Below are 142,652 nucleotides of genomic sequence, written 5' to 3'. Positions count from 1 at the left end.
AGGGAATTTCATTTTGGACCTGGAATGTCAGGGAAAGTCAGGGAATTTTGATTGAGGTCAGGGAAAAAATCATTAAACCCAATATTGAAAATTTGTATATTGGGTTTGGTGCCAGGCCCTGCAAGCCAGCCTTTAAAAAATCATAAGCAACGAACAATCAACAAGAGAGTACGGATCAGAACCATCGGCGAAAACCACTGCGACGAAAAGGGACTACCAATTGGAAACTCGATTCGTGGAACTGCAAATCTCTCAACTTCATCGGGAGCACACGCATACTCGCCGATGTGCTCAAGGACCGTGAATTCGGCATCGTAGCGCTGCAGGAGGTTTGTTGGAAGGGATCAATGGTGCGAACGTTTAGAGGTAATCATATCATCTACAAGAGCTGCGGCAACACACACACGAGCTGGGAACAGCTTTCATAGTGATGGGCGACATGCAAAGGCGCGTGATCGGGTGGTGGCCGATCAACGAGAGAATGTGCAGGTTGAGGATCAAAGGCAGGTTCTTCAACTTCAGCATAATCAACGTCCATAGCCCACACTCCGGAAGCACTGATGATGATAAGGACGCATTCTACGCGCAGCTGGAACGTGAGTACGATAGCTGCCCAAGCCACGACGTCAAAATCATCAACCGACTATTGGGAAGTTCAGCGCACACCGGCTGACGAACGAAAACGGCCTACGACTAATTGATTTCGCTGCCTCCAAGAATATGGCCATTCGCAGCACCTACTTCCAACACAGCCTTCCGTATCGGTACACCTGGAGATCACCACTGCAGACAGAATCACAAATCGACCACGTTCTGATTGATGGACGGCACTTCCCGACATTATCGACGTCAGAAAATATCGTGGCGCTAACATCGACTCTGACCACTATCTGGTGATGGTTAAACTGCGCCCAAAACTATCAGTCATCAACAATGTTCGGTACCGACGACCGCCGCGGTACGACCTACAGCGACTGAAGCAACCTGATGTCGCCACTGCATTCGCGCAGTATCTCGAAGCAGCGTTGTCGGAAGAGGGTGAGGTCGATGGGGCCCCTTTTGAGGACTGCTGGAATTCAGTTAAAGCAGCCATTAACGACGCGTCGGAGAACAACGTCGGGTATATGGGACAAAGTCGACGGAACTATTGGTTCGACGAAGAGTGTAGACAGATTCTGGAGAAGGACGCAGCGCGGGTGGTCGCGCTGCAGCATAAGGTTCCCGACAGAACGTGGAACGTTATAGACGGAAGCGGAGACAGCAGACTCGCTTTTTTCAGGAGAAGAAACGCCGTCTGGAAGAAGCGGAGTGCGAGGAGATGGAACAGCTGTGCCGTTCTCAAGAAACACGCAAGTTCTACCAGAAGCTCAACGCATCCCGCAAAGGCCTTGTGTGGACGAACGTTTGGTGATCGAAAGGTGAAAGCAGCACTACGAGGAACATTTGAATGGCGCTGAGAGTACAGGCAGTGAAAGTCAAGGCAGCGGAGGAGATCACTACGTCAGTTCAGCGGACGATGGAAGCCAATCAGCCCCCACCTTGAGGGAAGTTAAGGATGCCATCCAACAGCTAAAGACCAATAAAGCAGCTGGTAAGGATGGTATTGGAGCTGAGCTCATCAAGATGGGCCCGGAAAAGCTAGCCACTTGCCTGCACAAATTGATAGTCAGAATCTGGGAAACTGAACAGCTACCGGATGAGTGGAAGGAAGGGGTTATATGCCCCATCTACAAGAAAGGCGACAAGCTGGAGTGTGAGAACTTTTGAGCGATCACCATCCCTAATGCCGCCTACAAAGTGATATCCCAGATGATCATTTTCCGTCGTCTGTCACCATTAGTGAATGAGTTCGTGGGAAATTATCGTTGACGGCCGCTCGACAACGGACCAGATTTTTACTGTACGGCAAATTCTTTAAAAATGCCGTGAATACCAGGTCCCAAAGCACCATCTATTCATTGATTTCAAGACGGCATACGACAGTATAGACCGCGTAGAGCTATGGAAAATTATGGACGACAACAGCTTCCCTGGGAAGCTTACCAGACTGATCAAAGCAACGATGGATGGTGTGCAAAACTGTGTGAAGATTTCGGGCGAACACTCCAGTTGGTTCGAATTGCGCCGAGGGCTAAGACAAGGTGATGGACTTTCGTGCCTGTTGTTCAACATTGCGCTAGAAGGTGTCATGCGGAGAGCCGGGTGTAACAGCCGGGGTACGATTTTCAACAGATCCAGTCAATTTATTTGTTTCGCGGATGACATGAACATTGTCGGCCGAACATTTGCAAAGGTGGCAGAACTGTACACCCGCCTGAAACTGGACTGGTGGTGAATGCCTCAAAGACAAAGTACATACTTGTGGGCGGAACAGAGCGCGACAGGGCCCGCCTGGGAAGCAGTGTTACGATAGACGGGGATACCTTCGAAGTGGTCGAGGAATTTGTCTACCTCGGATCCTTGCTAACGGCTGATAACAATGTCAGTCGTGAAATACGAAGGCGCATCATCTGTGGAAGTCGGGCCTACTACGGGCTCCAGAATAAACTGCGGTCAAAAAAGATTCGCCACCACACCAAATGTGTCATGTACAAGACGCTAATAAGACCGGTTGTCCTCTACGGACACGAAACAAGGACAATGCTCGAGGAGGACTTGCAAGCACTCGGAGTATTCGAGAGACGGGTGCTTAGGACCATCTTTGGCGGTGTGCAAGAATAAGGTGTGTGGCGGCGAAGAATGAACCATGAACTCGCCCAGCTCTACGGCGAACCCAGTATCCAGAAGGTAGCTAAAGCCGGAAGGGTACGATGGGCAGGGCATGTTGCAAGAATGCCGGACAGCAACCCTGCAAAGATGGTGTTCGCTTCCGATCCGGCAGGTACGAGACGACGTGGAGCGCAGCGAGCGAGATGGGCAGACCAGGTGCAGAACGACTTGGCGAGCGTGGGGCGTATTCGAGGATGGAAAGATGCGGCCTCGAACCGTGTATTGTGGCGTCAAATTGTTGATTCAGTGTTATCTGTTTAGATGTAGACTAAATAAATGAATGAATAGTAAAGAAAGACGTAAGTCCTACGTCAAAACATCTATGTAGGTGCTGAGCTTCCATTATTTGTTCGGTTCATAACTGACTGACTGTAGAAGCTGACTGACTATGGGAAGGGAAATGCATCGGTATGATCACAATACAACCCCCGGCCGCAGTGATCTAGTGAGTAACATAGCTTGAGTCGTCTGCTAGTATTGTGTATCACATGGAGAGCCCAGCCTTGATAACATTCTATTAAGACTACAACTGGTCAACTCTCGAAAAAAATATACCTATCTAGCTAGATTTAAGCGTAGCTATGATTCATCATCATCAGGGAACACATCAGAAAAGTATTGCAAAAAGGAGATCTAATTTTATTATTACTGAGAAAAGAGGCCCACCCACCTGCATTACTATTTCAAGCTCCAAGACACGATGTCCGATGGTTCACATGCAAAGATTATTCGGCCGAATAGAGGCAGATTTTTCGGCCGAACATTCATAGCCTTTCAGTACAATTTATTTATTTACTAGCTTTATGTACCCGGCCTTGCTCGGAGTTGCCAGTTTAATTCGCAGTTTTTTTCACCATCAGAATTGGAATAGGTCAAAAGGATAATTGTGTTTTCTTATTGATATTTCATCATTTGATTAAAAGAAGGTAGATTACATTTGAAAACATTGACTGATTTTGAAAATGGGATCAAACCCAAAATCGCTTTATTCCGGGCAAACGTCTATTTCTAAAGAAGGAAAAACATACACCGATGCCTTATTCCGGAAAAACGTCTATTTTTAAAGAAATGATCACATTTACCGTCCAGAAGGAAACACTTTAATCATTGCTTTTCTCTGGGCAAACCATGATTTCGATGAAGTGTTGAGTTGATCGATCCCTGTCATCTTCGCCTTCTTAAGAAAAGAATGTTTGTTCCAAATTTGGTTGAAATCGGGCAAGGGTACAGAAGTTATGCTGGAACATTGGATCATTGCATACCTTGCTTTTATTTATTAATCTTGAATCATTATCATATAATTATCATACCTTTTAAAATTTGGAATAAAGGTTACTCGATTATGGATCACTATGCAATTTGATCATTCATAATCATCAATCATTAATCATATCGATCGTTAATCATTAACCATACACATAGTGTGTCAACATTTAATCACGATCGGTAATCGTTAATCATAATCCAACGGTTTTTTCATCTATTATTCATAATCGTTAATTATTGTCAAAATGAATTTAATCATTAATCATTATCAGTCATCATTTTCAAAAATTATAATTCATTAATCATAATCTTTAATCATAGAGATGAATGATTTAATCATTTAATCTGCTTAAAATTAGTCCTGGGGGTGAGGGGTTACACTGAATTGCCCGTTTTCTATAGACAACCGCATTCCCATAACCCTTCCTCTTGTCTCGACGGCCATTTCACCCCTTTGTTATCTTCTCCTAGGGATAGAAAATGTGTGTACCAAATTTGGTTGAAATCGGTACAGGGGTTCAGAAGTTACACTAAATTGCCCGTTTTCTGAACAATACCCTCCCTTCAGACCCCTACCCCCTTATCCAAATTTCCCTCCCGTACGATCGGCTCCTCATAGTGAATATGTGTACAAAATTTGATTGAAATCGGTCCTGGGGTTGGGAGTTACACTGAGTTGCTCGTTTTCCAAAGACAACACCTCCCCTATACCCTCCCTTTTTCCAATGACCATCCCATCCCTTTGTTATCTTTTCCTTATGATGTAGAATGTGTGTACCAAATTTGGTTGAAATCGGTACAGGGGTTCATGATTTACTTTGAATTGCCCGTTTTCTAAACAAAACCCCTCCTCCAGACCCTCCCCTTTCCCAAATCCCTCCCATATGATTACCTCCTCGTAGTGAATATGTGTACAAAATTTGGTTGCAATCGGTCCTGGGAGTTGAAAGTTACACAGAATTGTTCGTTTTCTGAACAAAACCCCTCCCACCACCCCTTCCACATGACCATACCACCCCTTTGTTAACTTCCCCTGAGGATAGAGAATGTCTGTACCAAATTTGGTTGAAATCGGTCGTGGGAGTTGAAAGTTGCACAGAATTGTTCGTTTTCTGAACAAAACACCTCCCCCCACCCCTCACTTTTTTCTACATGACCATCCCACCCCTTTGTTAACTTCCTCTGAGGATAGAGAATGTCTGTACCAAATTTGGTTGAAATCGGTCCTGGGAGTTGAAAGTTACACAGAATTGTTCGTTTTCTGAACAAAACCCCTCCCCCCACCCCCCCCCTTTTCTACATGACCATCCCACCCCTTTGTTAACTTCCTCTGAGGATAGAGAATGTCTGTACCAAATTTGGTTGAAATCGGCCAAGTGGTTCAGAAGTAGTTAGCGAACATACATACATAGATTGGTTTTTATATATATAGATTTAAGATTTATTTATTATCAGACTAAGGCAGGAGTGGCCTGTGCTGCACATAAAAAACTTCTCCATTCAGTTCGGTTCATGGCTGCACTTCGCCAACCACGCAGTCTGCGGAGGGTCCGCAAGTCGTCCTCCACCTGATCGATCCACCTTGCCCGCTGTGCACCTCGCCTTCTTGTTCCCGTCGGATCATTGTCGAGAACTATTTTCACCGGATTACTGTCCGACATTCTGGCTACGTGCCCGGCCCACCGCAGTCTTCCGATTTTCGCGGTGTGAACGATGGATGGTTCTCCCAACAGCTGATGCAACTTGTGGTTCATTCGCCTCCTCCACGTACCGTCCGCGATCTGCACCCCACCATAGATGGTACGCAACACTTTCCTTTCAAAAACTCCCAGTGCGCGTTGGTCCTCCACGAGCATCGTCCAGGTCTCGTGTCCGTAGAGAACTACCGGTCTTATAAGCGTTTTGTAGATAATCAGTTTGGTACGGCGGCGAACTCTATTCGATCGAAGCGTCTTGCGGAGTCCAAAGTACGTACGATTTCCAGCCACTATGCGCCTCCGAATTTCTCTGCTGGTATCGTTATCGGCGGTCACCAGTGAGCCCAAGTACACGAATTCTTCAACCACCTCGATTTCGTCACCACCGATAGAAACTCGTGGTGGGTGGCTTACATTGACCTCTCTTGAGCCTCTTCCTATCATGTACTTCGTCTTCGACGTGTTGATGACTAGTCCAATCCGTTTAGCTTCGCTTTTCAGTCTGATGTAGGCTTCCTCCCTCCTTTCAAAGTTACGTGCCATGATATCAATGTCGTCGGCGAAACCAAATAACTGGACGGACGATTGTATGTCATACCCCAGAAACCCATTGCCCAGAAAGTGATTCCCCAGAAATTAATTTCCCTGAATGCACTACTCCCCAGAAAACCATTCCCCAGAATACCACAATCCCCCGAAAGACATTTCCCAGAATGCCTCCATCCCCCGAAAGACATTCCCCAGAATGTCCTAATCCCCAGAATGCACCATTTCCTAGCTTAGACTAAATACTTCGTAATTGCTTCATCCCGGGCAAATGTGTACTTTTAAAGAAGGAGTCATCTACTCTTTTGCCTTATTCCGGACAAATGCATACTTTTAAAGAAGGAGTCATCTACTCTTTTGCTTCATCCCGGGCAAATGCGTACTTTTAAAGGAGTCATTTACTCTTCTGCCTTTTTTCCTGGCAAATGCATACTTTTGAAGAAGTAGTTATCTACTAGTTTGCCTTTTTCCGGGCGAACGCATACTTTTAAAGAAGAAGTCATGCGGGCAAATGCGTACTTTTAAAGAAGGAGTCATCTACTCTTTTGCATTATCCCGGGCAAATGCGTACTTTAAAGAAATGAGTGATTTACTCTTTTACCTTTTCTGGGCAAATGCATACTTTTGAAGAAGTAGTTATCTACTCGTTTGCCTTTTTCCGGACAAACGCATACTTTTAAAGAAGGAGTTATCTACTCTTTTGTCTTATTCCAGGTAAATACATACTTCTAAGAATGGAAATCATATATTCTTACGACCCATTGCATTTCATACTCTTTTCAACGATTATGTCAAATGGTCATTACGCAAACGGCATTATGCCAAATGGTATTATGCCATATGGGCTTCCCCCAATATGAATAACGAGTATAATGGATTATATGCTCCTTCGTATTATATGTGAGCCCTAACAAACATATCAAAAGGGCTTCATTCCGGTCAAATGCGTGCTCTAAAATAAGGCAGCATATGTCGTTTTGCCTTATTCCGGTCAAATGCGTACTTCAGTATAAGTATTTTTGCATAGAAATATAGTATCTAGTATTTTTAGTTTTTTTTAGTATCTAGTAACATAGTTTCTTAGACTGATACCTTTTTCTGGGGAACGGGTCATTCTGGGTTTTTGGTTTCTGGGGAATGGGTCATTTGGTTTTTTTTCTGGGGAATGGGTCATTCTGGGGATTTCTTTTCGGGGAAATGGTGCATTCTGGGGAATATCATTCTGGAGAATTGGTCGTTCTGGGAAATGGAATTCTGGGAAATACCATTCTGGGGAACTGATTCTGGGGATTGGTATTCTGGGCATTGACATACAACCGGACGGACTTCGTGAAAATCGTACCACTCGTGTCAATCCCTGCCCTTCGTATTACTCCCTCCAAAGCGATGTTGAATAGCAGACACGAAAGACCATCACCTTGTCGTAACCCTCTACGCGTTTCGAAGGGACTCGAGAATGCCCCTGAAACTCGAACTACGCACATCACCCGATCCATCGTCGCTTTGATCAACCGTGTCAGTTTATCCGGAAAACCGTGTTCGTGCATTAGCTGCCATAGCTGGTCCCGATCGATTGTATCATATGCGGCTTTGAAGTCGATAAATAGATGATGTGTGGGTACGTTGTATTCGCGGCATTTCTGCAATACCTGACGTATGGCGAACACCTGGTCTGTGGTAGAGCGTTCACCCATAAATCCCGCCTGGTACTGCCCCACGAACTCTCTTACAATTGGTGTTAGTCGGCGGCATAAAATTTGGGAGAGTACCTTGTAGGCGGCGTTCAGCAATGTGATTGCGCGGTAGTTGCTACAATCCAGCTTATCGCCCTTTTTGTAGATGGGACACACGACACCTTCCATCCACTCCTGCGGCAGAACCTCATCCTCCCAAACCTTGGTAATCACCCAGTGCAGCGCTCTAGCCAGTGCTTCACCACCGTGTTTAAACAGCTCTCCTGGTAGTTGGTCAACTCAAGGGGCTTTGTTGTTTTTCAGCCGGCCGATCTCCTCCTGGATTTCCTGGAGATTCGGAGCCGGAGCCGGAGGTTCATTACCATACCGCCACCGTTGTCTGCCATATCGCCATATCGGGGGCAGCAGGGACTATGTCCAAGGGCTTGACGATCCCTCCCCAGGTCATCTGCGAGTTGTGGCGCCTACCTAGGATGTGATGGGGTTTATCAGTGGGCCCTGTTAAACCTCTATAAAAAGCTGCATGAATCCGCAAGTAGGCTCCGCCAAAGCGACCGTGTGCCGCTCAAAGCGCACAAGCCCAAGTCCTGGTGTTAGGTGGGACGCTAAACAGCCCTGACACGACGGCCCTCCGACGAGACAGGAGGTTTGCGCAGGCCCAATAAGCCGCCTTTAAAAACAACTATTACGAACGACATAGAAGATAATACGACTCGATACAATCGGCAACGACCTAGGCGACGAATAAAGGATCACGATTGGAAGCTTGGAACATGGAACTGCAAGTCGCTAGGCTTTGCAGGTTGCGACAGGATAATCTACGATGAATTACATCCCCGCAACTACGATGTCGTAGCGCTGCAGGAAATCTGCTGGACAGGACAGAAAGTGTGGAAAAGCGAGCATCGAGCGGCTACCTTCTACCAAAGCTGTGGCACCACCAACGAGCTGGAAACCGGCTTCATAGTGTTGGGAAAGATGCGCCAACGCGTGATTGGGTGGCAGCCAATCAACGCAAGGATGTGCAAGCTGAGGATAAAAGGCCGTTTCTTCAACTATAGCATCATCAACGTGCACAGCCCACACGAAGGGAGATCCGACGACGAGAAAGAAGCTTTCTATGCGCAGCTGGAGCAGACATACGATGGATGCCCACTGCGGGACGTCAAAAATCGTCATCGGTGACATGAACGCTCAGGTAGGAAGGGAGGAAATGTATAGACCGGTCATCGGACCGGATAGTCTGCATACCGTATCGAACGACAACGGCCAACGATGCATAAACTTTGCAGCCTCCCGCGGAATGGTAGTCCGAAGCACTTTCTTCCCCCGCAAGAATATCCACAAGGCCTTTCAGTACGAGTCACCATTAATTATGTCTAATAGCGAGATATTTTTGCCTTTCTCGTATTTAATAAATGACTTCACTATTTTGTGAGATTGGAAGGATGTCATCTAATTGTGTTTTACAATGTTTCTATAATGATGAAAACATTTATTGGTCTATATTTCGGCTTACAAAACACTATGGACACGGACTTCAAGATTCATTACCGAAGTTCAAGATGTCTAATGAACTACACGATACATGACGTGAACTTTTCTTAATCATATATTATCGTTTGTTGGTTAACATCGTTCGTAAGTTCAATCAAAGTAAATTGTCTGTGTTTCGGGTATTGGAACACCCGACATGGACATTAATTTACGATGTTCTGAAAACTCAGATGTAAACTGGTACATTATATGACAGATTTTGATTTAAAAAATGTATTGGAAGTAACCACTTCCTTCGATGGGACTTGAATCCACGGGTCGTGGTCGAAGGAAAGTGATTACCTTCAATACATTTTTCAGATCACAATCTTCCATATAATTTAGATATTCACATCTGAGTTTTCAGAGCATTGAAAATCGGTAACATTCTTTGATGCGTATGCTTTCGTTACTCGAATTACGGAAACGTATGTTTCATAAATAATATAATTAATTACAAATTAACAATGCTTATATAATTTTTAGCTATATAATATTGAAGAGTATCCATTATTTTCTTGGAAATGCTTAAAATCAGTGAAATCATTAGTTGGATTTCAGTTTCTACTAAAGAATAGCTACATTACACAGAATGCAATATCATAAAGAATAAAGTCTTTAAAAACTTACCCCGTTCGTCTGCTCGTCGGAGTGGAAGAAGGACACTAAGGCTGCTGGTCGAAAGTAGGAACGGCGAAACAGAACATCCGAGAGATCAATACAAATAGTGTTCGACACTACAGGCCAATGCGCGGAGGAGCGCTCAACTTTAGAATACTGGAGTCGTTTCCGTGATCGCTTGGCATGCTTGTTGCCCCTAATTCCACGCGACACTCAGAGGTGCCCACAGGTTCCCGCTCACTGATAACTACGTCGCATCTCGGGCATTTCAATTTTGTTAATTTGCTACTTGCTCCTTCTGCCGAAGGTGAACCAGTCACAACGGTGCAGTAACGACTGGCACAATCCTTATGCAACGCATGGCCACAATTGCCAAAAACCACAACGCAATCTTTAGCGCCGTTGTACAGCTTGTTTCGACAGATGATACATTTGATAGATTTCACGCAGAGTCCTTTCCTAGCGAAACGGCGCTCTCGAGCTAGAATGGCGTGCAGATCTCGGCCCAGAATTTGTGACGTAGTCTCCAGTAGCACCGTTTCGTATGCCGAATTGGACAACATGCCGATAAGAACGTGTCTGATGTCACCGAAGTTCCCTGTCTTCGTCCCGGAGGTCAGCACCAACTGGACCAGTTTTGCCAAATCGACAAACTCGCTTGCCGAATGTAGGATATTTTTCGTTATTTGCGTTAGATCAGCTCTGGAGAGAACAATTTTCAACAGTGAGAACCAGAGTTCTTGACGTTCGGCCTCTGACAGGACTGTCGAAGCTCGGGAACACAAACCGGATACCTGAAAGAAATCGACTGATGACAGCCAATGTTGATCTCACTATCCTGTTATTAATCTTACCTGCAGAGCACACATCTCGGCCGTACTTTCCGGGGCATCTTTAAGCGCTTCTACCGCAACGGCATAAGCCGCCTGGTAGTCACCCTGCTTTTCGTACAGATAAATTAAAGCCGTATTCATTCCATGGCCCTTGATAACACCAACAGCGAAATCCAGCCGATAAGAATCGTTCGACTTCAGGAACTCGATCACGTCTTCCGGTTGGTATTGACAAAGCAGTTCCAAGTACTTCTCACAGTCACGTGTTTCCAACTGGACTCCTTGCTTGTTTAACTGCCGAAGAAACTGAAACAATCTCTCCGGACTATTGTGCAGCTGTTGAAGAAACTGATTTAAATGTCTCATAAACTGATCCGTTGCGACCCGAGTCGTCTGTTCACAATTAATGTCCAGAATGGTTTGAAAATTCTTCATAAATAGTGGCAACACTTGCCTCCGTTCTTCCTCGCTGTACTGGCAGATGTAATTGAACAGCTCGCTATGGCGGAACTCATCCAACAAGTAGCAATCGAATATTTCCTCGTACCGACCAAGTTGCTCCAAAATGTATTCTGTGACTCGATAACACCGGCCGTGACGTGAAATTTCCAACAAATCTTCATTCGGAATGTGACTAAGGCAGTTGGACCGGAGCAGTTCTAGCCACGTTTGCTCCTGTTCGGAATGTTCTCTCCGAGTCATACTACCAATGGAAATTTCCTCACTCTGCCTCGTCAGATAGGTTATTACTCGTTCTAAGAGCAGTTCATTCTCTGGTAATTGGCGGGAAGCTATCTGTTGAGCAATGAAATTCAGCAAACAGCCGATCTGCGACCAACTGGCGTGCTCCGGAGTAAGTATTTCTAACAAAATATTTATAATCCGTTGCCGCTGAGATAATCCAAGTTCTCCATTGAACTCTTTCTCCTGGAATGCAAGTGAAATCACGTTCAGCGTTTCTCTGGTATCAAACTCCAGCAATGTCCTTAGATACGGATAAGGAAGCTCGGCTTCGGGGGCGTTCTTAGAATGAATCACCGTTAGGCAGCGCAGCACTTCATGCTTCACCGTGGCAATCAGCTCCGGTTCAATGTCTCCCGTTGGATAGCCTCGACCTGCGAGACAGCTGGACACATACACCAGCAAGCAATTCCCCAGATGGGAATCGTTCTCGTCGTTGATGATTGGAATTAAATCCGTCAGCGAAACCGTGTAATCACGTAGGGCTTTAGTGTTTAGGTACATCTGGGCCCGATAGAGATTCTCCTTGCGGCAGATGGTTAGCACCTGATGCAAATCCAGGCATTGCCAGTCCAGCTTAAGAATTAGATTTTCCAGCCGAGTAAGGTCTCTTCTACGCAGAAAATAATCACAAAGCACTTGTGCAACTGAAGGAGCGATCGAGTTTAGATTATCGTTCTCGATTTGTCGGGCGATGATAGTTAAGTAGTAGTCAGTAGTGGGGAGGCGGTCGTAAAGCTCTTGCCAGAGGAGATTCCTAAAAACGAATGCAAGCCAGATAACAAATTATTAAATTGATTAGTTTGAAATTGTAGCAAAAGAGTTGTTCCTACAGTATTTCTACTCCATGCAAAAACAAACTACTTCAAAGCCACTCTGTATTTTTTGATGTAACACAAAAAAGAAAAATAATCTGACCTGAAAATATGTATCTAAAAATTCCTTACTTCTCATTTATCTCTATCAGACACGCTACCATTGCTTCCAGGCACAGTTCTGGCGATTTACGAGTGGCGCTCAAATACTCATCAAACATTCGAAGGATTCGCTCCTTAGCAACGGCTAACCGACGGTGTCGCCCAGCTGCCGCTCGGTATCCGTCAACGGCCAGTTCAATTGCTTCTTCCCAGCGTTGCATCGACGTCAGGTAGGAAATTCGGTCGCTCCAAGCTCTGGCGCTGACCCCGTGTAGGCTTTTCCCTGCCAGTAGATATATTTGGCTGCCCTGTGAAACAACCGTATTGTAACAAGCCGAGTCTCCGGCTAAGGCTAGAGCTGGGGATACGTTACCCCCGGTTGCTAAGCCTTTGAACTGCGCGGAATTGTACATCAGACCAACATTCGACACGTCAATTGTCTCCAATTCCTTGTTGGTTCGAACATCCGACAAATGGAGCATTTCCATCGTGTCCAAACAGGCAATTGTCTTCGGTCCAAGCCAGTGAAGCGCCAAAAGATTGTAACCAAGGTGGATATGGCGAAGAAAGATAAGAGATATTCGTCCACTGCAATAGCTTATCTGATGGAAATACAAATCAGCACCACGTGCAGCTGCCAACACGGGATCGATGGTTCGTGATGAATCTGCAGCTTGAATCAGTACCATCTGCCATGCAAGCAGCGGCAAACAATCTGGATAACCGGCCATTGGATGGAATTTAATGACCTTAAGTCTAGGACGGATCATCACGACAAAAAACTTGCTCAGCGTGGCCAACGCTGCCAAAGTATAATTCTTCAACGGATGCTCCTCGTCTCCCAACAATAATGGCTCTACTGTACAAACTTCTCCACGGGCACCACTAAATAAGCAGCGAGAATCACAGCCACGGATTCCAAGCCTCCTGGTAAAGCTTAAACTCCATACAGACCCACCGGAATCCGAACAAAGTGCTAGTGCAGGTCGGTTCGTCCATTTCAGATGCAGCACACCCGTGTTTGGAGTAATTACCTCGTTAAGTGTACGAATCACGTCTCCTGTAAACGTATCTATCATCAGTATACTCCCCCGGGCGAACCCGGCCAACAGACGGGTATTGTCTTCGTTGAAAGCCAAAGCTGAAACCGCTCCTTGCGAAATCCCATCTTGACAGCACCATTTCAGGGTCTGCGAACAGTCAAACGCCAAAATATGTCCATGTGATGTTCCCACGGCAATCATTTGTGAAACCGTACAGGACGTTGCCAGTCCGGCGTCTATTCTGTCCACAGCGGATGTGACCTGTGCCGTAACGCCCTGTAGTACGACGTGCCTTAGAATCGACTCCATTCGCATGTAGTCATCGTTCAACGAAGGAGTCGGTGTCGACCCCAACCCTCCACTGACCACACCCCCATCTACAACTGTTCGCCCGGCCACCGATACACTGTCCAGGTCACTATCTATTTCACTGAGTACACTTTCCAACGTTGGGAGTTGGTCCACCGCAGGAATGGAATATTCCTCATCATCCAGCTGAAAGGAAATGTTGAATCAAAATTTTAGTATCAAATTTCTCCCTTATCAGTGCTCCACCCACCTCCTCAATATCCAGTTGGAGCGATTCAGCCAGCAGACTATCATTTGAGGATCCATGATCGGAATCCAGCAAAGAGTTCATCGACGGCGCTTTCAGGCTATTCATGATAAGTGGGTCGGCAAATTGTTGTCACAAAACTGACTTCAGAAAGCAGCCATGGCCTCAACTTGATTATTAAACGAAATTATTTCACAGAAAGAAAAAGCTCGTCATTAACTGCAAACGCACATATTTTGACAAAATTTTTCTCTCCTGATTATCGCCTCGTTTTTCGTATCACTTTTTATCGGTTGTTTCTTTCTCGCTGACGTTTGACCAGTGTGGTCAGATTTTTTTATCAGTGTGATTGAAAAAAAAAATCCCGCCCCATTGAAAATAGATGGAGGACCAAATCACGTGCGACACGTTTTCTGCACAATACAAGACAAAATTTTCAAAACGACTTATCTGCTTCTGTAAACAAAGATTTAAACGACGATTCGACGAATCTGATAGCTCTCCCACGCAAACCAACACCACCAACAGGTAGCGGAATCCTTCACCTACCTATTGATGGTGTTGGTTTGCGTGGGAGAGCTATATCAGATTCGTCAAATCGTCGTTTGAATCTTTGTTTACAGGAGCAGATAAGTCGTTTTGAAAATTTTGTCTTGAATAGATCAATGCAAGATCTTGACTTAACCTCAATTATTTGACAGTTCACAGAGCTTGTTTACAAGGTGTTAGAATTAAAATCGATCAGCTGCAAATAAAAATCCGTAATTTTCGCTCAAAATCACTTTGATTCGAATATTCTAGTGATATGCTTTGAGTCCTACCATAAATCAACCACAGCAGACATCAATATTCTAAATTAATCGCAAAACAGTTTTTCCGGAAGCTGCTCCAGAGACTAAGTCCCTGTAAACAAGCTCTGTGAACTGTCAACCTACGTCATCATACACTGGTCGATGCAAACTCTAACTTACACTACTAAAAATCCACACATATTTATTGGCAAAAATCCATAGATTTAACTTATGATGTATATCAGCGCACACATACCCATTCTCCATGCGAACTACTTATAAAATGTATATCCAAATAAACTTTATGTGTGGTCTCGAATTAGCAATTATTTAATTTATGTGTGGTTCTCAACCCCGTGGCAAGACATGCTTTTCAGCGTAGCGAACATCTTCATGAATATGTCCAGCATACATTTTGAAAAGTACTTCTCCCGAATCGTGCGTTTACAAGCAACTACATTTTATCCAAACTATTGTTGGCTACATATTTTCAAATTATTCAAAAATAATACCAGCTATTATGGGCATGTAAATATAATCCTAAAACATCTTTCTGCACACCATTTATTTCATTTCAATTTCACTATTGAATGTTGTTCGAATTGCATCCCCGGACCATTTCTACTGTGATGCTCATCACAGTATAAACAATAATAATATCTTTTGTTTGATTCGGAGCGGGAGAACAAGATACGAAATATGATTTCAGCGTTTGATTTCACCTATCGATTCACTCCAATTCGTTAGATTATTATATTTTATCATCAAATAACATAATTCCCATGGTCAAAGATGGAAATCTTGCAAATTATTTCGAAAACAATTTTCAGATTTAACCAAAACAAATAGTAAACAAAACACATAATGTTTATTTTCGTACAATAACAACGGACGGTAATGAGCTACCGTCCGTGGACATGGTGGCTATTGTCAAACCCCTTGTGGTAGTATAGGACGCCAGGGGGGTGGTGGTTCTATATCAATTATATTAGGGTGGAGCTATTGCAAAAATTTCTAACGGCGACACATATCTTATATAGATATTTCTAGCAGTGTAGGCCTTGTCCGATTCGCGAATTAAAATCAAATTAAACTTAACAGTTCAGAAATTATGCAATCTCCCGTTCATAAGAATGGATGGTGCTATCCAGCAAGACCAACAAAACATCTATCAAAAATGATTCAACATCTGTCAAAAGTAATCTTGCTCTGCGAGCAGGGTTATTTGAAATTTTTTGAACTGTCATTTTTAAGTTTAATTTGATTTTAATTCGCGAATCGGACCAAAGCCAAACCTCACTTATTTTACAGTTCACATCGATTTTTGGTTTAAATTTCAGAAGTTTTATTCTAAATTTTCGACCACTATTCTAGTTTGAATCTGGAGCAAAATAGAACAAACTCGCTGGTTTCCCCAGCAGTGTTCCATTCATGTTTTTCAAATTTTTAATTAAATTAAATCATTATGTTGCTGCCCAGAAAGGCACTGCCCAGAATACTTCTGCCAGTAGCTGCAGTTCTCTTTATTCAACAATAGGTATCTACAATACATCCATAACAATATTCTTTAATCTACCAAAGAGCAACTACAACCAACTGGCGCCTACCTCCTTACCATCTTCGATCTACAGCGAAGCCGTCGCACACTACCCAACACTCTTCCTTAGTGTGCACGCGTCGCTACTTTCTTGGCTCCTTCTAACACCGAGCCTCCCGTCCAGGGCTCCTCCTCGCCGAACAATTCCTCGTTGCCCGTACAAATGGACTCTATCCGACGTTTGCACAGCACCCTCTGTTGACCAGCTCCTGAATGTCCCGACGCTGCTCCTGGACGCTTGCTGATCAGCCAGCATCCTACCGATCCAACCTCCTGATGAATGCCGTCTGGCGCTACCCAAGACTTACGTGGCTGATCCATGATCCCACTGCGCCACGCGACTTATGCGGCCGATCCATGATCCCACTGCGATAACGTCGACGGCCATAACATCTCACTAAGATGGAGAACGGGAATCGTTCCTGGGCCCATAACCTGTTGAGCAAACAAGGGCATCCCCTCACAAAGAATAACAATTAGAGTTCCCTCTCTACACCACGTCAGGCTACTGACTGATACTTCTGCCAGTAGCTGCAGTTATCTTTATTCAACAAAAGGTATCTACAATACATCGATAACAATATTTCTTTATCTACCCAAGAGCAACTACAACCAACTGGCGCCTACCTCCTATCCACCTTCGATCTACAGCGAAGCGTCGCACACTACCTGATCTTCCAACACAAAGTGGATTGATCCGTAGATGAAATGACGCATTCATACACTAAAACAATTAAAAAATATTTGAATATCGTGATTCATTCTGCAGAAAATAGAACTGACCGTTATACCAGTTTTAATTTTTTGACAGTTTACTGGTATAAAAAATTAATCTAGAACAGCTGCTGGGAAAATTTATGTTTCAGATTCACATTCAAACTTACAGCCCCGAACGATTTGAATCACTGCTGATTTTACTCTATAATTAAACCATTGACGAATGGTGCTGGTTTGCGTGGGAGAGCAAACAGATTCGTCAAATCGTCGTTTGAATCTTTGTTTACTACACTGTGCCAGCAAAGTACTCTTTAATGGGTGAAAAAGTACCCATTTTGAAGTTAAATAGTTCAACTCATTAAAAGAGTAAACAGCGTTTACTCATTAATGAGTAAAAGGCATATACGTCATATTCGGGCGTACTTTTTACCCATTACCGAAAAAAACATTTTTGGAGAAATGGGTATTTTTCACCCTTGATTATTTTTAAAAATGGCCTGAATTTAATGATATTCATCGAAATAGTGACGCAATTACAAGGTATATGAAAAATAGCTCTTTATTTTATTTATTATTTCCTGTAGATACATGGAAAGACATATTTAGAACAGCAACTTTGCTTTTTTGCTCGCAAATCTGTTTTACCGGGTCGCATCGAGGAACCTATCAGAAGAAAAGATTCCACAATTGAAGAAAGAACTCGTTTTATGCGTGGGAGCTCCCAAGGTGGCTGTCTCTGGAACCAGTCAACCAAATTGATGGTTTGTGCCAACCATCTTTGTCGATCGCCGCAACAACGGAATCGCCAGGGAAGTTTGGATTTGCGAAGCTGACATTCTGCAGACTGTGCACTTGGAAGACCAATCCCGCATAATTAAAAACGATATGTAGTTTTGTTGTTACTATTCACATGACATAAATAATATTGTTACTATTTATACCATTGTCGATTTAAAATGTGACTATATGTTCAACTAGAACAGGTAATATAACACATTGTTAAGCTACGGTACCATATGCAATAATTTCATAATTTATTGTTTCTTTACAATTTGTTATTATCCACTATGTTGGAAAAATACGATAATTTACTTTAAATTGATTATAGTTGACACAGTAACAATATGGATTATTGTTTCAAAATAATCAAGTATCTTCTGAAATTTTTAATTTCAGTGTGGTATCCGAGGTGGTTTCACGCAAACTAGAGGAATTATATCATTCAAATATAAAAGTACCATACACGATCCAGTTTTCCAAAAAGTGTGTGTGTTTTTTTAATAGAACGTATAGTGCTCATGCATTGTGCAGCTGCCATGTTAGATTTTGGTGGATTGCTCGAGAAAGTTACGGTTCTTGATGCTCATTATTTAGTTGATTATTTGGATCGTAAATTGTTTATTGCGCTGAACAAAAAAAGGTAAGTAATAGAATTAACAAAATTTAAATAAAGTAGCCTATGATATTTATAATCTGATGTTTTTTTGCTTCCAATAGTTCCTGCTGGTTGGATTTGTGACAGTCAGACGGGTTGTTGTCGATTTTTCTTCGGTAAGTTTCTTTTACGTACTTTAAAATTGCATGCATACTTAGACTTAATAATTCTTTCATGCGTTTCTTGTAGTCAACATGGTTCTGATGCACGGATGCGGCTTAATTCCGGGCACGCGCGACCAGAATATATGTAGTATGAAGTGTACTATGTACTAAGTGTTTTATAGTTTCTTCTGAAGTTTAATCTGTTAATAATATTGCTTCTGAAACGGTGCTTATGATGTAAAACTACCTATTCAGTTTATAGACAATAAAATGTGTGTATATTTAATAGCAATGTAAATATCGTGTTTTAACTTTATAATTGAGGAAAATAATGAAATGGTCTTCTTACTTCTGAATGATATGATATACGGTGCGCCATTTTTTCTCCTATCATACTATTGTATACATACCGCACCCCATATTGTATCATGAAAAACATGGATTATAACTGTACTATACCATATCTTGTATTGCTAAAAAAATGTACTGGAAAATGAAAGTTTTTATATTGTAATTATACTTAACCGCCTATTACCCATATAGTCGATTTGCTAAATACAACATAACATATTGTGAAGATGATTTATGATGAGGTTAGCTTATCTTAAGTATGAACAACAATCAGTATAGTAAGGGTAGTGTTATTTATAATCATGTATGATCAGAGAAACGGTACAGTTATGGTTCAGGATTATGCGGGATTGCACATCCTCGATGTACCCAAGCACGACACCATCCATATTAAGGCGGAACAATCCAGTACTATCCTCGTACTAAGGCCTGCGGGTGAAAACAAAATAATTATTTTGTGAAGAAGGTGGGCTGGGTTATGAGGAACTTACATCGTAATCACTTCCACTAAGTCCGATTTTTCTGTGACGTTGTTGGATGAGTCTGGCTGAAGTACAGCAGCATATCGTTCCATCCCTTCATCATGAACTGCATCAAATATTTACCGCAGTCTGATGATTCTATTCTGGAAAGAAAAGTAAGATTAAAATGGAAAAGTTCGGCGCATTCAGCAAGTAACTTACAATCCTCATGAAAGTTTCTCAGCTATTATGGCAATCCTTGTCTTGGAACAGTTGGAACAGCTCCTAATTTCCGTTGGCTGCCGTGTAAGCTTTGCCATCCATGACGAGGTACCTCGCGTTATATTATATTCCGTAATATTTTAAAATATTTGTACCTAACATAACTAGCAAATATGCTACAATCGAAAAGTTGCACAAAAAGATGATGTACAAAAAGTACATTTTGTTTTTCACTCATTAAAGGGTATAAACAAGGAACTTGAAAATGGGCATAAAACACTCATTGTGCAAAAAAAATAATCACCCATTTTTTTGACATTTTCATATATCACCAGAAAAGGGGTGATTTTTAATCCTTAAAGAGTATTGTCGGGTTTACAGTGTAGCAGATAAGTCGTTTTGAAAATGTTGTCTTGGATTAATATCCCAGGAAACAATCTGTGAGATGTTAGAGTCTCGTTAGAATCTGTTAGCTATGTTGCTTCCCGAAAAGCATAACTAAATTATGCTTCTACTGAAAATCAAATCGAATTTATGCTGATATGTTCGAAGAAGCAGTACTGGACGCCATTTTTAATAGTTTAGTTCATTTGGAAATTGATTCGTCGCGAACAAAACCACCGGTATACTCTCGGAAAAAAACAGTTTATCAAAAACCTAATCTCGCTCCTTAATTCCGGAAATCTTTTCGTTCGTCGGTGTGTGGATTTCATCGGTAAACTCGGAATAGTGGTTATTAAAGCAGTAGTGCTTTCTGCTGAGACATGAAGTAAAAAAAATATCTTTGGTTATTTGATTTACACTCATTTATTTAATTTATATTTTTAGAGAAACGCCCTTTGGCCTTACTTGGAGAGTTACACGCTTCAAACAAACGTCGTTCAGAAATAATAGTGCTCGATAATGACGAAACCTTCAAACGATGATTCCGTACCTGAATTCAGTGGAATTAATCAAACCCGCACAATCAAAAAGCAACAAAACTCCTCAACCATCGTAGTCAAAAATCAACAACTTAAAATACTTCCCCGAGCGACGATGACGGTGGACTTGCTTGATTGGGATTCGCAAGCCTTCTTTCCACAACTCGATCGAATCGCCAGCAACGATGAGAACCAGAAGACAACACCCGAAGAAGCAGTTTCCGAAGATTGTGATGAAATCCCCTGCTATCAGGAAATAAACATTTCCATGATCGATTCCAGCCAGCGTCGAACGGACATGGAGGAAGATATCTGAATATGTGAGCAGAATTTGGCCGACATGAGCAACATTTACTTGGATGAAACTGGAGTGCAGCCCCCGGTTCCCGCATCGACCAAGGTTCAGCTGGGTAGTAGTTTTGACTAACTGTTAACTGATGAACTGGCTGGATGGACGGACGAGTGACAGAGGAGTGTCAAAAGCGGGTCGGAAGTCGGCACCGTTGGTTTCATCGCACTTCCAGTCCCTGGGCCCATTCTATGGGCTTCCGAATAAGATAAGGGATTTGCTGAGGATGTTCTGTGGTATAATGGAGATGTATGGTGAGTTATGTTTTTGTTATGCCTGAGAATTATTATTTATTCATACTAAGGCCGGAGTGGCATCTGCAGTTCTTCTTAAAAGTCGTCTTTAAATCCATTCTACTCCTCTACGGAGGAATTCACTAAACATCCCTTTTGCTGGACTCTCTCTCGACATACGCACTACATGCCTAGCCCACTGTAATGTGCCATATTTTATCAGCAGGAATTCCTCCGGGAATTCCACCAGGATTTCCGCCGGGAATTCCACCAGGATTTCCTCCGGGAATTCCACAGGATTTCCTCCGGGAATTCCTCCGAGAATTCCACCAGGAATTCCTCCGGGAATTCCACCAGGAATTCCTACGGAAATTCTACCAGGAATTCCTACGGGAATTCCACCAGGAACTCCTCCGGGAATTCCTACGGGAACTCCACCAGGAATTCCTCCGGGAATTCCACCAGGAATTCTCGCTTAACTTTTCAAAAGGACCTAAGTAAAAATTTTTCCATGAATTAATTTGAATAGCGCAATCAACAGAACAACATGAAAGCTTTTGATTGCAGTACTCAAATTAATTCATGAAAAAAATGTTACTTAGGTCCTTTTGAAAAGTTAAGCGAGAATTCCTTCGGAAATTCCTCCAGGAATTCCACCAGGAATTCCTCCAGGGATTCCTTCGGGAATTCCTCCAAGAATCCCTTCGTGAACTCCTTTTGGATTTCCTCCTGGTATTCCTTCAGGAATTCCTCTTCCTTCGGGAATTCCTCCGGAATTGTTTAATGGAATCCCTTCGTGAATTTCTCCTGAATTTCCTGAAATTCCGGGAATTCCTTCAGGAAGTCTTTCGGGGATTCTTTCAGGAAGTCTTTCGGGAATTCCTTCAAGGATACCTCCATAAGTTCCTTCGGGAATTCCTCCGGGAATGCCTTCGGGAATTCCTCCGGGAATTACTTTGGAAATTTTTTCGGGTATCTCTCCGGGAATTTTTCCTGGAATTCCTTCGGGAATCCTCCGGGAATTCTTTCTGAAATTCCACCGGCAATTACTTGGGGGATTATTCTGGGAATCCTTTGGTGAATTTCTCCTGGATTTACCTCGGAAATTCCTTCAGGGACTCCTTCGGGAGTTTCTTCAGGCACTCCTTCGGGAATTTTTTCGAGAATTTCCGAAGAAATTCCTTTATGAATTCTTTCGGGGATTCCTCCGGGAAATCCTTCGGGGATTCCTCTGGGAATTCCTTCGGAAGTTCCTCCAGGAATTCCTTCGGGGATTCCTCCGGGAATTCCTTCGGGGATTCCTCTTTGAATTCCTTCGGGGATCCCTCCAGGAATTCCTTCGGGGATTCCTCGGGAATTCCTTCGGGGATTCCTAGGGAATTCCTTCGGGGATTCTCCGAGAATTCCTTCGGGAATTCCTCGGGAATTCCTTCGGGGATTCCTCCGGGAATTCCTTCGGGGATTCCTCCAGGAATTCCTTCGGGGATTCCTCCAGGAATTCCTTCGGGGATTCCTCCAGGAATTCCTTCGGGGATTCCTCCAGGAATTCCTTTGAAGATTCCTTCAGGAATTCCTTCGGGAATTCCTCGGGGATTCCTCGGGTATTCCTTCGGGGATTCCTCCGGGAATTCCTTCGGGGATTCTTCCGGGAGTTCCTTCGGGAATTTCTTCAGGAAGTCCTTCGGGAATTTCTCCGGGAATGTCTTCGGGGATTCCTCCGGGAAATCCTACGAAGATTTCTTTGGGAATTCCTCCGAGAATACCTTGGGGGATTCCTCCTGGAATTCCTCATGGAATTTTTCGAGAATTTCTCATGGATTTATTGAATGAATATCAAAAGGAATTTACAGGAGCAATTCTAGAGGAATAATCCTTCGCGAATTTTTTCGTGGATTTCTCAAAAATTCCTCCAGGAATCCTCCATGAATTCCTCCCAAAATTCCTGGAGGAATTCTTTCGGAAGTTCCTCCAGGAATTCCTTCGGAAGTTCTTCCAGGAATTCTTTCGGAAGTTCCTCCTGCAATTCGGAAGTTCCTCCAGGAATTCCTTCGGAAGTTCCTCCGAAAGTTCCTCCAGGAATTTCTTCGGAAGTTCCTACAGGAATTCCTCCGAAAGTTCCTCCAGGAATTCGTTCGGAAGTTCCTCCAGGAATTCCTTTGGAAGCCAAGAAGAACTTCCAAAGAAACTCGTAGAGTAACTTCGGAAGGAATTCCTGGAGGAACTTTTGGGGGAATTCCTGGAGGAATTTCCAATGGAATTTCTAAAGGAATTACTAGTGGAGCTCCCGAAGGAATTCCTGGAGGATCTTCCGAAGGAATTCCTAAAGGAATTTCCGAACGAGTTCCTGGAGGAACTTTCGAAGGAATTTCTGAAGGAACTTCCGGAGGAATTTCTGGAGGAACTTCCGGAGGAATTCCTGGAGGAATTTCCGGAGGAATTCCTGGAGGAACTTCCGAAGAAATTCCTGGAGGAACCTTCGGAAGAATTCCTGGAAGAACTTTCAAAGAAACTCCTTGAGGAACTTCCGAATGAATTCCTGGAAGAACTTCCAAAGGAATTCCTGGAGGAATTCACAGAGGAAGTTCCTCCAGGAATTCCTTCGAAAGTTCCTTCAGGAATTCCTTCGGAAGTTCCTCCAGGAATTCCTTCCGAAGTTCCTCCAGGAATTCCTTCGGAAGTTCCTCCAGGAATTCCGTCGGAAGTTCCTCCAGGAATTCCTCCGGAAGTTCCTCCAGGAATTCCTCCGGAAGTTCCTCCAGGAATTCCTCCGGAAGTTTATCCAGAAATTCCTCCGGAAGATCCTTCAGGAATTCGTTCGGAAGTTCCTCCAGGAATTCCTTCGGAAGACAAGAAGAACTTCCAAAGAAACTCGTGGAGTAACTTCGGAAGGAATTCCTGGAGGAACTTTTGGGGGAATTCCTGGAGGAATTTCCAATGGAATTTCTAAAGGAATTACTAGTGGAGCTCCCGAAGGAATTCCTGGAGGATCTTCCGAAGGAATTCCTAAAGGAAGTTCCGAACGAGTTCCTGGAGGAACTTCCGAAGGAATTCCTGGAGGAACTTCCGGAGGAATTCCTGGAGGAACTTTCGGAGGAATTCCTGGAGGAACTTCCGAAGAAATTCCTGGAGGAACCTTCGGAAGAATTCCTGGAAGAACTTTCAAAGAAACTCCTTGAGGAACTTCCGAATGAATTCCTGGAGAAACTTCCAAAGGAATTCCTGGAGGAATTCACAGAGGAAGTTCCTCCAGGAATTCCTTCGAAAGTTCCTTCAGGAATTCCTTCGGAAGTTCCTCCAGGAATTCCTCCGAAGTTTATTCAGAAATTCCTCCGGAAGATCCTTCATGAATTCCTCCGGAAGTTTATCCAGAAATTCCTCCGGAAGATCCTTCAGGAATTCGTTCGGAAGTTCCTCCAGGAATTCCTTCGGAAGACAAGAAGAAGTTCCAAAGAAACTCGTGGAGTAACTTCGGAAGGAATTCCTGGAGGAACTTTTGGGGGAATTCCTGGAGGAATTTCTAAAGGAATTACTAGTGGAGCTCCCGAAGGAATTCCTGGAGGATCTTCCGAAGGAATTCCTAAAGGAAGTTCCGAACGAGTTCCTGGAGGAACTTCCGAAGGAATTCCTGGAGGAACTTCCGGAGGAATTCCTGGAGGAACTTCCGGAGGAATTCCTGGAGGAACTTCCGAAGAAATTCCTGGAGGAACTTTCGGAAGAATTCCTGGAAGAACTTTCAAAGAAACTCCTAGAGGAACTTCCGAATGAATTCCTGGAGGAACTTCCGAAGGAATTCCTGGAGGAATTCACAGAGGAAGTTCCTCCAGGAATTCCTTCGAAAGTTCTTTCAGGAATTCCTTCGGAACTTCCTCCAGGAATTCCTTCGGAACTTCCTCCAGGAATTCCGTCGGAAGTTTCTCCAGGAATTCCGTCGGAAGTTTCTCCAGGAATTCCTTCGGAAGTTCCTCCAGGAATTCCTTCGGAAGTTCCTCCAGGAATTTCCTCGAAAGTTCCTCCAGGAATTCCTTCGAAAGTTTCTCCAGGAATTCCTTCGGAAGTTCCTCCAGGAATTCCTTCGGAAGTTCCTCCAGGAATTCCTTCGGAAGTTCACGGTGGAATTCCCGGAGGAATTTACGGAGGAATTTCTGGAGGAATTTACGGAGGAATTCCTGGAGGAAGTTCCTCCAGGAATTCCCCCGAAAATTCCTCCAGGAATTCCTTCGGAAGTTCCTCTAGGAGTTTCTCTGGAAGTTCCTCCAGGAATTCCTTCGGAAGTTCCTCCAGGAATTCTTTCGGAAGTTCCTCCAGGAATTCTTTCGGAAGTTCCTCCAGGAAGTTTATCCAGGAATTCCTTCGGGAGTTTCTCCAGGAATTTCTTCGGAAATTCTTCCAGGAATTCCTTCGGAAGTTCCTCCTGGAATTCCTTCAGAAGTTCCTCCACGAATTCCTTCGGAAGTTCCTCCAGAAATTTCTTCGGAAGTTCCTCCAGGAATTCCTCCGAAAGTTCTTCCAGGAATTTCTTCGGAAGTTCCTACAGGAATTCCTCCGAAAGTTCCTCCAGGAATTCCTTCGAAAGTTCTTCCAGGAATTCATTCCGAAGTTCCTCTAGGAGTTTCTTTGAAAGTTCTTCCAGGAATTCTTCCGAAAGTTCCTCCAGGAATTTCTTCGGAAGTTCCTCCAGGAATCCCTGCGGAAATTCCTCCAGGAAATACTCCGGAAGTTCCTCCAGAAATTCCTCCGGAATTTCCTCCAGGAATTCCTTCGGAAGTTCCTCCAGGAACTCGTTCGGAACTTCCTTTAGGAATTCCTTCGGAAGATCCTCCAGGAATTCCTTCGGGAGCTCCACCAGTAATTCCTCTAGAAATTCCATTGAAAATTCCTCCAGGAATTCCCCCAAAAGTTCCTCCAGGTATTCCTTCCGAAGTTACTCTACGAGTTTCTTTGGAAGTTCTTCTTGGCTTCCGAAGGAATTCCTGGAGGAACTTCCGAAGGAATTCCTGGAAGAACTTCCGAAGGAATTCCTGGAGGAACATCCGAAGGAATTCCTGAAGGAACTTCAGAAGAAATTCCTGGAGGAACTTCCGAAGGAATTCCTGGAGAAACTTCCGAAGGAATTCCTGGAGGAACTTCCGAAGGAATTCCTGGAGGAACTTCCAAAGAAACTCCTAGAGGAACTTCCGAAGGAATTTATGGAGGAATTTTCGGGGGAATTCCTGGAGGAACTTCCTCCAGGAATTCCTCTGTGAATTCCTCCGTAAATTCCTCCAGAAATTCCTCCGTCAATTCCTCCAGGAATTCCGCCTTGAATTCCTCTATGAATTCCTCCAGGAATTCCTCCGGGAATGCCTCCAGGAATTTTGGGAGGAGTTCCTGGAGGAAGAAATTCTTGGAGGAACTTCCGAAGGAATTCCAGGAGGAACTTCCGAAGGAATTCCTGGAGGAACTTTTGGAGAAATTCCTGGAGGAATTTCCGAAGTAATTCCTGGAGGAACTTCCGGAGGAATTCCTGGAGGAACTTCCGGAGGAATTCCTGGAGGAACTTCCGGAGGAATTTCTGGAGGAACTTCCGAAGAAATTCCTGGAGGAACTTTCGGAGGAATTCCTGGAGGGACTTCCGAAGAAATTCCTGGAGGAACTTCCGAAGGAATTCCAGGAGGAACTTCCGAAGGAATTCCTGGAAGAACTTCCGAAAGAATTCCTGGAGGAACTTCAGAAGAAATTCCTGGAGGAACTGCCGAAGGAATTCCTGGAGAAACTTCCGAAGGAATTCCTGGAGGAACTTCCGAAAGAATTCCTGGAGGAACTTCCGAAGGAATTCCTGGAGGAACTTCCAAAGGAACTCCTAGAGGAACTTCCGAAGGAATTCCTGGAGGAATTTTCAGGGGAATTCCTCCAGAAATTCCTCCGTAAATTCCTCCACAAATTCCTCCGTGAATTCCTCTATGAATTCCTCCAGGAGTTCCTCCGTAAATTCCTCCACAAATTCCTCCGTGAATTCCTGTATGAATTCCTCTATGAATTCCGCCGGGAATTCATCCAGGAACTTCCGAAGGAATTCCTGGAGAAACTTCCGAAGGAATTCCTGAAGGAACTTCAGAAGAAATTCTTAGAGGAACTCCCGAAGGAATTCCTGGAGAAACTTCCGAAGGAATTCCTGGAGGAACTTCAGAAGGAACTTCCAAAGAAACTCCTAGAGGAACTTCCGAAGGAATTCCTGGAGGAATTTTCGGGGGAACTTCCTCCAGGAATTCCTCTGTGAATTCCTCCGTAAATTCCTCCAGAAATTCCTCCGTCAATTCCTCCAGGAATTCCGCCGTGAATTCCTCTATGAATTCCTCCGGGAATGCCTCCAGGAATTCTGGGAGGAATTCCTGGAGGAACTTCCGAAGGAATTCCTGGAGGAACTTCCGAAGGAATTCTTGGAGAAACTTCCGAAGGAATTCCGGGAGGAACTTTCGGGGAAATTCCTGGAGGAACTTTCGGGGAAATTCCTGGAGGAACTTCCGAAGTAATTCCTGGAGGAACTTCCGGAGGAATTCCTGGAGGAACTTCCGGAGGAATTCCGTGAAGAACTTCCGGAGGAATTCCTGGAGGAACTTCTGGAGAAATTCCTGGAGGAACTTCCGGAGGAATTCCTGGAGGAACTTCCGGAGGAATTTCTGGAGGAACTTCCGAAGAAATTCCTGGAGGAACTTCCGAAGAAATTCCTGGAGGAACTTCCGAAGGAATTCCAGGAGGATCTTCCGAAGGAATTCCTGGAAGAACTTCCTGGAGGAACTTCCGAAGGAATTCCTGAAGGAACTTCAGAAGAAATTCCTGGAGGAACTGCCGAAGGAATTTCTGGAGAAACTTCCGAAGGAATTCCTGGAGGAACTTCCGAAAGAATTTCTGGAGGAACTTCCGAAGGAATTCCTGGAGGAATTTTTGGGGGAATTCCTGGAGGAAGTCCGTTAATTCCTCCAGAAATTCCTCCGTGAATTCCTCCAGGAATTCCGCCGTGAATTCCTCTATGAATTCCTCCAGGAATTTTGGGAGGAATTCCTGGAGGGACTTCCGAAGGAATTCCTGGAGGAACTTCCGAAGGAATTCCTGAAGGAACTTTCGAAGGAATTCATGGAGGAACTTCCAAAGAAATTCCCGGAGAAATTCCCGAAGGAGTTCTTGAAGAAATTCCCGAGGGAGTCAACTAACTGTCCAATCAGCCATATTGTGTTTTGGGCTTAATTTCCGAAGAAATTCCCAAATTCCAGGAGGAAATCCAGAAGGAATTCCTTCGGAAGCTTCTCCAGGAATTCATTTTGGAATTCCCCCGAAAGTTGCTTCAGGAATTCGTTTGGAAGTTCCTCCAGGAGTTTCTTTGGAAGTTCTTCTAGGAATTCCTGCGGAAGTTCCTCCAGGAATTCCTTCGGAAGTTCCCCCAAGAATTCGTTCGGCAGTTGCTCCAGGAATTCCTTCGGAAGTTCCTCCAGGAATTTCAAGATGCTCTTCTGGAAGAAATCCCAGAGGGACTTCTTGAACAAATACCAGAGGAACACCTGGAGGATTTTCTTGAACAACTCCCGAAGGAAATCCTATAAGAGATTTCTGGAGGAATTTCTGAAGGAATTACTAAATGCGTTTATGGAAAAATTCTCAGAGGAATTCCCAGGTAGTTTTCTGTTAGAATTCCCAGATAGTTTCCTGGTACAGTTCCTAGAAGATTTTCGGCAGAACTTGTGGAGGAATTTCCAGTAGTTTCTTGAAGGAATTTCTGGAAGAATTTTCAGCGAATCTCTAGGAGGAGCTCCTGCAGGATTTTTTTTTTGAAGAGCTCCTGAAGAAATTCCTAGAGGAGCTCCTGGAGGAATTTCCCGAATGCAATTCTCAGATAAAATCCTGGAGGAATTCCTAGAGAAACTGCTGAAGGAATTTCCAGATTAATTTCTGGATACATTTCTAGAAGAGCTCCTGGAGGAATTTGCCAATCAGTTTCTGGAGTAATTCCTAGAGGAACTCCTGAAAGAACAGTCAAAAAAAATACGTCAAATGTACGAATTCTCAAATTAACATTTGATGTTACAGCTGGAGGAATTTCTTGATGAACTTCTCAAGGAAATCCGAGATATACTCATGGAGAAACTCGCTGAGCAACTTTTGGTGGAATTTTCAGAGGAACTGGTGGAATTTTTAGATGTATTCCCAAATAAATTTGTAGACGAACTTTTGAACGAATTACTGGGGAAAATCGATTTACTGGTGGAACATCTTGAGGAATTCAAAGATGCTGTTCTTTTCTAAATCCCAGAGAAACTCTCGGAGGAATTAATTGATAGATTTACGGTGAAATTCCCAGAGGAATTACTTTCAGATTAATTCCTGGAAGAAAATTCTAAAGGATTTTGCAGAGGTACTCCTGGAGGAAACCCAACAGCACTCCCGAGGAGGAGTTTACAAATGAAATCGTGAAGACATTACCAAAATAATTCCCTTATGTAATTACAAAAGCTTCTCTACAGGAAGAATTTCCTGAAAATTTCTTGGTGTAATTTCTTGATTTAAATTGAAGAATAAATTCCATTTAGATTGAGAGTCAAAATTTCAATGAAATAAGTCTGATATGATTTTAATTGATGTTTTCATTATTATTTTTATCTTAGAATTAATTTCGATGGCATCATAAAGCACCGGAGTTAAAACACTACTCCAAGCAACCAGCTTACTCGTTCACGGCCTGTCCGACCTTGAGCTTCTTGGTACCACACACCTTCTTCATACGGTTCTCGCGTCATCTCCTCGAACATTCCATGGCGACCCAATCAGTGCTAGAGTTCCTTTTTTCAGGGTGTCGTAAATCAGCCTTAAACCAGTCGACTTGCCACCACTATATGAATATATATTTTGGTTAAATCCTGCAAGGAGTTCTTAACGGCATAGTAATGGAATCGATTAAGGATTTTATTAATGTCGAATTCGTTTTTAAACCTGGGTCAGTGCCAACCCGAACCCTGAATAAAAAAACGTTTTCAGTTCCATCTGTCATCGGATATGGTGGTGTGCGTGGCATCGTGTTTGTTTTGATTCGAAACATATGATCGACACCATACCGGACTTTACCAGTGCACTGGCAGTTTGTGGGCCACAACGAATCAGATCATGATAAAAATGATCAAGTATGCGCTCTGATTTTCGCGAATTACGAAATTTACTTTTGGATGGATATATATACCCCAGATTCTCTACCTTTTCGCTTATTCAGGAATTCCTCCGCAAGTTCTTGCAGGCATTTACTCGGAGTTTCTTTCCGGAATTCCTCCGGATGTTTCTTCAGGTATTCCTTCGGAAATTTCTTCAGGAGTCTATTCAGAAGTTCCTCTTCTTCCTGAAGTTACGTTCGGAGCTCGGGAGTTCGTTAGGAAAGTTCCGAAGTTCCTTAAAAATTTCCTTCGGAAGTTCCTTCAGAAAATCTTTGGAACATTCCTTCAGGAATTCCTCCCAAAAATATTTCAAAACTTCTTCCGGAAGTTCCTTCAGTAAATCTTTTGGAAATTCATTCATGAAATCCTACTCAAATTCATTTAGGAGTTCCTCCAGAAGTACCGTCAGGAATTCCTCCGGAAGTTCCTCCAGAATTTCCTCCAGGTATTCCTCCGGTGGTTCCTCCAGGAATTTCTCCGGAAGTTCCTCCAAGAATTCGTCCGAAAGTTCCTACAGAAATTCCTCCGGAAGTTCCTCCAGAAATTCCTCCAGGAAATCTTCCGGAAGTTCCTCCAGAGATTCCTCAAGGAATTCCGCTAGAACTTTCTTCAGGAATTTCTCAGGAAGTTCCTCCAGGAATTCCTCCGGAAGTTCATCCAGGAATCCCACCAGCTGTTCCTCCAGGAATTCCTCCGGAAGTTTCTCCAGAAACTCCTACGGAAGTTCCTCCAGAAATTCTTCCGGAAGCTCTTCCAGAAAACCATCTGGAAGTTACACCATGAATTCCTCCGGTAGTTCCTCCAGGAATTCCTTCGGAAGTTCTCCCAGGAATTCCTCCGGAAGGTCCTCCAGGAAATGCTCCAGCAGTTCCTCCTAGAATTCCTCCGGTGGTTCCTCCAGAAATTTATTCCGAAAGTTCCTCTAGAAGGAATACCTCCAGAAGTCCCTCCAAAAATTCCTTCGGAAGTCCCTCCCGAAATTTCTCAGGAAGTCCCTCCAGAAATACCTCCGGAGAAATTCGTGGAGGAGCTTTCGGAGCAATTCCTGGAAGAGCTTCCGAAAGAACATCCGGGAAAATTATTGGAGGAACATCCGAAGGAATTCCTGATGGAATTTCGGGAAAAATTTCCGGAGGAATTTCTGAAAGAACTTCCGAAGGAAATTCCGGAGAAATTTCTGGAAGGACTTCCGGAGGTACTTCTGAAGGATGTTCCGGAGGAATTCCTGGAGGAACTTTTGAAGGAATTCCTGGAGGAACTCCCGGAGGAATTCTTGGAGGAACTTCCAGAGAAATTCTTGGAAGAAATTTCGTAGGAACTTTTGGAGGAATTTCCAGATGAACTTCTGGAAAAATATTATGAAGGAATACCTGAAATATTGCTCTAATGCATTCTGGGAAGAATTCGCAATGGAATGCATACAAGACTTCAAGGAGGAATACCGGAACGAATTATAAGAATTCTTTGAAGAATTTCCGTATGAACTTTTGAAGAACTACTTAAATAAATAATTAATGGGGGAATTTTAAAACAAATTGCAATATAATATTTCCGTTTAAAACCAATTATCCTGGGATTACTGAAAAAATCCTAAGGGAATTTAACTATAATGCAAATGTTGACAAATATCATAGGGAATAAAAAATTTCCGTAAAACGGCTTTCGATACGCATTCTTTATTAAATGCACAAACAGTTTCGTTTTTACTCTGGTTTGTATTTCTCTTCGGCTTGTTTATTCCACCCATATGGTTTTGACAGTTGAAGTGCAGTTGTATTGGTGAACATGGTGCGAAACTGTAAAACAACACAGTGCGAACCCGACAGCTTTGGGGTTGGAACTAGTGCGAACCTAGTTCCAACCTGAGCGAATAAAAAAACACTTTGACAGCACTTAGGTTGGAACTGGTTCCAACCTAGGTTGGAACTTTTTTAAAACGAATTCGACATAAGTGAGTTGCAGAGGAATCACCGAGGAACTCTTGATGAAATTTACGATCAATTCTCATATAGAAATTATAGAATCATCCCTGCAGGAAGATCCGATGTAGTCCCTGGAGAATCCACGGAAGGTTACCTGGAGGAATAGAGGAATAAATTCAATTTAGATTAAGTGTGAATTTAGAATCAAACTTTCAGAGAAATAAGCTGAAGTCTAATATGATTCAAATTGCTATTTTTATTATTACACCATGAAGTTATATCTCCATTTAATTCGACGGAATTACCAACTCTAGCCAACTCTAAACAATCCGCTTACTTCTTCACAGCCACTCCAACCTTGGCCTTCTTGGTACCGCGCATCTTCATACGGTTCCTGCTTTCCTTGCGCTGCTTGCGGTGATCTTCTTCTCGAACAGTCTGTGGTGGCCCAATCGGCGCTTGGGTTCGAACTTTTTGGCATGTCGTAGATCAGCACAAAGCTGGTCGACTTGCCACCGCCAAAGTTGGTTCGGAGTCAGAACACGAATACTAAATCGGAGATGGTTTTGTACATGGCGGCCAACCTGTCACGGATTTCCTCCTTCGGGACCCAAGCTAGACCCGGATGCAAGACGTCGCAGATCATCTTTTCACGGCTAAGCAGATGGTTGCAAATGTACCTGCAGATACAGATCGTTGCGGTCGACATTTTGGTGCATCTCCTTTAATAGATTAGGCAGGTTATATAGGCCGAACCGTCTTCGCGAATGCACTTTAGCAAAACATTAAAATTAAACAGCATATTAAGAATTATTTGCACATGAAATACACGAATTTAAAATAAATTACACTATTCTTAAATAAGTTTATTTGCATCTAGCTGTCATTCGGAGCAAAAGTGTACTTATGTATTGGTTGTTTTTATTTCGCGCCAATACATGCACTTTTTGCTCGTATGACAGCTAGATGTAAATAAACCAGCATGAAATCCCACCCGAAACTACCCCAACAACTGCCTAACCGGCCAAAGCGAAACATATCTAACGTTAATGTAACATGAGTGTAACAGGTTAGATGAAATTATGCACCAAGCATAAACATACCTAACAAAAGTGTGTCATTCAAGCGTAACTTTAGCCTCACTTTACCCTAACTGTTAGTGAGAATGTTAGTGTAACTATCTAACAGGATAGATGCACATTATGCTAAAGTTAGAGTAACCTTCCTTGCTGGGTATTTATGCACGATACAAAACCGAAACGACGTCGCAAGGTGAGGGAGAAAAACAAACAGACAAACTGTCAAAACGTCAAGAGGGGTAAGTCAGCGCTCGTAAAATATTTATTTATAATGTAATACCCACGAGGGGTATTTTCTTCAAAATGAAGAAGAAGACATGGTGCCCGATTTTCTGATGGCTTTGTACCGGACATTTCGGTCTATTTATTCGTCAATGATTAAACCAAAGAATTGATTGAGCGAATAAAATTGTTTGACGGGAAAGGTCAATTTTCTGACTTCTTTCATTCACTATTGCAAATTTTGCAGTTTTCGACCATTGAAAAAATCAAGCAAAAAATATTGTCCCATCGGTTTCTCCATATATGGATGACAACTCCACTGCAAGAAAAAGCTTTTTGGGGTGTGAAAAAAGGTGCAAGAATGATGTTAGGATTGTGCTTTCGCTGAAATCTATACAATTGGACGTGTGAGCATTTGTTTTGGTGCTTCGACAAATTTGCACGGTAATCTATTCTTCGGTGAGAAAAGCAATAATATCCCGATTGGAAACCTGTCCACTCGAAAAGGATTCTTCACTCGTTGGATTGTGATGCACTTTTTCCAAATGGCATTTCCTCAATGTGTATGTTCAAATATTACGTAACGCGATAAACCTTGTTTTTGAGAACCCCCCACCCCCTCGTAACAATCTGAAACAATTTTCAGAACTACCCCCACCCCTTAGCGTAAAGCCCCAAACGCAATACAACGAAACGGCGACGGAAACGGAAAATTTGACAGTTAGCCCATATATTTTCTGTGGCTTAACGCGTGTGGTACTATGACACTAGTTCATACATGTATGAGTGACATACAAGGAGAGCTCACGCCATTATCGGTAGAAGACACACGGGTAGTCTCACTTGGTTCGTCATCGCGTTCAGTCCATACTGCGTGCCAGTCTGTATCGTGCTTCGTTGGCTACCACAAGATGGCGACGAGGATGGGATAAATCCTCTGTAGTGCAGTAGTGAAATCGTTATTTTCGTGGAGAAGCAAAATTGATGTGTAATTTTCTCGGCTAATATTGTCAGGGTAAATATAGAAAAAAATATCGGTGAACAAAAATATATGATCATGTCAGAATCTTAATATGACGAGTAAAAGAAAAGGGGTGTAATGAAGTTAAAATTGCTCGGTAGAAGAAAAAAAACTAGTGAATACAACATATACGGCTTCATAAATTGGATAAATTGCAATCAAACCAGTGAAAAGTTAAAACAAAGGTGAAATCTAAAACTAATTGAATTTTTTCGAATCGAAGCGACGCCACGGTGGCCATATTGAAAAAAAAGTGAAGCCCGCTCTGCTAGAACAGCATTGTGTATGTGTATGCGTGTGTTCACTCGATAGATGAGTGAGATGGTACACACGGTGAAGGAAGCGAAGATCAGCTATTTTGATATTACCGGATGTATGTGTATGCGTGTGATAAAACAAAAAGCTTTAAACGTGAACCTGTTCAAGAGAAAAGAAAAAAGAAAACTAGTCGGGGTGTTGGTGTCACACATCCTGTCTGGATCAATTGAATTGCTAACATGTATGTATGAAGAAACACTTTCCACCAGGAAAAATAAATGATGAATGTCGAGAAATGAAAATAGGTAAGCTCGGTTGGTGTTTTGGATTGGTGTGATTGTGTGTGATGAAGCAAAGACATTTGAAGTGACGCTTGAAAAAAAAATGATGAAAAGAAGATTTGCTGGAGTGATCCACTTCAAAAAGCTGAAACAAAGAAAAAAAACTATTTAGCGGATAAGAAAAAAGGAAACGTTCACTAGCTATACTATGAGGTTGGTGAGACGCTTCGATCACTTGCAGGGGAGCGTATTGCAAACGGAAAGGTAAGGCTGTTGAACTGGTCAAAGTGAACGGTTCAACAGTTTCAGGTATGTACCATTATTGAAAAGAAAGAATACATATATTTATTTAGTATTGAAGGTAGTAATATATGAATTTGTTGCTTCACCAAACTTCAAACAATGTTTTTTCAGTATGTGCGGATTCTTTTATAAAAGTGTGGGTATTTAAGGTTTATTCTTCTAATATTTTTGTTGATGGTGTTTACTCAACAAGGCAACTAGTTTGCGAGACATAGACAAGAATAAAACTGTATTGCTGTTCAGTCTAGAGAAAAATGCTATTTTAATTACGGCCGTGAATCTGAATCTGAGAGTGACACAACATGTTGTGTGTGTGTGTGTGTGTGTGATATTCTGGAGTTAAGCTCTTCAATGATAGGCAAATCGGTTGCTACAATATGTATCAACGTTGTTTGAGAATTTACTTGAATATGAAGAATTGTATGGTTATCGCTCTTGGATGTTGCGAAAGTCGCTCTTGAATGTTGCGAAAGCCGCTCTTGAATGTTGCGAAAGCCGCTCTTGAATGATGCGAAAGTCGCTCTTGAATGCTGCGAAACTCACTATTCAATGTTGCAAAGTTGTAGTGATATCGCTCTTGGATGATGCGAAAGTAGAGGATATTATAAAAAGCCAACTCATAGGAATTCGCTCTTGGATGTTGCGATAGTTGTCTGGATGTCGCTCTTGAATGATGCGAGGGTTTAGTTTTGATAAGTGTTGACATGTGGTAATAAAAGCGTAAACAAACAACGCGTGGAATGTAAAAGCAATCCAAATTAAATCGTTAACAGGGTTGTATTAAGTTCTGACGTGACAATGAAATGATTTTTTTTTTATGATAGAAAGTTTAACAAATGACATAATGTTCTTTGACAGCAACATGGATAACAATGTGAATGAGCGTAATCATTCAGAAGATGGAATCGCGGATAGTAACCAAACGCCAATCATCATTCAGCAACATGTATTCAGTCCCGCAACGTACAACCTTCCCCATTTCAAATTCAAACATTTGCCTCAAACTGAAGTACGCAATGCGTGGAGTTCGTGGATTCGATGGTTTGAAACCGTCATGGCAGCTTCGAACATCGTTGATGGTTCAAGCCGCAAGATGCAATTGTCCGCAATGGGCGGTTTGGAATTACAGAGCGCTTTCTATGGAATTCCGGGCTGCGATGTGGAAGATGCTTCGAATGATCCCTACCTTTCAATGAAAGATAAATTAACGGAATATTTCTCGCCGAAACATCACGACAGCTTTGAAAGGTTTCTTTTCTGGTCTATGACACCGAGTGACAGTGAACCCATCGAGAAGTTTGCCCTCAGAGTTCAGCAGAGAGCTGAAAAAGTTTCATTCGGAAGATCAGAAAATGAGAGCCGGCATATTGCGGTCATTGATAAAATCATACAATATGCGTCGGAGGACTTGCGCCAGAAACTACTGGAAAAAGAACAGCTGACTCTCGACGAAGCAATTAAAATTATAAACGCGTACCAGTCCGTAAAGTACCAGTCCTCAAAAATGAACGGCAAATCAAATGGTGGACCAAGCAATCGCCCCTACGAAAATATTGGCAATAATATTAATCGACTTTACGAAGGTTCTTCTAAAATTATTGGAAGTAATCCTCGATGCTTGCGCTGTGGGTATAAGCGACATCAGGAGGCTCAGCACTGTCCGGCACTGAATAAGATGTGCCTTCGTTGCAAAAGTGTTGGTCATTTTAAATCTGTTTGCAAATCAAAGATATCTAGCACCGTGAGTATGTTTTTAAATAAAATAATAAAAATAATATAATGAACAATTGAATAAATTTCTTACTAAATGTTCCAAATAAATTTCTAAAATGTGTTTTACATACAAATCAATAGGGAACTTTCGACCGGAAGCGTGTAGCACCTATCGCAAATCATCAGGGTCCCTCGCGACCATCAAAATATCCGCGAACCTCGTCCAGGCCGGTTTATAAGATCGATGACCAGAATGAAGAATCAGAATCTGAGGATCTATCGGTGTACAATGTAGGGGAGTCAGATGAGTTGATAACTTGTTGCATTGGGGAGTTGATATTACCATGCTTATCGATTCAGGATCAAAACACAATCTAATCGATGACACGACGTGGGAAATTATGAAACTTCAAGATGTGCAAATACGAAATGAACGGTTTGATCATGACAAACGATTTTTGGCATACGGTCGTGTCCCACTAAAGCTGGTTACAGTCTTTGATGCAAATCTAGAAATAAATGACGGAGGGAAACTACTAAGAACTAATGCTGTCTTCTACGTCATCGAAAAGGGTCAACAGCCATTGTTAGGCAAGATAACGGCGCAGCAAGTGGGAGTGTTACAGGTTGGTTTGCCCAGTTCAAAAAATGCCACCATTAGCAGAGTCGACACTATCAAGGAGCCGTTCCCCAAAATGAAGGGAATCACCCTAAGCTTACCTATCGACAGAACAGTTTCACCCGTTATTCAACCCCTTCGTCGCTGTCCGATCCCACTTTTGCAACAAGTCGAAGCCAAATTGAAAGAACTGTTACAGTTAGACATAATCGAGAAAGTAACCCAACCGACATCGTGGGTTTCTCCACTGGTCCCGATTTTAAAAGACAACGGTGAACTACGACTGTGTGTAGACATGCGAAAAGCAAATCAGGCTATCCAAAGACTCAATCACCCCTTACCAATTTTTGACGACATGCTTCCAAGATTTAGGAATGCCAAACTATTTACGACTTTGGACATAAAGCAGGCCTTTCACCAGGTAGAACTGTCGGAAGACTGCCGCGATGTAACTACGTTTATAACAAATTGGGGACTATATCGTTATAAACGGCTTCTTTTTGGCGTGAACTGTGCTCCGGAGCTGTTTCAGAACCTTATGGAAAGTGTTCTCGCTGAATGTGAAAACACAGTAGTTTTCATAGACGATATTATGATTTTTGGTTCGACAGTTGAAGAGCACGACCTGGCGGTAAAGCATACGCTAGCTGTCCTTAATCGATATGGCATCCTTTTGAACATTCACAAGTGTAAGTTCAAGCAAACAGAAATATCATTCCTAGGTCACGTGCTTTCTCCAGATGGAGTGACACCGTCTCAGGAAAAAGTTAAATCGATCCAACGGTTCAGAACCCCACAATCAAAAGAGGAGTTACGAAGCTTTCTAGGTTTAGTAACCTATGTATCTCGTTTCATACCGGATTTGGCCACTTTAAACCACCCTCTTCGTGAATTGCTGAAGCTAAATACACCCTATGATTGGCAGCCACAGCACCAGGAATCATTTGATCAGCTCAAACGTATGATAGGGTCCATCCATCACTTGGGTTACTATGATCCGAAAGATCGAACGTTACTTGTTACGGATGCCTCGGGAGTCGGACTGGGTGCTGTGTTGATACAGTTTAAGAACAACAACCCCAGAGTCATTGGATACGCCTCAAAAAGCCTTTCCGAAACTGAAAAAAAGTACCCTCCAATCGAGAAGGAAGCTCTAGGTATTGTGTGGGGAGTGGAGCGCTTCAGGATTTACCTTCTTGGAATACATTTTGAGCTGGAAACGGATCATAGGCCGCTCGAAACGCTTTTCACGGTCAATTCACGACCCACGGCGCGAATTGAGCGCTGGATGCTAAGAATTCAAGCCTTCAAGTTCAAAGTATATATTAAAACATGATTTAGGGGAACAATAATTAATATTTACAATTGCAGGTTGTTTACCGGAAAGGTTCAGCAAACATAGCTGATACTTTGTCGAGACTCGGAGCGCACATTCCAGACACTGAATGGTCGGATGAATGTGAAGTGTTTATTCGTCGTGTGACAGTTAATGCGTTGTCTACCTTGGCAAATTGTTGTCAGATTTCAGATTTCGATCCTGATGCAGAAATTTATATTCGAACCATACAGGAAGCTGCCGCAATTGATATTGAGGAAGTAATTCAGGCTACCGCCTCGGATCAAGAGATGCAAAATTTAAGAGCGTGTATCGAGAATGACTCCTGGAGCCGTGAAGATTTGAAGCAATACATTCCATTTCGTAATGAATACACATATGTGAATTCAGTTATCCTGAGAGGATCCAAACTCGTCATACCCAAAGCTCTACGACCGAGAATGCTACAGTTGGCTCACGAAGGGCACCCGGGGCAATCATTGATGAAGAGGCGTCTGCGTGAAAGATGTTGGTGGCCTGGCATAGATCAAGCAGCAGTACAGACATGTGAAACCTGTGAAGGATGCCGTTTGGTACAGCTTCCTGATCCGCCTGAACCAATGATGCGACGGCAATTACCCGATCGACCTTGGGTCGATATAGCCATAGACTTTCTTGGACCAATGCCATCGTCAGAATACATTCTGGTGGTCATCGACTATTACAGCAGATACATGGAATTGGAAATAATGAGCAAAATCACTGCTCAGGAGACAATCAAACGATTACAACGCGTTTTCCGTATCTGGGGACCACCAAGAACGATCACACTGGATAACGCCAAGCAGTTCGTTTCTTGCGAATTTCAAGAGTTCTGTAAAATAAACGGCATTCATCTCAACCATACCTCTCCGTACTGGCCCCAGGCAAATGGGGAGGTCGAACGCCAGAACAGGTCGTTATTAAAGAGATTGAAAATCGCTCATGCTCTTTATGATGACTGGAAAGCTGAGCTCAACAGCTATCTAGATCTGTACAACAACACACCGCATTCTGTTACTGGAAGAGCCCCCAGTGAGCTTCTGCAAAACAGGAAGCTGCGCACAAAACTACCGTGTGTTGACGACCTTCAGACTATTCCCCAGTAGCGACCTCAGAGATCGAGATTATGAAAGGAAACTTCTTGGAGAACAGCGAGAGGATGTGCAGCGTAGAGCGAAACCGAGTACTATATCGGTTGGCGACACAGTCCTCATGAAAAATCTCTGTCCGACGAACAAGCTTTCCACAAATTTCTACAAAGAGAAATTTACTGTTGTGGATAGGCAAGAATCAAATGTAACCGTTAAATCTAGGGAAACCGGAAGAATATATGACCGGAACACATCGCACTTGAAAACTATTTCTGATCCTGAAACTACTGAAGTCAATGACCATAATGCCATCCCGGATAACCGTTCACCATCAACAGTATCTGGCGATTTAATAATTGAGGGATCATTAGAGCCGGCTACTGGATCTAGGGCTACTCCAGACGTAGTTGCGAAAGCTAATGAGTTGCACAATCCAACACTTCAACCACGTCGTTCAAAGAGGACACCAAAACCCAAGGAAGTTTACAGTCCATGACGCTAAGTATTCATTCTAGATCTGTATCTGCTTCTAACATCGATACTAATATAGTTGTTATCGTTAAAATAGAATTGAAAAGAATAATAATAATAACAAAAATAATAATATATCTAAAATTAATACTTGAAAGAAAAGGGGATGTGGTACTATGACACTAGTTCATACATGTATGAGTGACATACAAGGAGAGCTCACGCCATTATCGGTAGAAGACACACGGGTAGTCTCACTTGGTTCGTCATCGCGTTCAGTCCATACTGCGTGCCAGTCTGTATCGTGCTTCGTTGGCTACCACAACGCGTAACTAATTTTGTTTGAAAAAAAATTGGTGAAATTTAAAACACGTTACAATAAATTGCATTGTATATTTTATGCTATTTTAAAGAAAATAAACATTTTTTAACATTTTTATTTTTTATTTTTATTTTCGCTATGCAATTAATTTGTTACGCGTAACAATATTCCGAATGACATCCACCCCCCATATTTTGCGCAACAAATCGTAACAAAAATTCAACAACCCACCACCCCCTATTGCGTTACGTAATATTTGAACAGATGTGTACACGTTGGATGTGGAGGCTCTTTTCAAATGTTAAGTGGGAATTAGTTCAGTGTATGGATGCATCCATATTTTTGACCAAGAAAACATAGAGCTTGCTGACGTTTAGTATAGATAGTAGAATCTATAGATAGTGGAATATATAGATGAGCGAAGATAAATCCTCTGTCTCCAAACGAACTGTCAAACGTGTCTCCAAACGAGCATGACGTCACGATTTCAATGGAAACGTTAAGGGCTGTGACGGCATATGCGCGTGTGCACGGGCAAAAAATCGACTCAGCCATGCTTTCGCTCATCTATAGAATCTATAGAATCTATAGATCAGCGAAAGCATGGCTGAGTCGATTTTTTGCCCGTGCACACGCGCATATGACGTCACAGCCCTTAACGTTTCCATTGAAATCGTGACGTCATGCTCGTTTGGAGACACGTTTGACAGTTCGTTTGGAGACAGAGGATTTATCTTCGCTCATCTATATATTCCACTATCTATAGTTTAGTCATCTTTCTCTTGCACGCGCACAGAATAAATGGGTTTTGTTTTCATCGGGAAACGCTTCCGAAGCGTTTCCCGATGAAAACAAATCCTATCCTTCGCATGCGCTTGAAAGAGAAGGATGAGTAAACGTCAGCAAGCTCTATTTTCCTCAATTCTAGACGAACATTTCTCGCTTAACTTTTCAAAAGGACCTAAGTAACATTTTTTTCATGAATTAATTTGAATAGCGCAATCAACAGAAAAACATGAAAGTTTTCGATTGCGGTACTCAAATTAATTCATGAAAAAAATGTTACTTAGGTCCTTTTGAAAAGTTAAGCGAGATTTCATTTGGGCCAATCTGACTTATACCTTGAACTGAGTAATCTAGAGATGAAAATTCGAAAACAAAAAATAAATCCCTATTTCAACAGAAATGCAATATACCAGTTATCAAATGGTTTTTAAACGTAAAAACAGTCTTAGAATTCGAAAAAGATGTTTGTTCTGCATTTTTCGTCAATTGCACATGGTTTACATTAGAGGCCTTGATAAGAGAAACGCGGATAGAAAATGTAGCTCTGCCAACACTGCAGCTAATCTTCTTCATCAAAGAACAACACATGAAAAGGAAGAAATGATTTATCCTGGTAAAATTTTACATGTCGCTATTTAATGTGTTCACATCACATGACAATCGAATCCAACAAATAAAACGATTGCATTTCATAATCTATCATTAATTTGCAAAACAAATTAAAATGCATTTTAAATTGGTTCATTCATAAATGGTGTTAAATCGAATTTAGCCGTTTTCAGTATTTGAACCGATGTTTTGGCTGCTTGACAGGTCTCTTGCTCGATTGGCTGCTGTTTTTTGACGGATCGATTGGCGGCACATGTCAATCCGCGTTTCTCTTATCAAGGCCTCTAGTTTACATGCAGTTTTGTTACATAGGACCTATTGCTTTTGATTTTTTTAGTTAGGACTAGTCAGATAGGACATTGTGTCAAGACGACTGTTACTTTGGACCATAGTTTAAAATCATGATATTAATGGTTTTTGCATGTAATAAATGTATTTTAAGCGTTATTCATTAAAAAATTCGACCCAATAGATTGTTGCATAGGCTGGCGCATGGGGGTTTTAGCCAAAATGTATTAATAAAATCACTTCTACCATTTGTTCGTTAGAGAAATTGATTCTATTTTTAAAACAAAGCCAGTAGTGATGGTATTGCAGAAACCATCCGCTATTAACTATAAAATATACGTAAACTTCAATTACACTTATGATATATTGGTAACATGTGTGTCATCATCTTGTACCATACTGGTACAACGTTGAGTACTATGGCACAATATGTATTAGGGTATTCCACAGTTCTTGCACCACAAATGTGTCTTTAGTATTTGCGGATGTTATTAGATAATATTATGTAAAACCTGTAGGAATGAAAAGAAATGAATATAGCAATAATAAATTACAATTAATATGCAAAGCACAACAATATCAAAGCTTGTCATAAGACGAGTTTGTACAATCCCATTTAATTCCACCACTTTATTGTACCTTGGACAAACATAGCATTGCGGGAAGTGCGTAATTGGATGTGAGAAAATCGTTAAGCGTTCCATAACTGTGGGGGGAGTGTATGATTTAAAAGTTTTTACATGCCTGCCATTGCATGAGGTATGTATTTTACGCCCAAAGACATTTTACTCCTTTGCTCGCTAGTCTTAGACTGGCTAGTAGTTACCTATAGGTATACATTCTCTTTCAATTTCTTTCTCATCCTAGAATTTGTGATATTTTGGAAGCCATGCCTCACGAATGAGGGACGAATATTGGTTTAAGGAAATAAAATCTGAATGAGCTACTGCAACGTTATGCGTTTTATTTCTTCTCAAGTTTGTATATCACACTTCCTCATGACAAATGACCGCCATGCCGCCAGTGAATGGTACTGTAGTTTGACCGATGACTGTTGTTCTTCGGACACCATGGACCTGCCTAGCATGTGATAGTGTTTGGGTACAGATGGAATGTGGTATAGGAAGGCGAAACAAATAATTATTGCATCAAATGTTGAGGATTTCATACCTATATTGTTTATACCGTGCAAATTGAACGACTGCGGTAGGCTGTACAGGTAGCCAGAATCTCGGGCAGAACCCGGTTAACATGGTTCCCGATAGTGAACCTACGGGTTCAAGAAAGTAAGCGGCAACAACGTGGATTGATCTTGTGGAAGATGATTAGACGCCCCTCCGTAGATTGCGTGGTTGGCGACGTGAAGGAATTGATCAAGTACCGGAATGGAGACAATTTGTATGTGCTGTACAGGCATTTTTCCCTTAGCTTATTTAGTAATTTCTTTACTCGATCTTTTCCAGTCTAGTTTCGGCTTCCACTGACCTTCTACCAAGGCAATCCCGGGTTGATTTCCATCCGATGGTCGATTTGCGTTAGGTTCCTGTCGTCATGCCTATTTGCGTCTACTAGTTACCTCTTTACTTTGTCGTCGGCGTTCTTATCCTTATCCTTACCAGGATATACCAAACTTCCGTATATCCTGATTATTTCACGTAGAAGCTGGGGAGCCTGGACATAACATCGCGAACGATTCCGAGCCGGATTTGATTGTGCAGCTCCTGGAAAATGTAAGAGCTTAGAGAAAAAGTAAAATTGTATTTGCATTCCATACTCACCTTAGAATTCTATTCTACCACTTCAGGTCTTGCACAAAATCAAATAAACTATTTTGAATACAAATTATTACATTCGCATGCATATTTTAGAAGAAAACGATCTTAATCACTTAAATTAATGAAAATAAATGAAGGTCCAATCTGATTTTTGGCAATGTTTACAAAAATATCAGATTGGACTGTCACATTGCAAAATGGCCACACGGACAGATAAATCAACCCAAACTTTGAGTTCAATATACGCACTATTGAGAATATCGCAGAAAAAATTTACCCAAATTTGGGTAGTTTTCCCTTTCTTTCCCATGATTGCTATCAAAACTAGAGCAAGATGCAAACACCTCACCGAGGTTGCTCAGCCCAATAACCCAAATTTGAGTAAATTCAATATTCTCTATTTTGGGTTGATCAAGGTCCGCTTTGGATAAATTAAACTCAGCTTTGGGTAAATTGTTTACATGGGATTAAAGGCAAACTACCTAGTGTCAGAAAAGTCATTTTACTCAAATTTGGGTTATTGGCCCAAACCACGGTTTTGAGTGCAAACAACCCACTTTTGGGTAGTTTTGGTTTTCAGTGCAGACTGCAGATTTCTCGCTTAACTTTTCAAAAGGACCTAAGTAACATTTTTTTCATGAATTAATTTGAGTACTGCAATCGAAAACTTTCATGTTTTTCTGTTGATTGCGCTATTCAAATTAATTCATGAAAAAATGTTACTTAGGTCCTTTTGAAAAGTTAAGCGAGATTTGTGCGATATTGTCGATAATGCAGATTGGTCGTTTTGCACTATCAACATTTTTTAGCCAAAAAAAATTAAAATTACCTGAATTCGAAATGAACGTAAAGCTTGAAAGGTAATCAATGTGAATACACTAATTCTCGCTTAACTTTTCAAAAGGTCCTAAGTAACATTTTTTTCATGAATTAATTTGAATAGCGCAATCTATAGATAGTGGAATATATAGATGAGCGAAGATAAATCCTCTGTCTCCAAACGAACTGTCAAACGTGTCTCCAAACGAGCATGACGTCACGATTTCAATGGAAACGTTAAGGGCTGTGACGTCATATGCGCGTGTGCACGGGCAAAAAAATCGACTCAGCCATGCTTTCGCTCATCTATAGATTCTACTATCTATAGCGCAATCAACAGAACAACATGAAAGCTATTGATTGCAGTATTCAAATTAAATCATAAAAAAAATAAATGTTACTTAGGACCTTTTGAAAAGTTAAGCGAGAATTACTCGATTTGTTTACATTTGTTAGATAGGACCATATGAAATATTCATCTAGAATTCTTTCATGTTATAATATTCGCCTTCTGTCAAACAAACGAATCTGTGGTCAAAGTAAAAAGAACGACATTTCTAGCTGGAAGAATCGGGAGTTTTGATGTAAGAAAAACCGTGATCCCGAAGTAAAAATCGTATTTTACGCAATTGAATTCACATTCTGTGTTTATTTGCAGCAGCAGATTGTGGTCCGATTCGCGGAAAAGAGTACCACCTGATAATGGGAAACTACATCTCGCTTTATGTGACCAATCCGGAAGGAACTCCCAAACCCCTCACGAATTCCGCGTTCGATGCAAATTTGGGTTTTCCGAATGGCCGGAAAGAAAGAGGTATGTTTTTTAGCAATAACTGAGTACCAGTTTAGGTTCGTCTTGGGCTGAAAATCAACAGTGCTTAAGTTATAGATTGAATGAATATTTCAAATGTGAAAATTGTCGTTTGTGGAATAATAATTTCGTGAATGTTTACGTCAAAAATTACATAACATGTGAAGGTTAGAGACACCGAAATGTTCAATTGTACAAGCGACAGGTCGATCTCTGAAGAGTAGATACAGAGAAGGGAGGTTTTTTTTATTTAATTCAGTTTTTATTTTATTTCAGTGATGATTGCCACAGAGCAGGAGATGGAAGCTGCCAAACTGCCACTGGAAGCCCGGGATTACTGCGCCCACAAGCTGCTTGAATATAGTGCCTGCCGAACGAAAGTGTGGCCATGGGCGTACAAATGTGCCCATGAGAAACACGAATATTTGACCTGCGAATATGAAGAGTAAGTAGAGTAAGATCTGTTTCGACACAAGACTGATTGACTTTTTGAAGCCTAAAGTTCAATTTACAAATCATAGAAAAGCGCAGTGATTTCACTGTTTGTACAATTCAGTATACATACTGGAATTGGAATCATTTCCTGGAATGCCTATCTTAGATTGTTAACTCGTATGGAACTGATGCTTCTTATCCGTTAGAGTCCTTTCCCAATTCAATTTTGCTGACGTTCCATGGAAAAGGGTACCGGCAGTAGCCCCGACACAACGTTAAAAACCAATCATATCGATATTATTCTGCTAAAACTTTGCTATCTACTCTACTCGATAATTTTTGATGCAAGTCGAAGTGTTTTTGACGTAAACTACGTCTAAGGGGAAGACTCGGATACAGAGTGTAAAATGAAAATTTTAAAATTGGGGCCGTCACGAAATCATGTAAGATTTGTAACAATTATAGGTCCTTTATCTTTCAATGGATTTTAAAGATTTATATATCAATCGATTCGCAAACTCTCCACCAATTTGCCAGTAGTATTGGAACTTACGAGTATCAACGTTAAACTAATGAACGATTTAGTTCTTTCTTGCATCATGCATCTCATATGCACCGCGTTCCAATCCTTGGCAATTGCCTACTTTCATTTGTTGAACTGGGGTGGCCCAGCTGCTAGACAGTGTGGTTCCTGCTCCCTCGCAGAGTGGGAGATGCTGCTAAAGCTGGGTAGTAGTGTCGATGTGAAAGTTCCTTCTCTTCTATATAGAGCGGAATAATTGGTTCAGTGTACTATATTTGGTTTTAAATACATAGTTTACGTCGAGCGGTCGTGTCTTGTATACAACCCCAATTTTTTTTAGCAATAGTTATCTAATTCTTTATTTATTTGTTATACATAGACCCTTTCAGTCAATTGCATATTATTCGGCAACTCGGCCGTACGAAAATCATGTTTCGAAATGGACAAATTGATATGAAATTGAAGAATCCACTTGTCTTGGAGGGACTTGAACCCTCAACATACTTGCTAGATATGCGTGATAACCCCTACACAACAAGGCCACTTAAAGGTCATGTTTGCGGAAAAGCCATAGAGGAATAGAGTGTGAAGTGGGCGGTTGAGGGTTCGAGTCCCTCCAAGACACGTACATTTTTTTTTCGCAAATTTCATATCAATTTGTCCAATTTGAAACTTGTGCCTAGATATTTACCAAAAAATAGACCCTTTGTTTATGACATTTTGGAAACAAAGGCAATGCATGAATTCCGACTTTTTAAAGAAAAATTTCTCTTCCAGCTCTGAACTTATTTTGAAGTTTATAGAAGTCAAAAGGTAAGCTCGACAAAACGCCATTTTTGGTAGATTGTATTTTCCTGGATAAGAAAGCGTTACCTAGAAAAAAGCATCCTCTAATCGAAAGAAAGAGAGAGGCGTCTTGCGATGTTCTTATTTCATAAAATAGGACTCGACACGAGCTGTCTCCGGAAAATCATAACTTTTGTAAGCCTGACGCTTAGATTGAACACACGATTGAATAAAGAAATATAGGAAACACTCAGTCAACCCTCTATTCCTAATAAAGAGTCGTGCGTTGTCCAGTATGTACGTCGAAGTAAAAAAGGCATATCTAAATGTGTTAGTTATTCCGAGGAATAGACTAATCGTAACAATCAAACCTCGCGTAACATTTGAAAAGGGCCTACAGCCAAAACGTAAACATTGAGAAAATGCCGTTCGAAAAATTCACAATTTCTATTCCTATTTCCCAGGTTTATGATATTTTAAGTAGCAAAAACTCCTGAAAGCACATTATCAACACTATCTATCCATCCATAACCTTAATTGCATCGAAAATATGCAAAAATGTGTCGAAATCGTTAAAATACAATTTTAAGTCTATTTTCATTTTTTTCTCCGGAATAGGCCTTCTTGATAAGTCATTCTGCATTTGCTTGTTATTCATAGACCCTTTGTTGATGGCATTTTTCGAAAGTAAACACGGGATAAGGCTTTTCGGGAGGGGAAATTTTCTATCCGAGGTCGGGGTGATGAGGGTTCGGAAAAAAATCCTGTTATCGGCCCGAAGTTGGAGAAGGCTTATCCCAGACAGAAAAAAACGAGTGGCTTGGCCGTTTTTTAGGGTGGACCTACACATATTTTGAAAAAACGCGTTGTAGGCCCAATCAAAAATTAGTTTTTTCTAAGTAATTTAATTGAAAATGCGGAACATTTTTATACTATTAGTAGCTATTAGAGGATGCCATCGAAGGGTGTTAAAATTGAATTTGTTTACTTTTCATTGTAGGCCCTAATCAATTGTTAAGCGAGAAACCATGTATTTTTTTTATGGAGGAGCGATCACATGTGGAATTAGGAAGTGAGTTTCGTATTCCAGGTCATGAGATTCTAAACCTTATGAGAGACCAAGTAAGGAAAGATGAAACAATGTTTGCTTTGACTTACGTTGACTATTATAATAAGCCCCTTGAAAATTGGCTAAGTATCGAAATTCGATGTTACTCGCTACTTTTTTGGCGTAGAAAACCAATGAAAAACCATATACAGAATCAAGTGGCGTACATTCTAAAGCTCACGTGAGATTCAAGATGAAGAACGCAAACCCATCGAAGATGCTCTTGGATTACGACTATGAGGAGCCAGAATCGCTGACAAACAACCTCTACTTGAGTCTAATCAGTGATTTACTGTACATCGCCGTCTACACTAAGATAGCGTGTCAGATGGCCTGGGAGTCAAGCTTTCCTAATCAACAAGATTGTACTAAGCTACCTCAACGCCAATTTGCAACTTGGGTCATCAGACGCTCATCTTATACATTATCGAGATCTACATACGCAGGCCTGGTAGCGGGTCACTTTTTAGTGACTTGGTCACTTTTTTCGGGCAAGTCACTCAAAAGTCTCTTTTTTCGACCTCAAGTCACTAAAGTCACTTTTTCTCGCAAAAAGTCACTATTTTCAACTATTTTGAAACTATTGACTAAGATTTTTTTTAAATAAAGCTTTATGTTGGATGATGCTTTGATCATGGCGGAAATGACATTACGGATCTTGGAAAAATGATCGCTCAGAAACTTCGCCAGTCATTTAACTTGCTCTTATCGGCATTTCACCAATAGCTAACTAAAGGTGTTTTACGTCACAATTTATAAATTGGTATACAGTCATGCAAGCAGGAGACCTGCCGATTCCGATTTTGTTTTAAAGCTTAAACTTTATACAGTAGGGGAAGGTGGGAAGACTTGATTCCTTGGGCGACTTAATTCTCCGCTATTTTACCAAGAACGATACTGCCGAGAATCACATATCTGTCCCATCTTTGCTGGGTTTCCAATTCATATGGGACAAATATGCGATTCACGGCAGTATAGTAGTATTGTTATAGTTTATTTTTATTATAGATCCTCTAAACAATTAATTGTTTTGAGGCGAGTTCTTTTTTTGATTGGCAACCTATTCTATTTTACTGTGTTTTTTAAGCAAATTTCTTCTCCCAACAATGACAAAATGCTATCTTCACTGATAAAAATACCAACATCCCACCACATTTTCAGGATAATTGGATTTTGAGTTGTTGCCACAATATGAGGAGACTTGATCCTTGAGAAGTTTGGCAAAAAAATCAAGAAAATATAAATTGTTCTCAAGCGGCTTTTTTTGTAGATGTAACAGATTAAATGAAGGGTTTGCTCTAAAAAAATATTTATTGAGTAGATATCATAGAAAGAGAATCAAGTCTCCCCAATTTTGAAGATTGCATGCCCTATTAAATTCCATAGCAAAAATCGTTCATGAATACGCACAGCAAGTTGGAAAATCTGTGTAATTTGGAGGAAAAATATTTAAAAGTTCAGAGATCATGATCCTGCAGGTCGTGCGTTCAATCCCAGGCTTGTTGTTCCTGAATCGTCATAATTTTTGTATCGTTTTCTACCAAAACGATCCGTACTGTTGTTACTTTCGCACTTAAAATTCCAATAACTTCCGTGGCACCTATGACAAATCGTAGAGTTCTCTGCATCTTTCTTAAGTAGGTGTTCAGCTTATCCAGTGAACGTAATTTTCACTCATTCTCACTAGAACAGAATGCTCATTCACGCAGATTTTTGCCTGGAAATCATTTTTCGGAAAAGAAAAACAGGTCTTATGAGTGATAACCATGTTTCGCTCACTTCTGAGTTCGTTATAAGAGAAAAGAGTGATGAGTGAAAGATATTTTCCGCCACAAATTGCGAAAAAAAGATTCTCATTCGACCCAAAAAAGCTTGATTTCGTCTTATCTCACTTGCAGCTGAAACTGAAAGTCACTATTTGGTCACTTTTTCTGCAACTGAAAGTCACTATTTGGTCCCTTTTTTCGTCAGCTTTGGTCACTAAAGTCACTATTTTGAGCGGCATCGATCGCTACCAGCCCTGTACATACGTTACGAAATCTGATTCGCTGAACAAGCAAACGAGCAGCTATGGTTCAACGATATCGATGTGGCAACAGATCTAGTCCAACACAAAGTTAAAAGCAGGCAATTAAATGTTCATGGAAAAATCAAACAATATGGTTTCAACTAGGACTACATCATCATACTACATTAACTTTAGATTGCAAACCAAATCTGCGTGAGAAATGAAGCATTTTTGCACCGATATTTTATCGAAAAAAAAGTACATTAATCATATTCCCCAATGAATAATCATTCCTTTCCTTACGATCTTTCAGTTACATCATCAGGATGAAGGAATACGAACGCGAGAAGCGATTGCTCCACAGAAAGCAGAGAATCGAAAAGAAGCAAGACAAAGAACTGCTCGCTTGAAGCGTGTCCTGCCCTTTTATCGAGAATTTATGTTGAATGTAGTAGCGGCAAAAAAAAAACAGCCAACGTGCAACAATTTTTCAAATCTACAACCGATTGGTTCTATCAAGCGTGAATTTCCTAAAGCGAAAAAAACATCGTTCAAGCAGTAAACGTAGAATTACCTGATTAACAGAAGCGGCTGAGTACTGGGCTGTCATCATATCCGAAGTCCCTGCCATTTCAAACACTCCAATCTACAAATAAATAGCGTAATTCGAACATCTATTCCTCCTTTTTGCTGCGACTCTTGAACTTCTTCATAATGCAGTCGTTGTGTCCCTCTCGGTTTCGCGCAATTTCAATCGCCCAGAATTGGATCCTAACCACCAGGATGGCATTCTCCGGGTGAAACTCCTCACTAGCGCTGGCTCGCAACAACGTCCCGTAACTGTAGTCCTCCAGTCGGTTGAACTTCTCCATGTAGGCTCGCCACTTGGCCTTACCATCCAGACTCTTGAGCTCGTTCTCGTCCACGACGGCTACGTTCATGTCGGGGAATTGCTTCCGGAATTCTTCGTAAATTTCGTTGTCGTACGGCGTAAGATGTAGCAGACGCGGATCAACGCTGCACAGTAGATTGAAATGCACCTCTGCGTGCTCGACGGCTTTCATGGCCCACAGCTCCTCCACCATGCCATCGTTGACGAATTCATCTGCCGGTCGCGATAGGACATCCATTGTGAAATTAATTATTCTCTACAAATGTCACGGCTTAAATCAATCAATGTTGTATACAAGAATGTTTTTAGAGTGATCATAGATGAATGAAAATGAAAATTAAGTTTTAACAAACCTCGTTTTAGCTCACGTAGCACGAGTTGGTCGTGTTTTTGTTCACCATTATTTGTTTTTACTTTTCATTCGTAGCCTTCGTAACGGCCGGACGAACAACGCGTCCTTGCGCAAAAAATATGGAGCCATATCGGCAGGGATGCCAGTTAGGTTCTGCAGCGACGTTGGTCCGATACGTGAATCAAAATCGAATTAAATTTAAAATTGACAGTTCAAAAATTTTCAAATACACGGTTAGGGTCTGTCTCATTTGGAGAATTAAACTGAAATTAAACTTAAAAGTGACATTTCAATAATTATCAAATAACCCTGCTTGCAGAGCAAGATTACTTTTGACAGATATCGAATCATTTTGCATCGATGTCTTTTTGGAATTGCTGGGCAGCACCAGCCAGGATTTATGTTGAGGTGAACCGGTCAAGGGCCGAAAACCTCATTAATAAAGACAATAAAAAAAAAAAAGGATTTATGTGGATTTAGATATTTTATTTCTGAGTGTATATCGAGGTGTATATACACGGTAAAAAATATACACGTCCATGCGAACTGTTCTGCATTTGAATATGCACTACTTTGGAATCAAATCAATATCAATAGCTGAGCTCGTCGAATTCAAAGACCATCACTTCCATTTGACGTGCACAATGTTTTGAATATAAACCAACAAAATAAAAAAAATAGAATTACCTCAGCTCAGATTTGAATAACATACCTTTTGCTTGAAAGTCCTTCGTCTTACCATGACTCCATCTCACACTTCGAAATATCTCTTGAATTAAGCAGAACAGATGAAAGAACTGTCATCTATTTTTAGAACAACACCAATATCGCTCCACTCTTAAATCAATAGCTCTGAACCTGTGAATTCAATAGCATAGCACTTTCAATTCTAGTGGAGACATTATTGGTGCTGATCGAAGTGCTAATCATTTCAACATCCAGTGAGTAGCACTTTGGTCAACAGTGTTGATGTTATGGAATTGTCTGTATTAAACACACTTGTGAAAGGTGTGACACCACTTCTAAATCAAAGGAATATCATTTTCAATAATAGTGATTCTAAAGTTGATCATTCAATAGATGGAACAGTTAATTTGAACGTGTTGGTTTTTTACCGTGTATCAACATAAGTGCTGTCCATTGAGCAGCTCGAAGTAGCTTGAAGTTGTTCCCGTCCTGCTTTTTCTTTTTGTCAACAAATGGGCATGAGCAGGACAGGGAGAAACTTCGAGCTACTTCAAGCTCTCATTGGACAGCACTATATAGTAACATTGTATTTACATCTATGATTACACAATTAGTTACAGTATTCGTTAATGTGAGTGAATAGTACACTAATAAAAATCCACACATTTTTATTGGTAAAAATCTAAAGAAATTTACAAATAAATTTTATGTGTGCGTTAATAACTACCCGCTATAGGAAAATCCACATGAAGGTTATTAGTTAATGAGGGTTATGTGTGTTTGCACATATACGCCATGCAGATTCACATAGCCGTTATGTGATTGGATTTTTATCAGTGTAGCAATAATATTGTACATAAATCCCAAAATCTTATTCCCACCTTTGGGTTTCCGCGCCGAGCACTCAGCGCAAGACTCGGCGACAAGGGGAAAGTTATAAAGTTGGTAACCCCGATTTTTAACAATTAATGTCGATTGTTTGTGTGAGTGCATCGATGTCAAAAAATAAAGCTTTTAGCTGATTTTTTCATTGTTAAATGCAAGTTTTGACAGTATTTTTTCATGTATGAGTGAAAAACATGTATAAAAGGTCTATCGGGGAAGCAGTCGCTCATTGTCTTCAACGACGAAACGAAAAGTTTCAATGCAAAAAGCAATACTGCAAATAGTTTTCATTTATGCGGGTAGTCGATATCTGGGTGCTGCGGAAAGAGCTGCTTTTCTGCTCTCAAGCGAGTAGAGGGATATTTTGAAATCAATTCCATAAGCAAAATTATTTTGCAGTTACTTGGCTGTCAAACATTTCCCGCTCTTCGAATTTCTCTTTCCATGCTGCATGAAGGCGCACAAATGCGCGAGACTTTACATGACTTGACGATGGTTCACATACATTCCTGCTCTAATCAGCTGTTGAATCTCGTGAAATTTCGTAACGAGTGCTTTTTAATTGCATTCCTACTAATATAATGTGAAAATATTTGACTCGAAATAGATTGTATTGATAGATAGATTGACTATAATGTGAAAATATTTGTTAATACAAAAATACAAAATATATGTAAATACAAAACTCAATCTAAGTTTATTTTTATTTTTTCCCAAATAATAACAACCCGAATAGAATGATATTATACATCTATTTTTCTAGTTATCGTTTTTTGATTACAGCGAATTATAATGGAATTTTTAATGGAATCATCAAAAGTATCAAACAATAACTATACTACGAATAATATTTATGATAGCGTCTATAATAATTTGATTTTAGATGATACACTCAATGGGTCGTTAAGTATCGTTACCATTCAAAAAGGCCAATTTTTTCATATATTTTTATTGGGCGATTTTACCAGATATCATTAGTTTATCATCATTTCTTTTTCTTACAATGATTCGGAGTATAATCGATTTTAACAAAGAAGATTAGTAGAATGAGATTTCGTAAAACGAATTCCGGACCAAATAATATTCAGTGTTCAATCCAGATTGAAAAGCGTGTAATAATTATTTAATTATATGATAACCGTATTATAGGATGTATAATATTATTCTACGAACTACGATACTGGATATGATAGTTAAGAAGGTGTTTTCTCAGTTTATAAATAATAAATAAATGATCATCAAACAAGTTTTATTTATATTTAATTTACCATCTTATATAATTATTATTTACATACCATATTATATTGAAATTATGTTATGTATTATCATCAGTGCCTCTTCGCAGATTTCGATGGTGCTGCATGTTCCTATAAGAAATTAAAGAAAACAATGAATAACAGCTTGAAATCAATCCTGGATGTGTATTTTTCATGCCCCGATTTCTTGATAAGCATGCCCCATGGAATATTTAGAACACCAGCGCTGATTTTTATATAAAATGGTTATTAAGCCAAGCCCATCATAAATTATTCTCACCTTCGCAAGCGTTTTTTCGCTGCTCAACCACATCCGCATGGCGTAATGGCGTACACTGGCGTAAATAAAATATCGAAATTCATAAGTTACCCCTTATGAAACACCAAAAGTTCATTTTATAACCGTTTCATAAGGCTTCTATGAAATTCACAATCATCCGTATTAATTCCATAACTATGCCTCATGAATCCCAATATTATCCCTTATGAATGAAAATCATAAGGCAATCTTATGGAGCAACATGTTCATGTGTTCATCCACCGGAAAACATTAACGTCATTGTTTTTGTTTTGCATTCCCGCCGACCAAAAAGATTTCAATCGGAACCCTTCGCCGTTATTTCGATGGATTCGCCACAGCAGATATCCGACAGGTAAGTGCACATCACGCAAAATAAAATTATATTTCTGATAAGTATTGCTTTGCAGCTGCGAACACATTTCTTTTTCTGGACAAACTTATCGTTACAAAACACAGCCAAAACAACCAGTTCTGGGGCCATTCGTCGCTTTTACATTGCCATCAAATCGGCGCGGTTGATTACAGAAATCTGGAAGCAGCCCTAGCAAAGGAAGGACTGTCCGTGATGGCAAGATAAACGTATATTCGATGGACGAGGCACTGGCATCGTCTGTAAAGCAGTCAGCGCGCGACGATAGAGTTGTACATCCCGAGGTGCTGCAGAGTGCAGGAGCAGCACGACATTATTAGCGGAGGATCAAGCAGATTGCGGATTAGGCCCATCGCAGTTACTATGTAAGTTTTACGGAAAAATGACTAATGGGACTTTTACTTTTTCAACGTTCACTTTCCGAACATAATGCTATAATTTAAGATAAAGCCTAAAAACTTAAATAATTGCAGATAAAGTTATGACCATGACTTATAAAAATTCATAATAAAAAATCTAAATCAAGCTTATTTATTCCAGCAATTGCATCATTTTTGAAGAAAACGGAACGTTTTCCGAGCACTCAACCGGCGATGAGTAAACCGACACCAATGAGGATGCCGATGGTATTGGCAACGGTACGAAGAAAACCACCCAGATTCATTCGATTCAAATTCGTTTCAAGCTCGAATTTGAGTCATTAGCTAGGAAGCCGGCATCATCGGTGGAGGAGCGATTTCGAACGGTTGATTCACGCGGATGGCGAGCTGGATGGTAAAAAACAACGAGGGAACGAAAATATGTGTGTGGATAAGGAACATTATATGAGAGACTGCAAGCTCAAGTGACGTCGTACGAATCCAGGAAAAGTTAGCAACAGATGGGCCACGAAAAGGTTATCAAATAATACTCGGATTAGAAGGGTCCATTGGCATTCGGAAAATTTCTTGAAGCTACCGGTGAGTTATTTGCTGTTGAAGATTCTGATTGTAAATTTGTGAAAAAAAAATGACACAAATTTCAACCGATTTGGTTCCATTTGTGTAGGTCCCGCGGCATTCGGAAGAATATAACAAAATAGGAGTTGTGCCCTGTTCGAGTGCGACCGAAGATTCGTCCTTTTTCGACTACAAGATCAACACGGAAAACATACACGAGCATGTCTGGAGTCATTGAAGTACATGTAAATACCATGACCAGGAGGTAAAAAGGATCCGCTCCGCTGTCCGAATAAACCGAAGTTGTGGGCTCATGTGTTGCTGCTGATTTAGAACGATGGAAACTACCTGTGGCTGTGGGAGGTAAATCAGTTAGTTCAACGAATATTACATTCTAAGGAGATCCGATTCGCGATGCAAGTCTATTTTGCAGTCCACAGTTAAAACTACGCAATATGCTTCCGCTTGGTTCGACAAATTACTTAAAAGAATGCATTCTGTCATGGTACTTCAAATTCTAATCCATATATTTACCTTGGATACTATGTTGAGGGGGTTGAGGGCCAGCATGTACCGGACACTTACCAACTTCTTATTGGAGCACCTGACCGGTTTATTAGCCTTCGAAAACACTGAAGCAGGTGGGTGTTATCCATATCTCGCGCGACATTGCCAACATTGCGCGATTGGTCCCCACTGACATGCTGCCTTGTTCTTTGATTCGAACGCTCTTTTACTCCCTGAGTTCTCGTTCTTATGAATTCCAAACAAAACTAGCGGCCAGGAATTCCAATTCTTTAGGAATTTAAAAATGAATCCTTTAGAGATTTTAAAAATAATCCTTTAGGGTATCTGGAAAAAAATCCTTCGGTGATTCAGAAGGGATACAAAGGAAACCTACGAGAATTTTCAAAGGATTTCTTTAGCCATTCCCAAAAGATTCATTTAAGCATTCCCAAGGGATTCGTTTAGAGATTCCCAAGGGAATTTATTAGCGAATCTTTTAGAGATTTTGATTCCGAATAACATCCTTTAGGGATTCTAAAAAGGATCTTTTTGGTAATGGGAAAATAATCCTTTAGTGATCCGGGCATTCCCAAAGAGTTCTGATTCCGAAGTAAATTTCTTAGCAATTCCGACGGGAATCTTTTAGGGATACCGATGGAAATTCTTTAGAGATTCAGACGCGAATACTTTAGGCACCTGTAGGGATTCCAACGGGAACTCTTTAGAGATTCAGACGGGAATACTTAAGGTATTCCGATGGAAACCCCCTAAAGCATTCCGACGGGTATCTTGAAGCGATATTGACGAGATACTTCCGGAACACTTTAGATATTCTAATGGGAATTCTTTGGGGATTCTGACGGGAATCCCTTAGGGAATTTAACGGAAATACTTTAGGGATTACGGCGGGAATCTTTCAGGTATTCCGACGGAAATCCTTAAGGCATTTTGACGGGAATCCTTTAGGAATTCCGACAGGAATCATTCAGGGATTCCGACGGGAATCCTTTAAGGATTCTGACGGAAATTCTTTTGGGATTCCGACGGAAATTCCTTTAGGAATTACGGCGAGGATTATTTAAGGGACTCCGATTTTGACGGGAATCTTTTCGAAATTCCGCCGGGAATCCGGACGGGAATTCTTCGGTGACTTCGACGGGAATTTTTAGGGATTCTGATGGGAATCCTTTAGGGGTTCCAACGGGAATCCTTCAGGGTATCTAAAGAGAGTAATGTAAGGATCACAACGGAAATCATCTAGGCATTCCAACAGGGGTTTTGGCGAAAATTGTTTGGAGATTTCGACAGGAATCCTTTAGAAACTTTGACGGGAATCCTTTAGGGATTCTTCCGTGAAAGTTCAAGTTCAAGTTTTTAGAATTCTCAAAGGAACCCATCATTAGTTTCGTTTCGGATTCTGTTTGGATCTTTAGACAAACAGCTGACCCTTATAGTCGAATGGCTCAACATCGAAATCGTGCGAGCTACGACTTAAAGTTCGTTGCGTATTATTCAGCATATGCTGACTTCGATATTGGCATCGATGTGATGGAACTTGTTGGAGTCATCCGACACTATATTAAAGATTCCACCAGATGTCTTTTTCGGATAGTATATCCGGTGATTCTATAAATATGTTATAATATTCTTAAAGTTATCAGAATTCAAATTCAATCTCAACTCTTCAATCTAAACAAAATTATAATGACAATAGAAAGATAAATAAAGTTCTGAAACCTTATTTTATTCATACAAACAACTTTGTTTTATTTTCATTGAGGTAAATTTTGAATAAAAATATATATTCATATTATGAAATTTCATTATAAAAACTTATGAAATTTCATAAGGTTGATTAATGAAACTAGTGAGGTAAACTTAAGATAAACATATATGTTCATTATGGATCTGGTTCATCCAAAATTCATGCAGGTTCATAAGGCTGCCTTATGATTTTCAAACTGATTCCTTGTGGCTAATTTTCATAAGGCAAACTAATAAACTTCGGAAGGTATTTTACGTGAGTGTACTGTTTCCCGGTATGAAGTTGATATTTCTGGAATTAAACAATTAATATATATTATTCATGTTTTGCATAGTTGAGTTTATACTTACATGCATTATAATCCGTTATTTTTTTTCTTTCGCACAAACACAATGCACACCGCCATTGACTTCAAAAAAACTTGGATGGCAGTTGGATCTGTTTCCGATGCGATTGTCACTATCACACAGAAAAAGAAACAACTTCATTTCTGTGTTGGTGAATATCTAAATCTCGAGCAACATATGATTAGGGCCGAAAAACCAACAAAGCTGAACCGAGAAAAATGAGGTTCAAATTTTCTATGACTAATTTAATTCATTTATTGAAGTAGAAACTCATTTCATTGCCAAAACCATGTCAATACTATACGTTAATGGTTATATTATAACAGCTAATCAAGATTAATTGGAAAACCATTCGAAATCTACAAAATTTCAGCTAAAACAAAAATCGCGCCGTCACCGGCAACACGTCTGGTTTTTAAGCCGTTTGCTCAAAGCTATAACACCATCGGATTTGTTTAGATTTGTTAGCCAGAGCAGTTCTGCTATGCGATATATAGAAAACCTAGTAAGAATATACGTTTTAAAATAACTTGAAGGTAGTTTTTCTAAATAAACAATATAAAGTGAACGGCCTAAAAACCAAAGCAAACATTCCGCATGGTAGTTAAGGGCGCCAACAAAGGACTTAAAAACCCCTACGGTGCAAATGGTTCATGAGACGTTCACTCAAAATAGCAATTAATGTGTTTCTTAAGAGATATCAAGTACGGAGTTTTAACTAGCATGAAGAATAATTTCCAAAGCAATCTTTCATGCCAGAAAATCAAAAATCATGGTTTTGGTTTATAAGCCGTAATCATATGTTACGCGGGAAATTATTTATGGTTAGATACGTATACAATAGTATGATATCAGGTAATCCTTATTATAACATGTATAATCTGCAAATTATTATATATGATCGTGGTTTTATTTCTGTCAATCATATAATTGTACAAGTATCATACAGTTTAAAATGATTACAAGTGGAATGGAATGCCAATAATATCAACCATTCGGCGTACCATTTATTTCTATTCGGGAATACTTCTCAATATAGGATCTGAAACGAACATAACCACAATCTTCAATGTTTGGCTCCGGCACAATAGAAAAGTTTGGCTTCAGTTTAACAACCAAATCGATTCTATTCGCACCACCCTCAGGTCGATACCAACTTTAAGCGTTCATTGCCTCGTCTTATCCCTATCCCTAACCTATCCCTATCTACACGCTTAGATCAGTTTACCTATTTTTGGGTACTTGTTTCACCCATATATGAGTACTGCATACATTACCTATATTATGGGTGAAATGTACTGATATTATCGGTAATATTTACTGATTTTATTAGTAAACTGAGTTTACGCAAATTTAGGTAACGGCAATTCACCCATATTTGGATGAAAAATGGAACTTGACTGAATCCGTCAGAATTAATAAGTTGTTTGCAGAACATAACTGATCTCGCTATAAAGAGTAAGATAATTAAAAAATTGAATCCAGTTCTTTATAATATTTTCAACTTTTTAAATATTTTCAGATCCAACGCATTTGCCTCCGATACTGTTGTTAAATTCCTTGCACGTAGACCGAAGCCCTGAGATTCTATTCTATTCTCTTCGCTGCTTTCCGATGGTGCTGCTGTGGCTTCCGGACCAAACATTTTCATTTGGCGGGTAAGTTATTTAGTTTAATGGAATTTTAATAACTTTATTAAAATCAACTATATTGTTTTAGAACTAAGCATGCGGTGGATAACGAATTGTTTCGCCTAACTGATCAGATCTTGAATTACTGTTTTGGCTGCTCCGGAGAAAGCTGATGACCTTTCCCAGAGGCAACCGAAAACATGAGCGTTGGTGGAAAAACCTAAAAGAAGTTGTCCGATTAGGAGCGGGGTGGTTGGATCGGTCACGACAGAAGTCATTCAAGAAGTCATCGAGAAATCGCGAGATGAAATATGAACGCGAAAAAGGTAAAGCATCGAGCGCTGATTCTCTTTGCAGCTATGCGATGCCAAAGTAGCTTCCGGATCGTTGATCTTGATTTAAAGGTAGGCTCTTCATATTTGCATATGAAGCATATTTTAGTTTTTATTATGATTTTAAATATATTTTTAGATACAGTTCCTGTGACGACGGATCGTTTGTTTCTTCGTACTTCTATCATCTTTTAGCTACCATGTTTCGGGATTATACACCGTCAAATTTCCAGCAGGTGACCCGGTGCCTGCTGCGATTAACGCTTTTCGACTGAAGCTGCTGCCCGACCCGATCATCCAAGCTGTCGTAAGTTCCGGTTTCGCGTGATATTAATGTTTCGATCATCAGTTTTGGTAACGCAGCCGTTTCCCAACACTCGACAACGAGTAGATTATTATGTATTGTGATTCGATTAAAAAGGCAGGTCAAGATACTGCCACCAATTAATAAAAAAATGATAAGAATTCGCACAATTGGCTTATTTATTACGTGCGGAATACGAAAATTATATCGAATGCTATTTTCAATACCAAAACAAAAAGTTCACCCATATGTGAGTTAATTTCACCTATAATAGTATACCCATAAATAGGTAAACATTACCAATTTTTCTGAAATTGGCTTGTACTCAAATATGGGTAAATGTCATTTCACCCATAAATAGGTATGTGCACTTTTTGGCGATTATGGGTACTCTTCACCCATATTTGGGTGAACTGAACTAAGCGTGTATGACATTGCCGGCACAGCCCTGTTTTTGGCTTGACAGCTGTCAGAAAAAAAAGTTTTGATTTTCTTTCGTACGTCTGTATTGGTGTCATGAAAAGAACGCAAGCAGCAAAAACAGCACAGCCAGCAACAACAAACGCCGCAGCTTCGGCGATGTGAAGTTTTCAACACAAGTTCAGTGTGTTCTTCGCGTTCGGCTGACTGTTTTGTGTGTTTCGCCGTGCGGTGCTGATGAACCGTCGTCATCAGAAGTGAGGAAAGAGAAGTAGGTACACAGGCAGCAGCCAGCCAGTTCAGGGCTCGGGCAAAGAAGCAGAGAAAGACTAGAAGCGCCGTTCTTTTTAATGGCTGCCTGAAAATTTTGACTAAAATTGGTGTGAAAAAGTTCATGAATTGGTGAAGAAATATGTTTTGAACCGCTGAAAAGTTCTGAAAAAGTGTCATTGTGAATTGTGCGATCGAATCCAGCAATTTTTCAACCTGACGGTGGACCGTTTTGAGGTAAAAGCATCGATTTTTGATTTCGCCTTATTTTTTCTTATGAGTTCTGCCCCGTTCACGGTCGGTTGCGGATATTGTGGTGTTCCGCGAAAAAATCAAAATGCTATGTGCATAGAGAGTGGCAATGCCCGGATCAGTGCGGGTGAGTAGGCGGAGAAAATTTGCTGATAGCGCCAGTTCCCGGGAATCGGATCCCTCAGATGAGGACGATGATGATATCAGAATGGCAAGATGGCCAACTTTAACGCTCACCGACCCAGTGCCAGCAAAATGGGGAGTTGGCTCAATTTTCTGCCGGGGGTTCCTCTCCACTGCGCCGGGGTCGCACTTCTGCCCGTTGGTCCGGATAGAGGGAACTCTCATGGCACATGAGGGCTGTGTAAAGATGGAAGTTTTTTTTAGGGAGGAAAACGGATCAATATTCATTTCGTCGTACTTGGCTGTTTAATATTTAATTTGTGATTGCTCATCCGGAATCAGTCCTTTAGAAGGATTGTCCCATTAGAGTCAATAGAATACAATAATTAAAAATCTTATGATGCAATGTTTGTTGTTGAATCATTTTTGATTAACCTCGTAATAAGAATGATTCAATCAATTTATTGTTCTACATGTAATAAGTTTCCCTGGAAGTGGAGCTGAACAGAAATAATTGCATTGATGAAATTTGTAGGATAATGGGTAGTTCGTGTACAGCCCCATCCCAAGCAGTGGGACCGAGAGAAAGTCTCCTGAGCGGAGCAAATCATTCCTGCTTGGTTTGCATTATGTGCTGCACATTCAATGTTTCACCTTTATTTGTTTAATATTAATTCCATACTTTTGTGGATGTGCTGACATAGTAGTGGTGCAGCAGCAGCAGGAATTGCTAACTTTTCACTAGCATTTTTGTTCTTTTTGCGCTTTGCAGTTTCTATGCATTTTTTTTTTGGTTTGGCGTTGGCCAGTTCGTTACCTTCTTGTTGGCAATTGTCTGTTGAAATGGGTAGATTCGTATTATTTTGCTTGGTTCTTTTTTTAGTAAATATACTCTATAATATTTATTAATATTTCTAATTATAAATAATATAAAGTATTGGATGAAATCTAATTTCGAATTATTTTCTATAATTATTTTGTTTTTAATCCACTTGAAGTAAATATAATAATTGTTCTTTAATTCACCTAAATAGCATGATAACAATAATGTTTTAGCGCTATCACTCAGAAATCGCAAAAAAATGAAAAGAATAAAACAAAAAAAATTATTTTACAGATATGTTGAATATTTGGTACTAAATCGAAGTTCTGAAGAATGGATATAATAATTGTAGTTGCAATTGTAATTTATTAATCATACGGTACCCTGTCGGTTACACCTTATTTCAGGTCAGGTTTATGTATTTTCAATTATTTAAAATATTGTTTGAAAATATTATTGTAACATATTCGATAACTTATGTTCTGAATCTGAGGCATTTTGGCTTATACCGTAAAACCAGGGTGTCGACTACCTGGAAAAACCTGGAAGGTCAGGGAAAAAAATCACAAAAGCCAATATTGCAAATTTATAGTGATTTTTTTTAATTCGAGCAAGGCACTTATGACAATCAAATTCTGAATTAATTTTAATCCACTGAAACGTCGGATCGAAATTAATATAGGTAACTGCTGGTCATCAGATTGCATAGCCGATAAACAATACTCCGAGGCTGTTATAGTCGACAATCACCTCCGCTATCAAGCTATAAAGCTTTTTTTGTGGCCGTTGGCAGTCTCTAGACCAAAAGTCTACTCTGGGCCCTTTTCATGCTCCCCATGGTAGTCGAGTTTGTTTCTATTAATCGCTAAACAATAACAGAGGTTCCAAAGCCATGTTGCTCAAATGGTTACTGTTGAGACCTGATCCAAATAGTTTTTTAAAGTCCCCTTTAATATTTTAGATTATTTAGTCCTTATTAGTAGCGTTTGAGTCATGTTCGCATCAAACAAAAGAAGTTCTGAAAGTTCATTCAAATACTTTGATGATGATTATCAATCGCAAACAATTTGATGTACCTATGATCAGTCTTGTAAAATGTCATCTGCATGCCATTTGACTAATTTGTTTATAACTTTCTTCACAAGCCAAATTCACTTCATAATTTTAGATATACGCATAACGCTTGAGTAGTGCTATATTTTTGTCCCAGGGTACATTGCTCTAAATATAACATCTGAGGCTAGAGAGTGAAATCTCTCCAAAATGTCACGTGTCATTTGACATAATGTCATTTGAATGACATTTTACCTCCCACGCCCCAGATTACATATTTACAGCAATGTCTTGTTAGACAAAGTTGTAGCCACATTTAAGCGCTATAAGTTCGTCATACTTGATAGATGATATCTAACTACTGAAAAAAGTTCTGGGAAAATTATACAAACGAATGCAAATGACATTTTACAACACTGCGCTATGGTATAGCAAAATTTCATTTAATGCTCTAATGAACTCTACTAACTCTAATAAAAAATCTAATATAGTACATTTCCTTTTGATAAAAATGTAACGCCCAAAAAAATATCTAGTGTAAGCAGTCGAAACTGAATCAAATGGCTGAAATAGGTCATAGTTCAAAACAGTTCAACAAACAATCATCAAACATGTTCAGTGGCGTAGCCAGAAAATTGATCTGCGGGGGGGAGGGGGGGTTTCTGAACTCTTTTTTTTTTCAAGAAAAAAAATTTCTTCTGAAAATTTTGTCTTGGGGTGGGGGGGTTGTTTATGTCCAAAACCAACCTACAACCAAACCTACAATCAACAACTAAATTTTTGAAAGCTTGTTAAACGAAAACCCCGAATAGTATCTTTGTTGGCCTGTGACGGCACTCTACAGCATCGGCCTTATCTCCAAACATGATTCTGAGGGTAATATTTCAAAAACATTAAGTGAACTTCCATTTCATTTCATTTTTCATTTATTTAGTTAACATCTAAACAGATAACACTGAATCAACAATTTGACGCCACAATGCACGGTTCGAGGCCGCATCTCTCCATCCTCGGATCCGCCCCACGCTCGCCAAGTCGTTTTGCACCTGGTCTGCCCATCTCGTTCGCTGCGCTCCACGCCGTCTCGTACCTGCCGGATCGGAAGCAAACACCATCTTTGCAGGGTTGCTGTCCGGCATTCTTGCAACATGTCCTGCCCATCGTACCCTTCCGGCTTGAGCTACCTTCTGGATACTGGGTTCGCCGTAGAGTTGGGCGAGCTCATGGTTCATTCTTCGCCGCCACACACCGTCTTCCTGCACACCGCCAAAGATAGTCCTAAGCACCCGTCTCTCGAATACTCCGAGTGCTTGCAAGTCCTCCTCGAGCATTGTCCATGTTTCATGTCCGTAGAGGACAACCGGTCTTATAAGCGTCTTGTACATAACACATTTGGTGCGGTGGCGAATCTTTTTTGATCGCAGTTTCTTCTGGAGCCCCTAGTAGGCCCGACTTCCACAGACCATGTGCCTTCGTATTTCAATTCCTCGACCACCTCGAAGGTATCCCCGTCTATCGTAACACTGCTTCCCAGGCGGGCCCTGTCGCGCTCGGTTCCGCCCACAAGCATGTACTTTGTCTTTGACGCATTTACCACCAGTCCAACTTTTGTTGCTTCACGTTTCAGGCGGGTGTACAGTTCTGCCACCTTTCCAAATGTTCGGCCGACAATGTCCATGTCATCCGCGAAGCAAATAAATTGACTGGATCTGTTGAAAATCGTACTCCGTAAATCGTACTTACACCCGGCTCTCCGCATGACACCTTCTAGCGCAATGTTGAACAACAGGCACGAAAGTTCATCACCTTGTCTTAGACTTCCATTTCATGATGGACTTATAAAGTCATTGGTCGATCCTCACGTCCTAAGGTGGTCAAATTAATGGTCATGTAGAGAAAATGATAGTGGATAAAAGCATCATATGGACTACCTCATGTACGTAGGTGGCGATGGTCTCAATTAAACCACATTAAACGTTACTCGATACTCCATAATTATGCTCGGACGCAAAAGGAGGATGATGTTGTTGTTCAGTTTTACATTCGCTGCTTTTGATTTTTATAAAACAATTTTATCAAGAAGTATTCTGGTTGATCTTTTAGAATTTTGTCCAGAAATCACTTCAGAATTCTTACTGAAGCATAAAAAAAAACCCAAAGGATTTAAAAAAGCTGTCGGTAGATTTTTTCAAAAGCTCCGCTCCAAAAACTTGGTATGGTATTTACTCAAATTTGAATAGAATGTCTTCGTGAAGGGATTCATATAAAAAATATGCAAAGGAATCTTCTAACCTTTTTTCACGAGTTGTTCAAAAAACTCTATTAGATGTTCATTATTAAGTTTCATTGCTTGTTGCAACTCTATAAGTAAAACAATGCTTGAACTCCAAGACAATTTTTGAAAAACAACTAAAAATCGATAAAATAAATAGAGTAGCTGTAACTCCCCTTAGCATTTGAGACTAGTTATGCCCCTTTAAAAAAAACACCTATTTTTTGGATATTTTCCATGGGACCATTGCTTTATTTAAACCGAAGGCCACAATCGACAAAAATTTAATGACCTGACCTGACCTGACCTGACCTGACTATAAGTGCTGCAAAGATTTATGTGAGCTTGTAGTGATTGCATTCATGATTACCTGGAAGATTGCAAGCACTCCTTAACTATTTTTTAAAAGTCCATAAACTCCACAGATAGTGAATAAGAATAGGTACTTACTTCGTAAGCAATGAAGTTTTCTTGATGTTCACCTAATCCGTAAGATTTTTTAACGGCATTAGAAAGATTTCCAAAAGCTTCCACAATGGTTTGGAAAGAGTTCAAAAGTTGTGTAAAAAGATACAAGATTTCACACAAATTTCCAGAAAGATAATAAAAACGATTTGAAGAAGTCCGTCAGTAGTATTGGAGGTCTATTACGACACCAGGGAGTCCCTGAGAATTCCCAATGGTGGATGAAGGCACTAGAAAACTTTAACAATAATTGGAGCCAATTTTGGAAAGATGTGAATTATGAAAAAGTTCTGCGCATTAACTTGAATCTTTATGAACGACCAGAATTGCCTACGATATTCTCCAAATCCTCAATGTTCGGTTTCTAGAGGTGATTAGGCTTCCAGTAGCTCAGGAACTCATAATGGGTTTATACATGCAGAGATTTTTATGCGCTTCTAGGAATATTTTTCAAACCTGGAATTTTTCGAGGAATGGTATGGAAAGTCAGGGAAAGTCAGGGAATTTTATTCTCAAATTTGAGTCGACACCCTGTAAAACGAATAGAAACACTTTGTACCATGTTTGAAGTTGTATAAATATTGTTATATTCAGTTCGTTTAAAATGTGCGTGGCATCTTCCTTTGTTATGGGAGTTAATGTTCTATATTTTTTGTTTGATACATAAATAATATGAATATTTCTGAATATTTGAATATTTGGTGAATATTTCTATTAACCCCGCAATGGGGCGAATAGAAACACTTACCAATAAACAATGTTTTCTCGGTGTCAATGGAATTTTTATTTGATGTCAACATAGGAATATCAAGTCTATCAAATGCTCTGTGTGAAGCGCCAAATTCTAAAAGATTGATAGTAGTTGATCGTCCTTTAAAGAACGCGTGCTAAAAATCGAAATTTTTTAGTGAAGTTCATTTTTCTTCATTTGTCAGTTCACTTCCGACACATTCATAGTCGGCTCTGGACAGTCAATATTCAGTTGAATATTAGTCATTGAATATTTATGCACATTTTACAAATTGATAAATTATCTGAAATCTGAACACGTTTCAAATGAGTAAAGTGATTTATCACACAGGACTGAATCCGATTTTCATCCGCGAGGCACTTTCAACGGTAAACATCAACATAAACAATGCTAATTATGTTTTTTCTGCACATAGTAAACACACTCAGTGACAGTCGAATGAATGAGTTCGTAGAGTAGTCGTCTGACAATGTCATTCTATGTTTTGAATATTCATGCGATGTTTGTCAAAATTCGGACCGAAGTTGCTTCATGAAGATGAATATTTAGGGCTCTGGTCGTGCATCTGTTATTCTATGATTTATTTGGCTGAAAATCCTTCTATTGAAGGAAATGGTTTAGGAATAAATGAGATAATGGCCACTCCACGATAGTTTTGAAAATATTTTTTTTCCTGATTTTAAAATGGGTATTAGAAAAGACTTTTTCCATTCTTTTGGAAAGCTACTAGTTTCTAAAGATAATTTGATTAACCAAAATAAAGGTGTCGTAAATTCGCTTGCCATCTTTTTCAAAAACTTTGGTGGAATTCCATCTGGTCCGCATCCTTTTGAGGCATCCAAATTATGTAGAGCTGCTCGAATCTCAGTTACATTTACTTGGTTAACACCAACACTACTGAAATAGTCAGGAAAATGTGAAAAATATTCATAATCACGATCATTTTTGGAATATTCGGTATATGTCTCTTGAAAAAAGGTTGCAAAAAGAGTACAAATTTAATCAGCATTATCTCCTGATTTTTCATCTAAAGTCATTTTCGATGGAAAATTGCTGGATTTTAACTAAGGAAACAAAGAAACAACTTCTTGAGGTATTCTTGAAGCAACTTCCGGAACAATTCCTAAAGTAATTTCGGAGAAATTCCTGGAGAAACTTTCGGAAAAAATCCTGGAGGAACTTCCGAAAGGTATTCCTGAAGGGACTTCTGGAGGAATTTCCGAAGGAATTCCCGAAGGAGCTTCCAGAAATAAATACTACCGGAGGAATTCTTGAAGAAACTTCGGGAGGCATTTCTGAAGGAACTTCCGGAGCGATTCCTAGAAAAGTTTCCGGAGCGTTTCCTGAAGGAACATCCGAGGGAATTTCTAAAAGATTTTCCGGAGGAATTTCTGATGGATTTTCCGGATGAATTCCTGAAGGAACTTCCAGATAAATTCCTGAAGGAACTACAAAGGAATGCTTGGAGGAAATTCCGCAGGAATTCCTGAAGGAGTTCCAGAAAGTTTTCCAGAGGGATTATCTGAAGGAATTCTTGCATTAATTTCCAGATAAATTCTTGGAGCTACTTCCTGTGAAAGTATTCAATATATTCCTAGAAAAATCACCAAAAGAATTCATCACGAAGGAATTCTTTGAAAAAAAATATATGCGGTAATGCCTGAAGGATTTCACTGAGGAATTTCTGGAAGATATCGCCAAGGAATGCATATAACAATTCAGGAAAGAATTACTGAAGGAATTTCTAGATGAATTTAGGATATATGCGAAGAAAAACCTGAAGGAGCTTCTGGATAACTTCCCAAACAATTTTTCAAGGTATTTTTTATACTTATTCTAGACAACAGTATCGGTTTAAAACTACATACAAAACTCCCGAAAAAACGGATTTCGACGCGCATTTCAATTGAATGAACGAGCAGTTTCGTTTTGTCTTTCTCGTACAACAAGGTTGTACCGAAAGGCTATCATTTCACTCCAAAATCGCACTTTTTATAGATGTCTCGAAGACCCATGATGTTATATACCAGTGATCCCCAAAGTGCGGCCCGCGGGCCGCATGCGGCCCCCTAAGCCTTTTCCTGCGGCCCGCGAAGGATTTCTGAGAATACACTACACGTGGCCCATTGATAACCATAACAGATTTATATCATTATAATGTTCAAGCATGATTTATATATCGTTTATAGTTTCATCATTATAATTCGTCAAATTCATAACTTTGTACTTAGATCTTATGTACAGGATGTCTGCAAATTATCCGTACAAGAAAATAGGTTTAAAATTATTTTTATAAATGAATTTAAAAACCAACATGTATTGCATGTGATTATAATAGATTTGCATAGAACAAGCTACATTTGATCATATCAAAATGACCACCATATCGTGCGTTATACACTTTTGAACGTGTCGATAAATTATCACGATAGCCGCACGTTTTCATACCGATACTCCTGAGATAATTCTGATAACTATAAGATGATTTCGAACATGTCAGTGACGTATTCGGTGTTCTGCTGGCTTTTGTTTTCAAGATGGACCACACCAAAAGATAAATTTTCTTCAAATCTGCCGAGTTGAAATGTTTTATATGTCCTTATTGCCTATGAGCTGACACCCAGTATTGCAAGAAAATACATTTATTATAACATGCTGAGCTGTAGAACCCACAGAACTACTGAGTGAGTCAATCACTATCTATTTTTGCTGTGTAGAAGCAAACTGCCAAAATCTGTACGGATAATTTGCAGACACCCTGTAGGCTAACAACAAATATACTTCGATGTTATCGCCCAGAGCTATGATAATAGCAAATTTGTAATTATTCGCTGAAGCTTGAACTACATGTAAAAATAATGTGTCATGTATTACTCCGTAATAAGAAAACTTTCATTTTCCAAAATAAGTAGAGTTTTGGCGAAATCTTACTGTAATACATACTGCTGGATTAATACCTCAAGAAAATACGTTGCCTATCAACTATTATGTCAACGTACTTCACGAAAAATGATTAACGAAATCAAGATTTTTTCCATGCTTAGAATCTCGAATATATTTTGTTCATAATCGCGAACGTATTTTGTTCAGAATCCCAAAAGTATTCTGTTCAGAATTCCATTCGAATTCTTTTTAGAATTGCAAATAGATTCTGTCCGGAGCCTTCAAACGGAGGTTGTTCAGAATCCCTAATGGATTGGGATCCAAACGGGTTATGTTCAGAATCTCAAGCAGATTCGATTCAGAATTCTAAAAATACTCTATTCAGAATTCTAAACGAATTCAGAACGGATTCTTCTCCGAATATTAACCGAAATTCTGTTCAGAAGTACGAATGGATTATCTTTAGAATTCCAAAAAATACTTTTCAAATTCCGAATGGATTTTGTTCATTACGTATTTTTTCGGAATCCAAATGGATTCTGTTGAGAATCCCATGCGGATTTTGTGAAGAATTTCAAACGGATTCAAAATAAAATCTCGAACGAGTTCTGCTCAGCATCCTGAGTGGATGCTTCTTTCGTTATTTGCTACAAGTTATAGTTATAACCTTGACCACAAAAAAAAAACATAAGATCCAAATTACAAAATCGGTTGACATATGATCAAGTTTGGAATACTGTTTGGTAACTGACCCTAATACAGTGACGAAAAAGCAATCTCTCATGTCAAGTCCGCTACTATAAAAACGCTTTTATAGAAGTGGTTGCATCAAATGGAAAGGTACAAACTCATCTTATGACAAGCGCTTTTATAGACTAAGCCTTAGCAACGGCGATGAAACCTATAGAATAAAATATTCTTACAAAAAAGATGCAATTCTGTAATATGCAAACTAATGTTGCCATATGTAATACTGCGGCCCGCTTCAATAGCTCAAAATTGTTGTGCGGCCCTTGATACTAAACATGCTGGGGACCACTGTTATATACCAATCGACTCAGCTCGTCGAACTGAACAAAACATTAGCCACTTTATCATATAGTAATTCTTAATCGATTTTCTCGCAACAAGTTGCATTCGATAAGGGACAACGTCTTGTTGATCACTATTAAATTTGATAACGATCGAGTTATTAAGTTAGTTATTAAGAAAATGAAATCGAGCTATATTATATAGCTATATAAAGTGGGACATAATTTCATCAGCATTTCGGAAGAACTTTTCAATTGATTTACAAGCTTGATCTGGAGGAAAGTACACTGTTCCAACAATGTGAGTTTTACCATCAATATGCGGTTTTTTTTACCCACAAATGCTCAAATTCAATAAATTTGGTAGAATCATTTCAATGAGCTCCGAATTAAGTTTTGAGGATACTTGCTAATAAAGACAAAAAAAGAAAAAAAGGGGAGGAGATTGCGATAAGAACACCTCCCCCAGACATTCTTTGCGTTAAGGGAACGTCCACAAATTACGTCACGCTCAGAGGGGGGAGGGGGGGTCCAATGAAGTGTGACAACCCATACAAAAATTTCAGACGCTTCATACAAAAAGTGTGACATAGGGGGGAGGGGGGTTGAAAATTCCCCATTTTTGCGTTACGTAATTAATGGATCTTCCCTAAGACGAGATCTCGATCTCTAAAAACATTATAATCTCTACCAAAACTTCTTCACTTTTATCGCTTTCTGACCAACTGTTTCATTTCCTAAAATAACCAACAAAAAGGAATTATTTGATGTATTTCGTTCATTTTAAAAGCACTTTTCATTCGATTGAAGTTCTGACAGTATACACCCGATTCTTTTTTTACACGGGGGTTGGGTTCCGTGTAAAACAAGTTTTCAGTTAAAAATTTAAAAATCCGTGTAAAAAAGTTTTACGATTTCTCGACAAATCATGCAAAATGGAGCAACTTTGCAAAAATTTTGTATGGGATTTTTTTACATGGCCGTGTAAACAAAATCCGTGTAAAAACATAATCGAGTGTACGAGTATTTCAGTTGCCTGTGCGTTTGATGAAGTTTTTGGTAGTTCGTCTGTAGGATGTCGGCTATCATGGTCGTCACTCTTGTGACCGCACTCCACTATTCTGCAATCTGGCACATTCTTCTGATGATGTTAGCGGTGGTGGTGTCCGTTTCGCATACCTCCAACATCGCACTACTCTCCGTTTAGAACCGGGAACATATGAACAGGATGTGCTCACCAGCCGTTTCAGTCTGGGCATTGCGGACAGGTTGGGGAAGCCGCGTATCCGAACCTGTGCCTTGACTCCTGGCGGGAGCTACAAGGTTCCACGATAATAGGCTCAGGATTGATTCCTGTGGGACATCTGCCGTGATGGGGGCGATAGCCAAGCCTTCACCTGTTGTGATGCAGAACGTAGTTGACCTGGTAGACTAATTGATCTGACCTCCGCAACAGTTTGGAGAACTTAGAACAACTGGTTTAGGCATGACTGAATAGCAAGTTATACACAAAGGCCCTCTGGACATGTGTGGGCTTGATGGGTTGACGTCGGTGTGATACAGACCGTAGTTTCCTGTAGTAGTGCATCGTATTTCATGTTAATTTTACAAACATAAGTAATAATTATCACTGTCAGTACTACTAACGAATCTTAATTATAATCATCTTCTACTCACGTTTAGTCCCGTGCAGGGTTTATGGTCAGAAACCTATTAAACCGATACGGGTCGGTAATCACTAATCTCGGTTCTAATATACACTTCCGTACTTTCTACAAATATCCGTACTAAAACAATTATTATAATTTACAATGTTCTGAAAACTCATATGTGATATGTGGAAGATATTGATTTGAAAAATGTATTGGAGGTAACCACTTTCACTTCGATGGAACTTGAACCCACGACCCTCAGTACAAATTGTACCATTTACAACAGTACAATTTTGCAAATTGAATTTAATGTGATTACAATTTAAATCACATTAAAGTCAATTAATTATCTCAAAAACATCGTTTTGATCAAACCTTTTTAGGGGTATGTAGCGAGACAATCATCATCATCAATCTAAACGCTAGGAATCCGAATTTTGATCCTCAAACATGACAATATTTTATGGAAATCATCGTTGGCGTATTTCCGGGAAGACTGGTGCCTAACTATACAAAATGGTAGTTCAACATCATCATAATAATCAACATCAGAAATGCATGTATTACGCGAAAAATTGCATTAATTATAGTAATATGTTTTATTCTGCTGGATTTCTGTAAGATATTTTAGGAATCTGTAAGATATTTTAATAGATATCGTGTCTTGTCATTAGTAAGCATAACTATGTGTACTCAGCCCCGTTGAATTCAATATCCCAGGAGGACGACAATTACAATTTTATTGCAGTGTCCTTTAAAAATGAAACCAATGAGCATTATTTTACAGTCTGCTCATCATAATCTCCTGGCTATGTTTAAACTCTGTCACCACCCAAACCAACGACGCCTGCATTTCGAAACACCCACCCAGCTCGGATTTTATGTATTAAATATGCAAACACTTATCATCATCGTCATCATCACCACCGCAGGACCAATCTCTGTCTGCCGTACATAATCATCATCGTCATCATCAACAATAACAGCAACAACTGTGAAGCAATTCTCTCATTGTGTGGAATCCAAGGCACAGGACAATTCGATTCTGTGTGGGAGAGGTGGGGGTGTTGAATTGCTCGATGTGGTCCTCTTGTTTCAACTCAAAATTCGATTACCTCGACCAAGCCATATGTGGCCACCGAGTGGGGTCCCAGGGATCGCAATCCTCCCTGCTATGCAGTCGGTTGGTTTTAAATTTATTGCATCCCCCACCACAGAGGCTCCCGAAATTGCATCGCAAACAGAATTTGATATTGTCCTTTTTTCATAATTTAAGTGTGAAGGGTGGGGAACTGGGTGGAATTGGGTGGAGGGATACAGCAACAACTGTGTGCTGATAACATTTTATTTCATCCAGCCAGTCAGCTCCATCCGAATGCGAATGGAAATGCGCATGGATGAAATATTTCACATATATGTGTACCTATTGCTGGGTGCTGCTGCTGCAGAGGTTGATTGTGCACAGGAAGCACGTCACTCCGGGTTGGGTACATAGGGCACTCTGGCGTTTTGGGGAATCGTTCGTTTGGAAGGGGTGGGAAGTTCAGTGCGGGCTGGGACTTTGATCTAACTTAAACGTTAGTATAATCACGTATAATTTAGATGTATGGACATTGTCCAAGTCATCAAATAATGCTGCTTCACCCATTTGTTAACATGTTTAAAGCGTTACTTATTTGTGATTACAAAAAAGGTTAATCCACCCATCGGTAGTGGAAGACAGACAAAGCATCTGTTCAATTCAACATCGCGCATATCAATCACCTATCGCATATGTTTGCATTGCGTGCACTCGCGACTCACCTCGTGAGGAAGCTTGGATTGACTGACTGCAAATGTGTAACTTGTACGATGGCTGCTATGGGAAGATCCATAATTGTGGGCTTCGTGGCCGTGCGGATAACGACGTCAATCGTCTAGACGCATGTGCTGTGGAGTGTGGGTTCGATTCCCGCCCCGGTAAGGAGAAAACTTTTCGTAAAAGCGAAAAGTTCTCCACTGGTCCACTGGGTGTTGTGTAAATGTCCTGTCCGTTGTCTAATGCTAGATGTTAAGTGTTCAGTCTGTGCGACCTTTGGTAGAAGACGGTGGCCCTGTCTTTTATAAAGTACGTCACGCCAAAATTGGCGATTTCCAAAACCCCCTCCCCCTTCGTCACGCATTTTGTAAGAAACCAAGCTAAAAGCAAGCAAAAAACCTGTAATGCTGGGTAGACACCTATTTGTGATGCATTACGGAGTAAGATCTGCCACGCTCTAGTTCTAGTTTTACTATTATTATTTATTTATTATTTATTCAGACTAAGGCCGAAGTGGCCTGTGCGGTATATAAGAGTCTTCTCCATTCGGCTCGGTCCATGGCTACACGTCGCCAACCACGCAGTCTACGGAGGGTCCGTAAGTCATCTTTCACCTGATCCGATCGATCCACCTTGCCCGCTGCGCACCTCGCCTTCTTGTGCCCGTCGGATCGTTGTCGAGAACCATTTTCACCGGGTTACTATTCTTGTTAATACTTATGAGTGGTATGTAACGACTATAATTTGCTTTCAGATAACCCATCTCCAAGCTCTAGAGCGCTGATTAATTAGGAAAAAAGTGGATACGAATTTGGTGGATCTGCTTAACCCTCTGACTGATAAGAGCTTTGTGTAAAGGTGTGATTCCGAAATGTCAAACACAATGAAATCAGATCTCTGTACAAAAACGAATTCGGAACTCATAAGAAGAAGCAAGGGGGAAGAAGAGGGCCCTCCTTAGCCGTGCGGTAAGACGCGCGGCTACAAAGCAAGACCATGCTGAGGGTGGCTGGGTTCGATTCCCGGTGCCGGTCTAGGCAATTTTCGGATTGGAAATTGACTCGACTTCCCTGGGCATAAAAGTATCATCGTGCTTGCTAGCCTCATGATATACGAATGCAAAAATGGTAACCTGGCTTAGAAACCTCGCAGTTAATAACCGTGGAAGTGCTTAATGATCACTAAGCTGCGAGGCGGCTGTGTCCCAGTGTGGGGATGTAATGCCAATAAGAAGAAGAAGAAGAAGAAGCAAAAATATGTTCGAACTTCGGTACCGATGCGTGGTCAAAATCCGTATTTTCACTCTTATTGTTAATGCCGAAACTGATTGAGGAGCGCGCCTTTGAGAGTTGGTATAATCAATTTCTCGAAGGGTATAAATAGCGTTACCTCAATCTAAAGAGGCCTCACATCAAGTTTGAGAAATATCTTAATAAAAAACGACTACTTCATTTCTTCTCAATATAAATGGAGGAGAAAGACAGGCATTCTAAACAAATGACACGGGTATACTACAAAAGTTTATCGCAATGAACGCAAATTTACAAGGGGGTGACTCAAAATTGACATATGCCGTGATCTCAATTTCAAGTAGAATATCTTGGTAGCCATGAAATATATTTTATTTAAGGATCTGTTATATTTTCTAACATCAAAATATGTTTTGAAAAACAAGCGCAAGTTTTCGAGGATAAGTTTGCTATCCAATTTCTTTATTTCTAGGACTAGGAGATGTGTAATGCAAAACACGAATCATCAGTCTATGTCTGTGACTTGGGAACTCAATTGAGAGTACGACGAAATCGAAGAAGAATAGGACCTCGGTTCTATTCGATCGGCTCGAATTGCCCCACAATATTGATTGCACAGTAGACGATCTGCATGGCCACTTCAACACAGGTTACAAAGTGCCCGGTGGCGATGATATATTGAATTTTAATGGTCTTAGGAAGGTTTTTTAGGTGTTATGTGATCAACTGCTGCAAGCACTGGACAAAAAATGTTCCAGATCGTTTCGCAACAGGCAAAACACTTCTATGGGAACATTGAGCACAAAGTTTTTCCGGTTTGATCTGGAAGTGAACTGTTCGGAGTGGTAATCTTATAGATTCGGGAAATCACATATCAGATGATGAGACATTCCCAATAAGGTTTGCCTGCATGATTAACAAAACCATGTGACACCATTGTCTCCGTGAAGCCTGTTGACGCCAAAATTCGGACACCCATCTTTCAAAATTTAACGTGGATAGCTTTTATTCCTAGTATTCAATTAACTTGGTTGGTGTGTGTGTCATCCTCTATCCCTCACCCAGCTGGGAGTGTTGGGCAAGTAGTACTACGGATAATTTGATCATATCTCATGCTCCGTAATGGTGCCCTTTATGTTACGAAGACTAGTACTGCAAAAAGAATTTACCCCTGAAGCAAGTTAAGTTGCTTCAGGAAGTGTAGGGAACGGGATGTACTAGTTATTCATAACAGGTACAGCAAAACTTTACAAGGACGCCCTTATTCGTACTAACTAGCCACCGTTGCTAAAGCGTGAACCGGATACCTGGGACTCCCACAATATCCGCGGCGATAGTAACAAACGATGCCCTGTACGTATTTAGTGTCCAATTTTTAAATTTATAAGGAAATGATAGAAAGAAAGCAAAGATTTGGAACGTGCTCACCAGTTAATCCATTATCATAATAACCCGGTTTGAATAGGACGCATCAGGAATATCCGAGACGATGACATTATTACAAAGCGTTTAATTTCGAGAAATCAGACCCTAGATGCCTTTCGCTATACTGATTTCAGTGAGTTAGCTTCTAGCGTGCCGTTTTAAGCACGTTCAAAGTTGGTGATTCGTGATAGGATCCTCTCCTAGTCGATTTAGAGAACACACATTGGAGAAAAAATATAAAATGAAAAAGGAAAATAATTCGAAGAAATCAAACGATTTGGAGCATGATTGGAAATGTTGAAATGTAAAATAAGGAATAAAGAAGAAAAGAATAGCAAATTATAACAAAACAAAAAGCTTCTCTGTTAGCTTCCGCAGGAAATTTTGATCTCTTCGTCAGCACTGGATTGAAGTTCACCAATTTGTAGCTTCCGTGTCCTTTTTGCCTTTCTCGTACAACTAAGTTGTACCGAAAGGCTATCATTTCACTCCGAAAACGAACTTTTTCTAGAAGCCTCTGAGACCCATAGTATTATATACCAATCGACTCAGCTCGACGAGCTGAGCACATGTCTGTCTGTCCGTGTGTATGTGTGTGCACAAAATCTATAAAAAACATTAGACAACTTTTCGTATAGAAATCCTTAACCGATTTTCTCGCAACAAGTTTCATTCGACAGGGGACAAAGCCTATTGAATTTTATAACGATCGGTCATTGCGTTTAAAAGTTATGAAGAAAATGGTACATCGAACCATATAAACCCCATCAGTGGCGTAGCCAGAAAATTGGTCTGGGGGGGGGGGGGGTTTCTGAACATTTTTCTTTATCAAAAAAAAAATTCTTCTAAAAATGTTGTCTCTGGGGGGGGGGGGGGTTTATGCCCAAAACCACCCCCGTGGCTACGCCACTGAACCCCATATAAGGTTGGTGTCTTAACTAAATGCGAGAAAGGTAACACCAACGCTAGGTGGATTAATCTGGGTTTTTCTTTGTATAACAAAAATGCGTCGCTGTCCGGAACATCTTTTGCTGGCGAGGGTAGGGGAGCTAAATGTCAAAGAAGGAAAATCCATACGATTTGACAGCTTGGTACCCAACATGTTCCGGACAGCAGAACAAAGAGAACCGAAGCGACAATCATTATCTAGTAATTAAAATATCTTTTGATGAATGTGTAAAAGAGAGGTACATAATGCAGGCTCTCTCTTTCTCGCCAATAGGAACATATAGTGTCTATAGTTCTGATGATGCATTTCAACTTGCTCTACACAGCTGTGCGGTCTCCAACACAAAAAAAAAACGAAAACAAAGCAAAAATCAATACTAGCCAGTACTGAGATTTTCGTTTTCATTGAGATTGGTTACGCGATATTTACATTTTATTCTCTCCCGCTTTCATAGAAAACATAAACAATGAAAGGAATTCCGCCAAATTTTCACGGATTTTTATTTCATGAAAGCGCATCAAACTATTGTAAACAAGCTGTTTTATCTTCAATAATGTTATTTCTCACTTAAAAATCAGGAATTTGCACAGATCTATTAAAAGTATTTAGAAATTTAGATTTCAAAACAAAGCAACTTTTCCAACTTTGACTGCTTGTAATGTGACAGGTGACCGGGGGCCCGCTACATTTTCATTGGTCTCTTCAAAATAAAAATGCAACTGTTTTAGCTTTCACATGACGATCACGAAAACTCAGTACTGATAGACTTTTGCATCTAGCATGATTTTTGAAAACGTCGTATGTCCAAATGAGAGACTCTTTTTCATTACGCTCTCTTTCACTGATATCGAAGCTAGTTTTGCATTTATTGCAATATTTCCACCTCAGTACGTTAGACAAAGCTTTTTATTCAGCTCTCTGTTGAAACATACGATGTAAATGTTAGTATGGCTTCGTAATAATCGAAAGAGAAAGTAAGCAAAGGAAGTCTCTCTTTTGGCCTACGACGTTTTCAAAAATCACGCGAGAATACTTCTGTGTGGGGCCTGCGATTCTGTTTTTGCGCACTTGTAAGGCTTTGGTCCGATTCGTGAATCAAAATCGAATTAAACTTAAAAGTGACAGTTCAAAAATTTCCAAATAACCCTGCTCGCAGAGCATGAACATGAGCATGATTGACCGCCCACGGTTGCTACTCCGTTATTGCCAGGTCAGCTGTAATTACACAGAGAACCAACAGATGACGTTTGGGACTAACATCATCTTCAATGTGTAAGAACTGGTGACCCAAAATTAAGCAATACCAGCGCCGGCCGTGTCCGAATGCAGGTCAATTAAGGAATGGGTAGGAAGATGTTGACGTGATACTCGCTTTGATAGAAGCCGACGAGTCATCTGCACTTCCACGAGAAATCACTGGGATGTTGGAAACATGGGGTAGGTATTGTAGCAGGGTTCGTTTTGGTAAACGGTATGCCGGGTGTAGCGTGTAGTTTAATCAAGGTTAAACAAAAACACAATCGAACGCGCACTAATTCATTGACTTACCGACCGCACAAAGCAGAACAATATATTTCGATGATCACGCGATCGTTCTGCGTAATCAATAGGAAAAGCACTGATTTTGTGCTAATTCATTAACTCACGCGCACCAAGCAGAACAAATTATTGCGATGACCGCGTGATCGTTCTGCATATTAAACGAAACTGATAGGACGCGCACTGACTTTTTGTTAATAAATCAACTCACCCGCACAAAGCACAATAAATGATCGCACTATCGTTCTGGATGGTCAACGAAACGCACGCACTGATTTTTATTTGCTTACTCTCTCAAACATATTTTTTAAATGAAAAGTCTATTTGATATCCTAAAGAACTGGTATTTACAGCTTATTTGTTCCCAATAACTCATCACTGTTGAAAAAAACTTTTAAAACCTTTTTGAACCGTCTAAGACGAGTCCAGCCCCCCCCCCCCCCCCCATTCAAATCTACCAAGTCCTGCCATCCCTGCAGACACGCATCCCGACCTCAACCGTGAGGTCGCCCTCAGCGTCCCGCACTTGACTCGACTTGAATTACTCGAGCCAAGTACAAGACACCGAAGACGATCCCACAGCTGAGCCCGAAACACGCATCCACAAAGACAACAAAACCTAGCGGATCTAAATGGAAAGTACTAAACTCGTCTTAGACGGTTGAATACATTCCACTAAAAAAAAGCATAAAATATTTTTCTGACCTTTTTGAAAATGTTCTAATCCTTGAATTCTTTTAGAAATATCTGAACACCTGACTTCAGAATTCCTCAAGAATCTAGAGTATTTAAAAATAATTAGTAATTAAATTATATGTTTTACACTTGGATTTAATATTATTTCTAGAACTTCTTGTGCCATAAAACATGAAAAACATCTTCCAGCACATTCTGAAAAAAACTCATGCTAACCGCGTTTACACTGGTTGACTTTGTTCTGTTCAATATGTACTGACCAAAAATAGTAGCTAAATATTTTCTAATTTTAACGTAAAATGTACGAAAAAAAATGCATCACGTTTATTAAATAGATGTTATCTAAAGGATCGAAATTTTCATGGAACATTACATGCAGCTCAGTTTCCCGACGACTTGTTAGTGTGCTTATAATTTCTGGAACAGTCTATATTCGTGAAAATGTAATGTAATATCTACCATGAGAAGAATTGTGTGTATTGAATTTATCACGACTTCACGAAAAAGCCAATATCTAGTTAATGAATTTCCTGCTAATATTTAAAAAAATAGATTTTTAGCGTGACGTACTTTATGGGTCTTTCCATTATGACATGCAAATTCCATAATTCTAATTACCAATATAAAACAACAATAGCGACACAAAACAGTAGTTGTATCTGTTAAAATAAGTTTCACCACCATTGGACTTTTTGAAAATAATCAGGCAATTGGTAATTTAGTTAAAAAAAACTACAAAAAGGATCAATAATAACGAGCAAATTATACTTAACAAACTGTTGTCACTCTTGTATTCCATAAATCTTGGTCGATGGCATCTAAATTTTCCGGAGAACATCACCTCGTTTGCACCTGGTTTCAATAATCTTCGCTACCTTCAAGATTGGTAGGCACTATCCGCATTCTCTCCAAAACTCACATCCAGTCTGTATAGCCCAGCATAGCAATAGGACGAGACCAGTGGCATTCTAGCTAAAAATCCGCTGGAGGCCCTTTCAAATCTTTTCAACAACACTTGTACACCTGCTGGTATAAATTGCGATATTGACACTACCAAGCGAGAGGTGGCGATGCTTTGTTTTTATATCAATGTAATTTTACATATACAGCAGTGACAACTGTCGTTGAATAGCGTAAGTTTTGAATGTTACTTTTGTACACTCTAGGTGGAGAGCAGTCATAAAGAAATTTGTAGTAAACCGCTTGAGTTTAGTATGGAGCAGTAATCAGATCTCATTTATTATTTAAAGTTGCAAAATGCAATAGGGATATAAAAAATCAGAAAAAAATTTGAAGCTTTTCTACCTACGTTACATATCGCTGTGTTGCGTAGTTAGTGAGAACGGGTGATTTGTCCATACAAGAAAATTCATTTTACTACAAATGTTGTGGCGCCATCTCTTTCAACCAGCACCTTTGGCCCTGTCCTATTGGATTGACAATTCTTGTAAAGCACAAAACATTTCCCTGGTCGTTTTGGAACTCACACTCACACAGCTTTCCAAATAACCCTGCTCGCAGAGCAAGATTACTTTTGACAGATATTGAATCATTTTTGATAGATGTTTTGTTGGTCTTGCTGGGTAGCACCAGCCATTCTTATGAGCGGGGGATTTCATAATTTCCGAACTGTCACTTTTAAGTTTAATTCGATTTTAATTCACGAATCGGACCAAAGCCTAAGTGTACAACTTGTGAGGGTATATATTAGAAAATGTGTCATTCACTTCCAGCGTGCATTGAAGACAGATATGCAAATATCATCAGGGGACTGAAGAGAAGGCTAATACGCCTACCCACCATTCATTCAATAGGCGTACAATGTTTTGACGTAGAACTACGTCTGTCTTTTCTATATTGGGGTACACTTTACGTTTGCTAAAAATCGAAAATCGTCACGAAAATATGATAGACTTTGATCGTTAATATCTCAGCTGTTTCTCGATGGATTTTCAATTTTCTTGGACCACCCGATCAAGGAAGAGTCAACGCTTCATTCCCGAAGTACACTGAAGTCGTTTTTTACGCGTTTTATTTTTACACGAATTGCTTTTTATGCATTTTTTTTCACTAAAATTTCGGGATTAACTCGATTCATTTAGACATATTTTGGAATTTATGCGGTCTTTCACGATGTTTTAATTTACGCGGCCCATATCCTCCGCGTAAAAGCTGACTCCAGTGTGTTACAATATTTATGTATGATTATTTACTACTGAACACTTGCTAACAGTTTAGCAATCGGTTTTGTTGAATCAGTCAAACTCGTAAGTGCATCGCAAGCTTCTTCTTCCATAGCACTACATTCCAACTGGAACTTGGCTTGCTTTTCAACTCAGGAATCTATTAGAATAAGGAAAATAAGTTCAAAAATAGCATTTACCAATGCTTCGAATCGAGATACAATTATAGAACAACTTTTACTCTCTAGCGAGTTTTTATCAATTGATAATTTGGATTATTTGAAAACTTTATTTTCATCATCCTTTTAAAATTTTGTTCTTAAAATTATATACATCATCATAGTTTGTAATGCGCCACTCAATCTCAGCAGGCAATCACGAAAACTACCAGTACTGCCACGTAGTTCAACGTCACCTTTGCGTACAACCCGTTTGGGCTGCACCTCTGAGTTTTTGTTTTAATTTCGTTTGATTCATGATAACAAAACTTCGGAAGTATCGACGAGCTATTTATCGACATAAAGAAGCCATACAAACACAAAAGGCTCGATGTACCTCAACCAATTGCAGGTTTTCGCCAGGAAAAGTTAATTGCCGATAATTAGCACTAACTGCGTACGAACCAATCACCCAAAATGAGCGCTGAATTCGGGTATACTACCCAGAAACTGGGTACCAAAAACAGAAGTACCAAAAACGATGTTGGGTAGAGTGCCATTGTACCGCGGATGACAGGCGTTTCACCCTCCTGAATATCATCCGTATATTGTCGCGCTTATCTTTTTCTAGACTTTCGCGGCGGTCTTACTCTCGCAGGCTCGACTGCGAAGGTAGACGTCAAGATAGCCGCCGGGTTAAAAGATAGGGAAAATTTTCCCTCTCAAAACAAAACCACGTGCTTTTCGCCAAATGACAGCAGTACTCGATTGTATTAGTGAGAGGCAACCGGAGTCACTGAGTACATGGAGAGTGTTTATCATGACAAGTGCATACGGTGGGTAAGATTTTTATTGACTCTGTCGTGTTTAGTGACTGTTGCGATTACATGAGAAGCAGCCAGCAGGACGCCGCAGTATTCTATATTTTCTCGAGATGCATAATATAATAGCAGGCCACGACTTTGGCTCTTCTCATCGTCGGGCAACCAACGGAATTGCACGTTCAATAAGACAGCACACTAGTGATCACACCAACGGATAACTCGTTTGGCGGATTTGGGCCACACATTTGACGATCCTGCCAGGTTGTTCCTGGTTGAAGGTTATTGTTTTGTAAGTGTCCTGTGGGCGTGATTAGGACATTTTGTTTTCTTCGGTTTCGACTTGTAATGTCGTGCATGAGGAAGAGCGCCGGAATAAATGATTTTCTCATCGTTTTCGATTAGTAATGTCGAAGAATGACGGATTTAATGATTCTCATTGGTTTCGACTAGTAATGTCGAAGATGCTCAGGAAGAGCGTCGGATTAAATGATTTTCTCATCGGTTTTGACTTGTGATGTCGAAGACGCTCTGGAAGAGCGTCAGATTGAATTATTTGTGTTCTCATCGGTTTCGAATAGTAATGTCGAAGACGCTCTGAAGAGCGTCGGATTGCATGATTTGGTCATCGGTTTCGAATTGTGATGTTGAAGACGCTCTGGATAAGCGTCGAATTGAATGATTTGTGTTCTCATCGGTTTCGTTTCGACTAGTAATGTCGAAGACGTTCTGAAGAGCGTCGGATTAAATGATTTGGTCATCGGCTTCGACTTGTGATGTTGAAGACGATCTCGAAGAGCGTTGGATTGAATGATTTGCTCATCGGTTTCGACTTGGGATGTTGAAGACGCTCTGGAAAAGCATCGGAAAGGATTTCTCGCGCTTAGTTTCATAGGGGCCTAACTGTATTGTTCGATTTCTCTTCGTCGATGTTTTCTTTTTATTATTGTACTAAATTGCGCTAGTTTGTCGATGAATTAATGGTTTGGTGTGATAAAGGATGATTTTATTTTGCACCAGAATCAATAATCACGGTTGTAGCTTTTGAAACAATTGAGTTATTAACAAAATACAAAATCGATTAAGAGAAATCGATCAATACAGTTACGCCCCTATGAAACTAAGCGCGAGATTTGGTCATCGGCTTCGACTTGTAATATCGAAGACGAGCGTTGGATTGAATGATTTGCTAATCGGTTTCGACTTGTGATGTCGAAGACGCTCTGGGAAAGCACAGGGATGAATAATTTGCTAGTTGGTTTCGACTTGTAGTGTTAAAGACGCTTTGTAGGAGCGTCGGATTGTATGATTTTTCCATCGGTTTCGACATGTAATGTCGAAAACGCTCTGAATCTCAAGTCAATGTTTTTTTCTCTCTTTTTTAATGAGAAAAGAAGGGGAATGTGGTGGTATTTAAAACCTTTTCGTTTTGTTTGAAGCCTTTCTCAACAAGTCGGGCTTTGCATCGGTAAACTTTTCCTTGAACGCCAAGCAACGTCTCGAGCAACAAAAACTGATTTTCCTCTTAAAATATGATATTCGTTTGGTGCGTATCCCACAAAGGTAGCTTTCTAAGACATCTCATACAACTCTACCAAGGTTCTATTCTTCTGTTTATTCAATTCGTTCTGTTCCGATGTATACGGAACGTCTTTTCCAACAGAATACCTCGCTGACTACAAAATGCTTTTCCTTGCTTGCCGCTGTATTCGCTACCATTGCGTTGCAGCAAAAATGAGACATCCTGGTTTGAAAATGTCGCAATAGCCTCGTACGTCTTCAAGGACTCCAGCGATTCATCCTTACTTTTCATTTGGTGGACGGCCAAAAATGAACTGTTTACCTTTTCCACATTGTAGTTGTCGAATAGTGTGTTTTTAACTCTAGTTTAGTAAATAGGGGAACTGTTCCGTTTTCCATCTCACTGAACATGTATTAATCTAATCGCAAAACAGAGAAATGCAGCACCAATCTTGTCGCTTCTTTTTGCTAACATGCGTGCTCACCGCTGAAAAAAAAAACACAAAAATAAATAGGGTGGGTGTACCAATTGTCGCCATACATAAGAACAACTATTTTTAAAAAAATAAGTAAAAGGCATGTGGGTGGACTTTATATATCAAGCGAAAGGTTTTAGTTCCTGCTCCTTAGTACAGCTGTGAAAACCACAATAAAATTTGTTATTATCCTCAAAATTGATTAATCCATAATAGGAACGCATGCACCAGTTGTGGCACTATTCTTAATTTTGGTTCCTTATTTGGCAAATCCCATTGTTTTCTTATGGGCAGTGTTGTCCTACACACTGTGCAAAAAAATCTGCTCTTTGATTTTTCTCCATCTAAACGATTTCATAGTCTCAACTAAGTAAGTTCAACTAATAGAAGGATATTTGAATTTTCTAAATGTCATGGCAAACTGTCAAAAAAATGCACTCCAGAGCCACAGGAGCGCGCGCACTGAAAATACACTGGAGTGTTTTCACTGGAGTGTATTTTCAGCGCGCGCTCCTGTGGCTCTGGAGTGCATTTTTTTGACAGTTTGCCATGACATTTAGAAAATTCAAATATCCTTCTATTAGTTGAACTTAATTAGTTGAGACTATGAAATCCTTTAGATGGAGTAAAATTTAAGAGCAGAATTGTTTGCCTTGAGTGTAGGACAACACTGCTTATGGGACTGGCCAAATAGGGACCACTAGTGCCACAACTGGTGCAAAGGACATCAAAAATTAAGCAAAATCAATTTTTACAATTATGCTTTGCTTGTTTGGGAGGAAATCAAAGGTGTTATCGTATCATATGAATATGCTTTATCGATTTGAACTTGGTTTGCGGTGATTCGATTTGCCATTTGGCATATAAAGTACTAGTGCGACAACTGGTGCTATAGCCACAACTGGTACTCCTAGCCTACACGGTAAAAAATATACACGTCCATGCGAACTGTTCTGCATTTGAATACGCACTACTTTGGAATCAAATCAATATCAATAGCTGAGCTCGTCGCATTCAAAGACCACCACTTCCATTTGACGTGCACAATGTTTTGAATATAAATCAACAAAATAAAAAAATAGAATTACCTCAGCTCAGATTTGAATAACATACATTTGCTTGAAAGTCCTTCGTCTTACCATGACTCCATCTCACACTTCGAAATACCTTGTGAAATAAGCAGAACAGATGAAAGAACTGTCATCTATTTTTAGAACAACACCAATATCGCTCCACTCTTAAATCAATAGCCTTGAACCTGTGAATTCAATAGCATAGCACTTTCAATTCTAGTGGAGACATTATTGGTGCTGATCGAAGTGCTAATCATTTCAACATCTAGTGAGTAACACTTTGATCAACAGTGTTGATGTTATGGAATTGTCTGCATTCAACACACTTGTGAAAGGTGTGACACCACTTCAAAATCAAAGGAATATCATTTTCAATAATAGTGATTTTTAAGTTGATCATTCAATAGATGGGACAGTTAAATTGAGCGTGTTGATTTTTTACCGTGTAGCAAATAATACCTTTTCATTGCTGTAGCATCCCTATCATCTCGATAGTACTAAATCAAATTATCTATATACTTACCAATACTTATCAATATGCTGTTCTGTATGATTGAAATATATCAAATCGAATAAACTGCTCATTCGAAGTTGAGCCGTGGATTGTGACGGAGACAACTTAGTGTTCAAAGTTATAAGAAAGAAATCTATTCAAATATCTACCAAGTTTAAGAACGTTTTAAGTGGCGACGAGGAAATCGTGGATCCGTGATTGATAATATAGAAGAAGATTGTCGCGAAGTGCGTGAATATATAGATAAAGAACGTCTCAAACGGAAGCGTCGTTTCCAGAGTGAGCATATTGTAAGTTTTATGCAGAGTTGGTTTGGAGATTGGTAAGACTCCGAAAATAAAACTTGAGCTGCAGACAGTCGCTACTGGCCAGAGCGATTGTTGTGCCGAAGAAATTTTCGCCTCTAACTTCATAGCAACAAATTTAGAACCATATTTAAAATTGTGAACATTTTCAATTATACGCGTGGTTTAACGCCATTTGCTTTTCTTTATTCCGTAAGGTCTTTTTGTTTCACCCTCTTCTGTGTCGGTAAAGCACGAGAGGAAGCTTTCCTCCGGTACTCTCATAGGATCAAGAGAGCCTACCAATCGGCGGAGTCCAGATCATCGTCGGCGTTTGTGCACCGTATACACAATAGAGCGATTTGAGTAAGAGCATATCTGGCAAATTGAGTAGCGCGGACCATTTGGAAAAGGAACAGTCGAGAGGATCAATAGTGATTGTGAGTTAGGCAGGCTACCGGTACGGTGGAGGCTTCCGAAGCAAATCAAGGAGAGAGAGAGATAGTGCTAAAATTTACGAAGGAACAATTGCCCGGCGGCTGGCGGATTATAAAACTTTCAATTCAGTTGCCGTTGGAGAAATATCAGGCTGTGGGACGGAGTATTTAGTCAAGCAAAGGGACATCCTATAATACACGTTCAACGTACAACGACATCACCTGTGGTGTGGCTACCTAGCTCTGATTGGTGTGTGGCTATCATTTACAGCGAGTGTTTCCTCAGTTCAACTGGAGTAAGTCTACGTCAGCTGGTCTTAGTAAACCGTGAGTAATCTTTTTCAATTGTTATAGTAGTGAGAGTTATTTACTAGCAACATGACTCAAACACCTGGGACGTCTACGCAAATGACGCAAGCTGCTCCAACTATGATTGGTTCAATCGATGTATATCACATAGGGAAGTCGTTCAGCAATTGGGTTGAGCGCTTCGAAATCTTATGTGCATTGCATAGTGTTACTGTTGATACGAAAAGGTCATGGTTCATTTCTTTGAGCGGAGAAGAAGTGTTTGACGAAATCAAACTTTTGTTTCCAAAAAAAGACGTTAACGAGTTGAGTTACGACGATATAATAAAACTAAAGGCTCGTTTTGATAAAACGGAGCCAGCGTTAATGAATAGGTACAAGTTCTACAACCGTTCGCAAGGTCATTCAGAAAGTTCGAGAATTTTGTTTTAGCCGTAAAGCTTCTTGCGGAGAACTGTAACTTTAGAGATTTTAAGGATGAAGCTGTAAGGGACAAGTTGATTCTCGGGTTACGTGATAAAATTTTACAACAAAACTACTCATGGAAGATGATATAGCATTGCGCGGTTGAGAAGACTATTATTAGTAGTGAATTGGCAGGTAAAAGAGCTAAGGAAATGAATGAACAAGGTGAAATAGAAGTGTTATCAATAAAACATCGGCTCGGCAGGAAGCGTGAAGAGTTCCGTGGCAAACGTTACGAACATGGTGGAAGGTTTCGTTCACGTAGTATTAGTAGTGATCGTAACAATAGCAAAGAGAGAAATGCTTATCAATTGAAGCGTGATGCAAAACAGTGGGGTTCCCACAACAACGCGGTATGCAATTTATGTAAAAGACGCGGCCATATCAGGAAGAATTGTTGGTTTTTGAGCAAGAAGAACACTGTTAAATTCGTAGAACAGGAGAAGGAAGCTCAGCCTGTAGTAGTGGATAAATTTAACAGAATGAACTTGCAAGACTCGAGCGATGAATCGGATATCAATTGCATGAAAATTTCAGGACCAAATACAGATAGTGGAGCATGCCTAGTTGAAGTTCTGGTTAATAACAAGAAACTAACAATGGAAATAGACACAGGTTCCGCTGTGACAGTTATTAGCGAGTTTATCTACAAGAAATTATTCAATTCGATTCCGCTTACTAGTTGTCATAAAAGCTCGTGGTAGTCAACGGTACTAAATTAGACGTAGTTGGGCAAATAGTAGCAGATATTTTACTAAATGAGCGAAAAAATTACGGGCAAACTAATTGTGCTAAAAACACACAGTGAATTTAGGCCGCTGCTGGGAAGAGATTTGATGACAACATTTTACCCAAAATGGAAAAACGCGTTTATTGAACCGATTGATATTAAAAAAATGGATATTGACAAGAAGCATGACGAAGCAATAAGTATGATTAAAAACAAGTATGCGAATGTTTTTCGTAATGATTTATCTAAACCTATTACAGGATTTGAAGCGGATTTGGTGTTCACTTCAGATCGGCCTATTTTTCGAAAACCTTATCAGGTACCTTATAAAATTAAAGAAAATTTTTTGAAACATTTGGATGATTTGGAGAAGCAAGATATAATTACACCGATCCAAGCGAGTGAGTGGGCGGCACCTGTAATAGCAATACTGAAAAAGGACAACGAACTAAGAATGGTAATTGATTGTAAGGTCTCGCTCAACAAAGTACTCTTGCCTAACACTTATCCTCTTCCGCTTGCCCAGGATATTTTTGCTTCTTTAGCAGGTAGCAAAGTATTCTGCTGTTTAGATTTGACAGGAGCTTATACCCAGTTAAATCTGTCCAAACGTTCTAGAAAATACGTTGTTATTAATACGGAAAAGGGCTTGTACACATATAATCGTCTCCCACAAGGCGCATCTTCGAGCGCTGCTGTGTTCCAGCAGGTTATGGACCAAGTCCTCAAAGGACTAGACAATGTTAGCTGTTATTTAGACGACGTGCTAATCGCAGCACAATCCTTTAGTGAATGTTTAGACAAATTAGAACAAGTTCTTTCTAGGCTTGCCGCTGCAAACATTAGTGTAAAGTATCTTGGACATTTAATCTCTAGTGAAGGATTACTACCTGCTCCAGAAAAACTTTCAACAATCAGAGATGCTAAAGTACCACATAACGTAACAGAGCTTAAAGCGTATCTTGGTTTATTAAATTATTACAATAAGTTTGTACCAAATTTGAGTTCTAAACTAAGTTGTTTGTATGCCTTGTTAAAGAAAAATGCACAGTTCAAATGGACTAATGATTGTGACAATGCGTTTAAAAAAAGTAAAGATAATTTACTACAAGCAAATTTATTAACATTCTACGACCCAAAAAAACCCCTGGTCGTAATAACTGACGCATCTTCCTATGGTCTGGGTGGTGTTCTGGCACAAATTGAAGGAAGTGAAGAGAAACCAGTATGCTTCACGTCCTTCTCACTTAATGACGCACAGAAACGATACCCGATTTTGCATCTAGAAGCATTGGCACTTGTCTGCGTTATTAAGAAATTCCATAAATTTTTATTTGGACAGAAATTCAAAGTATACACAGATCATAAACCTTTGATTGGTATATTTGGAAAAGAAGGGAAGCATTCAATATACGTCACAAGATTGCAACGCTATATAATGGAATTATCCATATATAGTTTTGAAATTGAATATCGTCCTGCAGCTAAAATGTGTAACGCAGATTTTTGCAGTCGTTTCCCTTTAAACCAAAAAGTGCCAAGCTATTTGGATCATAATGTTATTAATAGCATCAATTTTACTAATGATTTCCCGCTGGATTATGCATTGATTTCAAGGGAAACTAAATCGGATGCTTTTCTATCAAAATTGATGGATTTTGTTACATTAGGGTGGCCCAACAATGTTCCTGGTCTCTTCAAGAACTTCTACGCAAAAAAAGATTGTTTAGAAATTGTTGACGGAGTGCTAATTGTGGAAGAAAAGGTAATTGTACCCGAAATATTAAAATCAAGCATTTTAAAGCTTTTACATGCCAATCACAGCGGCATCGTAAAAATGAAAAAATTGGCGAGAAGTGTTGTGTACTGGCAGGGATTGAACATAGATATAGAAAAATATGTTAAACTATGTGACACTTGTGCAAAGATGGAAGTGATACCTAAACCACAAAATATCAGGAGCTTGGTTACCGACTACGCGTCCATTCAGTCGTGTACACACTGTTTTTTTATTTTGAGGGTAAAACTTTCATTTTAATAGTAGATAGCCATTCTAAATGGTTGGAAGTCGAATGGATGCGTTATGGAACTACTGCAAAACTTGTTAATAAGAAGTTTGCATCGCTATTTGCAAGATTTGGACTTCCGGATATTGTGGTCACGGATGGAGGACCGCCGTTCAATTCCCAGGAATTTATGGACTTTCTTAGGCGCCAAGGAATCATTGTACTTAAAAGCCCTCCGTACAATCCGGCCAGCAATGGCCAAGCAGAAAGAATGGTACGGGTAGTTAAGAATGTGCTTAAAAGTTTTTAATTGACGAAAAAACTAAATATTTAGACATTGAAGACAAATTGAACCTGTTCCTCATAAACTATAGAAACAGTTGTTTTGGCGAAGAAGGTATTTTTCCTTCCGAGAAAGTTCTTGGTTTTAAACCCAAAATGCTATTTGATTTATTAAATCCTAAACAAACATATAAACATTTTATTGATAAAACCTCCCATATAAGCAATAATAACTCTAACCATGAATAGAGTCCTCCAAACGAACTTGATAAGTTAAAAGCAGGGGATAAGCTGTTATATAAAAACTTTAACAAAAATGTAATAGCTAAATGGTTAGATGCAAAGTTCGTTAAAAGAATTTCTATCAATGTTTTCCAGATTGCTTTGGGATCGCATGTGCTAACGGCTCATAGACACCAGCTGAAGTGTTTGGAGCAACCGAAACGAAAAACAACAGTGATGGCTATACCGTCGCAGCCAAGAAGACGTGGTTCTGTGGATACTGAAGATGATTTCTTTGGATTTCCGGATGACGGCAGTAACTGGACGGTCGGTCCAGAAATAGAGGGCGTTGAGAAAGTGTTTCCGACTAGGGTGCCGGCCGATGAAAGTTTGGAACGTTCTGAAACTGTTCGCTATTCTAGAAAAAGAAAAAATATTGATAGGAGTCCGATATTGACTCGGTCAAAAATGAGAAGATGTACTGAAGAATAAATTTATTTGCAATTCTGAGCATAGATAATGTTGACAAACGATTTTTTAACATTTAAGTGCTAAACTATAGGATTTAAGTGATCGATAAATAATGCTATAAGAATTTTAGAATAAAGCATTAATTCCTGTAAGAATTATCTTGATGGGGAAGAATTGTAGCATCCCTATCATCTCGATAGTACTAAATCAAATTATCTATATACTTACCAATACTTATCAATATGCTGTTCTGTATGATTGAAATATATCAAATCGAATAAACTGCTCATTCGAAGTTGAGCCGTGGATTGTGACGGAGACAACTTAGTGTTCAAAGTTATAAGAAAGAAATCTATTCAAATATCTACCAAGTTTAAGAACGTTTTAATTGCTTTGTTTTTGTTGGGATGGAAATGGGAGCTAAGAAATGAAGTGCCAAACCGTTCCCCTATTTCGTCAATTTTGCTTAACTTATGTTGTTTTGTTTTTAACACAATAAAAGCAAGCTACCGCAATAATAGGACATTGCGATATTTTCTGAAGATCAGTCCTATTGTTGATGTATTGCCTGTATTTCTTAAGGAGAGCGATACCACAACATTAGGACATTAGCACTACCACAACAATAGGCTCAAAGGATGCATTTCATTAAGGGAAAATGTCATTTTTTTTTGTCATTTTCAATGATATTTTGTCAAACAAAAGATGTTTTATTGGTTAATACGAAGAGTATCAACAAATACAAAAGATGTTTTATTGGTTAATACGAAAAGTTTCAGTTTCAGTGGATCCAGAAATGTTGTCAATGCTATTTTGTCCAGAATGGACTATTTTAACACTGCCGCAACATTAGGGCATACCACAACGATAGGACGTTTCACCCTATTGCCGTGCCAGATGGTTTCGATTCTCTAACCAACATATCAAAACAGAGAAAATAGGATTCCAGATCTGCTTACGGAAGAAAAGATGTCTGGACGCGATCTAAACTTGACACAGTTGAGGTCGAAATACGCATCTGCAAAGATAACAAACGTAGTAGAATTAAATGGTACTAAACTCGGCATAGACGGTTAAATTAAGAGAAAAGCTGACAATAATTGATGAAACGGATTTGAAGGTAGATTTGGAGGTCGAAGGGGATTACTATATCTAACTGTGTTGCTTGATCATGGAAAGCACGTTTTTGATAGAAATTGGAAATTAAATGTTTGCCAAGATGTATGAACTGCTGTCTTCCTTCCTGATCCAGAATTTGCTACATCACTGCGTATTTAGTTACACTTTATATACTATGGAGTGAGGGGAAATGTAAATGCAGTCGAATTGAAATCGGAATCGAAATTACCGTCACCTATGTATCTCCATTATATTCATATGAAAATGAAACCAATTTTAATCGCATTTTACTTTATTCTGTTTGCAGATTTTCATACCAACCGGGATAGGATGTGTTTGGCATTGCAATAATTCGCTGCATTCCTGCAATGGAAAGTGCTAACGGCAATCATCCACCGACCGTCCCCGATGGGGACATTAAACCGGATGGCGGTACCGGAGTTGGTCCTCCTATCACACCCGGTATTCCTCCGATGCACCCATCCGGCTATCAGCATTACGGTTATGGAGGTCCACCGCCGCCCGCCATGATGGACCATCATGCTAAAGATCCTTATTATCATCATGCAGCGGCATCTCGTCACTATGATCCGTACTCCATGCATGCACCCTATCACTCGTATCAGCATCCTTACCACCATCAAAGTCCATACGGAGGCCATTCTTACCATCATCAAACTCCATCCGGGTACCCACCAGCGGGGGGCATGATTCCACCCGGTGGGCCACCTTCCTCCACTTACCCAGCATATCCGGGGCACACGTCGCAAAGCGCGATTTCTCATCAGAACACCCCCTCCTTGTTGGATGGACCTTCGGGAATAACTTCTCAAAAATCACCCGAAAAACCAGGTCCCACCAAAATAGAATCCACGAAACCGATTCGAGATGATAAAAATATGCTCATCGGCCCTACTGCATCCTCAACCGGACATGATGTCACTGATAGCGCATCGTCCGGAATTCCTCCAAAACGCAAAATAGAAATCCTGGACAACGTATTGATCAAGAAGTCCAAACAGGAACTAGAAGCAGAAAAACAAGAAAAACATCAGCAACCCACAATCGAAGCTGCTAGCGCACCAGTGCAATCGCCATTACCCACAACAACATCTACTGCAAACGATTCCAACAAATCGTCCTTTCAAATATCAAATATATTAGAAGATAAACCCAGTAAAAGTGAGTCATCGCCATTGCAAGAACCTCCCACGACCCCAATCGAAGCTGCTTCAGTTGAACGACAACAACAACAACAACAACCAGATCCTCCATCCGAAGAAAAGCAACCATCAAGCCAGCAGCCTATGGAAGAACCGGATCCCCAGATCGAATCGGAAGAAAGCGATCCCCTAGCGCTTCCATCGAAAACGGATGACCCCGACGAACCATCCGCTCCGAAGCCCTCCTCTCCACCTCAACAGCAACAGCCAATGGATTTCGATATTTCTGAGAAGCTGAAAGAAATGGGCGAGATCAGTGTCAAACCGGTGTCTAAATCGGACGCAACCAATGCTAGTAAGGTGAAGGATCTGGAATGTACGGAGGAGATTTCTTTGGAGATCACCAAGAAGGATGCCGCGATGCGCAAGGTCACCAACATGAGAAAAAACATCAAAGAGGTGATGGACGACAACCAGTTGGATGCGTCGACATTGGCCGCCCAGCGCCAAGAATTGGAACGTTTGGCTAGGGTACAGGAGCAACAGCGAATCATCCGAGAAGTTCAAAGGCAGCTAGCTTTGGAACGACAAACCAATAAGACCGAACAAAAAGTAATGCAGTTCCTACAGGGTCACGCTTCTATCCTCAAAACCCAACAACCGGGAACGTCAACACCAGTCAAGATGGGTTACATGAAGAATCCATTCGAAACGAGAGGACGTCCGCCGAAAGCCCGACCAATCCATGCTAATTTAACACCATCGGTCAGTATCGCACCAGTGAAATCGTCGGGAGCCACATCCGCATCATCGTCTGGATCTCTCTCGGGGCAGATACCATCATTTCCAGCTAGATCTTTCGACGACATGATGGACAGCGATGAGGATTTTGATGATGACGACGACGACGATGAAGACAGTGAAGCTGAGTACATACCAGCTCCCGAGAAGAAAGAAGTGGTGACAATCGATAGTTCTTCGGATGATGATTGCATAGTGCTGTCCGATGACGATGAAGAGCCAGAAGATGATTCAGACGACGATCCCCACAATAGCGGAATGCACGTCAACGATTCATACAATGTTCCGGACGACAAGGGCCGAGTGGTGATCAACATTGGCCATACCGAAGGCGAAGAGGACATTTTTCTGGCGCCGCAGATTGCTCGGATTATCAAACCCCATCAAATCGGAGGAGTTCGGTTTCTATTCGACAACATTATAGAATCAATCGAGCGGTACGATACTAGTACTGGTTTTGGGTGCATCTTGGCACATTCAATGGGGCTAGGAAAGACCCTTCAGCTGGTTTGCTTCTGTGATATATTTTTAAGGCATACCAGCTCGAAAACGGTGCTTATTATAATGCCGATAAATACGTTGCAGAATTGGTTGAATGAGTTCAACACGTGGCTACCGGAAGATGGAGAAAATAGTCCCTTGAAAAATCATGGAGATGTGCGGTCCAGAAACTTCAAGATTTTCATTTTGAACGATAGTCACAAAACTCTTAAATCGAGAGCGAAGGTTGTTCTGGAGTGGGCTAAAAGTGGAGGAGTTTTGCTAATAGGATACGAAATGTACAGACTATTGAGCCAGAAAAAGATGACCAAGAAGAAGAAGAAAAAGAAGAATGAGCCATCTCCAGCAGAGGAAGAGAAAGAATCTACGGAGGATCAGAAAAACATGTTCGATGAGATACATGAGGCGTTGGTGAAGCCGGGCCCGGACTTGGTGGTTTGTGACGAAGGTCATCGCATCAAGAATTCTCACGCCGGAATTTCGGTCGCATTAAAGCAAATTAAATCCAAAAGAAGGATTGTTCTCACGGGATACCCCTTACAGAACAATCTGCTAGAGTATTGGTGCATGGTGGATTTCGTTCGTCCTAACTATCTTGGAACGAAGACAGAATTCAGCAATATGTTTGAAAGGCCCATCCAGAATGGTCAATGTATTGATTCAACCCCACAGGATATTAAGCTGATGCGTTACAGAGCTCATGTCCTGCACTCATTGCTGTTGGGTTTTGTCCAAAGGCGATCTCATGCAGTACTTCAGACTTCTCTACCACAGAAAGAAGAGTTTGTTTTGCTTATCCGGATGACTGAATTCCAAAGGAAGTTGTACACGGTGTTCATGAACGAAGTGGTGCGAACCAAAGCTGTACCAAACCCGTTGAAAGCTTTTGCAGTTTGTTGCAAAATTTGGAACCACCCAGATGTGTTGTACAACTTTTTGAAACAAAGCGAGCGTGACTTGGACTTGGAAATCGAAGAAGCGGAACCTGCTCCAGTGATTAAAGGTGGTAAAACTGTAGTTACTCCTCCACCTGAACCCCCAGCGCCAAAACCTGCACCAGTGAAAGAAAAGAAACCGGAAAAGGAGAAAAAGAAACCCGGTAAGAAACCAGCAGCTCCAAAACCCCCGAAACCGCTAGCTTTGAAAAAAGATGGAACTCCTCGCAAACCTAGGACTACCAAGAAGCAACAGCAGGCTCTCAAGAGTCAACAAGCTGTTGGAAAAGATGGAAAACTGGTTCCTGCTGCAACAGTCAGTCCAAATACGCTAAATAAAGATCCAAATGCTCCTTCGGAAACTTCTCTACAACCTCCTGCAACAACTCCGATGGATCCAGCAGCTGTTAAACAAGAGTTCCCCGCTCAAAATAATTATCCCAATCAGCAACTTCCGGCTCCTCAGCAGCAACAACCACAGCAAGAAATGTATCCTGGATATCAAAACCAAACATACAATCAGCAAGCTCCTCCACCAGCTTCTGCGCCATATAATTACAATCAACCCAACTACAATCAAGATCCAAACGCGTATAACAATTACAACAATCAATACAATTCTAACGACCCTTACAATAACAGCAACTACGGTAACAACTACTACGGTCGCAATGATTATAACTACAACCAGGGCTACGGATACGGTTATGATCAAAACTACCAGAATAACTACAACAACCCTAATAACTATCAAAATAACTACTGGGGTAATAACAATTACTACCAGCAACAACAGCAGCAACCTCCGCAGAACAATTCATACAACAATGGCTATTACGGCAACACCAACCAGTATGGTTATCCAGATCAACAACAACAGCAACAACCAGCATACAACCAGTACGAGCAAAAATGGGATCCCAACCAAGCGCCAGCTCCCTCAATCCCAGATCCAAACCAAGGTTCTTATCCGCCAAACCCTCAGGATACTGTTGGTCCTCCTCTGCCAATGGACCCGGCACTAACGCAACAGCAGGCCAACGCCCAGTATGCGGATCAACCATCGCTGGAAGACTTGAAAGATCCAGTCAAACCGGTCGAGGACAAAGACGAAAAGCCCACCGAAATAGTCGACATGGACACGAAGATCATCACCAAGGTGGAAGAGGATGTGAAGCCGCCGCTGGCGGTAGAGATAAAAGAGGAAGTAAAAACGGAAATCAAGCAAGAACCCGAAGAAGTAAATGGAGTTGGGGAAATGGTGGACGAAAAACCAGTTGTCGTGAAAACAGAGGTGAAAGAAGAAATTAAAAGTGAAGATGGAGTAAAAATAGAAACATCCGAAGCAGAAGTGAAGAAGGAAGTGGAAGAAATTATAAAGCAGGAGAAAAAAGATGACAGTGATGGCGAGAAAAAAGCTGATAAAACGAAAGAGATCAACGAAGAAAAGCTGAAAGATGAACTGCTTAAAATTGAGGATGAGTTTAAGGGAAAGGAGTCGAAAGATGGTGGAAAGGATGGTAAGACGAAGGACAAGGATAAGGACAAAGACAAAGACGAGATTCCCTACGAATGGGCTTTCGAGCTGATGAAGGGATATGTGCCGGATCTGTTGGAGAGTTCACCGAAGATGGAGATCTTCTTCTATATTCTGGAGGAGAGCATCAAACTGGGCGACCGGATGTTGGTCTTCAGCCAGAGCTTGCTAACATTGAATTTGATCGAGCGGTTCCTACAGCGGAACAAAATTCCCGGTACTGAGAACAACTGGGCTAAAAATGCGAGCTACTACCGTGAGTATTGATTGCTTGAATATGTCACATGTTTTTGAATATTTGTTGTTCCCTATCTGTAAAGTATCTAAAAGTAGATCAAAAATTCCGCGCAAAAATCCTTGTATTTTTTTATATTTGCGTGAAAAACGACTTCATCGAAAATCGTTTTTTTTATCTTCGGACCTTTTTGAAAAAAAAACTCGTAGGGACCAGGGGGCATTATGAACACCCGGGGCAGATTGGACAGCTACGAAGCTACGAAGGATCTCCGTCGTCCTCCGCAGCTTAGTAGAAAAAGCACCTGTGTAGCGTACTGGGGTCGTGGGATCAAAGCTCACCGAAGGGGCGGTCACCCTCCAATACCTTTTCCGAACTAACTCTATCACATGTTGTACATATGCATAATCGAGTTTCAGACATAGTAATTAATTTCCACTCCGGGTGGCTTAATACCCGGCATATAGGCAATTAACTTTGAATGTACAGAAATTTGTCTTTTATATGCCATTAATGCATGCTTTATATATTCGCATACGAACAATGCGCAATAATGTATGCTTTAAAAAAGGAATCATTCGGTTTTCGCCTTTTTTTGAGCAAATGTGTAATGTGAGGTTATGGGACCCAGCCGGTAACCAGAGAAAATTTGAAGATGACATCACCAATGGGAGGAAGTTCCGGTTCTGACGGCGGCGGAGACGGCAGTCGAACTTTAGCAAGAAGAGTTTGACGGGGTCCGTTGCGAAGCCGGTCATAGAGAAGTTAAAGGGACGCCAGAATTACTCCACTTGGGCATTCGCAAGGCGAGTGATCCTAATCCGTGAAGGTAGCTGTTGCGCTGTGAGTTCTGTGGCGTGGCCGGAGAAGAGGTTCCCGAAGATGTGAATTTGCGTGCATTGGCAACAATCTGCATAAGCCTGGAGAGTTATAACTACAGTCTCGTCCAGGATGCGGCGGATACAGCAGAAGCGTAGAACAAGTTAGTCACAGCTTTTCAACGGATTGACGAGGAAGATTGGGCTACTTAGGAAGTTGACATCTATTCGTCTGGTTGGCTGTTCAAGCGTGGAGGAATACGTCAACGATTTAATGAGTACCAGCCACAAACTTGCTTCGATTGGGTTCAAGGTGAATGACTCGTGGTTGTTGGCGTTGCTGCTGATGGGGCTACCAGAATACTACGAACCTATGATCATGGGATTGGAGGCCTAAGGTGCGAATCTGACGTCGGATGCGGTGAAAGCAAAGATCCTTCAAGATGTGAAGCTCGAGAGGGGACCATTCAAAAGCAACGATGATGGGGCACTATACACGAAAAGCACGAACAAATTTAAATCACATGCTAAGAAGAAACCCGACAAGACGTGCTTCAACTGTGGCAAGCCAGGCCATTTTGCGTCCAAGTGTCCGGATAAGTTGCTCATCAAGACGAAATCGAATGGCCTCTGCAGTATCTTTATGATGTTTATGCGAGAGGATGGTATTTTGATTCAGGAGCTACGTGTCACATGGCCAGACCGAACCAGGATTTCTTTCACGAAACAGCATTGCAGCACGCGGTGGGGACCGCGAACAACGGCAGCATGGAGGCTTTGGCGAAAGGAACGGTCGCAGTGCAGATTCCAGACGGTACGATCGATGTTCACGAAGTGTTGAAAATTCCCAATTTGCTAACTAACCTATTGTCGGTAAGTGCGATTTGCAAGAGAGGTTCATTCATTTCATTTATTTAGTTAACATCTAAACAGATAACACTGAATCAACAATTTGACGCCACAATGCACGGTTCGAGGCCGCATCTCTCCATCCTCGGATACGCCCCACGCTCGCCAAGTCGTTCTGCACCTGGTCTGCCCATCTCGCTCGCTGCGCTCCACGCCGTCTCGTACCTGCCGGATCGGAAGCGAACACCATCTTTGCAGGGTTGCTGTCCGGCATTCTTGCAACATGTCCTGCCCATCGTACCCTTCCGGCTTTAGCTACCTTCTGGATACTGGGTTCGCCGTAGAGTTGGGCGAGCTCATGGTTCATTCTTCGCCGCCACACACCGTCTTCTTGCACACCGCCAAAGATGGTCCTAAGCACCCGTCTCTCGAATACTCCGAGTGCTTGCAAGTCCTCCTCGAGCATTGTCCATGTTTCATGTCCGTAGAGGACTACCGGTCTTATTAACGTCTTGTACATGACACATTTGGTGCGGTGGCGAATTTTTTTGACCGCAGTTTCTTCTGGAGCCCGTAGTAGGCCCGACTTCCACAGATGATGCGCCTTCGTATTTCACGACTAACGTTGTTGTCAGCCGTTAGCAAGGATCCGAGGTAGACGAATTCCTCGACCACCTCGAAGGTATCCCCGTCTATCGTAACACTGCTTCCCAGGCGGGCCCTGTCGCGCTCGGTTCCGCCCACAAGCATGTACTTTGTCTTTGACGCATTCACCACCAGTCCAACTTTTGTTGCTTCACGTTTCAGGCGGGTGTACAGTTCTGCCACCTTTGCAAATGTTCGGCCGACAATGTCCATGTCATCCGCGAAGCAAATAAATTGACTGGATCTGTTGAAAATCGTACCCCGGCTGTTACACCCGGCTCTTCGCATGACACCTTCTAGCGCAATGTTGAACAACAGGCACGAAAGTCCATCACCTTGTCTTAGTCCCCGGCGCGATTCGAACGAACTGGAGTGTTCGCCCGAAATCTTCACACAGTTTTGCACACCATCCACCGTTGCTTTGATCAGTCTGGTAAGCTTCCCAGGGAAGCTGTTCTCGTCCATAATTTTCCATAGCTCTACGCGGTCTATACTGTCGTATGCCGCCTTGAAATCAACGAACAGATGGTGCGTTGGGACCTGGTATTCACGGCATTTTGAAGGATTTGCCGTACAGTAAAGATCTGGTCCGTTGTCGAGCGGCCGTCAACGAAGCCGGCTTGATAACTTCCCACGAACTCGTTCACTAATGGTGACAGACGACGGAAGATGATCTGGGATATCACTTTGTAGGCGGAATTAAGGATGGTGATCGCTCGAAAGTTCTCACACTCCAGTTTGTCGCCTTTCTTGTAGATGGGGCATATAACCCTTCCTTCCACTCCTCCGGTAGCTGTTCGGTTTCCCAGATTCTGACTATCAGTTTGTGCAGGCAAGTGGCCAGCTTTTCCTGGCCCATCTTGATGAGCTCAGCTCCGATACCATCCTTACCAGCTGCTTTATTGGTCTTTAGCTGTTGAATGGCATCCTTAACTTCCCTCAAGGTGGGGGCTGGTTGGCTTCCATCTTCCGCTGAACTGACGTAGTCATCTCCTCCGCTGCCTAAACTTTCACTGCCTGTACTCTCAGCGCCATTCAGATGTTCCTCGTAGTGCTGCTTCCACCTTTCGATCACCACACGTTCGTCCGTCAAGATGCTCCCATCCTTATCCCGGCACATTTCGGCTCGCGGCACGAAGCCTTTGCGGGATGCGTTGAGCTTCTGATAGAACTTGCGTGTATCTTGAGAACGGCACAGCTGTTCCATCTCCTCGCACTCCGCTTCTTCCAGGCGGCGTTTCTTCTCCTGAAAAAGGCGGGTCTGCTGTCTCCGCTTCCGTCTATAACGTTCCACATTCTGCCTGAGCTCGATGGGGCCCCTCTTGAGGACTGCTGGAGTACAGTTAAAGCAGCCATTAACGACGCAGCGGAGAACAACGTCGGGTATATGGGTCGAAGTCGACGGAACGATTGGTTCGACGAAGAGTGCAGACAGATTCTGGAGGAGAAGGACGCAGCGCGGGCGGTCGCGCTGCAGCAAGGTACCCGGCAGAATGTGGAACGTTATAGACGGAAGCGGAGACAGCAGACCCGCCTTTTTCAGGAGAAGAATCTGTCTGCACTCTTCGTCGAACCAATCGTTCCGTCGACTTCGACCCATATACCCGACGTTGTTCTCCGCTGCGTCGTTAATGGCTGCTTTAACTGTACTCCAGCAGTCCTCAAGAGGGGCCCCATCGAGCTCACCCTCTTCCGGCAACGCTGCCTCGAGATGCTGCGCGTATGCAGTGGCGACATCAGGTTGCTTCAGTCGCTCTAGGTCGTACCGCGGCGGTCGTCGGTACCGAACATTGTTGATGACGGATAGTGTTGGGCGCAGTTTAACCATCACCAGATAGTGGTCAGAGTCGATGTTAGCGCCACGATATGTCCTGACGTCGATAATGTCGGAGAAGTGCCGTCCATCAATCAGAACGTGGTCGATTTGTGATTCTGTCTGCAGTGGTGATCTCCAGGTGTACCGATACGGGAGGCTGTGTTGGAAGTAGGTGCTGCGAATGGCCATATTCTTGGAGGCGGCAAAATCAATTAGTCGTAGGCCGTTTTCGTTCGTCAGCCGGTGAGCGCTGAACTTTCCAATAGTCGGTCTAAACTCCTCCTCTTGGCCAACCTGAGCGTTCAAATCTCCTATGATGATTTTGACGTCGTGGCTTGGGCAGCTGTCGTACTCACGTTCCAGCTGCGCGTAGAATGCGTCCTTACAATCAGTAGTGCTTCCGGAGTGTGGGCTATGGACGTTGATTATGCTGAAGTTGAAGAACCGGCCTTTGATCCTCAACCTTCACATTCTTTCATTGATCGGCCACCACCCGATCACGCGCCTTTGCATATCGCCCATCACTATGAAAGCTGTTCCCAGCTCATGTGTGTTGCCGCAGCTCTGGTAGATGGTATGATTACCTCTAAACGTTCGCACCATTGATCCCTTCCAACAAACCTCCTGCAGCGCTACGATGCCGAATCCACGGTCCTTGAGCACATCGGCGAGTATGCGTGTGCTCCCGATGAAGTTGAGAGATTTGCAGTTCCACGAACCGAGTTTCCAATCGCTAGTCCCTTTTCGTCGCAGTGGTCTTCGCCGATGGTTCCGGTCCGTACTCTCTTGTTGATTGTTCGTTGCTTAAGATTTTTTAAAGGCTGGCTTGCAGGGCCTGACACCGGAGGACCATTCCTCCTTATTTCCGGTGGACCATGGTGCACAGTTTCACTTAGAGTCCCTCGCTGGCACTCGGACGATGATCAGCCGCCCTAACATGGAGAACAGACGCTGTTGTGAGCCGATCCTGACATGGAGAACAGACGCTCAATAAGATTTGCACCTCCGGAGAGGAGCAAACCCCCCTTCCCTGTCAGCATACGACCATAGTTCCCACCGGGGTTGGTTACCCGATCTTCCCTAAGGTTGCTCGTATCCCGGCCAGCACCGCGGGGAGGTAGGGATAGGAGTTGCTGGGTAAGAGGCTAAGGACCGCGAGATGGGGTCTATTTTATTCCTTCAGGTACGCGAAGTACCAATGGTACGCTTTACCCAGCATTTGCCGTGCAAGAGAGGTTATACTATGAAATTCACTGTGGAAAAATGTGTGGTGCTGAACAAGGCTGGTGAGTTGGTTGTTTCTGGTAAGGAAGAAAGCGGCCTATATCGTTTGAATCAGCTGGAGCGAGCTTTTCTGGCAAATGGAATACAGCTATGGCATCGGAGGATGGGCCACCTGAACAATTCAAGTTTGAAGTAGCTTAAGAACGTGTCTGATGACGTGGCTTTCCAAGATGAGAAGGTGAAGAATTGTACAGTCTGCCTTGAAGGAAATCAATCAAGAAGATCTTTTCCTAAACAAATCCAACCAGAGCAACTGAATTGCTGGAACTGGTGCATTCTGATCTCTGCGGTCCAGTGGAGCTACCTTCCTTGGGTGGCAGTCGATATTTCACCACGTTTGTTGATGATACAAGCAAGGCAGTCTACTATCTAAAGGCCAAAAGTAAAGTCCTGGCGCGAAGACGGAGCGGTAAACAGGTAGAAAATTTAAAATTCTCAGGACTCACAATGGGTGAGAGTACGTTAAAAACGAATTCCAGAAAACGCAGATGGCATCCGTCATCAGAGGTCGTGCCCATACACTCCAGAGCAGAATGGCACGGCAGAAAGGATGAATAGAACCCTCGTGGAAAAGGCTCGATGTCTACTGAACGATGCGCGCATGCAGAAAGAATTCTGGGCGGAGGCTATTTCGACGGCAGCTTATCTGGTAAATCGATCACCAACTAGAACCATTGGAAACAAGACACCTGAAGAAATGTGGATTGGCATAAGGTCTGATTTGAGGCACCTGAAAGTTTTCAGTACGAGTGTGATGGTCCATGTTCCAAAGGTCAAGCGCAGGAGGTTCGATCCGAAAGCGATTTATGGATATATTTACTGAAGAAATCATAGTGCCCATTGAATGTTCAAATGCGAACACCAACAGTAATGATGATAAGGATGAAGAAGTAGCAAGTAACAACACGCTGGAGACGTCTAGCGATGATTTTGAAGATGCCTGTAGCCATCATGCGCTACCACTGCAACAATCAAGACCAGTTGAAGAAAATCAACAAGGGTTGAGGCGCAGCGGTCGGGAGCGCATTTGTCCAGGCAAGTATGATGAATTTATAACTTACGGTACATTTACTGGTGTTACGATTTCCCCGCAGCCATCTATTCCATTGACAATTGCGGAGGGTATTCCACAAAGCTACGACGAGGTCATGCGGTGACCTGACCGTAATTGTTGGAGCGCGGCGATGAAGCAAGAGATGGCGTCACTGAGCGAAAACCAGATCTGGACATTAACTACCTAAGAGACGCAAAGCCATTCGGAACAAGTGGGTTGTTATTAAACGAGGACCTGATGGAAGTCCGGAGCGCTACAAGGCGCGGCTTGTCCTGAAGGGTGTTCACAGAAGCCTGGCGTTGACTACGAGGAAGTCTACGCTCCCGTAGTACGATATTCAACCATTCGCTACCTGATGGCGGTGGCAACGAAGTTTGACTTGGACGTGGTTACCGCATTCTTGCAAGGTGAACTGGGTGATGAACAATTCTTCATGGTTCGGCCCGAAGGATTCATGAATTCAAATGGCAAGGTCTGCAAGCTGAAGAGGGCATTGAACGGCCTGAAGCAATCAAGCCGAGTATTTAATGCGAAGCTAGACGAGGTGCTACGAGAAATCGGCTTGCAGAGATCGCGGGTGAACACCTGCCTGTACTGGATGCTGGATGGTGAGAAGATGCTCTTCGTGACGATATACCTGGATGACCTGTTGATTTTCACGAACGATCGACGTGGTAGACCACACTGGGAAGCTGTTAAGCGTATTATCCGATACTTGAAGGGCACGGCGATGATGAAATTAAGATACACGGAGAACCAGAATAAAGAACTGGCCGGATATAGCGATGTTGATTGGCGAAGAGATCCCGATAGCCGCAGATCGACGACTGGCTAAGTTTTTACGATGCTGGGAGTCTCTATAGCCTGGAATGTGAAGAAGCAGCCGACAGTAGCTCTTTCGACATGCGAGGCGGAATATATGGCACTTACTCGAAGCATTCAAGAGGCCATGTGGTGGAACAATCTTCGGTCGGAATTCTCCAACGTTGGACCGGTCTCGACGTACTAAGCTCTACTAGACTGGTAATCCTGCTTTAAAAGAAATACTACGGACTATGGGTCTGGTGACCAACTCCTTGTTGGATGTGCGGCGGGGTTCATATTCGTGATTGTGCTCCATCAACCACAATTGCACCAAGTGTCAGTGCTATTGTTCCAGCGACATACCAGTCACGGAGCCCGCGCATCCAAAACCGAAGTATTCACACGGTACGAAACATCGGTAGCAAGCAAAATTTGTTCTAGTTCGTCTTAACAGTGTCAGCATCAAGCTCCAGCATGATTCTGTGTTCTACATCATCGTGATTTCGGAGCAGACAATATGAGACATTATCGGAAGACCAGCTGCTCAAGCTACTGAATATCAAGCAGTACATCCGGTGGCGATCTCAACTCAACAAAAGTTTGGCATGAAAAATAGTCTTAATGATTATGATCATTTGGAACAACTTTTTTGTCTTTCTCGTATACTAAGTATACGGAAAGGCTATGTGACCGCTCCAAAACCGATCTTTTTATAGAAGGATCGAAGACGCAAAGTGTTATGTCTGTATGTGTGTATGTATGTATGTGTGTATGTCTGTATGTCTGTAAGTTTGTATGTCTGTGTATGGCTGTATGTGTGTATGTGTACACAAATGTAGGACAAACTTTTGTGTACTTAGCATTATTCGATTTTCTCGCAACAAGTTGCGATCGACATTGCGTTCCGAAGTTTTTAACAAAACATAGTTTTCTGCCTTGAAAAAAAAAAAATAACCAAAATAAAAATTGAGTGAGGGAAGAGGGAGGGAAGAATACCATACGGGACTTTGGCAGAAGGAAGGTCGTTCGATATATGCCATCACCATATCCTAACGGAACTATCAATTCTATACTTTCACCTCTAATTCTATCATGAACATGTACGTCTAAGATGATATTAGCATTTCCATATCATTGTAAATCGTTTAACTTCACGTAGAAGTAATACACTCAAATCATTAATTAGAGAAATAATGGAAATAATGAAATCTGTTTTCCTAAAGTGCTATTTTGACCTATCAAATGTGTTTTTCTTATTTAATTTTAAAACGCACGAGAAAGGCATCGCCATCGCTAGATGGATTAATCTGGGTTTTTTATACTTATTTTTTAACCAACCATCATTCAATAAGCTCCCAAAAAGCAGAAATAAAAATGTATTTACCCGCAAAAAAGCACAGGAAATGCTTTACCACTACCGGAAGATTCAATTGATTTATGTGTTGTTGCCAAATAAAACCGCAAAACAAATCGTTTTAAATTGCTTGTCTCCTCTTTTGTTTCAAAATAAGATGAAAATGTGGTTGTTAAGACCACACAAATAGAATACCAATCAATATATTTTTTTCATTATGAAATTTTATGTTTGAAGGTTTGGACGGTTCGACGACCGCGCAGGAGCGCGAGAAGCTGATCAACGAGTTCAACTCGCACCCGAACATTCATCTGTTCATGGTAACGACCCGCGCTGGTTCGTTGGGTACCAACCTGATCGGAGCATGTCAGTTGGGAGTTTTCGACGCCAGCTGGAATCCCTGCCACGACACGCAGGCCGTTTGTCGTGTTTACCGCTACGGGCAGAAGAAACCATGCTTCGTCTATCGCCTGGTGGTGGACAACTGTTTGGAGAAAAAGATCTACGATCGTCAGATCAACAAGCAAGGTATGAGTGACCGCATCGTGGACGAGTGCAATCCCGATGCGCATCTTTCGATGAAGGAAGTGACCAGTTTGTGCTACGATGATGGTGAAGATGGAGAGATCAAGGACTTCAGTGAAGATAAGGATAAGTTTATCGATGTGGTTATGCAGAATTTGTTGGATCTATATTCGAAGCAGCTTACAAAATCGCCATTTGCTCACGAAAGTTTGTTAATCGATCGAAAGGAAAAGAAGTTGTCTTCGGCGGAGAAGAGACAGGCTCAGCGGGGTTATGAGCTTGAGAAACAAGCCGCTACGAAGCCAAGTTATTCGTACACATCGATGGGAACGACGTACAGGGCAATCCGAACCCCGGATGGGTCAATTATTCATCGGCCTGTTGCTTCGGTATGTAGTTTCATAACAAAGGAATAAATTGAGGTTAATGAATTTTTACATATCTTCAGGTACGACCCATGCAGGCTGGTGATTCCGGGAAGAATTCTCTTGGAGGCAGCAGACCGACCAGATGGATACCGGCTGAAGTTTGGCAACGACAGGGAATGACAGCTCAGGAAATGACTCTTCCTATTGGTAAGTTGATAACACTAATGTTCATGTACAATCAAAGGGAGCTCGTTGCTCGAGGTTTTGTTGAATCTGTTAAATCATCTTGTTCAGGTCAACAACTGGGCCTCAATTTGCATATCGACAACAGTTTTGAACAACAAGCATAATTCGCTCGTTTCGAATCGAGATGCGCAATGTTACCTCTGTTTTGCCGAATTGTTAGCCAAAATTGACCGTTTTATTCCCAAATTTCCATTGTCACTAAACGAGAGGATGAGCAACACCGTTCTTCGTCTAGCTTAGATCGGTGGAATTGTTTTGCCCGATGTTTTATTAAAAAAAAATACAAATATTTTCGTATGTTCTACATTTTCAGATGTGGTGATTCCAACTAGCTCTGCTGACAAATCCAATATTGTTCTGAAGGCTGGACAAAAGGTTATGGTATTGAAATCACCCAAAGGCATCTATATGCAATTGGAAACTGGAAAAATCATTGCCATAAGGACTGCTTTCAAGGTCGGTCAGGGTAAAGATGCTAGCAAAGGAGGAGCTAGTGTAATGGCAGGACGAAGGCCGAGTGCTGCATCGACAGCGACAAAAGCTTCCCCTGGGGGTGCTTCAAAAGAGGAAGGAAATTCGCTTAGCATACCGTCCAACTCGGATGACGAAGATAAGTCCGATTCCAGTATTGTTCCTCTTGACCCTGATGACAAGGACGGAATGCACGTTGATGATTATCCTGAGAAAGGGGAAATCTTGGATTGTGAGTTGAAGAGTGATGAACTGGAAGAGGGTGAAATAAGAGATGGATTGGTTGGTGGCAAGGGCGGTACTGTTTCTCTTTTGAACGTTGCTGCATACACAAATGTGTCGTCAGGATCATCTAAAGATAAAAGCTCAAAATTTCCGATGATTCAATCGGCATACTCACTAGCACCACAAGCCCAAGATAGTCATGGCAAAAATTTCCAACAGACTGATAGCCACTCTCATGTTCCTAAACAAAACGGCAGCAAACGCCACCTGCTACCGTTGCAATAGAAAATGAAATATCACCTTTGAGGGAGAAAGTCGTGTATAAGCCAAACCTTGTAGAAAGGAAATCTAAAGTCCCTCAATCTTCCCTTAAAATTATAGGCACAAGGCAGGCAAAGCTTCAGAATCTGCAGCGAGTAAAACAAATGCGACAAAGCAAAACACTCATGCTGCACCTGCTGCAACGACGAATCCTCAAATGGATCCTCAAGCAATCAGTGATGTTCCATCCCCACAGATACCGGCATCACCGGCAGGTTCAGACCATTCGCAGCCCTATCCCCAATGGTTCCTCAGGTGCCGCCTACTCAACAACAACTTCCTCAACAAACAGCAACCCATCCCCAACACCAGCATCATTACCCACAATCTTCCGCCTATCCTCCTCAGCCTCATCAGCAATCACCGTATGGCGTGCCAAACTCTTCTACTACAAACAGAAAGAGTCCTATACTGCATCAGCCGCAACACATGCATTCATCTTCCTACGGATCGCATAAGCACCAACAACAATCATCACAACCATCTACATGGAATCCTTATACCAGTAATAACTCTTCTAGCTACTACGGTCCACAACCCCATGGTCCTCCCCACCGCCGCCATCGCAGTATGAATCGAGTCTCAACTTCTTAGAAAAAACCACCTCTGCCATAATCAATAACCAAAACCAGAGTGAGTTCCAAACTTCTCTTAGTAACATAACACGTTCGCCAACGCCCACCGACAACTTCATGGAATTCCAACCTAAAGTTGCTCCCGCTGGGAAGAAACCCGCAGCCAAAAAACCACCCAAGCAACCCAAAAACGACTACAACGCTGCCAAGAAGGCATTGAACAAACGCAACAATCCATCCCCTTATCTCCCGGTGTCATGTTCTTCGGCGTCTTCATCTCCGTCGCCGTCGCCTGCCGTCATGAACCACAGTCAAAACAGCAACAGCAGTTCGCTCAGCGGAACACCTACTCCAGTGCCCCAGCAGCCCCCGCAGCAACAGCCAAATTCAGCCTCTACACCGGCACCATATCCGGGATATCCGCCGGTGTCCAGTGGAAGTGCCGCAGGCTATTACGATCAGTATTCCCAGCAGCAACCGATGCATCAATCACCAACAGATGCTTCGCCAGCCCTACCAGCTGGACCCAACCTGTACGATGGACACGGCTCTCCGATGAATCCGCAACAGCAGCAGCCGTATGGAGGCGCAGCAGTGCCAGCGTCAACGGTCTACAGTGGTGAGTGTGGGATCATTTTCTTTCTAAGCTACTTTTTCAAATCAATGCTTTTCCGTGTATGTGCATCATGTATCGTCTCAAATGAACTTTGATCGTTCAAATATTTCTCTGCGATTGTAATCTTTTCAAAAAGTGCGGCAATGGTTATTGAAAGGGTTATAGGGGATCTGGGGGCATTATGTACGGCGGTACTCCGTTTCTCATAAGGGCCGTTTGGCATAACTGGTTGTGGTATCAAATTGATGGCCATTTGGCATAATTCATATAAGTTGATCAATAATGGCCTTTTGGCCAAATTCATATCATATTTGTATTGCTATGGGGCAGTCCAATCTGCCTTAATATTTTAGTGATTTCAATCATTTTTTTAAATTATCAATGCAGCAAACTCTGAAATCCTTCCATACGCGACTAATTTATAGCGTAGAAGACGTTGTTTTATTTTCTTAAAGCTTAAATGACTAAAAAGTAAGTTGTAAATGTAAGAAGTAAATGACTAAATAAGTTTCGCCTTCCATAAAATAAGCTTTACTTTGCCATAGAAGATGATTTCTCAATTAATGATCATCCTATAGCATAATTCTGTGCTCTGACATGCCTTTGTGATACGTTTTCGTGATTTTTACAATAAATATGTCAAACAGTTTTAAATAATAATCACTTAATGGGGCAAATTGAACGCCCTATGTGTGTGTAGACCTGACATCTTAAAAGTTTAAAACATAACCTCAAATTCATCGAACCAGGATACGCTTTCATATCTTGTCGTTTTCGTGCTATCATGGTGCGTATCATGGCATCAAAAATGCCATAGAAGCAATAGTGAATGCCGAAAGGGCAACAAAAAAGGAAGTGTTTTGTTCTCTGACTAATACAGTTGGTCGATGAAGGAACATTGGAGCGACTAACGTTGCCCGTAGGGTGGATAGGAGCAGCTATAAATTACGTAACACTCAGAAGAGAGGGGGCGTTTCTGGAGAAGTCTTGCAATAAGTGTGACGGTCCATATTAAAAATTCAGTTGTTTCATATAAAAAAGTGCTACATGCTACATGCTAAAAATAAAAAATGGCAAATGTTTGCGTTACGTGTTCAATCTTCTTCATTTGACCACGGAATTAGAATATTCTTCATAGGAAGCGTCCATAAATGGCGTCGCTCATGAAGAAGAAAATAGATGTTCGAGCATTGATAATAATATTTACACAATTTTAGGTGTCTCATACAAAATCATGACAGGAAGATGAATAATTGGGTTATGTTTTTGTTGGATGATCTATAAAATAGGTTACGATGGCATATAATTATGAGTTAGATGATTTTCTTTATATTTTTAAAGGGTGTCCAATCTGCCCCGTTACTTTCAAGAGAGTAGTGAAAAATGAACTTCTGCAAAATCGTTCTACTTGATTGAAATTTCCTATTTTCAATACGATTCACTACAGAACTTTTGGTTAATGAATATTAATATCATGTAGTTGTTCAATATTCGACGTATATACGATTGTATGACAAATTGCGGAATGTCAATCCGCGGAATTCCATTTCGCGGAGTCCCACATTGCGGAAACCCATTTCGCGGAGTGCGACATTGCGCGGAATGGTGCATTCCGCGGAAATTACCCATCTCGCGGAATGACATTTCCCGGAATAACCCATTTCGCAGAAACATAAAGTGCACTATTATTTTGATGTAATTTAAAAAAATTATTTGAAAAAAAGGCTGTTAATAACATACTTATAAGAATTTTAACGTTTTGATATAATGTAAAAGAAAATTTTTGCTAGCCAAATTGTTTCCTTTGAAATAGAAGATTGGCATGTATGATACATTTGTACAATGTTGCGTAATACTTACCTCATTCGCATTCGATAATCATTGAATTAACAACTTTTTCATTTTAAAATATGTCATTGAACGAATGCTATCTATTGAAATCATCCTTCTTGTACATTGTTCAAAAATTCATACAGCCTTTAAGTCTTGTGTACGAGGAAACTTGAATACTGAACGGATCCTAGTTTTTGCCTTATACTGGGCAAATGCGGACAGTTCAAGAAGGCAGAACGCAATTTTAGCCTAATACCTAATATAAAGAAGGCCAATCCAAAAAAAATCAATATACCGAGCAAATGGGAGCATAAAGTCATTTGGCATAAAACCGTTTGACTTAAAGTCGTTTGGCACAATAGTTGTTTGGCACAATAGTCGTTTGGCACAATAGTCGTTTGGCATAATGGTCGTTTAGCATACGCAATGAAAATGATCTTATTTTCATTAATCATATTCTTTACGCAACTTAAAGCTGGACTTGAGCATAGACTTCTTGATATTGACAATAAAGAAGGCGCATGCATTTAAAGAAGGCATCATCAACTCTTTTGCATTATCCTGAGCAATCGCGTAATATAAAAGAAGGAATGATCTCTCCTTTTGCATTTTTCCGAAAAACGGGTGCTTTAACAAAAGGCATCATCAACTCTTTTTCATCATCCCGAGCAATCGCGTAATATAATAGAAGGAATGATATCCCCTTTCGCATTGCACCGAGCAAACGCGTGCAGAGCAATCGCGTAAATTAAAAGAAGGAATGATCTCCTCCCTTTTTGCATTGCACCGAGCAAATGCGAGCTTTATTCAAAGAAGGCAGCATCAATTCTTTTGCATTATCGCAAACAATCGCGTAATTTTGAAGAAGGAATGATCTTCTTTTTAGGATTGCTCCGAACAAACGCGTGCTTTAAAAGAAGGCATCATCAACTCTTTTGAATTATCACTCTTTTTATTATCAAATTATCGTGTAATTTAAAAGAAGAATGATCTCCCCTTTTGCATTCCTCCGAACAAACGTGTACTTTAAAAGAAGGCATCATCAACTCTTTTGCAATGCCCCGAGCTATTGCGTAATATAAAAGAAGCAATGATCTCCCCTTTCGCATTGTACCGTGATTTAAAAGAAAAGCCACATCACGTGTTTCGCCTTAACTCGAGCATCCGTTTGATTTTTAAAAATTGATACGAACAAAGAATCAATAAAATAGAATTACTTTTACTTTCACTTTTTGGGGAATAATACGTTGGAATTGGGAATAATACGTTGGAATCACGTTTTAGGAATATGAGGAATGGTCTCTGACGGCAAACGACTATTATGACAAATTATTTTATGTCAAACGACTTTATGCCAAACGGCGTACCCCCGGGAAAATGCGTACCTACATTAAAGAACGCAGATCCCAGTTTTTGTCTTGTATCAAGAAAGCGCGTGAATGTAAAGAAGGCCAATCCAAAGATTTTCAATACACGTGGGCATCGTAGCCGTGCGGTTAGCGACGCCAATCGTCTATTTAGACGCATGTGGTGTAGAGTGTAACGCCTCGGTAACAAGAAAACTTTTCGTAAAGCGAAAAGTTCTCCACTGGTCCACTGGGTGTTGTGTGAATGCTCCTGCCCGTTGTCTCATGCTGGGATGTTGAGTGTTCAGTCTGTGTGACCTCTGATCGAAGACGGTGATTCTGTCTTTTCAGTTTTTACAAATGCCTTCATTTAAAAAATGCAGTATTTTAAGAAATCAGAACCCGTTTCGTCGTTTGCCTTATACCGTAGTAACGCGTGCATGTTATACAAATATAATTGGATTTCCTCATACCTCATTCTATAATGTGCCGCCCAGACTACGAGCTATATCACTTGATAGAGTAACTTGATGTAAATGTTCTTAAATCTCATTTTCAAGGTTTCACTGGATATAATAAAAGATATTTTAGTATCCAGATAAAGATTGTCGCTGTCGTCGCTGTCCGGAACATCTTTTGCTGGGGGATCTAAATGTCAATGAAGGAAAAATACATACGATATGACAGGTACCACAGATGTTTCGGACAGCAGAACAAAGGGAAACGAAGCGACAATCTTTACCTGGTAACTAAAATATTTTTTGATATAATGCATATGACGTCTAATTTAAACATTCGGTATATCAAGTATTATATGTGGCTCATAGTCTGACGGCAAATAAAACTTTGTGAAAAACTTCGACAGCCTTACATACAAAGTACAAACGAGGTGGCATTTGTAGCTCAGCTAAACAAATTGTGTCCTAATTAAATTTTCGGCGAAATGGGTCATTCCGTGATATGGAATTCCGCGAAATGGTCAGTTTCCGCGCAATGTACATTCCGCGAAATGATTTTCCGGGATAAGTCTCATTCCGCGGAATCGGACTCCGCGAAATGGAATTCCGCGGAATGGCATTTCGCAGTTTGTCATACAACCGTATATACAATTTAAAACATCTTATATTGATTGAACCTTAGGGTGTTCATATTGCCCCTTGTCCCCCCTATAACCCTTTTCTTTATTTTGAGTTGTTTGTGGAAACATTTTCGAATGTGTTATACACAAGTGGTTTATCTGGAGTTCCAGCATAAAAAGGACGAGCACTGCCAATTTGATTCCATGCGTTTCTTTTTCTCATATCTCACCTTGATTTTGTTGTGCGAAATTTTATGCGGTGTCTTAAAAAAAGTGGTGATATTTGAAATAGGCATCGAAATTAATACATTTAAAGTTAATTGCCTATATGCCGGGTATTAAGCCACCGGAGTGGAAATTAATTACTATGTCTGAAACTTGATTATGCATATGTACAACATGTGATAGATTTAGTTCGGAAAAGGTATTGGAGGGTAACCGCCCCTTCGGTGGGGTTTGATCCCACTGGGGTCGTGGGATCAAACCCCACCGAAGGGGCGGTTACCCTCCAATACCTTTTCCGAACTAAATCTATCACATGTTGTACATATGCATAATCAAGTTTCAGACATCGAAATTAAATTAGGTATGGTAATTATACAATCAATCTGGTGGTGAATTTTGAATTCATATTTATGTTGTATATGCTTTTCTACTCCCATTTACCAAAACCCTAAATTTGACATAATAATGTTCGTACAGTGCTGAAATTAAGGACAAGCCTCCCGGAATGCAGAAAAATTGCTACTGTTTGTAACGATCATGCTTTATTGCAGATAATTGACGATTATGAATTATGAATGAAAAAATGCAGAAAATAATTTCGCGGAATTTTGTTTTTTAAGGGTAAATGGGTATTATGGAATAAAAGCATCCGCTAAATTATTTTCTGCATTTTGTAGTAAAATTTTTATCAATTGCTATCACTATTTAGCATTAAATGCTTTTATAACATCCGTTAACAATGGTGTAAGGAAACTCAGTACCGTATATTGTATGTTCAGGTTCATCGTACACATCTAGCAACAGCACAAACTCATCTGTGAATCGTTCAAACTACTACCAATCGCCGCCGACATCCGTGTCAACCGCTAATACCGTTATGTCCTCATCGACGGTTCCAACTGATTCATCTAGTTATTACCACCAGCAGCAGCAATCAACAACAGCACAACAACCTCAGCCCAGCCAGGTAAGAAGTCATTCCCGTGGTTCCTCATCTCACGGTTACGCGCCTCCACCGGTTCCTTCGGCACATCAACCGAATCAGCAGCAGCAAAACTATCAGACACCTCCCGTGGGCACAGCCAATCCCGCTGATGCGACTTCGAGCTACCAACATCTACAATCATCTGCCAGCCCTCCACTTTTACTCCTTATTCTTCGTATAACAGCACTGCTCCGAGCAGTGCACCAGCCACCACACAAGCAGTTAGCTCTAATGGTTCCGCTTTCCATCGTCCGGAGAGTGCTGCTCCTGTAGGCAATGCGGCCGGTTCCGCTGCCGGCAGTTTCGAAAGTCCTCCGACGTACATCCCCGACAACGGCGCCAATCCCTATCAGTATCCCTACCAGGCGCAGGGATACCAAACCCAAGGCTATTACCCTCCTCCTGCGTATCCTTACTATCCGGCGGCGGGGGCTCCGTACTCTGCCGGAGATCCCCAGTACCATTCATATCCACCGCCGCCACCTCCCTCGAACTACAACTATCCTCCGTATCCTAGTCAACCTGGCGTCGGTCAGTGGCAGTAATTGCGTGCTGGTAAATTAAGACGATGGTTTAAGTAGAATCTACTGTAGAAGTATATTCTTGTAGGTATTAATATCTGTTGATAATGCTCTCTGCAATATCGTCTGGATGCTTCCTGTTCCTTTAAGTTATTATGAATGCCAATATAATATAAAATGTTTACTAAGTAAAACATCAAGAAGTAAAGTATGATAGGTAAAAATTGTAGATATGCAGCTGAATGTGTATGATGCTCTCTATTTTTGTATACAAGTTTTCAAGTGAATTATTTTTTTTATTATTTTTATAGAGACTTATTTTTATGCTTTCTTTATAAATAAACCATACGTTCCTATACTGAAAACAAGCATTGAAAATTGCTATGATAGAGAGAAAATCAACTATAAAATTATTATCGTCGAAGGCTTAATGATGGCAGTAGCTATAAATTAGCGGTTGATAAAACAATATTTGTCAATGAATACATTTAGACAATTTTCTAAATTGAACCTTATAGTGTAAAAATATTTTACGAACTAGTTTTCCGTATTTCGCAAAACAAAAGAAAATATTTATGATTTTCGGTTCGTTGATATTGACCTTCTAATTTGCTAACTTGAATTGATAGATTTGAAGAATAAAAATTAGTGGAAGTTGCGTCTTTCGCATGATTTTTATCTATGGTTTTCTTTTGTGCTCAATTTTGTCCAGAAAATAGTTTTTATATCAATAATCGAGTTTGAAACATGACAATAATAGGAAAGGCCCTTCTCAAGCCGCATTCTTCCTATCAGAATCATGTTCTCAATCTTTTAAATAATGATCGCAAGTCCATTTGCAAAATTTGCTATGTTGGTTATTTTTGTGTTAAATTTAGACAAATATTTCATATTTCGTGTAGATTGCGATCGCAAATGCAACATTGATCAGGTTTGAATTTCTGATCCACCTTTCATTGTGATTCGTTGTTGAGCTACGCTTATATCAGAAAAAATCTTCCACGTGCTTTGAATAAAATGGTCGACATCTTGAAACGAAACTTTTTCTAAAACAATATCTGTGTTGGAAGCATTCAAAAATCTATTTTTTGCTCAATTAGATAGGTGTCGATTAAAGCAACAGCCCGCTCCATATTATAAACAATTTCTTCTATCTCCGCGAGATTGTCTCTGCAACGAAAAATCTATCGTAGTTTGGTTGGAAAATTCGATCAACTAAAATTGGAACATGAATTAATCAGTTTTTGTCTTGCATTATTCGTTATCCTACGATTCTCATATTTCAGTGATATTTTGAAAAATATAAAAAGATAATGCATGGAAATTTTCCTGCATAAAACAGTGCAATCTATTTTTGTTGATTTTCTGTATGTAAATTTTATGTAAAGCTGTTTATTTTTTCGATAGATATTTATATGTAAAGAAGCCAACATAGATGTTGTGCTAGATACTGGCACAATAAATAAACAAATTGATAAAATAATAGATGAAGATGAATACGCTATTTGTCAACCTATAGAAACAAAAAAAAATCATTCAAGAACAAACAAATCGGTAATGCTTCAAAGTAGTGTTTCAAACAAACGAACTAAAAACTATTCCTAATCGAATTATAATAATACCGATAATAGCCAAACAGCAATGAGTGTTTTATCAAGTAGCATCATTTTATCTACGATCGTAACGTAACATATTGACAAAAAAACAGCCGATGTTAAGAAACTTGCAATACATTATTATTTATGATCAATCCTCCAACAAACCCAATTTGCACGCTGCCCTGAAACGGCATTATCAGCAATGCATTTAACAGCTATTCAAGTCGTTTGTAGAATCTAAACCACCTAGTTATAGTAGGAATTGCTGAATGTTCGCGTTACAGATAAAACTTTTGTCATTTTTTATACCAGTCAAAACAGATTTGCAACAAAATTAGTACACGTAAAATCAGGACAGTTCACATTTTCAGCATTATTACCATAAGCTTTCTAAGGAGATTAACGATTTATAAAACATTTGTTTGTTCTATTGTTAATTCCTTGTAAGCTTATGACTTCTTCTTCATATCGATAACTGTTAATTTGCTTTTACAGAATGATTTGTTTGTATGATAAATAGCTCTTTTGTTCATGAATCATAATCAATTGATCATGCGATCAACGTGCTGGAGAACAGTATTACACTTCCAAATTGTAAAAAAATAGGTTTTGTACAAAACAGGCGAGGATCTGGAATCTGAGACTACCAGTACAAATCGATTAGATTTGTGTATCAATAACTCGCAACCGCTTCGTTTGAAGGTAATTTGTTCTGGGAACATATTCTGTATAGGTTTTGTTAAAAAATGAGTTGAAATTTTCTTCCACTACTATTGCGTTATCGATCTGGATTCGAGTAATTTTATAATTTTTAGTACAATAGATATGTCTTCAATGTTTAGCAAGCGTATAAATCGTGTAATGGATTGTTCTGCGAGAAGAATGAAGCATGTAAGAAGGATAAGTCCCGTCATGCGTATTACGTGGGATTTATGCAGGACTGTGTATGATAATTTTAATCAATGCGGTATAAATTAACTGATATTGACTATGAAAATACTGAAAACAATACTAGCGTAATGTATGAATCATAATACAAAGTATTTGAAAAATTAAGTTGTTTTTTTCATTATACTGAACGTGATGACCATTCCTCATTTGAGTGCGCAGCAAGTATAGATGTGCCACAGTTATGGTGTACAACACGCGTCAGAGCAGCCCGCCGCGGCTAAACATTGGGCGGCTACAGGACGGTAGATGTTCGGAGATATGCGTCAACTTTCCTTCCCCTCAATTAATCAACGCACCCTAATTATTATAGTCGCCTTGGCTGGCGCGAGACCACGCCAGCGCCAGGAGTAGAGATAAAATACCTAACCACAAATCATCACAACAGCGAAGAAATAAACACCTGTGGACATTTTTGTCCGTATTTTTATTTTGCGATCCGGCGGTGGAAAGTTCTCGCTCGTCCGAAACAGGGATGGGAAAAATCAAATTTTCAACAAATCGACGATGATCAACACTCACCCGCGATCTTACTTTTTAATTATCAAGTGATAAAAACTCGCCAGCGATTAAGAATCGTTTGAAAATCGTATCTTGATTTACCGTTACATTTTGAACTTTTTTCCTTTGAGTCCGTTTGAGTACAAAATTTGATAAGTAGCCGTAACTACGGTCGAGAACAATGGCCCCAAAGTGAGAAGCAAGTGACAGATGATGTCAAGCTCCTCCATATCCGCTCCAGTAGCTCGATATTCTCTGACCAGTCGGTCGAAGCACAAGAAATGTTCGTGAAGCGATCCGCCCTCGAAACGCAGACTTAGCATCCGACGCTTCAATTGCATTCGACTGGTGATGCCGCCGCTTGAGTGCTTGCCAGATTTCCTTCGGGGTCTTCTTTTCTTGAACGTATTCCAGTTAGGAATCGCTTATTCTTGATATAAGTAGCGACCGGCATTTTCGCTCCTGCCTAGTTCGTTTTTCCCGTAGTTTCTTCTTCTCTGCTCTCGTGACATGCGTGTCGTTCGGCTGGTCCTGCAACTCAGGTATTTCAATGGCCTCCCTTTCCACACATTCGAAAAGGTCATGTTCCTCCAGCAGCACCTGCGTCCGGAACTTCCAGGCCATAAAATTGCTTCCGTCGAACAAGTAGACACGCTCAGGTTTTCCGTCGTCTTCCATCGCGAAAACACTATTTCACGTTCCGTGGATGATCGGAATACTCTGGGCCGATAACCTAACATAGTTCCCAATTTCGTTTATTTGGTAGGCTCAGGCGTGTATAACACTTTACGGAGCCATGGTTCTTTGCGATATATACAATCAATATCATTTATTTTTTCAGTTAGTAAGAGAGGGATAGAAGCCAGCGTACTCGTGGTGACTCGAGGTTAGTTTACAATGTTTAAGGATGGACGGGGTTAAGGATTTTGGATCAGGGAATTTTAGCTTCTCATCCGGGTATTTGGCGTCAGGGACGATGTGGCGTGTCGTCGTGCTCAAGGAATGGTTCAACTGGGATCATCTTCCGGATGGCAAGAGCTATGGTGCTCTATGGAACAGAAAGCAGAGACTAAACACAAAAAAAAACTTTGAAGAAAGAAAAAAAAACAAACTATTAGATTTTGATATCGGAAGCACAAAGAAAACTATAAATGGCCTGCATATAGACCACATCACGATCTCCCAAAACACCTCGAACTTCCCTGAAGGGTTGTTTACCTCGGGCCACTAGGGTATCCAATAATTGCTCTCTGGAGGCGTCATTTTCCGAGCAGGACCAAACTACGTGATCGATGTCATCATAACCGGCTCCGCACCTACATAAGTTGCTATCGACAAGGTTTATTCTGTACAGATGTGCGTTTAGTGAATAGTGATTGGACATAAGCCTCGACTTAAGTCCTCACCTCTGAACCACGCTCGCCCAGAAACTTTTGGAACTATAGAAAATAGCCACCGTCCAAGTTCGTTGTGTGTCCAATTTCTTTGCCAACTTTGAAGAGTACTCTGACGGACTAATGGGAAAAACTCGTTGCTCGAGAATTGTCTATCATAAACCTCACCTTCCACCTAACAGAGTTATGCAAGGCCACAGGACAAATAACTTGAGAAAAACTGTTTAATGTTAATAGAAAGAAAAACTGGTTTTATTACTTCAGGTTACAAAGTTTGAATGAGAAAATAGTTGACAGCTTATATTGTTGGTCGAATGCGATATCGCGATATTGTTGGTCGAATAAATTGATTGTTCGTGTCGCTGTTGCTAAAACTTGACGGATGTTTGAATAAACGAGTGGTGGAGTCATTGTTGGTCAAACTGCTTGACCGTGTGTACGTTCCATTATGCAACGTACACACCAGTCAAGCAGTTTGACGAACATTGACTCCGGCCCCAAGAAAACGCTTCGGTTGCTGCTTTGTTTGAATGTGTGTGAAGTTGTTCGAACAACCATTTGACAGTTGGCGGCTCGGTTGGAAAAAATTAAAACGGTTTGATTTTGGTTTGAGTTGTCGGGGGTGCAGTCAAGGTTCGCCGAACATGTTTGAGCATTTGTAGTGAAGTTGCTCAAACCCCTATGTATTTTTTGATGGTTGGTGCTCAAGTTGGTGCTTTGGTCGTTCGTGTGTGATATTTTTGGTCGAATAAATTGATTGTTCGTGCCGCTGTTGGCAAAACTTGATGGATGTTCGAATAAACGAGAGGTGGAGTCAATGTTGGTCAAACTGCTTGACCGTGTGTACGTTCCATTAGGGGCACCAGCTTACTGCGTTTTAGCATGGGCGTAGTCAGGATTTCGAAGAAGGGGGGGGGGCAACTTTTTTGGTCTTCTAAATCGTAGTTTTATAAAAACACATGAATATTAACATATGAAACCAAATCCAAACCAAATCGAAACAATAATGATTAAAACAATAATGGATTTAAAAATGCGTGATTCATTGCTCATCAGATATTTTTAAATAAAGTGAGAAAAATATTAACGAACTTCAGAAAAAATATAAAATCTGCTATAACAATTATTATAAAAATCCTGCATTCTTCCATAAGTTTAAGAAAACTGAATTTCTGAACATCTGAATTTCTAAACAAATCTCGCTTAACTTTTCAAAAGGTCTTAAGTAACATTTTTTTCATGATTTAATCTGAATAATGCAATCAACATGTTTCATGGTTATCTGTTGATTGCAATACTCAAATTAAATCATGGAAAAAATGTTACTTAGGACCTTTTGAAAAGTTAAGCGAGAAATCCTCTCTGAAATAATATTTATTATAAAATAGGAAGAAAAATCAATATGCAAGCTTTTTCCAGGAATTCCTTCGACAATTGCTCCTGGCCTTCTATCCGAAATTCTATCAGGGATTCTTTAGGAATGCCTCCAGCAACTTCTTCGGCAGTGTCTTCAAGAATTCCACCATAAATTTTGCGGGGAATTGATCCGAAAATTCCACCATTATTTACTCCAAGAAAATCTTCACGAATTTCTTTATAAGTTTTGCAGAATTCCCTGCAACAATTCAAATAGTTTCGAGCAGTTTTCCATAATTTTTAAGAATAAGAATATTCCGTGGAAATTCCGCAGAATTGCCAGTAAACGGAATTCCGGTGGAAACTTCAAGATTTCCACTGGGAGATCCTCCAGGAGTTTCTCCGAAAATTCCTCCTGGAATTCTTTCAGGAGTTCCACCGGCATTTCCAATTTCTCTAGGATTTCCTTCGAAAATTATTCCGGTAGTTCTATCGGCAGTACCTCTGAAAATTCTTCCGGGAATTTCGGCGGAATTGGAATTTATTTAAGCTTCTTCAGGAATTTAAATAGATTTTCCACCAGAATCTCCTCCGAGAATTTATCTGCGAGCACATCAGGGAATTCTCCGGGAGGTCCTCTGATGATGATGATGGTCCAGCTACAAACCCCAACAAAGGTTTCAGCTAGACGAGATTTGTCTATAAGATGAATTCTCTTGTTCCCGGGGGTTCCTTTGAAAATTCTCCCGGGAGTTTCTTCAGAAATTCTTCCAGAAAATTCCTTCGAGAGTTTTTCCGGGAATTCCACCAGCAATTCATCCGGTAGTTTCTATGGAAATTCCTCCGGGAGTTCCACCAGAAGCTATTCCAGGAAATTATTCAGGCTTTTTTCAGGAAATCATTTAGGCTTTCTTCAGAAATTAAGCTGGAAATTCCTCCCGAAGATCTTCCGATAGTTTCTCTGGGAGCTCATCCGGAAGGTCCTCTAGGAATTCTTCTAGGAGTTCCTCCTGAAATTCCTCGGGAGTTCTTACGGGAGAACTAACGGGAGCTCCTCCGGCAGTTCCTTCGGGAATTCCTCCGGGAGATCCACCAACAGTTTCTACGAGAATCCCTCCGGGAGTTTTACCGGCAGTTTCTCCGGGTGTTTCTCTGAAAAGGAACTTTCGGAGGAACTCCCAGAGTAATTTCCGGAGGAACTCCCGGGGAATTTTCTATAGGAATTTCCGGAGAAATTATCAAAGGAATTCTCGGAGGAACTACCGGTGGAACTTTTGGAGGAATTTATTGAAGAACTACAGGAAGAATTTCCGGAGGAAATCCTGGAGGAACTCTCGTAAGAATTCTAGGATGAACTCCCAAAGGAACTTCCGTAAGAATTCCAGGAGGAACTCCTGGAAGAATTATTAAAAGAACCTCCCGGAGGAATTCCCAGAGAAATTGTCAGAGGAACTTCTGGGGGAATTTGTAGATAAATGCCTAAAGAAATGCTAAATGAATTCCTGGAAGAAAGCCTGATTGAATTCCCGAAGGAACTACTGGTGGAACTTCAGAGGAACATCCGGTGGAATACCCTAGAGGAAGAGAAAAAATATTTCTGAAGGAACTTCCGAAATCTCATTTTCCGTGAAATTCCTGCCAAATATCGTCCAGGAATTCCCTGTAGAGTTCCTGGAGGTATTACCGGAGAATTTCTTGGAAAAACTCCTGGAAGAACTCCCGGAGGAACTCCCACAAGCACTTCCGGAAGAATTCCCACATGGAAGTCCTGAAATAATTCTTAGAGAAGTTCCTAACGGAATTTCCGAAAAAATATCTGAAGGAACTCCCAGAAAAATACCAGGAGGAATTAATGCAGAAATTCCCAGATGAAATCCTGAAAGTATTCCCAGATGAATTGCTGAAGAATATCCCTGCGGATTGTTCCGAAGAAATTTCTGGAAGAACTCTTGGCAGATATCCGAGTAAATTCCGAGTCCGGAAGGAATTCTAGTACACTTCCGCGGAAAATCTCCCGGAGAAATTCCTGAAGGAATTCCTGGAGAAGTACCTGAAGAAACTCCAAAAAAAATATCTGTAAGAATTTCTGGGGAAATTCTTGGACGAATTCCAGGAAAAATTCATGAAGATATTTCTAGAGGATTTCTTGAAGGATATTCTGAAGTAATTGCGAAAAGAATTCCAGATTGGAATGCCAGGAAGCGGAACGCATGACGGAACTCTCGAATGCATGCCTGAAGGAAATGCCGGATTCTTCCTGAAGAGAGAATAGCCGAAGAAATATCTAGAAGTAAATCTTGGAGAGAAGAAAAGAAATCTTCAAGGAATTTTCTCATGAATTTCCTAAAAAAAAATTAGTGGGGGGTTTCTAGATAAGAAGGAATTACAATTACATGAGAAGGATTTTCGAACGATTTTCAGAGGAATTTGTGGATAATTTTCCGGAGGAATTCGGAAGTTCCCAGGGGAGCCTCTAGAAGGATTTCAAGAAGAATTTTTGAGCCCGAAATGTTTCGAGTTGTTTTCAACTTTCATATATTGTGGATCCTGGATGCCCTAATAAGTTTTGGGAATCTTTTGAATTTCAACCACCAATTTCTGTATATGATTGGATCGTAAAGTGCACATGTTTGAGGGAATTCATTTCAGTACCCGTTCAATCTTTCCACAATTTAGGGGGAGGGCGGTAGCAGTGTTGCACACTTAACACATTCCCCATTTAAGTGCGCAGCAAGTATAGATGTGCCACAGTTGAGGTGTACAACACGCGTCGGAGTTGCCCGCCGCGACTAAACATTGGGCGGCTACAGGACGGTAGATATTCGGAGATATGCTTTCCTTCCTTTCTCGATTAATCAACGTACCCTAATTATTATAGTCGCCTTGGCTGGCGCGAAGGAGTAGAGAAAAAATACCTAACCACAAAATCATCACTTGTATTTGTCAGCAAGGCTGGAGAGATGTTCGAGCATCGCAACACCGCAACCGTTGCACTAGGCACGGATAAAAAAAAACGACTGGTATGACGGCGAATGTGAGCAGTTAGTAGAAGAGAAGAAAGCAGCATGGGCGAGATTGCTGTAACACCGCACGAGGGCGAACGAGGCAGGATACATACAGGCGCAGAACAGACAAAACTCTGAGCAACTGTATCGCGCTAATTGCGCACGAAAGTTCTATGAGAAGTTAAACCGCCACAGCCCGATATGTGTCAGGACATAAACGGGAACCTTCTTACAAACGAGCGTGAGGTGATCCAAAGGTGGCGGTATGGTAGTGAACCAGGGAGCACGCACGCAAGACATACGTCCTTCGGCCCCGGATCTCCAGAAAAATCCAGGAGGAGATCGGCCGGCTGAAAAACATCAAAGCCCCTGGAGTTGACCAATTACCAAGGTTTGGAAGGATGAGGTTCTGCCGCAGGAGTGGATGAAAGTTGTCGTGTGTCCTATCTACAAAAAGCGATAAGCTGGATTGTAGCAACTACTGCGCAATTCGCCGTACGCTATTGCAGAAATGCCGCGAATACAACGTGCCCACACGTGATGGCCTTTCTTGTCTGCTTTTCAACATCGCTTTGGAAGGGGTAATGCGAAGGTCAGAGATCGACACGAGTGGTACGATTTTCACGATATCCATCCAGTTATTTGGTTTCGCCGACGACATTGTAATATGGCACATAACTTTGAGAGGATGGAGGAAGCCTACATTAGACTGAAAAGCGAAGCTAAATTAGGGATGAAACGATACCACTGAGGTATCGATACTTTTACGTTAAAGTAGTATCGTATAAAAGTATCGATACCACAAAATATGTTATTAAAAGTATAGATACCTACTCGTATCATATGAGTATGTACTCATATATTTGAAGTGAAATTCAAAAACGATTATGTTGTCACTGTCAAGTAGTTATTCATTATTTATGTTGAATGGAATACTGAATAAGCACATTTCATTACTATTAGTTTTTCGATACGTTAATTCCTTTATTTTTAGAGTAAAGTTGTTAAACTGTATTCCACGTGAAACATTCAATATGTAAACCAATAATTATTGCATCTTTTCATCATGCATTCTTAACCTAATGATGGGATTCTCTTTGATGCTTCTCCAATGGGATGGGACTCTCGCAACTCACTATTAGCCATTTACTATCGAGTTTAAGGAAAGTTTAAACCAATATGGGATTGAGTAGAGTGACCGGTTTTTTCTTGGATCAATCCGGGACTTTTTATGCATTATTTATTATGAAAGCTTTATTTATTGAGTTATATGCGGTTTGCGGCGCCGGTTGTCTGAGCGTATGGTACATACACATAAGTATATTATGTATTATGAGCTGAGGGTTCGATTCCCGCTTCAGTCGTAGAAATTCTTCGATAAGCAAAACATTTTTCACTGGTCTATTAGGTATTGTCCGTTGTCCTTCATCTTTCGTAAGTGTTCAGTCTGGAAAACCATTGAATAAAGACGGTGAAGCTGTTTTTTTCAATTCTTAAACGCTTCAGGCGTTTTCCTGATTGATTTTACGGATCAGGCGTTGATATTACAGATTTTTTGATCTTTACAGATCTTAACTTAATATTTTACACATTTTCTGATATAGGGGAAGTGACGGCTTTGGCAGGTTTTATTTTATTATTGCCAGGGGGTTTTGGTTAACCAAATTTTATGAAATTTGGCCACAATATTCTTTGATATGCAAAGAATGTTTAGGCTCAATTTGAGCATAATTAGTTATAGAAAACCCCCTGATAATAATAGAACAAAGCCTGCCAAAACCGTCATTCCCCCTACTAATGATCAGATCCTGGAATAGTCATGACCTAAGCTCTTCAGAATATTTTGACATATCCTTAATTCCGTATATCACACTAATTTTCAATTCTCCCACATTTTCCAGACCTTTAAGGTTTTAAATGCTTTTAGGATTTTGGGATTTTCTACGGATTCCATAGTCTCTCGAATTCACTGTCTGGGACTGTCCGGTATTATACGAGTCACATTAGGATTAAGGATAGGCTACATTTATGATCCTCAGTTTTAAATTAATCGAAGTTAGAAAGTACGTATAGGCTCATGTGCCTAAGAGTTGCGAGCGCGTACCGTACCGTGTCGCACGATGCACTTTGCGTCATCACCGGTATGATGCCTATTGACATCGTTATCGGTGAAGACATAGAGTGCTTCGAAATGCGCGGCACGAGAGGCATCCGTAGGACTGTCAGGTTGGCCTCAATGGTCAAATGGCAGCGTGCGTGGGACAGTTCCACTAAGGGTAGATGGACACATAGGTTGATACCGGAGATAGGTACGTGGGTCAAGAGGCGCCATGGGGAAATCACTTTCCACCTGACCTAGGTCCTTACAGGCCATGGTTGCTTCAGACAGTACCTACACCGGTTCGGACGAAGCCGAGTGTCCGGTGTGCGCAGGTTTAGAGGAAACGACGGAACACGTGTTGTCCGTGTGCTCACGTTTTCGCGCAATGCGTGACCACATGCTTGCCACATGTGGTCTGGACACTACCCCGGACAACCTAGTCCGGAGGATGTGTAAAGATGAAGTTGGCTGGAACGCCGTTTTATCGGCTATCGTCCAAATCGTCTCGGAGTTACACAGAAGGTGGCGCGTGGACTCGAGGAATGGCTAGTTCAGGCGCAAATAAGAGGTGGTCCAAGGGTTCGGAGTCGGCTTCATGGGTCATACCGGTGCCCTGTGGTCGAACTCGATCCTTTTATCGAACGAGTGGCCGCGTGAAGAACAACGTGAACGTGAAGAACATGGTATCGTCGCTTTCGCGGCGTCGGTCAACCGGGCGGGTTCCGAGCCCGAGGACGGAAAGGGGTCCTCGTCAAGGCTGGGGCAGGCGTAGGCACCGCGTCGGCAAGTCCCTCTGTGTGCTGGCGAATAGGCCCTATCGCAGAGAGGTCAATTTGGGGTGCACGCGGCATCATCATTCTTGATACCAGTCGTGCAGAGGGAAGCAGGCGCGAAGTCGACCCTTCCCACCTTCCGAGGACATAGGGCGTGGTAAGGCCACCTGGAAAACCGGCAATGCGCTGGCACGATACCATGGTGTTCTTCTAAAAAAGCGAGTCACGATGTTCGAAACTGCAAGGACACGCAGCTAACCTCGAGGGTGCGTTATGCACTGGCCCCCCTTTGAAGCATTACTTTCTGGTTGTACCGAAGGGACGATGGGCTTGGCGGCAATGGAAACGGTTTAGCGGGTCGGGGATGCAGTCCTGCCTCCCTCGTTTGCTGTTGGAGGTGGTCCCTAACCCCGCACTTCCTGGACAACCCAGGATGTCTGTTGAGCAGATTCCCCCTCCATTGCTTAGGAAAAAAAAAAACTAACCACCCGGCAGGAAATCGTACGTACTTTGAACTCCGCAAAACGCTTCGATCAAATAGAGTTCGCCGCCGTACTAAACTGACTATCTTCTTCTTCTTCTTCTTATTGGCATTACATCCCCACACTGGGACAGAGCCGCCTCGCAGCTTAGTGTTCATTAAGCACTTCCACAGTTATTAACTGTGAGGTTTCTAAGCCAGGTTACCATTTTTGCATTCGTATATCATGAGGCTAGCACGATGATACTTTTATGCCCAAGGAAATCGAGACAATTTCCAATCCGAAAATTGCCTAGACCGGCACCGGGAATCGAACCCAGCCACCCTCAGCATGGTCTTGCTTTGTAGCCGCGCGTCTTACCGCACGGCTAAGGAGGGCCCAAACTGACTATCTACAAAACGCTTATTAGACTGGTAATACTCTACGGACATGAGACGCGCACTGGTAGTTGTCGAAAGGAAAGTGCTGCGTACCATCTATGGTGGGCGCAGATGGCGGACGGTACGTGCAGGAGGCGAATGAACCACGAGTTGCATCAGCTGTTGGGAGAACCATCCATCGTTCACACCGCGAAAATCGGATGACTGCGATGGGCCGGGCACGTAGCCAGAATGTCGGACAGTAACCCGATGAAAATGGTTCTCGACAACGATCCGTCGGGAAGAAGAAGGCGAGGTGCACAGCGAGCAAGGTGGATCGATTCATTTCATTTATTTAGTTTACCGTCATCGGGGGTGAGAATGGGTCATCGCTCTCAACGGCAGTCTGGAGGTCGTAGAGCAAAATCGTTGAAAAAGATCTCTTATATTTCAGTCTTCTTGTCCTCAGATTCATTCAATTTATTCCACCAGCATTCTAAGTAGTTGAAACAGTGACCCATTCTCACCCCCATTTGACCCATTGTCACCCCCGACGACGGTACATCTAAACAGATAACACTGAATCAACAATTTGACGCCACAATACACGGTTCGAGGCCGCATCTCTTCATCCCCGAATGCGCCCGACGCTCGCCAAGTCGTTTTGTACCTAGTCTGCCCATCATCTAAAATATCAAAGGAATAATACTAAAAACTAATATGCACAATACTTAAGCCATAACAAACTCAGTTATTAAATTGAATTTCAATACCAAATGCATAATCAATTATTATCCGTTTGGTTATGCCTAACCTAAGCAAGTTATGCCTCAAGTATTCTGCATATAGGGTTTCTTACCCCATTCCCGGCCTAACATGCGTACGACTGCATTATTTAATTGATATTTATGACTAGGAGCAACTTTTCCTGAATTTTGTGGGCCCTGTAATATTGCGATGGGGTTCACCTCTGCTTAAAAAATAGCTATTCTTGCTAAACGCCGCTTGAAAAAGCTTTTATTTGATTTAAATTAACATGGTGCAGCACTCATTTCAGTCACAGGCGATGGCTTTTCCGGCATACCCCAAGTCTAATCGGCATACGCAATATTTTACTCAATCTCTCAACATCTTACTCTCATTCTCTCTCTCGAGACGGTAGGAAATGCGATGTAAACAAAAATATGCACGTTCCACGACAACGTGATGCCAGATGGTATTATTCATAATAGTTTTTATTTGTTTGAGAAGATATATTCACTCATCCAAATTCCTTCCAAATACTTGAAAAAATATTTTTTTTACTTTTTGAAATTGAGATAATTATAAATAACATGAAAGCGTCAACGTATTAGACAGTTTTCCTATTAACGATGAAGGATTATCTTCATACTAAAATAAGACTCCTGGCCTTTTGGCAGCACTGTACGGCTAGAAGTTCTTGGGCCGAGGTGATTTTTTGTTCGGTTTGAGGATACGTTTTTAAATGTATTCTAATATGTTTATATAAGTTCTAGTGATACGAACAAATAGAAAAGATTGAAGTGCGTGAGTTTAGCATTATTGTGTGGGGATAAACAGCCTAAAGCAATGGTTATGTCGAGCACTGTGACGATTTTCAGGTATGTGTTTATTTGATGGTACCGTTTTGTAAAAGTAGAAAGAATCAGTCCGGCTCAGCCTAAAATTGATTAATTCTCTGATTAGATCTCGAGTTATGAAGAAATTGGTGTTTCATTCGTATGGGAGCCCCCCTTTTCAAGGCGGGGAGGGGTCTCGAATCATCTTAAGAACCTTCCCCGGCCCCAAAAACCTCTGCATACACATTTTCCAAGGTAGACGAATTCCTCGACCACCTCGAAGGTATCCCCGTCTATCGTAACACTGCTTCCCAGGCGGGCCCTGTCGCGCTCGGTTCCACCCACAAGCATGAACTTTGTCTTCGAAGCATTAACCACCAGTTCAACCTTTGTTGCTTTACGTTTCAGGCGGGTGTACAGTTCTGCCACGGTTGCAAATGTTCAGCCGACAATGTCCATGTCATCCGCGAAACAAATAAATTGACTGGATCTGTTGAAAATCGTACCCCGGCTTTTACACCCGGCTCTCCGCATGACACCTTCTAGCGCAATGTTGAACAACAGCAAATATACTATATTAACAATATGATTCACTCTCACGAAATTTTGGCGACACCACATGTGGCGCCAACTCGCGTCCGAAAGGATCGATACACACGTAAATCGAACTTCCCAAAATATGACGATCGTTTTACACACACTTCAAAATGTCATCATGAAAAAAAATAGGGATGCTTGATGTTTTTTTTGCAAACTTAATCGATTATGTTTAATCGAATGCAAACAGAAAATCAAATGTTGTAGCAGAAGTGTGGTAGGCATATTTCTGTGGAAATGTATAATAAATTTGATATAGCTCGTTGAACTGTATCCGGCGGGACCATTCCGGTGCACCATATCGAAATTGACGCACGCTGAAGCAGTTGGAGAGCTATACGAGGTTGCTGTGGAAGTTTACATTCTTCTCGCATTGTACCTACTCGCTCTCTGTTTCGCACACCATGTTGCTGTTTGCTCATTTGACTGCAACACAGAGGCGGCATGATTCTTTGGGAAATTTGACATTAAAGAAGTCAATGAATTGTCTGAGACAAACAGCAAGTTGTCTGCATGGCTAATATACGTATCTAGAATTGGTTGAGATATCCTTTGTCACTATTTAATCCGAATTTTATTGTTTTTTTGGCTGAATCTGGTTGAAAGTAAATTTAACAAGATACGTTGAAGAATAGCTTAAATATAACATTTGGAATGCATTTAAATTTATATAGAATGAGGAATTATTCCAGCTAAGATTTGACAGTTGAGTAGAAAACCTTATTGAGAATTTTGCGTAAAACAGGTTTGTTGAACTAACGAGGGTGGATTAAAAAAATACAAGATGGAAATTGGAAGGTCACATTTTCTGTTTACCCGCAATAAGCTCAAAAAGAACCCAACGTAGATCGAAAATACTTAAAGTACTTCTGGGAGAATTTGTCAATGAAGATAATAGATTCTAATATACACCATTGTGAGATACCACACTTTCATTAGTAGTTTGGACTATGCTTTTGCTAATATTTATACCATTTGATTATGTGTATTTATTCTGGTTCGCCTGAAAATTCCACAACAGTATGTTCTTTAATTAATATTGTAATAACTGATAATAGTTTTAAAAACTAAAACTCAACTTAACTGTTATTCGTTTTATTTATTTACTACGTTAATGTAATATGTTCGAACAATATTTTGTTGTGGTCCGCCACATTGACTTTATATAGTAATTTAATTCAAATATTATCAATTCATATTGAATTGGTGGAAAGAATCTCCTCTTCATTATGTCATATGACTTGAAATGTTTTCTACAGAACCATGTAAATTAGAGTAATTCCTTTACACTTCCAAGACTCTGTCTTCAAATATGAATTCTACCATCTATGCACAGAGAGAGCATGACCGCTTGCTACAAAAAAGTAACATAGAGAGAATATAATCCCTGTAAGAACGATATAGCAAAGTGCTTGACAGTCGAGTCTTACTGGAATTCTCTCTGCATTGTACAGCTCGGTTTCCTATCAGAAAAACTTATCTTACAATAATTAGTATACTGAAATCTTCATTATATTGTTTGAAAAAATTTCTTTTGACAGCCCGAAATGAATTGAATATCAATCTATTAAATCCTAAAAAATATCTGATATTGGATACGAAATCGAGAAAGCACAATAAAATGGGTGTAATTAATTTTAGCGGAAATATCTCACCGTAATGCTACGTTTTGAAAGGGTAAGTAAATTGAACAACTTAGTTGAATGCAATGGACTTGCCAATAGTTGAACATGTTCTACTTACTGTCCGTTCAAGTGAGTTAAACGAAGGTGTTTGGACGCGTTTAATCCAAGCGACTTGTTCAATTCACTTTTCATGTCTAAACGTAACATACCCATTATGATAAGCGCAGCATAACAAAACGCAATCGGAGAGTGTCATCTTCCTCGCTTTCCGCTAAAGATACATATTCATTCAATCAATGGTGGGCAGCGAAAAGTTTTCAATTCATAACAGGGAAAATGTTAATAAAATAATATGTTGAAACGCAGGTGTTAAGTTCCAGTAGGAATTTAGGACACTGAAGAGGAAGAAGAATGATGCATTTGAATAATATCGATAATATTAATAAAGAATTAATCAAATTTCTTGCTGAAGAAAATGATTGAAATGTTTACAGTGGAACAATTATTTTAATGTTTGCGGAACGGCCTTCACAGTTTGAACGATTGCAGCAAAATTGTAGTTTGTCTGCATTGCACTGCTTCATCGCAATATTTACAGTAGTGTTTGCATTTAACAAAGTCGATATTCCGGTAATCGATTTACTGAAAATTGTATGGACATCCCCACACTGTAAAATGTCATCGAACAACACACACAGTTGTGTGACTACTCACCGGAAGATGGCAGTAGGGTTTTCCCGCACAAGCTAGAAAAAAACATGTTTAGATTCCTCTTTGCTCGCTAGATGATGTTGTTATCACCGGCAAATTGTTCGCCATTTCGATGTATGGGAAAACTCGAAGTGAACCATATTGTTAATATAATATATTTGACAACAGGCACAAAAGTCAATCTCCTTGTCTTAGTCCTTAGCGCGATTTGAACGAACTGGAATGTTCGACCGAAATCTTCACACAGTTTTGCACACCATCCACCGTTGCTTTGATCAGTCTGGTAAGCTTCCCAGGGAAGCTGTTCTCGTCCATAAATTTCCATAGCTCTACGCGGTCTATACTGTCGTATGGTATGCCGCTTTGAAATCAACGAACAGATGATGCGTTGGGACCTGGTATTCACGGCATTTTTGAAGAATTTGCCGATAATGCTGATGGCGGTTGTGCAGATAGAAGGGAGCAATTGTAGCAGTTGTTGGGAGAAGGCGGGTAGGTGATATTTTGAGGCTATCTTTCAAGAAAAAAAATCATCGGATGAGAAAGTTGACATGTATTGTACAATGATTACCAAATTCTGGAATTACAGCTAACGAAACAGATCCCTGTAATAGTTTTGGCTGCTATTGTTGTCAATTTGCGTCACCCATATCAGTCTATCATCCTTGTTTGTTCTAAAAATTCATCGAAGAATATTAATATCCGTTGAGTCTTATACCAGAAAACAGATAGGCACCATTGCGGCAAAATGTGATCAATCTTAAATTTTGATACACTAGCGAACCTACTAGTAGAGGGCATGTTATTATTGAACAACGAACACGAGACAGAACTGCAGGGCATGCTTTTCTGTTGTTTTCTCTCGTCTTGGTTCGTCAATTGGTAATACTGTTGATACTTAGTGAGTTGCTTTTGAAATTGCAATTTATTCTGAGATGCCTATCTGTTTGTACATACAATATTCCAATTAATTCCTCTACTTTATTAATACCTATACACATTAAATAGCAGACGCGCATAATAGAGTTCCGTACTTGACTCAACTTGAAAAATTTAAGCGCATTCTATACAGGAAATTTTTGCAGTCTGTTCACATGGGACAAATATGCGATTGTGGACAGTATACTTAGTTTATTTCTTGGAACAGATTGGTGGTATTCTTCATGGTACGAATCTCTCTATTATGTTCCTAGTATAAGTTTAAATACTTAACAGCTGAGACATACGTAATTATAAAGTTGTAGTGGAATTCAATGGAATAGAGCAAATTAGCATAGTATTATCACAGAGAAACAGACGTCTCACTCAACACATTCCATCGTTCACCTTTTCAACGATGGATTCAATTTTTAGTAGGTGATGTAGGCCACCGATGGCACTTCAATCGGATTTTCTTGTGTTTGACGTTCGCACTCTCTCTCTGTGGTATTATGATGATATTATTTACCTTTGGGTCACATGGTGAACCTTTTCGGACAAATCTGAACAGCGATTCAACCAGGTTGGCCGGGGTAGATTCTTCACATTGTTCCAGTTCTTGCACCAAGCAGTTTTGAAGCCGGGTGAAATCTCTGAAAATAATATTGCATTATTGGAACTGATGTGGACAAACAAGGGTTCCCGGTTTTGATAATCACTCGCACTGTTTTGGTCCAATGACAAATTTGGGTATGGTGCGGCTGGAAGTATCGACATCCTTCAAATATCCAGAAAACGTATTATTGACGCATCGAATCAAATCGTCCTTCTGTTCCAGGAAACACTCAGGTCCCTTCTCGGCAATGAATACTGTCAATAAAATGAAGAATCATAACGTCGTTCTCCCGCTGAATACCTGGTGATTGATGAATTACTCACATGCAATCTGATCTCCATCCTTGTGGCACACGAAGTTCAACAAATTTTTAAAGACATCCAATCCGTGCCCTTTGTGGCGCTTCTCATCATCGTCCAAACAAGCGTCAATGGAGTTCGAGAATGTGTTGATACACTCGAGCAGCGTGTTGCGCTTTCGGCAGTACTTGTTGAACACCGTGTCCAAGTCTCCGGTGGGTTTGGCTTCCTCCACCTCTTTCTTGAACTGGTCGATATCGACCAGCCCTTGAACACAGTTGAACAGATCCTGGGCGCCCTGTTTGGCCTGCTCGTACGATTCCTCCGATCCGCCGGCCTTGATGCATTTGTCCTTGACAGCGCTTTCGATTTCATCCAAGGTTGGCACGGTAAGGTTTTGTAGATTGGCTGGCAAATGCTGCCGGAGACTGTCGACATCGATCTTGTTGGTATCGTCGGCCAAGGCGATTGCTGATTAGTTGGATCGCAAAGTTATAAAACATATTATGTTAAAAAATAATATTTTATAAGCGATCGTTAATTAGAACTCACTCAAGAAAGCCAGGAACAACATCGATACGCTTTTGATAGCCATGTTTGAATTTGAACTATAAAATAGGAAAAAAATACGTTGATAGAATAACAGAGTCACTATGAAAATTTCTCGAATGAGATTCATGTCGGGTGAGTGGGTAAATAAGGTTAGTGAATAAAATTCAAAATGTATTACAATACAATACAAAATTTATACAATTTCATAGTTCATCATAGAGCGCAGGTTTGATTATTTTGTTTTACAAACGTCTTCTTCTTATTGGCATTACATCCACACTGGGGCATTGCCACCTCGCAGCAGCCGGCATCGTCGAACCCAGCCAACTTCAGCATGGTCTTACTTTGTAGCCGCGCATCTTAAAACACGGCTGAGGAAAGCCCCCATAGGCCTCTTTCCAAACGTAACTACATGGCCGTTTAAATCATTGCGTTAAACGATTAAACAAGTAAACCATTTCAACGTCTTTGGTGTGATCCTTTATCCTTTATGAAAATTAGCACACACTACATAAAAAGGCAAAAAGCTTCTAAATTCATAGACCTCATTCGTTTATTCTATTCTCGTGGTTTTCTAGGTTTACGAATATTCGATATAGAAATTTAATAAATTATGCATCTGTAGTCGGGTTTTTAATCGGGCATAACATATTGCATAGAAAATATGTTTTATCACTGCCGCATTTTTGAAATTTAATCTGATTGCGTTTAAAAAAAGGGTTTTACACAGTTTTCTTTTCAATACACCATTTGTAACCCAAACCACTACTATTCTATTTTTTGAGCTCGAACAAACTTTTTTACACACACAGTAAAATCTCTATTATTCTCTTTTTGGTATCTAAATAATTTTGGATAGTGATATATATTTTTCTATAGTTTCACAAGTTAATCGAACCATACCACAAATATAATCAACATACATACATATGTACCGAAGCACTTAAACAGAGATACAATTATCCAATATGTTAGCAACGTTCCTTAAAACGCACAACATTAAAAAATTGTCCAGTTTTCCAGAAGGTCTTGTGTTTCACGCACTTCCAATTTCTATTCGCATTAAAATGTATTTATGGGGATTCAAATTACATAACTTCATTACGAATGATTATAACTTATTAATTCACGTTGTGAAATTACTCAATAGCTCGATAAACAAGTCTCTCACTTCCTACCAATTTCTCGTCAGATCACTTCTAAGCACGTTATAATCCTTCTGGAACTGACCCAGTTCCGTTCCGTTGGGAGTTTCTTTCCACACTGGTAATCGCACTCGTCGTTGTTAGCTCGTAGTCGCGTTGATCGTGCGATGCCTGTGGAGGAGAAATTGCAACGGCTGACGGTCTGTTAATCGGTTTATATAGACAACATCGTTTTCATCTCACAACAGCCGATTGGGTACAGAATTTACTAATTCCTGAACATGTGAGTATAGTTAATTGATAACATTGTTCTTTGTTTGTGTAAATGAACTTTCTTGGCAATTATATTCGTTTCGATTGATAATGAACGTCAACTGTCCCGGCGTAATGATGCATGAAAGCGCATATTCGATCTAACTTGTTGGTCATAAAAAAGGGAAAAATATATGGACGTATCATGAGGAGTAATGTGATCTTGTCAAAAAGAGGTCTTCTTGAAATTGGTTTATCGTCTAATATTGATATGATTCATTAAGATTGATTATCATTTCGTGAAAAAATAAGCTTCTAAACAACGAGTATTGTAGATTTTTTTTTTAATGCAAAAAGGAACTACCAACTTTCTGGTTTCAAAATCTTTACTGTAGTTGTACTCAGTTGCGGTTTCGATCATTTAGTAGTTTGTCAGTAACTCATTTCAGAAGCGGAATTTCGAAATGTGTTAAATTTTTGCACTATATTTGTTCTTCTACTCGACATAACAAGTCGTTGTTTGAATTCTACTAGTTGGGGTGAGGATTGCTAGTGAGCTTTGTTAAGCTTCTAAAAAAGGTGTATGTACCCGCCCTACTAAATCGACCGAGTGCTGCTCAAAGCGCAAACTCTAGTGTTGGGTGGGATTCTGAACAGTCCTGATATGAAGGCCCCAACGAGGCAGAAGGTTTGGTTACTTTCTATTAAAGTTGTGGTATCACCAGCGAGCTGGGAATTCGGCAGAGCAAGATGCGCCAACGTGTGAATGGATGGCAGTCAATTAATGCAAGAATGTGCAAGCGAGGATCAAGGATATTAACTACAGTAGCTGTTCTCATCTTGGCCTGAGGTACATACACCTGGGGTACCTTCGCTGGCCCTAGGGGATACCTTGGAAAATGCGTAATGGAGGATATTTAACAATTTGAATATTTATTTTTTTGATATAGTGCAAATAATTTTGATTATTAAGCTTTGCATTGTACATAATTTGCATAACGAAAATCTTCATTGTAATCTACCTGATAGAGACAAAATGTTGAATAATATGTTAAGAATAGGATACTGAACTATAATCTAGAACCCAATGGCTCGAAAGCCTCCGTTCGAGAGACGTGAAGGCCTTTACTTGAAAACCTCAGTAGCTTCATTGCAAGAGGCTTTTGGAAGCAGGGCCTGACGAAACCTTATGTACCAAAACCAACCTTTTTTGTACTTTTTTGTACCCCACAAACTATCGGCCCTGGGGCCCTTCTTCCGGCAAATCCGGCCTTCCTTGGAAGCCTTTTTCTAAGCAGCCACCTTCCAAGCAGCTCGTAAGCCTCATTTCGAGAGGCTCCGTATCCTCCTACCAAGAGGCTCGGCAGTCTCCTTTCAAGATGCTAGGAAGCCTCTTTTCAAGAGGCTCGGAAGCAGTGTTGGTAAAATCATTCTTAAATCTCAATGGGGCCACGTCGTGAAATTAGGAGGAAAAAATTATTTTCACCATAATGAAAATATTTTAGGATCAAAGTGTCTTCAGCAATGTCAAAGCTTATTATTCAAGATTTATTTTGAAGTTTGTTGCAATAGGGTGGCCCCACTATATTTTGAGATAAAATGTTTAACTTCTGTAATTCTAATTTTAGCATTTTATGAAGAAAGTTGTTCCTTATTTAATTTTGAGGCACTTTGCTGAGGAAACCATTGTTGTACGTCGTTTTTATCATTTGTTATGATAATTTTGAATATTTCTGTTAGAATGACCCTAAAAATCAATATTTTGATGGTAACTTTTTAGTTTTAATTTTTATCAAAGTGACGTCTTCTACAAAGTTTTGGAACATAAGGAAATGCACGTTTTGGTTTCATAACCGAGTGAATTCATTGGTGGATTGTGAAGATATCCCTGTTTTTCTTGAAAAAATCCGTTGTTTTCAAATGGCTGTATTTTTGAATGGGGGAAAAACAGAGATCAATTCCTCCCGGGGATAGACAGAGGAAGGGCTAAGGATTGCTCTGCATATTTTGGTATTGCGGAATTTGAGGTTATTATTTATTTATTCAGACTAAGGCCGAAGTGGCCTGTGCGGTATATAAGAGTCTTCTCCATTCGGCTCGGTCCATGGCTACACGTCGCCAACCACGCAGTCTACGGAGGGTCCCCAAGTCATCTTCCACCTGATCGATCCACCTTGCCCGCTGCGCACCTCGCCTTCTTGTGTCCGTCGGATCGTTGTCGAGAACCATTTTCACCGGGTTATTGTTCGACATTCTGGCTACGTGCCCGGCCCACCGCAGTCGTCCGATTTTCGCGGTGTGAACGATGGATGGTTCTCCCAACTGATGCAACTCGTGGTTCATTCGCCTCCTCCACGTACCGTCCGCCATCTGCACCCCACCATAGATGGTACGCTGCACTTTCCTTTCGAAAACTCCGAGTGCGCGTTGGTTCTCCACGAGCATTGTCCAGGTCTCGTGTCCGTAGAGGACTACCGGTCTAATGAGCCATTTGTAGATAATCAGTTTGGTACGGCAGCGAACTCTATTCGATCGAAGCGTCATGCGGAGTCCAAAGTATGTACGATTTCCAGCCACTATGCGTCTCCGAGTTTTTCTGCTGGTATCATTTTCGGCAGTCACCAGGGAGCCCAAGTACACAAGTTCTTCTACCACCTCGATTTCGTCACCACCGATGCCAACTTGCGGTGGGTGGCTTACATTGTCTTCTCTTGAACCTCTTCCTATCATGTACTTCGTCTTCGACGTGTTGATGACTAGTCCGATCCGCTTGGCTTCCCTCTTCAGTCTAATGTAGGCTTCCTCCATCTTCTCAAAGTTACGTGCCATAATATCTATGTCGTCGGCGAAGCCAAATAGCTGGATGGTCTTATTGAAAATTGTACCGCTCGTGTTAATCCCTGCTTTTCGTATTACCCCTTCCAAAGAGATGTTGAATAGCAGACACGAAAGACCATCACCTTGTCGTAACCCTCTGCGGGTTTCGAAGGGACTCGAGAATGCCCTTGAAACTCGAACTACGCACATCACCCGATCCATCGTCGCTTTGATCAACCGTGTCGGTTTATCCGGAAATCCGTTTTCGTGCATTGTTCTAATTAGGTGCATTATTAAATTTTTCGATCAATTATCCCAATTATTCAATATCATAAAAACTAGACTTCTTAATTCTAAATTATTGCCTACATTTATTGCTTGGATTCATTTTAAATTCCAAGATCTTCCTAATTTTCAAGAATAATTATTCTGGAGTTGCAAGGGAAACCCTTCAGAATATTGAGAAGAAATTCTTCGGAAAAATCTTCAGTATTTGAACGACTTTTTTTTTCGAAATTCTGTGGAAGAGTTCCGAAAAATGTTCGGTAGAAATTTTGAAGAACTTGAAGAATCCGTAGAAGGATCCGAAATAATAACATCAAATTCCGAAGAATTTCCAGTATAAATTAGAAAAAAAATCAGCTTACTTTTTTTACAGAATCTCTAAAGATTTTTTTTCAAAATCCTGGGCAACTTTAATGAATCTTCAAAGGAAATTCTTCTAAATTTCCAATGGAATTTTTTTTTCGTTTTTCAAGAGAAATTCTTAGAAAATTTCAGCAGTTTTTTTAATTTCAAAAGAAATTATTCGGAATATGCCAAAATATTTCCGATGGAAAATCCTGAGATTTTCCAGTAGAAAATCGAAAAAATTTATCTGAAACACCAAGCAAAATTTTCCAGAGAGAATTGTTCAAAAAACATTCTGAAAGCTAGCACTTCATTAGGATTGTATGAAGTAAGGTCAAAGTTTTTACAGGAAATTTCATAACTGGATTTTTTCCTGAATACCCACAAGAAATTCTTTTGAAGATTTTTCTTGGATTATTGTAAAAACATGAACAGTTTTCAAAATTGTAGCTGCAGTAAAAGGACCGCTGATGCAAAAGTGTCGGCGGCGTGATGCCAAAAACCATCTCCGGCGGAAATTAAAAAAAATATTTTTTCATTTTTCTTTCCCAATTTTTTTTTTGTTGAAATTGATACTGAATCGCAACTTTTTTTTCGTTTATTTTTTTATGGAAATAGGATCTAAGGCTAAGTTGGTCAAATAACGCAGATATGCATCGGCGTTGCGACCGACGCTGCGTTAGCGGGTTTTCTCGATGCACACCTACGTCTTTTAAACGCTGAGTTGAAAAGACGGTACGTGGGCATCGGCCCTAAGATGCGCTTTGCGTTTAATGATTAAATCATTAAACTT

The 142,652-nt window shown here is 40.8% G+C and overlaps 9 protein-coding genes, 1 long non-coding RNA gene and 1 pseudogene across 14 annotated transcripts; 7 read left to right on the top strand and 4 right to left on the bottom strand.

The window, feature by feature from the left end:
• Positions 1–9,894: 9,894 nt before the first annotated feature.
• Positions 9,895–14,522, bottom strand: LOC134218044 (vacuolar protein sorting-associated protein 8 homolog). The gene is made up of 4 exons (XM_062696918.1): positions 14,223–14,522; positions 12,651–14,158; positions 10,984–12,460; positions 9,895–10,923 (listed from the first exon to the last, which is right to left on the bottom strand). Exons 1-4 carry the CDS (start codon positions 14,325–14,327, stop codon positions 10,246–10,248), a joined length of 3,768 nt encoding a protein of 1,255 aa, XP_062552902.1. The 5' UTR covers positions 14,328–14,522; the 3' UTR covers positions 9,895–10,245.
• An 18,305-nt stretch (positions 14,523–32,827) lies between these two features.
• On the bottom strand, positions 32,828–33,438 carry LOC134214096 (small ribosomal subunit protein eS24-like; annotated as a pseudogene).
• A 1,858-nt stretch (positions 33,439–35,296) lies between these two features.
• LOC134208853 (uncharacterized) lies at positions 35,297–37,708 on the top strand. The gene is made up of 4 exons (XM_062684798.1): positions 35,297–36,367; positions 36,517–37,399; positions 37,513–37,655; positions 37,705–37,708. Exons 1-4 carry the CDS (start codon positions 36,363–36,365, stop codon positions 37,706–37,708), a joined length of 1,035 nt encoding a protein of 344 aa, XP_062540782.1. The 5' UTR covers positions 35,297–36,362.
• A 1-nt stretch (position 37,709) lies between these two features.
• On the top strand, positions 37,710–40,453 carry LOC134208852 (uncharacterized protein K02A2.6-like). The gene is made up of 2 exons (XM_062684797.1): positions 37,710–39,308; positions 39,362–40,453. Exons 1-2 carry the CDS (start codon positions 37,716–37,718, stop codon positions 40,451–40,453), a joined length of 2,685 nt encoding a protein of 894 aa, XP_062540781.1. The 5' UTR covers positions 37,710–37,715.
• A 5,513-nt stretch (positions 40,454–45,966) lies between these two features.
• Positions 45,967–51,766, top strand: LOC134218042 (NADH dehydrogenase [ubiquinone] 1 beta subcomplex subunit 7-like). Of its 2 annotated transcripts, none has more exons than XM_062696916.1 (4): positions 45,967–46,092; positions 46,167–46,322; positions 46,596–46,764; positions 51,493–51,766. In XM_062696916.1, the coding sequence occupies exons 2-4, from the start codon at positions 46,211–46,213 to the stop codon at positions 51,587–51,589; spliced, it is 378 nt and encodes a 125-aa protein (XP_062552900.1). In that variant the 5' UTR covers positions 45,967–46,092; positions 46,167–46,210; the 3' UTR covers positions 51,590–51,766. The 2 variants fall into 2 exon arrangements, with proteins under 2 accessions (XP_062552900.1, XP_062552901.1); XM_062696917.1 differs by having other exon boundaries at positions 45,968–46,092; positions 46,170–46,322.
• On the bottom strand, positions 51,697–52,563 carry LOC134218041 (protein PBDC1-like). Of its 3 annotated transcripts, none has more exons than XM_062696913.1 (3): positions 52,425–52,563; positions 51,885–52,342; positions 51,697–51,825 (listed from the first exon to the last, which is right to left on the bottom strand). In XM_062696913.1, the coding sequence occupies exons 2-3, from the start codon at positions 52,307–52,309 to the stop codon at positions 51,789–51,791; spliced, it is 462 nt and encodes a 153-aa protein (XP_062552897.1). In that variant the 5' UTR covers positions 52,310–52,342; positions 52,425–52,563; the 3' UTR covers positions 51,697–51,788. The 3 variants fall into 3 exon arrangements, with proteins under 3 accessions (XP_062552897.1, XP_062552898.1, XP_062552899.1); XM_062696914.1 differs by having other exon boundaries at positions 51,885–52,327; positions 52,425–52,540; XM_062696915.1 differs by lacking the exon at positions 51,697–51,825 and having other exon boundaries at positions 51,827–52,342; positions 52,425–52,562.
• A 3,255-nt stretch (positions 52,564–55,818) lies between these two features.
• LOC134214095 (uncharacterized) lies at positions 55,819–57,495 on the top strand. The gene is made up of 4 exons (XR_009979653.1): positions 55,819–55,904; positions 55,960–56,287; positions 56,463–56,881; positions 56,970–57,495. It is a non-coding gene; the product is annotated as an uncharacterized LOC134214095 (long non-coding RNA).
• A 4,867-nt stretch (positions 57,496–62,362) lies between these two features.
• Positions 62,363–110,385, top strand: LOC134218036 (helicase ARIP4-like). The gene is made up of 5 exons (XM_062696910.1): positions 62,363–62,673; positions 94,777–99,662; positions 108,503–109,179; positions 109,239–109,365; positions 109,718–110,385. Exons 2-5 carry the CDS (start codon positions 94,838–94,840, stop codon positions 110,383–110,385), a joined length of 6,297 nt encoding a protein of 2,098 aa, XP_062552894.1. The 5' UTR covers positions 62,363–62,673; positions 94,777–94,837.
• On the top strand, positions 89,784–93,679 carry LOC134218038 (uncharacterized). The gene is made up of 4 exons (XM_062696911.1): positions 89,784–89,992; positions 90,445–90,569; positions 90,630–90,826; positions 93,036–93,679. The coding sequence occupies exons 1-4, from the start codon at positions 89,961–89,963 to the stop codon at positions 93,369–93,371; spliced, it is 690 nt and encodes a 229-aa protein (XP_062552895.1). The 5' UTR covers positions 89,784–89,960; the 3' UTR covers positions 93,372–93,679.
• A 284-nt stretch (positions 110,386–110,669) lies between the features above and the next one.
• Positions 110,670–120,254, top strand: LOC134218035 (uncharacterized). Its single transcript, XM_062696909.1, has 2 exons — positions 110,670–111,615; positions 116,874–120,254. Exons 1-2 carry the CDS (start codon positions 111,114–111,116, stop codon positions 117,350–117,352), a joined length of 981 nt encoding a protein of 326 aa, XP_062552893.1. The 5' UTR covers positions 110,670–111,113; the 3' UTR covers positions 117,353–120,254.
• Positions 120,255–135,168: 14,914 nt separating this feature from the next.
• Positions 135,169–138,360, bottom strand: LOC134214094 (27 kDa hemolymph protein-like). 2 transcript variants are annotated; one of them, XM_062693536.1, is made up of 6 exons: positions 138,187–138,360; positions 137,016–137,071; positions 136,488–136,934; positions 136,268–136,418; positions 136,078–136,201; positions 135,169–135,304 (listed from the first exon to the last, which is right to left on the bottom strand). In XM_062693536.1, the coding sequence occupies exons 2-6, from the start codon at positions 137,056–137,058 to the stop codon at positions 135,290–135,292; spliced, it is 780 nt and encodes a 259-aa protein (XP_062549520.1). In that variant the 5' UTR covers positions 137,059–137,071; positions 138,187–138,360; the 3' UTR covers positions 135,169–135,289. The 2 variants fall into 2 exon arrangements, with proteins under 2 accessions (XP_062549520.1, XP_062549519.1); XM_062693535.1 differs by having other exon boundaries at positions 138,194–138,360.
• Positions 138,361–142,652: the final 4,292 nt, after the last annotated feature.

The sequence above is a fragment of the Armigeres subalbatus genome, chromosome 2 (genome assembly GCF_024139115.2).
Source record: "Armigeres subalbatus isolate Guangzhou_Male chromosome 2, GZ_Asu_2, whole genome shotgun sequence".
NCBI classification, from domain to species: domain Eukaryota; kingdom Metazoa; phylum Arthropoda; class Insecta; order Diptera; family Culicidae; genus Armigeres; species Armigeres subalbatus.
The sequence above is the reverse complement of the archived record's forward strand: the minus strand, read 5'-3'. Positions and strand labels throughout refer to the sequence as shown.

What these genes read in the sequence shown, in the direction of transcription:
- LOC134214094 (XM_062693536.1), bottom strand. Translation starts at nt 137,058, where the DNA reads ATGGCTATCAAAAGCGTATCGATGTTGTTCCTGGCTTTCTTGA. An exon ending in GTTGTTCCTGGCTTTCTTGA is followed by an intron (nt 136,935 to 137,015) that starts GTGAGTTCTAAT and finishes CCAACTAATCAG; the next exon opens with CAATCGCCTTGGCCGACGAT. An exon ending in ATTGGACCAAAACAGTGCGA is followed by an intron (nt 136,202 to 136,267) that starts GTGATTATCAAA and finishes TATTATTTTCAG; the next exon opens with AGATTTCACCCGGCTTCAAA.
- LOC134218035 (XM_062696909.1), top strand. Translation starts at nt 111,114, where the DNA reads ATGGAATTCCAACCTAAAGTTGCTCCCGCTGGGAAGAAACCCGCAGCC. An exon ending in AGCGTCAACGGTCTACAGTG is followed by an intron (nt 111,616 to 116,873) that starts GTGAGTGTGGGA and finishes TTGTATGTTCAG; the next exon opens with GTTCATCGTACACATCTAGC.
- LOC134208853 (XM_062684798.1), top strand. An exon ending in AATCAAAGATATCTAGCACC is followed by an intron (nt 37,400 to 37,512) that starts GTGAGTATGTTT and finishes ACAAATCAATAG; the next exon opens with GGAACTTTCGACCGGAAGCG.
- LOC134218041 (XM_062696913.1), bottom strand. Translation starts at nt 52,309, where the DNA reads ATGGATGTCCTATCGCGACCGGCAGATGAATTCGTCAACGATGGCATG. An exon ending in AACGACTGCATTATGAAGAA is followed by an intron (nt 51,826 to 51,884) that starts GTTCAAGAGTCG and finishes ATTTATTTGTAG; the next exon opens with ATTGGAGTGTTTGAAATGGC.
- LOC134218038 (XM_062696911.1), top strand. Translation starts at nt 89,961, where the DNA reads ATGCAAAACAGTGGGGTTCCCACAACAACGCG. An exon ending in GGGGTTCCCACAACAACGCG is followed by an intron (nt 89,993 to 90,444) that starts GTATGCAATTTA and finishes AAAAACACACAG; the next exon opens with TGAATTTAGGCCGCTGCTGG. An exon ending in AGGACAACGAACTAAGAATG is followed by an intron (nt 90,827 to 93,035) that starts GTAATTGATTGT and finishes AATGTTTTCCAG; the next exon opens with ATTGCTTTGGGATCGCATGT.
- LOC134208852 (XM_062684797.1), top strand. Translation starts at nt 37,716, where the DNA reads ATGCTTATCGATTCAGGATCAAAACACAATCTAATCGATGACACGACG. An exon ending in TTCAAGCCTTCAAGTTCAAA is followed by an intron (nt 39,309 to 39,361) that starts GTATATATTAAA and finishes TTACAATTGCAG; the next exon opens with GTTGTTTACCGGAAAGGTTC.
- LOC134218044 (XM_062696918.1), bottom strand. Translation starts at nt 14,327, where the DNA reads ATGAATAGCCTGAAAGCGCCGTCGATGAACTCTTTGCTGGATTCCGAT. An exon ending in TCCAACTGGATATTGAGGAG is followed by an intron (nt 14,159 to 14,222) that starts GTGGGTGGAGCA and finishes ATTTCCTTTCAG; the next exon opens with CTGGATGATGAGGAATATTC. An exon ending in CCGAGATGTGTGCTCTGCAG is followed by an intron (nt 10,924 to 10,983) that starts GTAAGATTAATA and finishes GATTTCTTTCAG; the next exon opens with GTATCCGGTTTGTGTTCCCG.
- LOC134218036 (XM_062696910.1), top strand. Translation starts at nt 94,838, where the DNA reads ATGGAAAGTGCTAACGGCAATCATCCACCGACCGTCCCCGATGGGGAC. An exon ending in TAAAAATGCGAGCTACTACC is followed by an intron (nt 99,663 to 108,502) that starts GTGAGTATTGAT and finishes TTATGTTTGAAG; the next exon opens with GTTTGGACGGTTCGACGACC. An exon ending in TTCATCGGCCTGTTGCTTCG is followed by an intron (nt 109,180 to 109,238) that starts GTATGTAGTTTC and finishes ACATATCTTCAG; the next exon opens with GTACGACCCATGCAGGCTGG.
- LOC134218042 (XM_062696916.1), top strand. Translation starts at nt 46,211, where the DNA reads ATGGGAAACTACATCTCGCTTTATGTGACCAATCCGGAAGGAACTCCC. An exon ending in GAATGGCCGGAAAGAAAGAG is followed by an intron (nt 46,323 to 46,595) that starts GTATGTTTTTTA and finishes ATTTTATTTCAG; the next exon opens with TGATGATTGCCACAGAGCAG. An exon ending in TTGACCTGCGAATATGAAGA is followed by an intron (nt 46,765 to 51,492) that starts GTAAGTAGAGTA and finishes ACGATCTTTCAG; the next exon opens with TTACATCATCAGGATGAAGG.